This window comes from Balearica regulorum, chromosome 18, assembly GCF_011004875.1.
Source record: "Balearica regulorum gibbericeps isolate bBalReg1 chromosome 18, bBalReg1.pri, whole genome shotgun sequence".
Classification (NCBI taxonomy): domain Eukaryota; kingdom Metazoa; phylum Chordata; class Aves; order Gruiformes; family Gruidae; genus Balearica; species Balearica regulorum.
Genome location: NC_046201.1, coordinates 11,350,621 through 11,484,487, shown reverse-complemented (window position 1 = coordinate 11,484,487; position 133,867 = coordinate 11,350,621). Strand labels below are relative to the sequence as shown.

Sequence of the window (133,867 nt, the reverse complement as noted above, 5' to 3'; positions counted from 1 at the left end):
TTAGGCTTTTTTCTTAAAAATTAATTAAATAATTTTTTTAAAAAATGGAGCAAAGAAAGTTTTCTGGAAGGGCTTGTTGGAAACGCCTCTGAGGATCAATCTTGCGATGTGAGAAGCGCCAGGAGCAACCCGCCAGTCCGGCGCATCCCGTGCGAGCGTGGGACCGCGGTGGGAAGGGTGTCACCTCCCGGGCGTCACCCCCGGCTGCCTGTCCTCCCGCGCCTCGCGGAGGGGTGACAAAGAGGAAAACAATAACCCAAACCACCTCTCCTTCCGTTAGTGCTCCCTCTGAGCTTTCTGGGGCCGAGCGGGGATATAACAGGAACATGATTTCACTACCGTCATGTTACGGGGTGGTGTGAGCAACCACTTGAGTTGGAAAAAGCACGTAAAAAGCAAATTTATTCCCAGCTGGGTGTGTGTGTGAGACCGGCTGGCTGGGTTGTCTCCTCAAACAGACCTCGGGACCCTCCCGTTTTTGGGGATTAAACTCTGATTGAAAGAAATACTTCCTAGGAAGCGATTCAGCCCTGCACCCATGTGTTGGGGGCATGTCGCACCCCGCTGCACCCCCGTGGGTCTCGCACCCCTCCCTGGTGCGTGGGCTGGGAGTTCCCCGGAGCAGCGCCATGGCACGCATGGGATTCGGGGTGTAGGGATGGACACACCCGCCAGCTCCCGCTCCTGGTTCTTTAGCTTGGATCCCAGGGACTGTCTGATTTGCAAGTGCCTTGGCAAGGATTTGAATTGCGGCTCCTAAAGCCGAGCAAAGCCACCCCTCGTCCACCAGCATCCATCGCTCTGGTACGTGCCAGGGTTAGCAAAACTAAACTTGGCTTAGCTTTGCTCCCAGAAACTAGAAGGGAATTTTAACATCGGTTTAAGTGGGAGCTGCCAGGTTTAATTGTTGGACATCACAATTAAAATCACGTCTAGTGCTTCCAGGCTCAACCACCTATCTTCAGTGCTTTGAAGCAGCAGCTAAATGCTTTCCCTGCTGTTCAAATAATGATATTTTGGGGTGATAGGACCCAGGGCACAGGACAACCCGGCAGCGGTGGCTGCCAGGTCACAGCCCCCAGACCAGGAAGGTGCAGCAGCATCGCACAGGCACGCCTAACCTGGTCCAGTACAAAACAAAACCCATCAACCCTCCACCCTTTTGGTGGAGGATTCAGCTTTACTTTGCATGGGCAGGGATGGGGAAAGTGATGCCATGATCCGTGAACGGGTGGTGATGAGGGGCAGCAAAGAGCCAGGACAGCACCTCTCATCCCTCACAGCATCCCACAGTGATGCTCTGGGGTGCAACGCTGCTCCCCAGCACCTCCATCCCAGCTCGATGGCTTTCCTCAGCTGCCAACCATGTGGCCGTGGCGGTTGTTGCAGCACAGCCCTGAGCCCAGGTCCCCCGACCCCTTAGAAAGGTCCTTGCCCCCCACTAGTGGCACCGGGTCTGGCTGGTTTAGGTGGTGGGTGAGGAATAGCTGTCACCTCCTCAGTGACAAGCCACACTTTCAGATCCCCACCCCTCGTCAGGTCTGCACATCCCGGCTGGTTCCCACCCATGAACTCCCAGATCCATTGTGACCTGGTTTTGCAGTTGCTCCTCGTTCCTCTTGCTCCAGGCAAATGGTTCGGCCCCTCTACTCGGGTGGTCTCACCAAGAGACGTCAAGTACAAACATCCCCAGTGTAATTTTTGGCAACGTCAAAGTTCCTGGCTTCAGACATATCAACAGGACTTGTCATTACATTTAGCTGCTTTCCCCTGCTCTTGCTCTCACAAACCTTGAAGTGCTCTTACACGATTTTAGGATATCCACAAAACAACCAACCTGTTATCCAGGCATCGGATTTCAGTTTTACGAGGCAGAAGCACAGCTTGCACACCGCAGCCTCACCCGGCTGACTTCCCCATCCATGCAGAGCCCCACCACATCCTCATCCTCATCCTCCACCAGCATGGCAAACACCGTGACCCACGCGTGTCTCGTGGCTGCTTCTTGCTCAGGTCTCTCTGGCCGTGGGACCACAGGTAGATCCGTGTGTGTAACACAGGGGTTGGGCTCGGTAGGGTTTGGGGTTTATATTTTTCTGAAAAGCAGCAATAAATTGTTTCCTCTCCCCCGTGGCCTGTTGCCATCACCATATGTGATGGTTGTGGACACCAGCACTGATGAAAACAGCAGTACCCTGCCCTCCTCCCACCACTACAGCAACTGGGGGTGAACCCTCCCTCGTTGGCTGAATTCTCAGTCTTCAGCCCCAAGTTTGAGGTCCCTTTTTTTAGCAGGCGTGACACTAATTAGCCGCAGAGGACTTTGCAAGCTTTCCATCCAACTGATGCCAGTGCCACAGCTTGCTGCCCGTCCCACAGCTCACTGGCCTTGCTGAGCATCAGTGACACTGGGTGTTTGACTGATGTTCCGTGGAGCCTGGGGTAAGGGACTGGAGCCACCCAGGAGAGGTGGCGGGTGAGCGGGGAAGGAGTTGCGATCCCTGGGCTGGGCTGATGCAGTTGCTGGCACGGAGGTGGGTGAAGAGGAGCCTGGGAGCTTCTTCATCCAAAATCCCCGTGTGCCGGGATCCCCGCTGTCATGTCTTCACCCGCGCCTTGACCACCAAGTGATGACCATCAGGGTCCAAGGTGGGTACTGCAGAGGAAGCCGAGACCTGGAGCTCAACGGACACGTCCTGCAGGACAACCTGCAGGGCCATAGGACAACACTGGCAAAAGAAAGACAATTAATTCCCTTCTCAAAGCTAAAGGAAGGCTGGCTGGTGTCCAAATTTTCAGCGCTGATTGGCACTGCTGTAATGTCTACCAGGTGCGTTGCACGGGGACACCCCACAAACACTGAAAGTAAAGATGGCTCGTGGCCAGAGCAGAAAGTGATTCTTGATTCCTTGGACAGGAGGAAGGAGCCCTGCAAGGACTGCAGTTCACAGGATGGACTTTTTGAAATATTGGTTTGCATCTGCATTAAAAATTCAGACTATCTTTCCCCAGGGTTGTTCTTCTTGGAAGGAGGTGACTTCATGGATTGACAAGGATGAGGGGGGGCTTTTTCTCTAAAAGAGATGACGACTAGAAAGCTCAGGCATGTCCCATCCGACTCTCTCCCCCAAAACACACAGCAGCAGCAGGCGTGGTCTGCTCAGCCCAATTCCCCCTGGGGTGGGCATAGTTCAGTGGCCAGTTATCCTGCTTTTTGCCCTCAACTGAGCGAGACCCTTTCATACAGGGAAACCAGAGCCCCGTGCCGGAGCCAAACTCACCGTGTTATTGAGCCCTTGAAATTAAAAGCGTCTCAAGTGTAAAACTCACCTAGCTGAGCTATAAATCAAGCCTCTGCTTTCAGGAAAACCAAGCTTGCATGCTTATGAATCACTCCCTCCTTGCTTAATCATTTTGTATTAAGGACATCTTAAAATGAATGTACTCAAGTCAGAAAGTCCATTAAAAATGAGATTCCAAAGGACTAAGGGAGGATTTTACATCTGCATCCAAGTTTGCAAGCAAATACGGGCATTAGTAGGAAAAGCAGTCATCCTCCAAATATTTCTGCAAAAAAGAAACCCAGGCAGGGAATGACTAATGGGAGGGAGCAGGAACGGGCTGATCCACACAAGTGCTCGGGCAAGGAGCCTGCTCAGAGTTTGGCTGTAGCTGCCTGGCTCCACCTTGACCTATGCAAATCTGGTTGGGTGAAGGCAGATTTCTTTGGAAATAAAAATTTCCCTGCTCTCTGATGGCTCTTTGCCAACCGAAGACGTTGGGAGAGGAAAGTGTGCAGCAACTCAGCGCCTGGGCAGTGCTTTGGCTCAAAGGGTTTGTGCTGTGTTGGGGACCACGACAGACGGTGGGATTGCAAATGGAGGGTGTCCTCTGCTTCTAGAACACAAAGTCTGCCTTTTTTTTTTCCCTGCTGTGAAAGTCCTTATAAAATATCAGCTGTGCTCAGGACACTCTGGCAGCAGTAAGCAGGAGAAAATTAACTTTCTGCAGCAGGGTGTTCGGGAGCCAAGATCTCCGTGGGGTTTGAGATGGGGAGGTGGGACCCCAGGGCAGTTCCCCAGGCAGGCTCGAGCAGAGTATTCCTCCTTGAGAGCAGGAGAGAGATTCCAAGTCAGAGCAGCGCAACACGCCTGTGGCTAACTTGGTGGGTTGCAAAGCCTGTGATGTACCGATGCACAGGAGGGACGTGCACCCAGTCCAGCTGGAGATTTGCTAGCTCAGAGACTCTTCTTTGCAGGCAATGCTTGGGTAAACCCACTGCTGGCAGAGGGCAGGGCTGCCCAGCCATTTGCTTCTGTCTCGTGCATGCACCGTGCCAAAGCAGGACGTGCCAAACCCCCGGTGACCGGCTGCCCCGCTCCACCCGCGGCTCAGCCTCACGCTCGCCCTCCTCCCTGCTCGGGCACCCACCCGGCCGGAGCGCGCTTTGTGCATGATTGCTCCCAAGGCAGGACAGCGTGGGAAAAGGTCCGTGTCTGTGTCTTGAATGCTGAAGTTCGGAAGGTGGAGCGCACGTCGTTCAGGGTACACGTGCCCGTTCTGGGCAGAGCCAGGCAGAGGGCACCCCACAGAACCGGCGTGATGCTACAGTCCCCCCACAGCAGGAGCTTCCCTGCGGCGTGCAGACCCTCACAGCACTCGATAGAAGCCGCTTTATTCATCTCCTCCTGGCTTTTGTGGCGACTGTAACACCTGGCGCCCAGGGACAGACACCCTCAGGTGTGCAAGGACACACCAGGCCAGGGGAGCCCGAGCAGATGGCACACACAGCACCCACCGCCCAGACGCCTGGTGTTGGACACGCACGGGTGCACAGAGGCACAACTGGGCACTAAAAAGCATCACAGCGTGGATCCCTGCTGGGGTACAGGCTGTGCACCCCACATCCAACACATCCTCACTGCGTCAGGGTGCTCTTGCACACGCGTGTGCGCTCATACATGTGTGTTCTCCACAGCAGCACAGTTATTTTTTCACTCGCCCGCGGCTGCTGTGAATTTTTGAACCAAAAGCAAGGTCTGGGCTCTGGGCTGCCAGCAGATCCTCGGGGAGGTCTCACAGCCTCCAGCTGCAGTGCATGAGCTCAGCCCCGGCCAGCCCGAGCGAGCCTCCACCTTCTGCGAGCCCTGGAAGCCAGGACGGAGGTTGCTGCTGTTCATCAGGCAGTTTCTTCAGCTTCAAGTGACCTTCACCCCGTTCCTTGCCCGCTCAGCCCCTGGGTGCTGCCAAGTGAGAGGGGTTTTGTGGCCATGCCCTGTGCAGCTCTCATGGATTTGGTATGGATTTCACCGAGTTTTGAACTTCAGCGACTGCTTAACTTTGGCTACCCAAAGAGTGCTACCCAAGAGTGTGGAGGCACCGGGATCTTACGAGCCCCAGCTGGGTGGATAATTGCAGTGCGCAGGCAGAGCCCACCTCTCCTCCTGAGCATCCTCCTCCCAGCCTGGGAGCACCCTCAGACCCAGATGTGAACTCCGCAGCTCAGGTCTCTCCTAGTCTAAATATGTATTCGAAGGAAATTCCAGCTCAGACCCCTCCTGGCAAAGCTCTCCAGTTCTGCTCTTGTGGTTTGAGCACACAGGACCTCTGACTTACAGCTGCAAATGTCTTGTAGTTATACAAGAGGAAGCAGCATAGCTAATGTGCATGGGAATTATCCCATGTCCTAAAACTTTGCTGGGCCTGGAAGCCATCTGTGTGACCCTTCCTGGGGTCGGAGGTGAGACATTCCGTTTTTCCTGTGTCATTCGGAATAAAAAGCAAAATATTGGCTGGTGCTTGCAGCCCTGCGAGATGCTAAGTATGTGTGTCAGGACGCCGCGAGCTATTTTCTTTAAACATGATTTAGCAACGTGAAAGTGTGTCCGGCGAGCAGCTGCCGAGCCCTGCAAACGCATGGCTGGGGGATGTGTCATGGTCCTTCAAGGAAAGGGCAAAAGAAAACAAGCACAACTGAAGGAGTTGAAAGGGCTGAAACCTTCTAAGTCTGTAGGACATGGCAGCGGCAAGAGGGAAATAATAATGATCTCGGTGTCTGGAGAGAATTTAAAATGCAGGACATATAGGTACAAAACTACTGAAGCGCTGGCTTGATGCTTAACTGCAGTAAGATGTGCAATTTATTGCAGCTCATGACATATACTCTCTGGTAGCATCAGTCATTAGCAATGGGAGTGGCCAGTTTAAATAAATTGATTTAAAATTTAATCATTTAATTTAAAACAACCCATTACAGGTGCTGTCAAGCCCACCTAATTTGAACCCTATGGACCACCCATGAGCATCTCGGGACACTCACCCATGGGGGAGACCTGAGGAGTCACAGCACCCTGGGAGCAGACGGGTTTAAGTCCAAACCGCCTCCCAAAGAGCTTGCTTCTCCCCAGTTAGAACAGACTAGACTAGAATATTACTTTTAATATTTAATTACTCAAGGCGGAGCTATGCATCTCCTGGCTGCATCTCTCCTTCCCACCAACACAAGGGCACCCCGGGGACGTGCCGATGAACCAGGGCACGTCCTGACTTTCCAAGAAAGGTCCTGCCTCTGCTCCCTGCCATGGGCTCTTTCGGGGAAGACCTGGCTGGTTGCGAACTTCCACGATGAGGAAGGTCATTGTGGGTTTGTTTATTGGAGCAGCGCTGGATCCTTTTATCCTGGGTGCTGCCCAAACATGGGGTGAAAGGACAGACTTTGCCTTGATGTACAAGACAGAAGACAAGAAGTTGATGTGACCACGGATGGAAGCAGTAAGACTGGTGACAAAGCTCCTCATCCATGTTGGTGGGTGCCGGGGTCCTTGTTTTAATCTCCCGACCCATCCTTTGGAGATGGCACAGCTGAGATGGGGTGGTGAGTCCCAGACTGGTGCTCTCCTCCCCCAAAGAAAAAAAGTCCAAGCCATGAATCAGGAGACGGGAGGTGGGCTGGCTTGCATTGGGACGTTTCCTATGGGGAATAAATGAGGCGGCAGAAGGAGGAGGGGAGGAAATCACCCTGGAGAGGCGGCTTGTTTACTGCAGCTCACACTGGTCCCAGACAGGAAAAATGGCCCTTGACTTCCCCCGTTCCCTGGCAAACGGGGAGGTTGTTTTGATGTGCCGGGAGAGGCGCTGGGGGCTGTCTGAAGTGCTCATCGAGAGACGCGCGTTTCCATCGCTCCCATCCCACTGAACTGCCGGGGGGTGACTCAGATTTCCCGGAGATGCTCTTATCTCGTCCTGCCCAGCGCTTGCTCGGCAGCGAGGGTGAAGCAGCAGCCCCTGGAAAGGCTGCCCTCTGCCCTTTCACAGGGTGCTGGAGGTTTCCTGGCTCTGCAGATCCCACACCCACCGAGAGCTGGAAAACCCCAGCAGCCATCGTTGGAGCCCCGGCCCCCCAGGAGGGCTGGGGGCTGCTGCAGTGCGCCCAGGGCTGCGCTGCCCGTGGGTGCTCGGAGGCTCGTGCAGGTCTGCGTCCCCAGCTCAGCGTCACCGAGCGAGGAAAGGTCACGTTGAGTTGGGCATGGTGAAATAATGCTACGCAGTCCTCAGCAAACCCCTCCAAAAGCTAGTGGGCACTTAAATCAGCGTGTCATGGCATGGACCGCTCTGGCATCACTTTTAATCAAAATCAAATGAAGGCAGAGCTGGGTGTGCAGGGCAGGCACTGGGCAGCTGTCATGGCTCTGGGAGGGCCATGCCGTTTTGCTCTTCACACTTAGATTCGTGACATTAACCCATTTCTGATTCCAGGTTTCCATCCTTTGGTTTTTAATTGCCCAATTGGCAAAATATCTGCCTTGGAACCTGCAGCCACTGGCCTCACCCAGCGTCACTTGTCACCATGGCACGTGGTGGCCATGGCCACCTAGCACCGCTGTCACCTGGACACTGTGTTTGTTGCCTTCAAAGGCTGTCGTTCCCTTTGGGGGAAAAATAGCTGAAGGAAGGGAAACTTTTAGCTTTTTGTCTCAAAAATCCAAAATGTGGTATATTTATTTTCCCCAGCAGTTTTGTTCGTTCTTCTGGATCTCAGTGGGGTTTGAAGAGATGCGGGAGGGGAATTAGATAGTGCAGGTGGTTGATGAGAGGCAACTGGATGTGCAAGAACAAATTCAGGTCTCCAGTACTAACTGGCAGCGTTTTAAAGTCTTTCTTTTCTGGTTTGTTATCTGAAATGCACTGGGGATCTTGGTGTAGTCTCAGCTCTCTGCATCACACAGCTGATGGCTCCTTGGCCTCTGTGATATATCCAAATCCCTCATCTTCCTCTTCCAGACCCTAAATGATGTGTTTTCTCCTCTCTCTGTATTCTCACTTTGGAATTCCCCTCCCGTCCATGTCTACGTGCTGCTCTGCAAAGCTCCTCTACACCAAAATGTGCCAATCAATGCTTTGGCTGAGCCAAGCTGCATTTACATGCTTTTCTCAGAAAGTCTGGGCTTTGTGCATTTTTAAGACGGACTTGTCCCGCTGCTACGCCTGATACGTAACTGCTGGGATTTCATCCTCCCAAAGTCCCCTGTCTGCAGAGAGAGCTGTGATTATAAGACACAGAAGAGAGACAGCAGGTAGAAGAACAGACTTGCTTATTTTCCATTTTGTTTCCATAACTTATTTTCATAATTTTAGGGTGGGGTTTTTCCATATATGCAAAATAAAAGCCTTTAAATATTGCATAAGTTACTGAAAGTGTGGGTTGGCTTCCCATGGTGAAGAGTTCAATGAAGTAAGAGAGATATGCGCACCCACACACACAGAGCACTTCCAAATGTTATGTTTGATATATTCATGAAGATCCCAATCACAACAGAAATTCCAGATACAGCAGTAGGGCAAGATATAGCTCAGGGTCATACGAGGCAGGTTTGGGCCAGCTTTGGCCCGGCGAGCTGGACAGGTCTCCAGATGCTCTCTGGATGGCCAGAGCACCAGGAGCTGGGTTCTCCAGAGCTCTCCAGGTGCTCTTGGCCAGCCTGGAATCAAGGAAACTATCCCATCTCTTTCTAACGAGATCTCACATAATTATCCTTCCAGTTAAGATGACTGCGGCTTAGGATGAAAGCTTATTTGGTCCTCACCCAGTCAACTCATGGCTGACCGGGGTCGTGCCTCCTCTTGCCGAATGGGATGGCAGGAAGATTTGGGACGAGGGAGGCAGGAGAGACGCTGCCCAAACGCGGGGCAGGGAGGTGCCCGGCAGTGATGGCGCAGGGTGCTCGAGGGTGCTTGCTCGCTCCACAGCAAGGCCATTTCCCTGCCCTGTTTATTAAATGTTCTGTTACTGCCCAAACCCTCCACCCCCACAAATCCTGCTAAGCTGGATGGCCATTTATAACAGGCTCTTTTGGGGAAGAATGGTAGAATACAGCACGTAAACAGACATGGCTTGGTGCCTTCACCATGGCTTTCCTGCCTTGTGCCCCAGCCTGGGGGGCACAAGGGTCAGAGAGGGTCCCCCAGGATTGCCGTGCATGTGAGTTAATAATGCCGGCTCACACGGCGTCTCTTATGTGCTTGGGCAGCTGGGAGGGCACCCGGAGCCACTGCAGGACTCTGGCTCCTCCTCAGCTAGTGCCCCTCGTCTCCTACATCTCCTGGCTCCTCTTCCAAAGCTGAGGAACAGGTCATGGTTCTTACTCAAAGTATGTGGCCAGGGGTATCAGTGTAATGTGTCCAGCTGTAAGAGCACAGTGTGTCTGCAGCTCCATCCCACCTCATTGCCCTGCAGAAGAGGTGAAGGTGTTTCGGGGTGATTTTATGATATTAGACCTTTTTGAGTCTACTTGAGCTTTTCCTTGCTTTCGCTCAAAATGATATTGCTGTCCTGCATCTCCCTTGCACGACCCGGGCTACCAGTGAGGTGCTGGTAGAGCTGTGGAGGGTTTCCAGACCTCCACCAATAGGTAGCAGCCTGTAAATGGTGGATTTTCCTTTCAAGTCTTCCATTTGCAGCCTGGAGTACAGAAATTACTTCTGATGCCTCCTCCTGCCTGGGAAAAGAGTTTCCATCATGCTGTGCAAATCAAAGGCGAGGGGTTTGCTGGAGGTCTGGGAAGGCCAGAATCAGAAATGGGATATCTCCACCTCTGCTTCCTTCCCCAGGTGACACAGCCGCTCACCTCCCTGCTCCCCAGCAGTGTCACCAGTGCTCCTGGACGGGCAAAGGCTGGACGGGGACCTGCACCTCCCTGCGTGCTCACGCTTCGGCCATGCTGAGTGGAGAAGCCTTTCGCCTGCCTGCACGTCTGCCTTCACTTAAACCACACTGCTCTTTCCTACGTGCACGTCTGCAGTGTCTCCTCTTGGGCACAGGAGATGATGCTGGAGGTCCGAGATGGAAGTGCAACCACTTAGTGAAAACCACACTCCTTCCTGCAGCCTCCTTGCTCCTAGTTAATCAAAGCAGATGCTCAAGACCATTATCATTATATTATTACCCTCGTTATTTTCTCATTTTCTTGGATGTTGGGTTTGCTCTCTGTGTTAATAAACGAATACGGGGAGGATGGCAGGACGCTGGGCTGACAGGAGAGCTCAGGTTGTAGGAGGCCTCAGTGTATGTCACGATTTGTGGCAATTGCCAGAATTTTGCATTCTGCTTCATGGCTTTTTTTTAATTCATGGCTGGTTCTTTTCTTTCCTCCCTGAAATGTGACCAGTGTGACACTTGGGCTCTCCATGCCATCACCTGTTGGCTTTCCCTGACACTGGAGCCCTGCCATGGTCTCCCCATTCTTCTGCCACTGTGCTCCTGCCCGAGGAGGGATGATAACCAGTCACAAGTGTGTTGGAGACAAGCACCATCCAGATAGAGTGAGGCATGTGAGAAATGAGTAAAATACACAAATTTAGGATAAAAAAACCCCAAACGCATAAAAAATATTCTCTTGACCTGGCAGTGTCATCACCTGGGGGGCAGCTTTGGTGTCTCTGGCACTGTGTGTGTACGTTCCTGTGCTGGGGACACCTTCAGATGTGGCACTCCAGCCCTTACCTGCGGCCACAGACCTTCTTTACGTCAACCCAGCCCAGAGGGGCCTTTTAACGGGGCGGGGGAGGAGGAAGGTGGGTGATGGCTGGATGGAAAGGGATTTTTTAGGACTGTGGATATCATCAGCTGTACTCCTTTGACTTGCAGCTTTCTCTGATCACGAGACAAGATCTCCAGGCTCTAACCACAGCTTCAGTATTGACCCTTTCTAAGGAATTAGGCTGCCTCAGCTCCCTGCCTCAGTTTCCCCAAACAGGGCTACCCATGTATCTACCTCGCACAAGTACTTTCAGAAGGACAACGTCCCGCTGTACACATTGCCACCATACTTTCCCTCCGTTCGGTGAGTCTGGACCACACCAGCATCCCAGCACACCCGTTTTCCTCGCCTGGTGAGACTGCTTGGACACGATGCTGAGCCCAAGGAGTGAGCAGGGACCAGCCTGGGTGATGAATTTCCGGCATTTCCTTGCTGAATCCCTCTCACTGTGCACAGAATTAGCACCTCTGAGTATAAACAATAAATCCTGGAAATTGTTACGTGTCCCTTGCGCATCGCAAAGGCATCTGGAAAGGGCCACGGCCCAGCCAGAAAGGTGGTGCCGGGTCAGCGCCGTACATCAGGCTGTGTGATGGATCCGGCTTTGTGGGGACAGGGCTTTAGCGTAAATGATGCAGCAGAGTTTGGCCAGGACGGGCCGGATCTATGTCACACCAGCAATGGCTTTGGCTTGCTGCCCTGCCGGAGGCCAGCCTGGAGCCGTAACAGGTCAGATTGTCTTCTGGCTGCTTTTTTCAGACCAAGGCTGGCGCGCCTCTTCCCAGGGCAGGGGAAGTGATTATTCATTTCCAGGAACATCTGAACCAGAGAAAGCTCCTGGAAGCGTCCTTCACGCTTGATGTCAATGTGTTTCCTCAGTGCTGGGACTTCTGTGTCCGAAGGGGCTGGTGAGCCCTTCTGCATCGCCGGGCAGCTCCAGGCTGGGCTGGTCCCTGGCATGGCACGGGGTAACGTCCCTCTCCAAAAGTGGCCAGAGGCAGATGGCTGCAGAGCTGCATGACACCACCTCCAGAGGGATGGGGTCCCCCCCCAGGGCAGGGGCTGCTCGAGCTGGAGACGGTTTCCAGGCGTGTGGATAAATAACCTTGATGGATGCCTCTTCACTGAACTCCTCTGCTCCCCCTTACACCGGCACAAACTTTCAGCATCTGCAGTACCTGTGCCAGGGCATGTCACAGTATAACACACTGAAAAAACACCCCTTTTTTTGCTTATTCTGAACCTGCATCCTCCTACTTTCATTAATATATCCTTGCAGGACTGAGACCTGGTTCTGTCTGCCGTCACATCTCCCCTCTATGGCTCCCTTGGTTGCTCCTAAATGAAAGCAGGTGACTTGTGACTTTTGCAGGTGGAATAACACCGTCCTCAGCTCCGATCCCTTTTCCTCCCCTCTCCCTTTCTCCCCTGGCTTGGGGGGAGCTGGGTGCACCCACCAGCCCTCCTTCCCTCTGTCCCTGCTCCTCCCAGCATGGGGCTGGGACACATTGGGGCTGGGACGGCAGAAGAAGTGACCTCAGCGCTGAAACTCCTGGCTCTGCAGGCAGGGCTCTGCCCGTTGTGTGTTTGCCAAACCTCTCTTTATTTACGGTGCTCCATGAAAACAGTCACTGTCGGTACCAAAGAGGCTCGGCTGCAGGAGCGCCCAGGTTCCCTGCTGCTGGCTGGGGAGAGGGATGGAGGTGCCAGAACATGCCCAGGAGCACCCGCCGGGGATGGGGACAGAGATGGGGACGGAGATGGGGATGACTCGTGTAGCCCCAAAACACCGCCCGTTTCACGAGAGGGGCTGCTCTGGGGAGATGACCGGCCCCGGTCCCCACTCCCGGGGTTGTTCCATGTGGACTTTGCTGGTTTCTGTCCGCTGTCTTCATGGGTGCGTCCTCCCCGTCTTGCCCCACATCCTACCTCGGTGCCTTCCAGCTCCCACCCTCTGTCTCTGCCGCAGGCGTTCCCCTCCTGCTATCTGACTGCAGTCCTCAAGATTATGATTATTAAAATCTGCCGCTAAATAAGATGAAGATGTGCTCTCCCTCCTCCCCAGCCACCCAAGCCTTCTCCCTTCATTTGAGGACGCAGAGGGGCCACACCGCTCCCTCCGGCAGCCCAGGGGTGACCCCGAGGGAGGGCAGGCTGGCAGGGAGGAGGCAGGGTCTGTGTGTGGGGTGCAGGGAGGAGGCAGGGTCTGTGTGTGGGGTGCAGGGTGCACCACCAGCTCCTGCCCCATGGGAGAGCCCCGGGGCGGGCAGGGGGAGCAGGCAACGCCTGCACAGCTCTGCCTGCGCGGGTGGTCAATCCACCCCTCCCCTCCGCAGACCCGCAGCCCTCGGAGGCTCTTGTGGCACGAGATGCACCATTACACACTTCCCAAACTCCTCGCTTCTTGCCAGAGGCGTTACTCAACCCAGACACACCGCGAGCGTCCAAATCCCTCTCCCACGTGCAGTCGGGTAAGGAATTACACCCGGCTTCCCGCAGGGAGTCCTCACGCACCTGCTCCAGGTGAAAACCAACTGCTTTCCAGCTGAGCTCTGCGGTTTGGTTAGAAAACAGCTGTTTTGTGCCTAAAGGCGTTTGCAGCGGGGACTGACCTGGCCGGACATCACAGTGTGTGGGGCTGCAAGGGGAAGCATCCCCTTCTCGTCCCCTTCTTGTCCTCTTCTCGCTCCCTTCCCGTCCCTCCCTGTGCCCCCCGCAGGGACCAGGAGAGGGGAAGCACAGCAGCTCTGGGCTCAGAGCACACAAATTCATGTGGGGAAGGAGGATTAGGGACGGGCTGAAACCCCCCCGTCACTCCCTGGAGATCGAGCTCTTGCCCAGCCTCTTCCCCCAGACTGCCTCTTCTCCTGCAGTTTGTCATAAGAAGCAAACTGGAAGCTCTGGGAGGAATCACAAGCTGCCCAAAGCTTTGTGTAGAAAATATCGATGAGGTCAGCCCGTTCTTCCTCCTGCTATTGCAAAACTTTTTCCTCTGTGGCTCTTCAGTATAATACGCAGATGCAGGATTTGTCATGAAATCCACCTCCTGCTTCAGCAGGCCAGAGCTCCCGGTGCCTGGCTCGATATTTTAAAAATATACAGAGGTAAAAGCAGAATATTTAGAAGTTCTACGAGTCTGTCAGTTGATACACAGACAGCACCAAGCCGTGTTCGCAGGCAACGCTCCGTGGCTGTGCCGGCGCATGGTGCTGCTTTTGCTGGGGTTGCAAAGACCCGTGAAAGGCACCAGCTGAGCAGTTACGTGATGGCTTAAGGCCAGTAGCCAGCTTTTAAAGGACCTAGGATCAGCTCCCCGTGCTTCTGGAGCTGAGGTCTTATCCCAGTGTCAAAACGTAGCAGGGAAGCGTTATCAGCTTCGCTTCTCTATAGGTGTTCTGCTGGTTATAGTGGTGTTACTACACCGACGTCACAAATTCCCTGGTGGACCCAACCCCTTCACCTTCTTCCACTACATTTGCCTGTCAGTAAAATAAAAATAATATCCCTTTCTCCCACTTGCTGCTTGGTACGTGTACCTGGATTATAAATTCCCTGCACGGGAACTGCCTGGCTCCAGGCAGTCAATTTGATAAAAATCACGTGTGAATCCAGCAGCGGCAGGCAGCGCCCACCCAGGTCCCCGTAACGCCCGTCCCCGACCCCTTGGCCATCACAGGGGCCAAGCGCGGGTCTCACAAAGCTGGCACCGAGCAGCATCGCCCTGCCCGCCACTGCCGGCAGCTGGCCGGGGAGAGAGGAAGGGAACGGGCTGCCCCCGCAACCCCTGCCACATCTGTCACGGTCACGCCATGGTGTAACCGGCGGGTTAAGTTGTAAGGGGGAATTAAAGATGCTTTGTCCGGTGGGCCAGAGGACCGGAGCCAGGTGAGCTCTCACCAGAGCTCCTGCCTGTGAAAGCAGCAGCGATGCCCAGCTGGGTCCCTGGTGCAGCTTCCGAACTGTGTGGGATGTGGCTTCCTCAAATGAGGCTGAATCATCCAAAAGAACTCCCAAAAAAGCAATACCCCTCGCCTTGCCTGGCGCCAGGCTCAGCGCACGCCCTGCCTTTCACCTGCAGCGAGGGATGCTCAGCACCAAACTCATCCTGGGGCCAGTGGTGATGCGCGGCAGCATCGTAGCAGGCGACGGCATGCTGAGCAGATGGAGCAGACACCAGCAGCTTCACCGGCTGCTTGTGAGGGGATTTTGTGCCGGGAGTCACAGCCTCTCTTCCTGGCACAGACCCGACCCAAGGCAAATCAGGAGATCTGAGCAACTGTAGCAGCATTTCCCAGCAGCAACCCTTCCCCAGCCAGAGGCAGGCTCTGACGCTGCCAGTAACCAAGAGCCACTGGGAGGACAAGAAGGTATTTAAAGAGGTTTTCTTCCTGTAAAATAAATTTCTCCCCTTTCTCTTTTTTCTTTTTCTTTTTTTTTTTTTCTCTATTTTATTAAAGGTCATGAAATCAACTGCCAGCCAAAGGACCTAGGATTCATGAAATATCTGAGCCAAAATTTGCTTTTTATTCTGGTGTCTAACGAGCAGGTTCTGGTTAATGCTGGGTTTAATGGGAATCCCACATTTCTGTGAGCCAAAGGATGAGCAGGGTCAGCACTGCATGGAGCAGCATCAGTCCCTGGGCACGGGCTCAGAAATTGAGAACGTTTTGGGTTTTCAGGGTTTCTTTTTTGTTTCAAATTTCAGAGGTATTTCTGGCTGTACTGTATCTGATGAACTAAGCCTGTTTGGTTGGAGTGGCTTAACATATGTTCCTGCTAGTAATTAAACTTCCCAATCTGTCAGCAAAATAGTGTGTTTACTGGATGGAGGGATTAATTCCAGCTCTTTGGACACCCAGGCGCGTGCGATAACCACTGGATAGACTCGTGCATTATCCGTGGGGAAATAGGTCCCATAGGTTGGTGATCGGTGGTTGTTTGGGTATTTAATTGGTGTTTCCTTTAGAGAGCTGGGTGTGGGTGTTCCGTTCACGCTGTGGGAAGGATGATACCAACTGAACTCTGCGTGCAACGTAGGCTGCAGGGACAGAATCATGGAGGGAGCAGCACCGAAGCGACCAGAAGGACTTTTTCTAGGCAAAATGTGTAGTTTCTGGAGAGTTGGTGTTGGAGGAGGATGGTGATATGGTACCACCGCTGTCACAGGAGTGCACGTAGGACTTGGGTCAGCTGCCCAGAAAAATGCATGTCCTTGTGGGTAGGTACCCAGGGGACAAGGAAACATTTGGAGAGACAGATGAGCCTGTACGAGGGCCGGGCACAGGACAACGGGAATGACTGGAGACATCTAGGCTGATTTTAGGCTTGTTTCCTAAGGAAATGAGCTCTGCGTAAGTGCACTGAGTGCCTGCCTCACCCCCCTGCCCCACGCACACACCGGCAGCTTTTAGACCAGCTGGCTGATTCAGCTGAACCTTGTCAAAGGAGAAATTCCCCACGACGTTTAAAAGCCCCTTCCCAGGGTGTGCAAAGTGGTAGCTGGGGTAGGGCCCAGTTGGTGCTGCTGCCTGAGGAGGTGGTGGCTTTGGGGGTTAAAAAGCACCTCCAGCACCTGGGCAGAACTTCTCCCTCCCGTTTTAGTGGGTGCTTGAGGTGCTTTGTGCTGTAATAAGCACCCAGCCTTGCCCATTATTGAGTGTGTCCTGGGGCTGGGGGCTGCCCCACCTTGAGCAGAGCTGCCCTGCTCCTTGCTTGGCTGCTGCATCCAGGTACTGGGGGCTGGGAGGTGTAAAAATGGGGGGGTGGGGGTGGGACTGGAAGGGGAAGGCAGGGGCAGGGAATGGGGAAGGAGAGGGGAAGGATGAGCTGAGGCTGGGGGGATTGGCAGCACAGGGACAGAGTGGGTATCAGGAGGGAAACCCAAGGACTGCCTGCAAACCCTGCCTGTGCCTGCTGTGCAGCTCCTGGCTTTGGGGTGGGTGACACTGGGCTTCAGCAAAGGAGTCCTAGGCTTTGTACCCTTAGTTTTTTGGTCAGGCAAAAGCAAATGTGTTGGGTAAGGGGGAGAGTTGTGGAAAAGTGGGTGCAACAGCATAGCTGGAGCTCAGCTGCCTTGTATGTGCACAGCACTGGCAGGATGGAGGCTTGAACCTGTAAAGTCTAATTCTGGTGTTTTCTTTAAAATGCATGACTTTGCAACCTGCCCAATACCGTTCAAAAGCAGTGAGCTCTGTGTGAAGTGTCTAATACCCAAAGCCACATACAAATCCTTTCAGTCAGGCTCACGCTGACTTCAGGGGCTCTCAGAGCGACCCGGAGCAGGATGGTGTGCGAGGCAGCAGAGCGGCTGGACTGTACCATCTCTATAGTAACACAGTGTTTGTTGGCAGGGGAGCAGCTTCCTGCAATCTGCTCCTGGCCTGGGTGTCCCTGAAAGGGAGGAAAAAAGGGAAGAAAAATGTTTTGGCCATTTGGCATCATGTGATACTATTATTTTTTGGGGTTTTTTTACCCCCCACTGTATATTCAGTGAGAAAAATGGATGCTTTTTTAAAAGAAATCCTGGACCCTTCAGAGCAGGAGACATTTGACTACTTGACACGGATGGAAACACCTTCTGTCAACACCGTCAGGAGCCCACGCACAGGTAAGGGCTGGGGTGCCCTGTGCCAGGGTGATGGGCAGCGTTAAAGTGGACAAAGCTGGAGGGTGCCTGCCGTGTGCACCTCCAGGATGGGCATTTCCCTCTGCTGGTTTCCTGCAAGAACTTTGGGGTTTCTCATTTATGAGCTTAAACATCCACTGGGCTGAAACTTAAAAATGACTGCAGAAATATTAGTGAAGCTGTGGCTGGCCAAGCCGAGAAGGTCCTGTGCTGGGAAGTGGTGGCTACGTCGTGCTGAATTTGAGCCTTTAATGTGATGTTTGAACTCGGTTAGTTCTGCTCTGGGGTCAGCGGTCGCGGTGTCCGTCCCCCAGGCCTGGGAGAAACTTTGAATTCACGCTGACCCTCTGCAGCTGACAGCCCAGCCCGGAGCCACGTCCTTAGGGAGTGTGCGGGCAGCGTTCTGCCACGTCTGAACGCACCAGGGCTTTGTTACGGGCAGCTCAGCAGAAAACGGTGAGGCTCACTTGAGTTGCTTGTGGCAGGTCGCTCCCTCAGGTGTAAATTCCCTCCTCACTGATCCCCAGGAATTGAGTGTGATTAGTGGCTAATTACAGCCATTAGTGGCTCATTAGCGGCTGTTGAAGGCTTCACTGCCTGTGCAATGTCGGGGGGGCCGGGGGGGTGTGTGCCAGCAGGTACCAGAAATGATTTTCTGTGCAGCTTGGTGTGGTACGCGTAGCTTGAACGTGGGGATCGTGAACCTTCCTCCGCTCTAACCGGCCTCCGCAGAGGTGTAACAGCGTACCTGTGGGCGTGTAACACGCACGCTTGCCTGTAGGAAGCGAACAAGTTAAGTGGTGTTGGAGTCTATAGGATAATTCTCGGTGCTTTGCATTTCCCTGGATCTCCTCTACCTCCTCGCAGTTACGTGTTTACGTGTACCTGGTACGTCACTCCGGGCTCTTGGGGCTTTGCCCTGGGGTGGGAATGTGCCTTGGCGCAGGCCCTGCCTGCGTGTCGGGCTGTAGGTTTTACCGTGGAAGTAGAGGAGAGATGATGCTCGTGTGGCTGAGAGGGTGCCCGATGCCGCAGGTGACCCTTGCTGTGCCACAGCCTTGCAGTGTGAGCTGACAGATCTGCTCTCAGGACCTTCCTATAACGTTTTCTGCCATCGCTCTGGGTGGGGGTGATCTCCCACTGCGGGTGTGCAGCCCACATCTCTCGATGGAGATAGCGATTTTTTTTTTTGAACTAAAAAGCTAGGTGTTATTTGCTCTGCCTGCAGGCTAATGGGTATGTAATAGCTCTATAGCTGAACTCTCTCATTAATTCATGAATAGCCAAGGTATTTTTTGTATGGGTCTTTCAAAGTTTTAAAATTGTACAAAAAAAATCCTATGGAATAGCAGGGATAAATGGTGCTTATGTGGCCCAGGAATGTCACCATGGCATAGGACTTGGGAGTTGGCGTCATGCTGGTGTCTTGGTGAGGACAGCAAGCTCCTCTGTGCCACCTCGTCAAGTGGGAGCAGCAGTGTTTCTTCACGTGGATGGATACACTGAGGAAGACAAAAGGCTCAAGGAGCTGTAGTCAGCTCTTGGGCACCTGTTGGTGGCTTCTGTGGGCTGCAGGTGATGTGTGCTGTGCCGAGATCTCCCTGTGTCAGCTGGCAAGGCTTGTCACCTCTGGGACGCTGCTGTGGTCCTCGCACAGCCCTTGCAGCAGTCCAGGTCACCAGCGATGGTGCAGGAGGCCCCAGGGATGCTGAGCCTGCGCAGCTGTCACCGAGCTGGAGCCACTGCAACTGGCCTATCCGTGATCCCTGTCTGGTGGTTTGGGTGTCCCTACCTTGCTCCACTGGGCCCTGGGCTGTGAGAAACTTGCCATCCCAATGGGGCTCAATTGTTCTTCATCAGTACAGCTGTGGGACTTGACAAGCCCATGGGCTCCCCCAAGCTGGGACTTTGGGGTGGGGGGGCAGTTCAGGCTGTCCCAAAGCCAAACACCTTGCTGAGGTGCAGTCCAGCTCCAGACATCTCTGGATGGGTGGGACTGGCTCCCTGTTGAGCACTTGCTTCCCCTAGTTCCTCCAGCCCTGTTCATGCATCAGCCTGCAGATGTTTCTGGTGCCTCCCAGGTGGAAGGGTTGTAACAGCCCTGTCTGCTGGGCTCAGGCTGCGGATTGCAGAAAAGCTGCTGTGAGGAAGGGATGCTCTTCATGGCTCTGCTCGATTGTACTTGGTGAGGTTGAGCTGCTCTGCAGCCCCGCTTTAAGGGCGGGGATCACAGCTGCTCCACATGTAGCTTTTATTTTCTAGACTGCCTTTGTCCCAAGGGATGAGGTGTGTTTTGTGGGAAGCTGGTTTTTTACTCAGCCCCACCAAGTTTTGCTGGGCTCACTGGCGAGCAGCGTTGAAGACAAATGGCATGTGCTGTATGGGGGCAGACAGGCAGATGTATATGTTGTGCACTTGGAGCCCTGCCCAGGGGAACATGGAAAGCAGATGTTTGATCAGTGACCTGCTGGATAAGCCATGGGCCCTCGCTTCCTCCTGCGCCTCTGTGGTCTGGCTTGGACAGAGCTGCAGTTACAAACTCTGCAGAGGCTTGGTCGAGTTCAGCACAGCCCTGGCTGGTTTGGATGAAAGTGTCCATTTTAAAGTTTGTATAGCAGAAAAATGGATCCAAAAGTTGTGTTAAATAGGAATTGAAGCCTGATCAAGAAATTGAGATGCTCTGACTTCCTTTCTTTATTCTTAAGGTGGCCTGGAGGTTGCTCCAAGTTATCCTGGGGTGACCATGGGCCAGCTGGGGTGTTGGGTGCTCCTCTGATAGTCTGTCCTGCCCATCCAGACGCATCCCCTCTCACTCATTAGATACACTTGGGGCCAACATTGGCTATCTGGATTTAGGAGCTAGCCTCTAGTCCTTCTCCAGCCACCTAAAGCTGAGGGTTTGGGCCAAATCTTCAGATCCATTTGAACTTCAGACCCAAAGAAAGACCCAGATGGGTGAAACCCTTGGCTGGGCTCCACAAACTTCCCTGACTTCCCCTAGCAAAGGAGCAGGAGATATCTGACTTCTTTCCTTTGCATTGTCCTTTGCTCTGTCACCTAACACTTGTCTCTAGACTACAGTAACCGAGCAGTATCTCGCTCCGGACTACGATCAAACTCTGGACGGGGCTGGGCAGCAGTCTGGGCTGTCACGTCGCCCGGCTGTGCTGCCATGTTTCTGTGGTGGTGTGCAGTGCCTGCTGCTGCTGCCCCGAGCATCCCGGCTGTGCTTGTGCCGGGGCAAATAAGCAGCGCTGGCCCCAGCCTGTGGCTGCAGGGGCAGAGCGTTGGGCTTTTGGGGCTGGGCATGAATATAACAGGAGGAGGAGCTGGTAAAACTGGGCAAGGAAACTTTTTCCTCCCCAAAACATGAGGTGTAGAGATAGCAAGCGTGCTGGGACCTCGGGGGTGTTTACAGCCCAGCCGGGTTGGTGCTGGTGTGGGGCGGTGAGAGTCTGGGAGCTGGCTCTGAACACTGCTGCCTGTGTCCGCCTCGGCGGGTGTGACATTCCTCCCAGCTCCGCTCCTGGCTGCAGCTCGGATGTGGCGAAGGAACGGTTTGCTGCGGAATAGGGAGATGGCTGTGTGAGCCCACAGCTTTTCTGCAGCTTGAAGTTTCTTTGCTCCTAAAAAAAAAATAATTAAGGAATTAATTTTATTCTGTCTTGCCCATAGGCTCTGCTTTCTGTGAAACTTAGAGGGGTTTGATAACGCATGGCTGGAGAGAGGAGACAAAAAATTACTATAGGGGAGGCATGGTCAGCTTTGCTGAGAAGGAAAACTTCATAGTACTGGAATGATTTTAAAAATTTTTTTCTTTTGGAGTGAAGAACAGCACTATTGTGAAATACATGCTGGAGAGGATGTTTCGAGGGACTTGTGCCTTTCCTGCTCTAAGCCATATGTGTGGCTGGAACAGCTTCAGCCCTGGCTGACTTTCAGGGCGGATCAGGAAAACTAATTGGATCCAAATGCCCTGATTTGGCCCCTCTGAATATGGAGTATCTGAAGCCCAATGGGTGATCTGGGGAGCTAAGTGTTTCTTGTGGAGGGCTGAGTCCCACAGGTGATGGGCTGGACATGGCTGAGGGTGTCTGGAAGCCCAGCATCTTAGGGGGGCTTCACCTTTTGCTAAGGAAATGCCAAGCCAGGGTGTGTCATGGTTGGCAACACGCATCTCTGGATGCTTTTGGAAGTGGTGGTCTGTACTTTCATTTGAACCAGCTTTACGAGGTGAAACATCCCTTCCCCACCAGCCCAGGGAAAGGGCAGCCTTCTGGGGCACTTGCTATGGCAACTCCTTGGTTTTGTTTTTGGCTTCTACCCTCTTACTCTGCACCTCTGGGAAGACTGTTCTGATTCTCACTTTTGTTTTCTGTGAAATGGAGATAATGGCAGAAGCAAGCAGAGGGTGTTGTGAGGCTGAACAGAGCGTTGCAGAGGGCTGAGCTTCAGGGACAGCTACGCACAAATTCAAAGTAGTATTTTCTTGATCACAGCTTAGGAAAAAGAATGCCAAAGTGATAAATTTGGTGATCAGCACTCATATTTCTGAAGAAACTTTGTGTTACTTGTGTCCAGGCTTCTTTGGTGTTGGTTTCCCTTGAAAATTGTATCAAAAGCTTCCTTGCAGGAGTGCATGAGGAATGCGGGACACCTGGAGGCAAATACCTTGGGGATACTTGTAGAAAAGCAGAGCACAGTTTTAACTGTGGATGACTGATGTGAAGGCTTCAGCGTGAGAGGACGTGTGTGCTGCTGGGACCTCTGTCCTTGCTGAGCAGCTGCCTGGTGGCCCCTGTCACACCAGATGGGTCCAGGCTGAGTCCTGCTGATGGAGCAGCCTGTCTGCAGCAACTCATCTGCAGAAAAGGATTAACAGTTTCCCTGGCAGCTGCTGTAGAAATCACCACAAACCTCTTCAGATCATTTGGGATGTGCTCATTATATTTATTCTGTGCTGCTGGCCAGCTCTAGCAGTGCATCCTCCAAGTCTGTGTATGTCCAGGGAGTGTGTCAGCACCCTTAGCTCTGTCCCTGTCCTTCTCCTCAACTAGATTTTATCTCATGACCTTCAGACTTACATGGATAAAGGGGAAAAAAAGATTTGTTTCCATAGTGTTCGGGAAGTTGCTGCCATCTAGAAGGCACAAAACAACTGCTCTATAGCTACAGAACTGTGGAGAAGGTGTGCACCAACTGAATCGGTGTGACCTGGTTTGCAGAAGCCTGTGAAGGTTTCTTGGGATCAGGTATGTTCTTCGTCCTCATCTGAAGAAAAACCCTTGCCTAATCTCCAGCTTGTGGTTAAAAGCCAATGCTGAGTGATGTTGAATTAGTGAGCAACTGCCTAAAAGTTTGACCACGGTCACTAAAGTGATTGGGGGTTTGGTCATTGGCTTTGCAGAATGTGAAGATCAAGTGTGCTTTGGGTTTGTTCATGGGGATCAGTGTAAAGGATGGCCCTTGGAGATGGGCTTCAAGTGAGTCTTGGTCAAAGCCAGAACTGGTCTCTGTAGGAGAGCTGGGGATCCACTGATAACAGAAAGTCTGTATTTGTGGAAAATCAGATTTCCATAGCTTTGTGCATTGCTACCAAGCCAAAGGTAAGAAGCTCCAGCAGATCTTGTGTCCTGAGAAAGTATTTGGTTTGGTTTTTTCATGGCTTGTTTGTAGGACTTGGTGAGGGCTGCTTTCCCTTTTGCTGACATGTAGTCTAAAAGTGGGGAGAATTTCCTGTGCCGAGTGAAACTCTTGGCTGACAGAAAGCTATCCCAGATGGCAGATGTGGAAAGGGTCACAGGAGTGATGACATTAGTGCTCTGACTCTTTCCTTGTCAGAGCTGTTCACAGCTTCACTTTTAAAACTGACATCCCAGCTCTGGATCTCAAAGGAAAGGTTTAGATAGAGAAGGGCTGCTCAAACACAAAAGTCAGTTCTTTTGGGAGGGTCCTTCTGCGGTGCTCCTGTGACATTCTTGATGGACATATGAGCCTGTATTCTGCCTTTTAAGACAGATGAATTGTTCTGTGGTGCACAGCATCTATCAGCTCCATTCAGGCCAGGGGCTTGCTAACAAGTAGGAAGATGAAGTCATCAAGAGGCTGCTTCAAGTGACCTCAATCACTCAGGTCATTCCAGGAGGCTCTCAGACACAAAACTCACCATAACTCAGCAACCACAACTACTTGAGGGATTTTCTTTCCTGGACTTGTAAAACATTTATCCTCGTGTGCAGTCTGCTGCTCCGACAGAAGCACTGCAGACTGGGGGGGAGCTGTGGGGGGTGTATGGGGGAAACAAAAACAGAAGCAAGAGTCTGCTGCAGCTAAACCACTTCAAAAAGTATTTTGAGTAAATAAACGTGACAATCCATGCAGATAAACTAAGCAATCCATGTGTAAGAGGTCTCGCTGCTTATATGCATCGTCCCCTTCCTGAGTTATATTTGGTGGCAGGTCTGTGCAGGGTTTCCTTTTATGCCCTCGCCTTTGTTCTGCTCTTGTTTGTTGTTTAGGAGTGAGGGACCAGGAGCTCCATCTCGGGTTGCCCTGGGTTTCCTAAGGGCAGGCTGGGGGATGTTCTCTTCCCCTGAAAGATTAATTGTACAAAGCCGGTATTTCTGTTCTCAAGGCTCACTTGGCTGGATACTGAACATTCCTGCCTTGCATTTTTAGCGTGGCAGGCGGGTGTCACAGCCTTGCAGCATCTTCCTGCTAAAAACAGACACTATTTCAGCCCCTGGCTCACGTTGCACACCACAACCAGAACAGCCCATGGACACAAAGGCGCGTGCACACACCCTGCTCCTCCTGAACGGCATCTCCAGGGAATGTGGGGTGTGTTGTGGATGTGAGCTGGGCTTTCATAACATGCATGTTTATGGTAGTTGGGTGGTGAGATGAGCTTGTCCATCCACTCCTGCTCCATTTCAAAGGGTCAGGTTGATCGTGAAGGGCTGGGGTTTGCTACCCTGGGTCCGGAAAAGCCAAACCCAGGGCTTGGATGTTGCTGGAGCAAGGATTTTTGTGTACAAAGCAATCCTGCTGGCTTGGAGTTGTGGAGATATTTGGGCAATGACATGTTCTGTGGGTCTCCAGCTGGAGTGCAGTGCTGCTCAGTGGGAGGCAGTCTGGGGCCACGTGAAGCCCCAGCCAGCAGCAAAGGCACATTGTCGGGGCTCGCGTGAGCCAACGCAGCACCCCGCGGCCGGAGCGCCGTGCTCGAGGCATGGTGTCGCTTCTCAGGCTGGCAGAGCAGCCCAGCTGCTAATTGGTGGAGCTGGCTGGGAAATGTTTTCCTGTGTGAAGGAGAATATAATGATGAAATGAAAACAAACAGTGCAAACTTTTCCATTTTGAGAGATCACTTTAACTGAAAGGCAAAGTTTTTTCTGTTCTCTTGCCTCATCAAGTTTTTGATGCAAAGTGGATGTTTTCCAGTTGGAGTTTTTAATCTTGTCAAAAAGTCAACAACTCTGAAAAGCAGATTTATTCCAGCAAAATAGTTTCTAGCTGAAGCTTTTTCTTCCCAACTCACTTTCAGCCAACTCAACTCATTATTACTCTTGGGATTGGATGTTGCCTGATCTGAATGTTTTACTACAAAAATCTTTTTTTGGTGATTAAAGAGTGGGATGTTAGTTAAAGCAGAAAAAACATAAAGCAGAAGAGTCTCCATCCTCAGAATTTGTCAAAAGCTGACCAGACAACCCTGAGCAACCCCCTACAGCTGACTGCTGTGAAGAAGCAGGTTGCACTAAGCGATCTCCAGAGGTGCCTCTGGCCTCAGCAGTTCCAAAGCATCAGTGCTTTGAGACTTGGGGGCTGCCCTGTGAAAGGGAACTATTGGTAAACCACAGAGGCTTGACCTCTTGCTCGGTGAAATTCCTTCTGGCTGCTGCTAGAGATAGTGACTTGCAAGCACAGCTCCTTGCTGGTACTTCCAAAACAGTCTGGAAAAAGTGGACTGTCACGGGGCAAGGTCAGATGTTGTGGTCTGTTAGCTAAATGCAGTCATTGCTCCAAAGAGCTTTCAGGCTGGCTAGGCAAGGAGGAGAGAAGGGATGGATGAAAGCTTTGCCTCCTGCTTCTAGTCACAGACATGTGGAGAAGCTGATTTTCACAGCTGTCTGTCTTCCAGGAAATCCATGGAAGATTAGCTCCATCCCTTGGTCCTCACCTGCTGGAAACTCCACAGCTATATGAGGTTCCTTCCTCTTTGAGACAAATTTATATCCTAAAGCCTTGACCAGCAGGAAGGCTGCTAGCAGCTGGTCTGCATGCTACAGCTCAGGCCACTGTCTGGGTGCCAGACTGTCTCTGGTGTAGGACCACAGTGTTTTGTGCTGCCATGTCCTGATTGTGTGACAGCCGCAGCCAGCACCACCAAAGGGCTGTTGTGGGCTGATATGGATGGAAGCGGTCCTTTCAGGATGAGGTGGCCTCTCCCACCACCCCTCTGGGAGTGAGCAGGTATCACCCTGGCTCTCAGACCAGGCTGCTGGGTGAGGAAGATGTTTTCTGTGTTAACTTTTGATCTGATCTTATCTGCTCAGCATGCAAGTGAGAAACCTTTCACAGTCAGAAATGGAGATGTCTAATTAAGTGGATATTGGAGAGGGTTTCTCCAGCAGCCACTGACAGGCTGTTAGTGGGGAGTTGCCAGGGCAATATTTGAGTTGCTGCTGGACCATTCAATGTGAACTCTTTGAGATCATCTCCTCAGGCACTGTTTGAGTGCTACAGGGAGCTCCCCTGGGGTTATCAAGCTGAACTTGGTGTCTGGGTCTAAGCCACCCTGGGAGTTTTGCACCATCCCTTCTAGGCTTGCCTGCAGACTCCTGTACGTGAGCTTTTGCGTTTTGCTGAGCCACGTTATGGTATGTCTTGGTAAAGGTGAAACATGTGGCTTCTCCAAGTAATCTGCTGCTTCTCTGTGGAACTCTGTTGGGACTATAGATAGCAAAATAGAGAGGAAGGTGCAGGGAGGGGCTGAGCAGGAGCTCAGAGCATCCTTCTCGTTCCTGTGGGGTGCAGGAACTGTTGCAAGCTCAGCAATGCTCAAGGTAATGTTAGGGCTGTTTCATGTGACAAAGGCACCACTGAACAGCTGGATGGGCCCCTGGCATTGCTGGGTCCTTCTGCAGTGTGCTCCACAGCTGTGCAATACAGGGGATCCCATCCAGGGGTCTTTTCACAGGAAAGGCAGCCTGAATCTAATTGGCCAGATAGAGCTAATTGTGGTTGTGGCATTAGATAACTGAGTAAGCATCACTAGAAATGACTCTTCAGCAGTTATTGTTGGCTGCCAGCAGGATCTTGCCTATCAACTTAAGTTTACTGCAGAGGCTAATAGCACAGTAATTAAGGTAAAACAAATATTAGCTTGAAGCAGTGCCTGTAACTTGAATCATATAGTTCCACTTTTGATGTGAGGCTTGATTGGAAAACCTTATGTTTAATTTGTGTTGCATGATTCTGATGGCAGCTGGTTTTGTGGGCTGAGCGTGAGCCAGATCTTCTGCTGTCGTAAAGCTCTGGCTCCACTAATGCAGAGCTGATTTATGCGGAGTGAGGATCTGGGCCAAGTCTCCTTGCTGTGTTGCTATAACCTGTATTGTTCAGGCATTTGCTGGGGTGTTTGAGGACATCCAAATAGTAAGCCAGTCTCAGAGGCTGTGAGGAGGAAGAAAATAATCTTTTTCCTTCCTGTGGGTCAGTGTTTTTATCTTTCTGTTACAGACAGGCCTGTCTGTAAATGAGGCTAGATATGTGCCTGGATCATCCTTCAGCATCCCCCTGTACTTGGGTCTGCGCTATATGTGGAAGGAAATGCCTGGGGCGGAGAAAATGTCCTGCCTTCACCGTAGCCAAAGTGTGCTGGGCTGTCAGGTGGATGCGGGGATGCTCTGGGTGGGCAGCTCCCAGGGAAAGGGGGTAGGAGGGACCTCTGGGAGTAGCGGTGCATGCCCTCGGGCTTGCTGCTCTCCTCCACAGCAGTGATTTCATCACTCGGGTCTGCTACCTGAGAAACAGACTGATGCCAGCTCCAGTTATGCCTGAGCCTCTCCTGATGCAGGCTGCCCGCTTGCAGGACAATCCTCTTCAGCCTTGGCAGAGCCAGGCTTCACAGGACCATGAGCAAGCCTGAGGTTTGCAAATGTCCTTCTGGGCTCGGGTCTGAGCTGTTTCTCTGGATGAGAGTGGACTTCAGGAGAACATTCTAGTCTTCAGCCCCATCTCAGCTTTATGCTCAGCCTCTGGATTCAGAGCTAATGCCCTGAGGGTGTTTCATCCCCATAGCACATCCTGGACTTCAACTCAGCTATGGGTAGTACGCATGGTGTAGCTCTTCTGGAGGCAGCGAATGGCTTGGCACATTGTGGATTTGGTACATGACCCCATTAGCATGCTGTGGGTTGCTGCAGAGTATTTTGGCCATGGTGATTGAGCTCCCAGCCTGGAAAGCTATCTGGGAGGTGCTGGTATCTACCTGGATTTTGTGGTTTTGCTTGCCTGGTGTTAAGTTCTGCCTGGGGCTTCATACCTGTGAAGAGGGGCCAAGTGGTATGTTGTGAGGGGGAAGCTCTTGCTGAGAAAATCCTTTCCCTCGTGTTGAAGTCCTTAACCTGAGCGCAGTGCCTTCGCAGCACACTCTTGCTGTGGGAATAACATGAACTTTTGACTCTTTCTGACTAATACTTAAAGCTGCTATCCCTCCCTGCCTGCGCTGCCAGCCTGGTTTCTCTCCCTTCATTTTCATGATTTCATCTGATCCCAAATCCAGTCCTGGCTGTGTACAGAGTCACCATGGTGTGTTTTAACCACCAGCACTGGGGTTTTCTAGTGTTTGAGAACTGGAGGTGTTGGAGCTGTGGCAGGATGCCTGGGAGGGCATTGCAGGTGACTGCATGTTGTAGCTTCCCTGGAGCAAACTAACTCCATGTGTTTGTGCTCCCTGTGCAAGAAGAGCCCTGAGATGTGGCTGTGACAGCAGGAAGCTTGGTGTTTGCTGCCTAAATACTGACCTGATTACTCGGGGAAGGTTTGAAGGAGTCTGCAGTGCAAGCTCAGAGCTGCTGGAGTCTCGTACACAAGCTGTGCTTGGAGCAGGCACCCTTAGTGGGCCAGGACCCATGTCTGTCTGTGCTCTGCTCTGGGTACAAGACTTAGAGCATCGCTGCCAAGGTGCATGTAAGCCTCGCAGGAGGGACTGGGTGTGTCTGCTGGGGAAATCCGGATGGAAAATGTTGTGTTGAAATGGTCAGCTTGCAGTGAAAAATGTCCATCCTTTCAGGGACTTATTGGCTAATGTCTTAGGAAAATGATTGCTAGGAAAAACACGGTCATGACTTGTACTTTGGTAGTGCTTTGGTATTCCCCGCTGTCAGACACCTGAAGTAGAAACAACAGGGTGATGCTGGACCAAGAAAGCTTGTCATGACTTCTATCAGCTTTTTGCTGATTAAGCAAAGGAGTGACATTTGGAGCTGGGAGGTGAGCAACTTTCTGTGGAAAGCTTTCCAAAGCATGACCTTTGGCTGTCAGAAATCAGGCACCCCCTGAGAATGGTCACAGGGTGGCCTTACTCTTCAGTGTGCACCTTGCCACCACATGTCCTGGTGCTCTCCCTGCTCTGGCACCTCTGGGTTACCAGCCAGAGCATTTGGGAAGGTGCCATGGCATTCCTGGGGGATTAGTTTGGAGACAATGTGAGAAAGCATGACCCTACATGACTTGAAAGCCAAACACACCCAGATTTATGGTGGGATTTCTGGCAAAGCTACCACAGGAGCATCCCATGCCTCTGTCATAACATGTTGGTGGAGGAGACCAATGCAGGAAAACCATGAAAGCTCCACCTCTGTATGTTGTTCTGTACATAGGGAATAGCATCTCTGACTTCTCTGGAAAGGTTCATCTGGGTGAAATTTCACATGTGATTAAGCTTTTTTGTAAGATCCAGCTCACAACAAGGTTTGCTAGGTTGCTTTGTCAGTGGGAGCTGTGGGAGTTTTCTGAGTCACTAAAGCAGAAGCTGCACTAAAATAACTCCCCAGGCCAGCTCATTTCCAGGCAAAATCACGCTGAGTCACAAAGTGTAGCTCAAACTATATGGTCTTTACAAATGTATGTATTCATAAATGAAGGATCCTGGCTTTCATTCAGTCTCTAGAGTTTCCAAGGAGGTTGCTCTAGCTATGACTTGAGGTGTACAGCTCAGCTGCAGTGGGTTTATTTTTATTACCAGGGTGTTTACAAACATCAGAATTAGTGGGGGGTGTGTGAGACTGCAGTGTATAGGACAACACTGGGGTGCTTTTTGCACAACTTGGGTTAAACAGACATTGACAGCAAGTGTCCAGCCTGCTGGGGTCAATTGGGTGAGAAATGGGGGGTGGCAGGTGGGGAAATGCAGTGTGGGAGGATGCTTGTGTGGGGACAGATTTGTCACTGTGGCCTTGGGAAATGGCCTGGTTCAGGTGCCTGAGGTTGCTGTGGGGTGGTGATGGTGGTGGCTGTCCCTGGTGTGGGAGGTTGAGGAGCCCCACTTGGTGCCAAGCTGCCAACTGGAGACTCCTGCCCGGTCAAGCCCACTGCACTGGTCCAGCCATGAGTGGGAAGAGCATGTATGACTAGAGGGAAGCCTAGATGGAGAAGAAAACACCGAGGGGCCTCTGTTCCTGTAGAGGTTGTGAAGATACTTAGGGCCATCAGTGCTTTGAGAGCTCTGGAGTGGCACTTGCTGCTATCTCAGCAGTAGCTATCTCCTGCTCTGCAGTGGTCAGAGTTAACTTTCTCGAGCCAACAGCTGTTCCAGGCAGCTCCTCTGGAAGGTGCAGTGGGAGGTCAGAGATGTGGGGATGTGATGCTGGCTGCATCCCTTCCCTGCCAGAAACAGCTGTGCCTTAATGTTGGGCACTGGGCGCGTTGTTGATATGCTTCTGACTTCTGCCTCTTAGTGGAAGTCTGTATCGTGGTTTTCTTTGAAAACAAACTTCATAGGTTTGCTTTAAAAAATGCTTTTTAGGAAGAAAAAGTCAGACATGATTACACAAACATGCTTGTGACAAACATATTTGTAAATGTGCTCATGAATATTTACATATATACATATGACAGTGTTGATAACATTGCCAATTGTTCAGAAAGTCTGTTTCTGGGAAAGGTTTTTGTGGATGAAAAATATTGCCTGGCTTTCCTGTTTGCTCACTAAGGTTCAAGGTGCAACAGCAATATTCCCAAACATGAAACTCTGTAGAGCTTGCTATTCCATTTGTTTGCATTGCGATAATTAGATTGTGTGTTGGTCTAATCAGCTGTGGATGCTGCTGCATGGTAGCCTGGTGTTACAGCATGCAAAAAATGAATCTGAATTCCTTGCAGCCCTGTGCTTTGTACAGTTTGCACAAGCAAGAAATTAGTGTGTGCTGTGTAGCAGGGGTATTAGATTTTTGGATGGGGGTAGATACTGCAGGCTTTGAGTATCTGGCCCCCTTCCCCAGTGTGCAGCTTATCCTGAAACAGGAGCTGAAGGCAAATAAAACAGGAGGAGGAGGTTATTCACTCTGGGGCTGCGAAGGGTTAACTGCTGCCTGTGCTCATAGACCAGTGTTATGGAAGTTGAACAATCTGGGATTTATTAGGAAAACTCAAACTGGGAATTAAGAGAGCTCCAACCAGTAGGAAAGCTTTCTTGGAGGCTTGAAGTGAGTTTTCCTCAAGCTAAGCACCGATTTGAAGTGGCAGTGCCAGAATTTCTTGCAGGGGCCTCCGGGAAGTGAAGGACGAACAGGCTGATCGGTTTGAACCGTCCCACCAGCTTAGCATGTAACTTTTATTGCTCTGTTGCGTCTCCCTTGCCGGGCTGACAAAGTGCCCATTGTTCACACTGGCACCGCTTCCTCCTCCGCACCCCGCGGAGCCTGCGGCCGCTGGCTGATCCTGGTCTTGTTCCCAGTGGACAAGGACATCAAGTCCTCCCTAAGGGTGCACCGTGCCCCAGAGGGGTCAGAGGTGTAAAACTGGCTGGAGAGATGGCTTATGGCCAGATGTTGGGCACCAGAAAGGGCTCCTCTCGCTTCCTGGAGGAGGTGGCTTTTCTCTACATCTGGGCCTCTTTTCAGAGGTGGTCAAGAGTTAAAAGTGAATGGGTGCCCATGGTTAAAAAAAAAAGCTTGTGAGCAGGGAGGAATAAAGCATGTGAATTTGGAGCTGGCATCTGGGGAGGGCTTGATGGTGCTGGGGTGGGCGCTTGGTCCCAGCGTGGCTGGTTGCCTCTAAAATGCCTCTATCAGACGTGGCTGCAGATGCCATCTGTATTTTTTTGTCTTCCTCCCTTGGAGTCTCAGAGTTAACTGGGAAAACATTATTCTGCCAGCTCCTCTGCCCCCCCTCACCCCCCGACAGGAGGTTCTGGTGTTCCCCTGGCAGCACCAGCCGGGCCGCTCCTTGGTGGCACAACACCATGCTGTTCTGCCATCTGCCGTCCCCGTGATCGGTGGGATTACATGCTTTCTGCTGGCACTGAGGGGTCACACTCAGCACTGGCTGCAGGAGAATGGTGGTTTTACTTTCTGTGTCTTCAGCCTTTTCTACCAGGGCTGTTCTAAAATGACCCTACTACCCTGACCGTGTGCTGTGTATGTTCAGGAAGGGGAAAACGTGGTGGATCTCCAAATGAAGGTGGAAGGTCTCTGTTTCTCCCCTTGCTGCTGAGTGGGTGAGGTGGGGAAATGCCTGTAGAGAGCAGGAGCTGCCCTGTGCCCTGGTGATGATGGACTTTCATCCTGTGAATGGTGGCTGCTGTGTCGTGGTTGGTCTTATCGGGTGTTTCACCTGCACAAAGTGTTGCTGTCTTGCTGCTGATGGATGTCTCCTTTCTTCCCTGTCCCGACTGCTCTCCAGCAGCACCTATGGCAGTTTGCCTGCAGAGGACGAGCTCTTCCTATCACCTGTGGGCAAAAAGTGCCTTGGGTGTGTGAGGAGCTTCAGGATGAGCAGTGCGGTGGGTGCTGTGCCAAACCCCTGCAGTCTTTGAGGTGGCAGGGTTTCATGGAGGGTCAGGCAGCAGGTACAGCCATGCACCTTCATGAGCTTGGAGAGGTCTCTGTGCTTTTGCCAAGACAAGATGAAGAGCTCTGCTGTGGTGTATAGGTGCCCTGTCCACAGTTGCTTGTGTGCTTGGTTGTTTCTGGGCTGGTCCAAGGCCTGTGAGCAGCGGTGCAGGGAATATTTTGGGGTAAAGCTGTGTTGTGTAACACTTCCACAAAAGATGGATGAACACAAAAGGGGATGTGTTCAGCAAATGGCTTCCTGCAGCACTTGCAGCACCTCTGGGCATGGGTGCAGCTGCATGAGCCTTGGTCCCTGGTGGGACACTCCAGGCCCTGGCTGCTGCAAGCAGTAAGAGCTTTTGGGGGGCAAAGGATTTGGGGGGACAGCTGTGGCAGCAGAAGGGCAGGGGGCAGATGCAGAGCTATATATGAACATCTTGTCCTTTGCATCCTACTTCATCTGTCACTTTGGAGTGAGGGCCACTGCGTCTCCAAGGGGAAAAAAATGCCCAGAAATTCCACAGACCCTTCAATATCGTTTCTGTTTTAGAGCAAGACAAAAAAGGTTTCTTTGTGTGAGGGCTGAAAGAAATAGCCCAGTCCCACAGCCTCCCTGAAATCTTAATGTCAACTATTTGCCTCCTTGTGTTTTCACATAAACAAGCATTTTCTCCTGAATATCTGTGCTCTGGCTGCTGCCCCAGCTTGGTGGTGCCTGCAGGATGGACAACCCATCCTCCTGGCCAGGCTCGTGTGGGTGCAGAGATGTGGGACTGGCCAGGGGGCATGTGGGCCAGAGAGCAGCAAGAAAGGCAACTAAAGCTGGGTTTGGGAAGAAATGAACAATTTGAGCTGCTTTTCATTCGAGGGACTGCTGCTTGTCTGCTAGCAGGGGCAAACTCTTGCTCACAGATCTGAGCACAAGCACGGGGAGGTGGGTGAGCTATCCCTGTTTACGCCAGCCTGGCCCAGTATCTCGTTCTGCTCTTGCCAGGGCATCACCCGTCCTGCTTTGGGGTCAGATGTTCCCCTGGTTTAAGTGACTGTCAAACTAATAGCACTACACAGATCGCAGCAGCTGAGAAGCCTTCTATTTTAGTTGCTGTTTGTATATACACACTGGAGCCTCTTGGGTGTAATGCTGAAGATTTCTATCCTGGAGTGCGCTCTTTCCTTACATGTTCCCTTCCCCCTTATAAGAAGAAAAATTAGAAGCAAAAAAAGTCTGTGGTGTTGTGTCTGCAAAGTAAGCCCGAACTGGACTAAAACGTGAGTGCAGCAGCGTTCCTGTGGTTATTATTCATTCAGCTGCACCGCACACGTGTGCTGCTCGGTATTCCTGTTCTCAGCCGCGTAACCTGATACATCGCTGGGTGGGTTGTAAATCCTGTCCCATGAAAGTCAGGATGTAGTGCCTGCAAGCTGCTGCTGCTGTGGAAACCCTAATTTTTTGTTTCTGTTATGTTCCACTGACAGTGTCTCAAAACCTATGGTCTGTTGCAGGGGGAAGCTGGTCCTGGTAGCTGAATGTGGATCCTGGGGGTTACGGTGGTGCTAGCTAAGGTGGCTTTCTGGAGAGGTCAAGTGGTGGGAGGGATGTGATCTATGCGGGTTCATGCCTTGCCTCCTCATCTCAGCACCTTTTGGAAGTATTTGGGGTGATGTTATGGTACCTGCTGGCTTGGGGCAGGATCTTGGCTAACTGCTCTTGAGACATCATAGGTTACTCTGTGGTTCAATTTCCAGTGGAGCTAAAACCTCTTGCAGGCAATGGATGGGCACCTGTCAACTCCATCTGATGTCAGATCAAGCCCATCCTGGACTTACCAAGCTATTTCTTTCTTTTGTTGGCTTTTCCCTGTGGCCCTTGAACCCAGGCAGGGTTTCTCTCCTTCTCAAATCCCCCTTCCTGCCTCTCCCACAGATCTCTTCCTCCTCTAGCCCTTTCAGACCCTATAGTCACCTTTCTCCATCTTTATTTCACAGCTTCCCAAATCATATGTATGGGGAGGAGTTTGGGTTGGAAGCAGTTCATGGAAAATATCAAACAGAAAATCAGATGGATGAATGAATAAAGGGTAGTTTTGTTGCTCTTATCCTTTTATCAGCTTTATTTGGTTCTCAGCAGTTCATTTAGCAATTGCTCTTCCATCTGATTTCTTGCTGAGGGTCAAATTAAAATCCTGTTGAAGATGAGTGCAAACTGCTGTTGAGTGGTATAGGACTAATAAGGTCTAAAGTTGACTTCTGGCAGAATAGTGCTCACTTCTCCATGTTGCTTAAACTGAGAAGTTAAACCTTTGGATGGGAACCTTGGAGGCAGGAAACTGCTGTGCCAAGGATCCCCAGCGATGCAGACTAAGCTAAGATTGAAAGATACAGCATTAAGATATGCCTGATTGGTGTTTGTCAGCTTTCTTGGGGGGGGGGGGGTGGGGGGTGGATGTGGTCATCTGCAGGACATGAAGGGAGGAAGGGATGTCAGCTGCTGCTGTCTTCCCAACTTAAATCAGCAGTTTTCAGTGCTATACTTCTACTTGGTTGTAGAAAAATAGATGCTCCAGTTTGACTGAAAAATCCCGTGTCAGTAGAAGATGACGTGATCTCCATCCCAAACCTACTGCAGACAAGATCCTTCCCACCAACTTGGGTGTGCTGTGGCCTGGCCTTATGCTGCAGGAACACGTATGCCTGTAAGCTGCTCAGAAGGGATGTGCTGCACGAGTTCCCATGTCCAGAGTGAACAAAGTGTTGCATCTTCTCCCTTCTCCACCCCAGCCTTTGGAGATGTCTGCTCCTGCAGGCCAGCGTACCCCAGCCAAGAATATGGGAACCACATGGCCAAGCCCACTGAATGGGAACCAGAGGTTGGGGGCCCAGAGCCTGTCAGCAGGGGCTGGCTTAAAAACAAATGAAAGAACAGAAGAAAAAATAGTTCTAATTATTGTGAGCTTTTAAAAACACAAAATAAAAGCTTATTATTTCACAGAGTTCCCTTTGCAGCATGTAATTTCATTTCCCCCCATTTGCTTTTACTACTTGCTCTGGGCACTGTCAGAACAACCTGATTTATAAGCGACAGCTCTGGCTATTTTTCAAGTGAGTCTCTAAATAAGAGTGTGAAAACTGTCCCCCTGCCAGCAACTCTTAGAAATAAAACTTGCATGAGTTGTAGCATAAAGAAAAGTGCTGGGTGCTTTATGGCTTAAATATCTTTCATAAAAAGCAACCCTCCCTCCTTTCTCTTGGGATACTTTTTTCCTTTTATTACACAGAATATCTCAACCTCTACTTGGAGAAAATAAAATAAAACAAGCAGTGGCTGTTACCTTACTATTTCCCTGCTACTGGCTCCCTTGTGTACCATCAGTAAAGAGTTGTAGATCATGAGGGAGATATTTATTGACCAAGGGTTTTAGCAACAGAGCTTTGTCTAAAGTTTTCTTCCCATCCTGAAGAGGTGTAAAAAGAAAATCAGCAAAACAAAGCATAGCACAGCAGGTATACAGCATAGCCTGCTCATTTAAGTGAATTGATAATAATGTCTGAAAATTGGGGCAAGCCTTCATTGACAGCCTGAACAAAAGCATGTGCTTTAATGTTTGGGTTAATAAAGAAAAGCTGTGTTCACTGATGATGTTACTTCTGTGTATCTGTCTGTCTGCAAACACAATCTCCCTTTTTGCCTGTGGAAGTGCCTGGCTTTGGTGGTGCTTTTTTGGATGAGGTTAGGGAGAGATTTGGACCTCTGGCTGTCAATGCCTTGAAGCTCCGAAGCATTTGATCTGGATTTAAAGTTGGTTACGTGTGTCCCAGTTCTCAGGAATAGTAGTTCTTGTGGGTGAATTTTGCGTTACAGTTCTGGTATTACCTGTTTTTGTTCAGCAGCTCAAAAGGGTCCTTGTTGGAGGGGTCTTTTAAACTCAGCTCTCTGAAGCATGCTGCTCTGGTGTCCAACAACCTGAGTCTGGTTTAATAGGGTTTTGAGTGGGTCCATGGCTCTGGTCTGGCAGCTGCTGATCCAGCAAAGCTGGATAGAAGCGCCAACTTCTTGTGCATGAAGGAGGCTTTTTAATTTGATTTTTGGACTGAATGTATTTGTGAATGCCAGGATGTGTCTCAAATGCTGCTTCTCTGTGGTGCTTGTGGGTGAAGGTGGTGAGCCCTTGTATGGCTGTGGGGAAGGTCGAGGAACCGACCTCCTCTGCCATCCTGTGTCCTGGCATTGGGATCTCCTGCAGCTCCCACTAGACCTGAGCCCAGAGAGGGCTCTTGGCTTTCGCACTTGTTGACCCAGAGGGTCTGGAGGACACTGTGCAGTGAATTTCCTCTGCAGTGACTTGAAGGATATAGATAATAACTCCAGGTGTGGTCCTGTGTACATGGCAACCCCGAGGCTGGGTCTCTGTGTTGGGGAGAAGAATGGAAACAGGTCTTTGGGTCTTAAAATCCCAGATGCTGGTAAAGTTTAAGAGGATTTCCAGTGATTAGGACCGCAGTGCCCCTGTGAAGTGGCCTGGCTGACTCTCTAGAGCAGGGTTTAACACTGAGGGGTTTGCAAAGGTCTGCCAGACAATAAATTTCCAGGAAGAATGGTCACGGGTATAAAATCAGCATCTTTGTAAAACACACGCTGTGTATATATGTCTTGAACCTAAGCCTGTCCTCAAATAACGTCCACTTGACATGAAGGTGAAAGTCTGGTCAGGTATGAAGTTGGGAAGCTGCAGGCTGACCTGAAGCTGCACTTGCCTTGCAAGCCCAGACTGGTCAACCTTACCTGTTATGGGGGGTGTGCATCCTCACCTCGGGTAGTGGGTGTGCTGCTTGGCCCCGTTCTAAAGGGAGCAAGATGAGACCCCAGCACTGATAGCTGGTCACAGGCTGCTGCCTGCCAGGCTGGAGGGTTGCCTGTTGCTCAGGAGGGTTAGGTCAGTCTCCTGGACTATTCTGTCTAGATACTGTTCCACTGATGACGGCACCAAAAAAAATAATCAAAACTTGATCAATGCTGCTTTTGTGGATGGGGTTTTCAAAAACATTCCCTCCCACTGAAGTCAATGGGGAATTTTTGGGTTGGATCAGTTTTATTTCAGGAGGAAAAAGTTAAGCTAACACAGGGTGTTTTTACAGTTCCATTCTAGATACTACGTCCTTCAAGGCCTTCTTTGGAAAGCTTCCAGGTGGGAGATTTTTTTGGCCTTATATTCCAGGGCTGGCACAAGAAGTTCAACAGTGCAAAACTGAATTTTTCAGAAAAGTCTGTGTGCTGCAGGGGGCCTGGCTCTCAGGTCAGGAGTTCTCAGCTGTCCCAAAAGAAAGGTGATGGTAAGGTGTCCTTGTAGTTGCATCTGAGCAGATAAGGTGCCCTGATACCATTGGTCTTGTAATTGTTTTTAGTCTGATTTTGTTACTTCAATCAGGCTCTGTCTTTATATTTGTCATTGGCTGCTTATCCCAGGGAAGGGAATAAGTGAATTCAGGCGTGTACTGAGTTTGAGACCCAACAAAAGCACAGGATGGGATGTGGATGGAGAGCCTCGCACAACTTGATTGCCTCTTCTCACAGTGCACCTACTGCCAAGGATGGACAGCAAGAGCAGATGAAGAACATGAGGTGGAAGCAGAGATGGGAGGGGGAATGTGTGGTTTTGGTGGAGGAAGTCCTGGCACTCCTGGCTGCAGGGAGCAGCTGGGCTTGGTGGTTGTACTTTCCATGAGGAACCATGTTTTCCAGTGGTTAGTCTGCAGGTGGCCATACAGCTGGGCTGATGGCCTGTGACAGCAGGCTGGGAAGATGTGTGCCTTGTCTCAGCCGCATCAGGCGGTGCTGAGCTGGTCTCGGTGTTACCAGGGTATGCTGCATTAGGGTCAGGTTTGTCACTGGGAGCTACAGTCTGGATGGAATTTGAAGATCCCACCATGGTGCTCCCCAACACATGCTGGTGAGATCCCAAGCTGCTGTCAGCAAGGGAAAGGAGCGTGTTGGAGCACTTCCCGTTGCAATGTTTCATGAGCAGGTGTCTTGGTGTGGGCAGCTTCAGATAAACCCCAGGCAGGGTTTGCAGAGGCAATAATCCTGTCACTGCTGTGGGAGGGAAGCAGACCCATTTCTGCTCTGGAAAGCTTTTACTAGGACAATCCTGGAGACAGGTCTTGCTAGCAGGTGCTTATGAAGCAAAGGAGCTGACATGCGTAGAGGATTGTCAGGGATGCTGTGGAGCCTTTTCTCCCTGGGCTCTAAAATCACTTCCAGGACAGTAGCCAAGGACAAGCTGTAAATAACAAGTGGTGGCTTATGATCCCATGTCATTTTGCTCTGAGATGTTGTCAGCTCCGGGCTTTCCCTTGGCATCTTCTCTCCAGTGCTTTGCATTCCCATCCTCAGCTCCCAGTGCTGTTGTGGCATCTGGCTGTCTCCTGCCATGCCCTTGGTGCGGAGGAGTCACTTCTATGGTGGCTTCCATAGAATAGAAGGGATGTCCATGTAATGCAGGGAAAGCTGATGGGTCCAGGCTCTGTGGTCAAGGTGATGTTTGTGTTGTCTATTCTCTCCCTGGCACTTCTCTAGTCATTGCTGGTTTGGGACAAGCTAGGGATAAGGTAAGAGGAGAAATGTCTGGGGTTTGCATCAGCCTCTGGCTCGGTACTCCAGTATGGGCAACTGGGAAGGCAGATCTTGTGGGCACCCACAACTGCACAGGAAAATTTACCTGGTGGGTATCCGAACTTTATCCTGTCACCAAATGTTCTCACCTCATCAAATATCTAAACTGGGATTGCTGTCCACCACACTGGTTTTTTTCCCTCACCATTTAGGAAATTCTAAACCCCTCTTATTTTATTGCCCTGTGAGATGATGCTGTAGCAATTAGGCAACACAGCTGAGCCCAAGGCCTTTTGAAACCCCAGCCTACATGAATATCACATAAGTAGCAGTATTTATCCAGGATCAAAATAATACTGTGCAAACACTGAAATACTAGGAGACATGCCTAGCACATGCACATGTCATCCTGCCCTGAACTTGTGAGCTTAGCCTCTTCACATCAGAAACTCTTAAGCTGGGAACATCTGGCTCGGTGCAGCAAAGGTAAAAACGTTCCAACAAAAACAGGAGTGCAAACGAGAGGTGCGGGCTGGAGCTGCCTCTCAGCACCCTTGTCCGTCCCTGTTCCACCACCTCGTTGTGCTCATTCCTTGCCTCTTCATTGCACAACCAATTGTTTGGGTGAGGGACTCAGCTGCATCTTTGTTCACTGTGCAAAACATGCAGCACACTTTGTTTCATGGCCATATGCAGAAACAGCTCACCATCTCTTTACGGTACGGTCCTCACCCACGTTAAGCTTGTGCTTGCTTTGTTAGGACCTGGTGCTGCTGGTTTGGCTGTCGCCCTCCCTGTCACCCTCCCCGACCACCTGGCACCCATCTCGCAGTTGTTTGGGTCCGGCCCAGGAGCAGGCAGTGAGGTTTTGCTGTGCCTCTGGGGCACGCGGTGTTTTTTCCATGGGCTTTGTTACCGCCGAATTAAATTTACAGCTCAGCCCCGTGCGGTGGCTGGGTGCCCGGGTTTCACTCCATGTGTTTAGTCATTTTACAAAGACCTGAGCTACAGCCTGTAAGAGCAGGGAAAAAGACTCCAGATCAGCTGCTCTTGTGCCTCGTTAGTGCTGTTTGGGGCCTCATCCTGCTGTTTTATCCACCGGGCTGCAGTCCCTTAGCCTGTGCGTATGCGCAGTCGCCGTCGTGCTGATGTGTCCTGTGCGGTTGTGTTGCTTCCCTCTACCTGGGCTGGGGGTGCCCTGCTGTGCGTCCTGACTCTCCAGAGGACAGGCTGAGCCAGAATTCCCTCGTCATCAGAAACACTTGGAAAATAGTTGAATTGTCCTTTAACAAGTCTATCTTTTAACCCTCTTGTCGTGGTTTTTGCTGCACATCAGCCTGATGAGCTAAATTTCAAACCAGCTCTGTCATGGGTTAAAAATTCCAAATAGTGAGTCAGAACAGGCATTTGAAGAGACATGGACTATCTCAGCTTGTCAAAATAAACGTTTTGTTTAAGCACAGTGTGCCACTGTCTGAAAGCTCATAATTTAAAACAAAATTTTTTTTTTGGTTTGCTTTTTCTCCAATTGTAAAGCTGAGTGTATATAGTGTAGGTCTGGAACAGCAGAACTTTACAGCAATAGGATTGCCCTGAAACTTTTCTGGTATGGAAACTTTTTTTTCTGAAAACATGTCAGACTGTTTCTATTTATAAACTCCAGGAAGAGCCGTGGCTGCCTGTTGGCCGATCGTTCCCGCACGCCGCTACCCCGCTGCCGGGCCATGGGTTAGTGCTTCGTGGGGTTGTCCTGGCTGGATCTGCTGACGTCTCCCTCGCAGGCTGTTTGTAGACAGCGTGGTTCAGCGCGGGGGAAGTGAGCAAAGCCCCCCCACCCACCCTTGATGCACTGAAACCCAGTTATTGTCAGTGGGTGTTATGGGAGGGGAGGGCGGAGGGGCCGGGCAGGGGGACCGTGGGGAAGGCAGAGCTCAGCGCCAGCCACGTTCCTGCAGCGAGAGCGCAGCTTATGTAAAAGCAGAGTCCTGATGCTTTGCACACCCGGAGCACGTCTGGCACCAGCCATGGCACGGCAGAGGCTGCAGGAGCGGTGGTGCAGGTTCCTGGGCTTGAGAGCCTGCGGGATGCTGCTTGGTGCAGAAACCACTGAAAATACACTTTTTCTCCCTCCTCCTGTCCCTGCAACTTTAGCAGAAGATAATCTGAAGCAGCATGTTTCTTTACATGCTCTCAGTTCTCAAAAACTTGGAGCTCTAAGCTTTTTGTCTTTAATTTCCACCAGGAGCTTGTGGTGGGACCTTGGGAGAAATAAGTACGGCTCCATCCCTGCATGTCCCTCTCTCTGAACCCCTGAAGCTGGCATGCTCTTCTGATGAGGACCCTGGATATCGCAGCTAAATGTCAGAGCCAAAACAAACCCCAGTGTGGTTTTGTTCTGGGTGTTTCCCTGATAGGCATCATAGCTTGGTCGCAAAGAACTGGCCCTCAGGAGGAGAAAAGAGGCAGAATTACTCCCAATTTAGAAAATAAAAGCAAATAGTGCACAATGAGAGGTAAGGACCAGGCTTTCCAGCTACCCCTGACTGATTTAGGAACAGGGGAGGTGTTTGTGGGCAGGTTTGTAAATCCCACCTGAAGCAGGTTTCCTCCTACTCCTCTGTGCTCCTGGCTCAGCCGAGCTTGGGGAGGGGTAACCAAGGGCTGCTGTGCTATCCAGGGACATCTGGTGAACAGGGCTATGGAGGTGATGAGTGTTTATCTGCCTCTACTTCTTCATGTATGAAATGGTTCATAAAGCATCTAAGGAGTAAGATTTAGCATCACTTCGTGGATCGGGCTTTCTGCATCTGTAAAACAAATAGCCTTGCTCTTTAACAGGACCTGCCCCTGCCCTCTGCAGCAGCCACCTCTCGTCCTTGTCTGGTTTGAGGACAACTGAGTCCCCTCACCTCCTCTCCTTAGGGCTGCTGCGTCACCGTGCATGGGGGACTCGTGAACTCTAAGTGTGGATATTGCAAGCAGAAGCCTGGTTGCAGGATGGTTGCTCCATCTCTCTGTTCTTTCTTCCCTTCTTGCCTGCAGGCTGCTGTTCAGAGCTCACTTCAGACCAGTTTTCAATATGCTGTAGCATGGAAGTTTGTCCCTTTGGCAGCAATGGACCTTCAGGAGAGCCTTTATCAGCAGGAGCTTCCTACCGTCTCATCCTTGCCATTTGTCCTAAGCAGGACTGTGTTTTACTACTTTGACTAGTCATAATTACTAGTCATAATTACATTAACTGCTGTACTGTGCAAAGTTAGTGAAAAGTAAAATATTTGAGTCGGAAAACTCTGCTTTTGTGCTATATAACTCTTGAAGGACTAATGACATCTAAGTGAAAACAAGCTGGTTTTGTGAAAAGCCTTGTATCTAAAAATACTAATACTGATGATCTGAGTTTTCTAAGATCTATTTGAATGCATCTTTTCTGCATGGTTTCTTCTTGGATTTTCTGCTTTGAAGTTTCCCTTGGACATATATCTACTGCAGTAGGTTCAGTCTAATCCCTCCAGCCATTTCTACCAACCTTGTGGATTTGTGTTTGAGGTGCAAGACTTGAGTGATTAATGAGCTTGGGGCAGAAAGCTGAAACTGGAAAGATCTTTAGTGCAGTCTTGTCCTGCTTCATGCTATCTTGGCCATTGGTCAGTGCTGCAGAAATGAGAACTCCTGATTGTCTTGTTCCCCCCCTTTTTTTTCTTTCCCACTGTGCTTCTCAGTGTAATACTGATCTTCTGCAGCTCCCCCTTGGTTAGTTGAATCACATCCTGTGCTCAAGTATAGAAATAAAGGCACAAAGGCTAGAAATGATGGAAATCATCTGTATTTCTTGCATGGGTTATTAGAATCTTGATGCAGAGTGGCTACCTCGTACAGCACTGCTGTCCCTTAGTGCTGCCTGGCCCTCCATGGCCATAGCAAAGCCATGGCTGATCCCAGCCATGGTCTTTGGCTCCGAAGAGCACCCTTGGTGTCACCAAAGTCATCCTTCTTTTTAACCCTTCCCAGAGAGGGAAGAAACCAGGAGGAACTGGCTGCACTCTCATGGTGTCTGTTTCTTGGGTTCCAGAGTACACCCTGCCTTCGGCCACCTTGGGTCTGCCCGGCCACCTCATCCAGTGCCACCACCCTCAGCCTGCCTACACCACTCACACAGCCCCTGTGGTCAAGATGCTCGTTGAGCAGGATAAGCGGAGAAAGGCTGCACCCCACCGCCCAGCAGACACAGAGCCAAGCAGAGACCCTCAAGAAGCTGGTTTCGAGGAGGAGACTCAAGTGCTGTCAAAGCTGAGCAGAGGTAGCAGCACCTCTGGGACTGGGAAGGACTCTGTAGCAACATCCACGGCTGAGAGCAGTTTGCCATCACTAAATGTCTGCAATAGGGTTATTTTTGCAAGAAAACCTCCCTTGCATGTGCTACCGTGTAGTTCCCTGGTACAGTCCAGCAAGAAGAAATGATCTTTCCACAGCTAGAAACAAAGAAGAAAGAGATGCTCTCAAGTGTTTCCAGAGTTCATTAAACTACAAATGCAAATAGCATTTAACTTGACTCTCTTCCTAAAAGCCCCATTTGAATGAAATCAGATGAGCACAGAAGGTGGTGGTACTGCATTTTGCACTTGTCTGCTCGCAGGTCTGGATGAAACCTATGACTTCTTCCTATTGAACTTGCTTCATGTGCATCACTAGCTGTTTGCTGCTTTGCTTCTTGGAAATGCCCCACAAAGGGTGCAGTGCAGAGGCGCGGTATGGAGATACGGATGCCTGCATGCCCACACAGCCCGGCACACACACAGGGCCCAGTTCTCTGCTTCCCTGCGTCTTGTGACCCCGCTGGCATCAGTGCTGAGTGCCAGCAGCCGTCGTGGGGTAATGCCCTCTGGAGACTCCTTGTGCCTCTGCATCCACTCGAGACGTTGGGTGACTGGAGGAAAAGCACACTGAGGATCAGTGTCCCCTCTCCTTGAAGCCGTATGTTGCTGAAGGAGCATGGACCGGATAGGAGAGGAGTTTACAATGAGCTTTTGCTTGTGCTTTTATCTCCCTTCCCCTGGCCTGCCTGTCCTTTAGGGTGTGAGGTCAGTTCAAGTTGTGTTTACTGGACTCTGTATGTTTATACCTCTATATATGTACCTGTGTATGCATATACCTATGCATGTAACACTTCCATGCCCATAAGTCAAAAGAAAAGCAGTGCAGCAGCAGAGCTGAGCAGCCAGCTGGTAGATGAACTGTTACTCCTTTCTCACTTTTACAGATAGCAGAGATGCTAAGGTCAAAATTGCTGGGAGAGATGTGATTTTTATTTATTATTTTTTGGCAAGCGATACTGGAAAGCATATGCTTGGGGTCTCCAGCCACTGGTGCATGCCAGCTCAGACCCTAGGTGCTGAGGAGTGTTGCCAGATTTTTTAAAACTATTTGCAAAGGTATAATCTCATTAGTCTTTGGCTATAGAGGTAGAATCCAGTTTTCTAGGACCATCTATGGCCACTGTCCCTCATTCAGACCTTCCAACTTGTGCAGCAGAGCCTGCAGGCACCTCTGACGGTGCGTCTATCCCTGTTACAAAAGGTCCATCCTGTGCATCGAGCAAGGCAGGGTTCAAATTGGCCAAAATGTTGAGTGACTACTCAACTAAAGGCTGTACCAGCCTGCGTACCGGAGAGGTGGCCTCTCCATCGTGAGCACTGGCACGGAGAGCACCTAAAGGGAGCAGGAGGCTCTGCAGAGGTGGGGCGGAGGGTGCCCAGTTCAGCCTTGTGTGCTGGTACCCAGTGTGATCGCCTGCTGCTACGGCTCTGCTGAGGATGTGTGCCCTCGCATTTCTCTGAGTTTGTAACTCTGAATATGGTTGGGAATTTTTGCCATGAAGACGGCAAAAGACACCCCTTCTCCCAGGGGTGATCCCGTCTAATTTCAGATTCGACTTCTGCAAGGGACTGAACTGGTGTTGGATCATTTCTTGTGAAAATTTCCTTCCGTCAAAATTAAAATTGCTTGAGGAAGCAATTTGCTCTGGAAAACTTTGCTAAAGTTAAACAACTTCTCTAACAATCAGGAGTATTTGCTGCTGTGTCTAGTGTGCTGTTCCCGACTGCTGCTGTCAGCTCGTGTGATTTTGGCTGAGATGGGACTGGTGCCACTCGTCAGCTGAATGCTTTGGGGAGCAGCATTGGGCCTCTGCAGGGGAAGAAAAAAAGTAAAGAATTAGTAAACATAAGAGAAAAGAGAAATTACCACTTTCTATGGATGCATAAATAGATTTGTTCCCTGCCCTATTTCGAGCCCTGGGTTACTCATACCCCTCGTGCCTGCAGAGACGCGGCACGGCACAAGCCCCGTGTTCAGCAGCGTGTCTTGCCTGCCAACCCGTGGCTTTGGTCATGAGCCACGGAACTGGGAACAAATAAATAAACCTTAATTTCCAGCGCTTCCCTCTGACTTTTTCTGTTTGTCGCGAGGAATCCTGGAAAAGGCATGTGGTGATGTCATGTGCTTACCTCCTTGCTGATGTGATGGCTACAGAAATAGTTGGGAGCCCCAGCTGGGGCTGCGTCTTTCCTGATCATGGCTTGGGGGGGGGCTGTGGGCACTGTCTCCCTGCACCCCCTGGGCATCCAGCCTCCTGTGCGGGGGGCACGGTCTGTAAGGGGTGGTACAGCACTGAAGCGAGTAGAAGAGGTGTAAGATGCGCTGTGAACCGCTGCCCAAGCTGCTCGGGGTTACGGGTTTGCTCTGCAGTCATGTATTCCCAGGGAAGGGGGGCGAGGCACTGATTTCTCGCCGGTTCGCTGTAGGCTAGCTCTGCCTGAGCAGAGGGTGCTGAAGCAGGTGGGAGTTGTTTGCACTTGCACAGCTCGGGGATGGTGAGGAGGAAAACACCCACCTTCCTTCTCCTGGCTGCACTGGGGCTTTACCAGGGCTGGGATCTTGTTCGTAGCTCTGTGTTAAACCATTTTCACTATTACACCTCCTCTCTCGGGGGAATGGCCGCCTCTTTCTGCAGGCGAAAGACCAGTTATTTATAGGCAGTTCTGTGGTGAGAAATGATATAGGAAAAGGTTGAAATCATCCCTAGGGAGCCAGAAATGGTAGCTGAGGTGACTGAGAAAACATTTTTGGTTTTCTTTTATACGTGCAAGTGCTTGCACATGCGTTCAGACGCATTAAGAGTTCACTGTGGGAAGGTGTCCCAGGGCATCCCTGCAACCGCGTCTTTCCGGGGAGAACCCTGTCCCATGGTTGGGTCAAGGACTGGTGGACGCGTTGTGGGCTGCTCTTTGCTCTCCTGTTTCCCTCATTGCACATGTTAGTTGTGTTGCTTGTCTCGGTTTCCTTATCTCTGCAGCAGGGACAGTAGCACGTAGTTGGATTGTGCATTGGGGTTCAGGCATGTTAAAGCTGCCTTGAAAACGTTCTGGGAGCACAGATTTCTGTAGCCAAATGGCCAGAGGTGTCAAAGTTTCAAGGAATTGAATGATTTTATCATTAAATATAGTTGAAAATGTATCGTGGCTTTAGAGAAGGTTGAAGTGCTGCTTCTCCATGATGAATTAGACTAAAATGGAAATGAGCAAAACCAAGTGTTGTAAAAAGCACTTATAGGGGAAAAAAGGGGGAGGGGGGGAACCCAAAAGGAAAAAAACCCAAACAACTCAAAAATCAAACGTGCTAGCTTTGGTAATTCATAAAATGAATTTTTCAGTAACTTCATTTTATGGGAAACTTCTATTTTTCTGTTGTTGTCGTCACTGAGGATAAAAAGGACCTCTCCAGTGCTGCAAATCTGCAGAACAGTAATACTATGTTTTAGCTTGTACTGCCCACTAGCATTAATAAAATCCTTTGAGGGCTCTGTTCAGCTCCAGTTGAAATAATTTTGAAATTATTTTGGAGCCCCGAGGCACAGCAATGCATGGCATCGATTAGCCCAGGGCTGTGATGGAGAGGGTGTAGGTGGCATTTGGGATACCAGGAGCGTGCTCTACTCCAGACATGCCTCTGGCAAGGCTGAAACCCATCAAGTAATGGTGTCCTGGGCCCTGCTCTTGGTCCGTAGCCTGGCGCTGGAGAGCTGGGTAGGGAAGTTTGCTGCCTGGTGCAGGCGCAGCTGCAGGGATCCCTGCCCGCGTGCAAAGTGCTAGAGCAGGGCAGCAGCATCGTGTTGGATGTGGCACAGGGGAACATCAGGGATCTGAGGATAGAAGGAGATGTAGGGTGTCTCTTAGAGGTGGGGTGGAATTGACCCCCCTTGCATCTGTCTGCAGATGTAGCAGCACCTACTTTGTTATTATAATATACAACTGGGGGCCCAGAGCTAATTGCAGCTCTAAATGACTTTTATTATGCTGTGGTTGCTCCTTGCCTGCTGTATTGAAACCAGATGCTCAGGTCATTAAATAGATATAAGCCAGGTGCTGACTACCTTATTTAAGCAAACTATGAATTGATTTCCTGCAGGAGTGAGCATGGTCATATATATGCCAGCACCCAAGAGTGGGACGAGAAGGCTGGGGAGAATGGTGGCTATTGTGGCTTGGGGACCCCTGGTGAGACTTTTAGTGTTGCTTTGGGACTTGGCTGACAGATTGACTGGATGCAAAGCTGCTGAGGGTTTGGGGTTAGTTACTGTGCTCCAGAGCTGTTCCCCTGAGCATGTCACCAATGTGTTGCTATCCGTTTAGAAAAGCGTCTCTGGATGAGACACCTGCCCTGCTGAAAGGATCTGACAGCGTGGCACAAGGGTGACAAACCCTCAGCAGCATGCGGTGCTGATAATGGGAGGATGTTGTGGTCTAGTCCCTAGATCAGGTCTACGGGGTGTCTCTGTGCCTCTAGCCCAGTATTTTAACCTCATAAGCGGAGTTTTTTGCTGGAGGATTTGTCACCGAGAACCTTTCATCCATGTGCTTCACCGTGAACACGAGCACAGCAGGTAGAAATTAGAGTTGGTCGTGAACAGAGCTAAGAGCTGCCCAGCTAACACCAAGGTGTTTCTGAAATAGGGTTTCTCAACAACTTCGTGTCTGTGTTCACCACTTGACTCATCTGTCATCACGCAGCAGCTCCAGGCAGGGAAGTGCTCGTTGCCATTACCCTCTGCAAGTGCTCGTGTTTGAGCCCTGCAGGGACTGAGCTGCTGCTGCCAGCAATTACAGTTAGTAGTTCCTGGCTCGTGCCAGACGCTGCCAGCAGCGCTCAACCTGTCCTTACCATCCTGTGCAGACAGAGGGGAGATGCTACAGATGTCAAGGTGATGGAGCTGCTGGTAACTGCTGCTCTCTGATCTTCTGCAGCTCTTCACAAAGCCTGTGGCAAGTGCCTGCTGCAAACTGCCTTATTCTCCCTGAGATGTGGACTCCTCTCCTTAGAGGCAGCTTGAGGTGGGTTCTGTGGGGTTATATGAAACTGAGGGGGAGATTGGAGAGAACTGCTTGGTATTTGGCTGAGAAAGCTGGACCTGAAAGCTTCTTGGAGTAGTATCAGACCTCAGGTGAGCCTAAGGCAACGCTGTGAGAGCCTGGACTTGGACTTTGCTCAGTCATTCTTATTAGAATCAGAGAGCAGTGGAAACCCTGCCATTTTCATGCAAGAATTCCCCCTCCCCAAGTGCTGCTCCATCTGTCCTCCCAGGCTACAAAGATGCTTTTTTTTTTTTTTTCTTTCCCCGGCATTTATGCTGGGTGCAGTTGTACCACTCTGTGCCTCGGGAACGACTCTGTCTCAGTAGGAGCTTGGTATGATGTCAATGTTTTGAGTGGGTGAAGCAGAGGAGGCAAAAATAGACATTTAGACATTTTTCCAGTTATGCCTTTTTGAAAAGGAATATTTATAGCTTGGTGCATAAACACAAGCTCTCTTTGTGAATCTGCTACCAATTGCATCGCAGTGCTCAGCCAGCACATTACCCCTCGGACCCTGGTGTTCTCAGGCTCAGGACCGATCTGGGTGGCTTTGACCTCCCCACAGCAGGAGCCTCCATCTCCCCATTCCACAGCACAGCGCTAGAAGTGTTTTCCAGTCTAGGTGTGAAGCACCCACAAAGATCTCGGGGTGCTTGGGGGCTGGATCCCTTGCAGCAAGCTGTCCTGGCTCTTCTCCAGGGTGTGGGTGCAACACACTGGAGTCTGAGCCACAATTTTGTGGTTAACTCTGAAGCATAATGAGGACTGCGATCAGGATCATTTTATCAGGTCACTTGTGGCTGGGTGCTGAAGGTCCAAATCACTGCATTTCACTTTACTTCTGTTTCCCTATCCATGGAATTTGGATAATGGCCTTTAACACACACTTTAAAGTGCTTTGAGACTTTTTCACAGCAATGCTACCTGAGCCACCTCTCAAGGTTGGACCTTGCTTGCAAGGAGTTTTGTGTCTCAGTTCACATCATGTGTTGTCAAAGCTTTCCAGCTACTATTTTTCCACTGTGTTAGTGGGAATGGGAAGTCAGATGTATGTGGCAGCTGAAGAGGTTTTCAGAGGCAAGTGCTGACTCTTCAAAAACTGTATTTTTCAAGAAGACTGTCCTGCTGCCACTCTGCAAGAAGCACTGGCTATTTTTGGCAATGCTCTTCATTGCACTCTGCAGTTCACATTGCAGAGAGATGGTGCCCTGAAGGGCTTCATTGCGTGGTGCTCGCTGGGGTTTATATGTTTGCATTTATGGATCTGTTGTGATACTTTAACTCCCCCTCCAAGCTGCTCTTCACTGACTTCTGTGGGAATAAAACTCCCAGGTCTTTGTGCTATGAAAAAGATGGGTGGGCAGAAAGGTGGGGCTGATAATGTCTAGATGCCATGGGAGTCTCTGCAGGTGGATGGCATTCAGTGCCTTGCAGGATCAGGCTCCTAGGATCCAGGGGGATTTAACTTTTGCACCCTAGAGCCTTAAAGGCAGGAGGAATAACCCTGGTGAGGAACAGGCTGAAAGCCTGACATGCTCTGTTGTGCTCGTCAGGACACACAGCTCCAAGGGTGTGCCTCCAAAACGCTGCCAGGGATCTCGATCTCGCCTCAAACTATTTTTCATCAATCCTCAGTCTGATCTCTGGCCTGCTCTCCAAGCTGCTTGAGTGGAACGATAAACTCTGTTCCTACTGTTTGTCTCACGCTGCCCAGCTATGTGCCAGCTCATCAGGTTCCCCACGCGGCGCCTGCACGCTCGTTACGAGCTTTGATGTCGGCGCTGCCTTCCTCGCTTGTGCATCCCTGCCCTACCCGAGCAGCGAGTGCCTCCGCTGCGTCAGCGATGGCATTTTGATTCCTCCCCTGCAGATGCAAAGTCTGGAAAGGTTTGGTACTCCAGCCCTGTTTGGATTTCCTGAACTGCTCAGGCCTGAGCTCTGGGCTGAGCTGTAAGCTCTGGGTGCAGGAAAACCATCTGGGTGGCTCACAGGTGTTATTTGTGGTCTGTGAGTACCAAGGGGTAGCTTGGAAATGTGGTTCCACCACCCAAACCCATCCACTCCACTTTTACAGGTATTTTGCCATGTTTCTATTTGTATTCCGGTTCAAGGCTCATCTGGATATTGTAGCATGGGTGGGGATGATGGAGAGGAGAGCCCAGATGCTGTAATTTCAGTCTTTCTAGGCGGATCATTCTGCTGCTTCTCTCTCCCTGTCCTCCTTATCTCCATCTTTCAGCTGAGCTGCTTGTTAGCACAGCGAGGACAGGAGTGAAGCTTAAAGGCTGGATGAGGTTTCCCTGGCTCAAACGTGAGGGTGAATCCCTATACCTCATTCATGCAAAACTCTAAGGACAGTCGCCTTTAGTCCCTGTCTTCAGTGGGTGGCATCTGCTTCTTCAAGTCCAACTTTAGTCCTGCAGTGGGAATTTTGGGTGTGCCATTTGGGGCGAACAAGGGATTTTTCCACTTTTCTCATAATGGAAATTTCTTCCTAGCTAAGTGAAACTGTTAGATGATTTTTTTTAAAAAAGTTTTCTTAATGCACAGTAGATGCTTTCTTAAAGGTGTTACAGTTTCTTGTTAGAAATCTGAAAACCACAAACTGATTTTGGTTTGGTTTTGACCACAGATGTTCAGTGTTTAAATAGATAAATAAAATATCTCTTCCCAATGAGCCTGGGGAAGGAGAGCTAGACTTTCTCCTAGATCTGTAGCTGTGCTGGTATGAGACTCCACGTCATCTGCTTAGGAAGAATAGCATTCAAAATAAGTAACGTCCCCTCTAGAAAATGCCGATCATATGTTGAGCAGAAGGAGCACAGGCTGTGTGAGCCTGTTCCAGGATTGCAGTCCTTGCTTGGGGGAAAGCTCCCACTCCAATTCTATTTTTTTTTTTTTTTTTTCCCCCCAAATAGTGATGATCAGGGTAATATGTGAGCAGGTTCAGCTGAAGATTCATGGCAAGATGTGTTTGGAGGAGTGCACGTGTGGCTGTCCAGGGCAGAGCTGCAGAAGGGTCTGCCTACCCCACGCTCCTTTCCTTCCCCAGCAGCCGTAGCATTTGCTCTGCTGGGAGCAGGGAAGATGGGTTCTGCCGCAGTGGCAAAGCTGGGGATGAACAGAGTGATTTGGTAACAGTGCAGTAGCGTCCTCTCAGATGGGGTGAGCTGGTGGGACTGCCATGGGCTGAGGAGGTACCAGTCTCTTGCTCCACACACAGAAGTGGGGAGCTGTGGCAGAGAGGCTGGAGCTTAAAATGCTGATGGGGTTTGGAGCTTAAAAACACCAGCAGAGAGAGGGAGGAGGCCAGCAGGTCACTCAGTCTTTGCCTACAGAGGTGGGACTAACTGTCCCAGTGGGGAACTGCAGTTCCACCTCTCCCCATCTGCCTTGATGCTCTCTGAATGGACTGACGGCAGTGCCAGGTACTAGTGGGGGCTGCACGTGCAGGAAGAACAGTGCTGGCAGTTACATCCTACCAATGGTCCCCTCCGTGTGTGACAGGTTACTCTTACAGTCATCAGAAGCCAGAATTGGACCTGCTGCTCTCCAAACACAACTCCCTAAATGCCAGTGAGATGCCAAAGCTGTGATGGAGGATGGCACAAAAGGCAGTACCTGGGAAAAATCTTTTGATTTGCAATCAGGGCTTGGCAACTCTTGCCGGACATTACTTTGGGGAGGGGTGGTTGTGCCCACACCTCACACGAGGACCTGCCAGCCTTCAGGGTGTGTGGAAGGCCACTGCTGCAGCTCTCTGTGGTCAAAAGATTTCCCCCCTCGGCGCTGACATCCTGGGCTCCCTTTTAGCAGCCTTGGTAGATAGATGGCATTCCAGCCACCCACAGAAATCATGTCGGCTAAAGGCAGCCAGAAGACTGGGGAACTTACAAGTCACGTGCCTGTCTGCCGGTCCATCCTACACTTGGTGCTGCAGAGCAGCAAAGAGCTCGTCACGTTACATCTGTGTGAGATGCTTTGTCCCTCCATGGTCTTCCCCTAGGGCTGCTCTTTCTTCATTGTTTGACTCTGTTGGACATCTGAGAGTTTATGAAATTACTTAAAAAGAGCAAATGGTGCTGATCTTGCTTGCAAAATTCAGCAGAGGTAGCAAGGCATCCATGCCTTTCTGAGAAGCTGCTGTCTGAAGGCATGTCGGGGGAAGTTAAAGGCGAGAGATCTTACTGCTTTCAACCTACAGCCCTGCCCTACGAGCTCAGTCAACACATCAAAGCATGGTATAAACTGCTGTGGAGCTGCCAGCCCCATGTATGTGGCTGCAGGAGCAGAGCCTGGCTGCACCAGGACATCTCTGCATCGCTGCACCACGGTGGTGAACTGTGTGGGTCTGCTCTGCTGCAACCATAGCTAGCAATGACCTGGACTGAGAATCTCTTCTCTCAAAGGGGTCATATCTGAATTTGGGCAAGCTCTGCTCTGATGCTTACCATGTCATTCCCCTCTGTTTCCCTTCTAACCACGCATGGATCCATCAGCACATTTCCTGGAAGATGCTGTAGCTCTAGCAATTAAATTGCCATTGATCTCTCAGAGCTGGAAGTGGGATCTGCTATTAGCTGAGGCTGTTAGCAGGGCTGTGGGGAGCTCAGCGCAGTGGAGCTGAAAAATATGCTCGGGGAACAGAATTCTCTGCAGCCGCCCCAGCCGTTCTGGGCTGCTGGCCAGACTCCTTCAGACAGATTAATGGCAAAGTACAATGACGATAACGAGAGCTATCCTTTCCAATGGAGAGCTAATCCATGGCGAGCAGGGCTCTAGACTTGCTGATTCACACTCTAATGGATAAGCAGGGATGCTCTGCATACACTCCAGCATCTAGGCAAAGCGGGGTGCACGGGGAAAGGTGCTGCTGCGAAAAGCCGGGCAGCTTGCGATGGGGCCTTGTGGACGTGTCGGTACATCCACTAAAAACTCTCAGATCTGATAACATAATGACACAGAGATGATAGGGCAAGCCTCTCTGAAACCTGGGGGATGCAGGAGTTAGGGGAGACCTGTTGTAAGACGGTGGCCTTGAAACCAGGTAACAGCAGTTGTGGCGTTTTGTCTGTCCGCACAACGGTGCGATTGGAAAGTGTCCTTTGCTTGGCAAGTGGGATTGAGCAGGGGCCGCGTCCTCTCCGTAGGGAGCAGAGGTTATTGCTTGGTGTGATTGTTATGGGAAGGGCTTGCAGAATGCAGCGTATGATGCTCCGTTTCGCATCTTTGGCTGTGGCTTAGCACGGAAACACACACCCTGCTTGGGCAGGCTGGTGAGAGGACCCCCGAAGTCAGCGGGATAGGGAGATTTCAGAGGGAGTTTGGTGCTTGCAGCCACGTGAACTCTGCTTCCCCCCTAACGATGCAGTAGGGCGGGTGAAGATTCATGCTTTCCCCTGTCTTTTAAAACTGATTTCCGCCCATGAAAGAGGTTTTATGGTGAAGGCAGTTGGTTGAAGAACCCAAGTCTGTTCCTGCCCCTGCAAGAGTCGGTTCCTTCATCTGGTGTGAGCGTGGCTGGGCTGAGATGAACCTGGGCTTTGTGGAGGTCAGTGGCATTTGGCCTGTCCCTGGAGCAAGAGTCTTTGCTGGGACATGAGCAGATGCAGCAGTTTGGTGCCTCCTGGGAAAACAGTCAGGCCCAAACTGAGCGAAGGGCCGTCGCTCTGGCACTGTGTGTGAAACCGCGAGGTTCCCCAAAGCCTGAGACACATCCTGGGTGTCACTTCCAACCTGTCCTTATTTCTCAGGCATTTGGAACAAGAACATAGCATCCAATGAAACGCAGTTTTTGACCTAAATATCTGTTTTATAGGGGAAAACCAAAACAGTTTTAACTACAGCAAAGTTTGGTGGGATACTCTCCACTGCAAATGGCCATTACTCCTCTAGTGACATTCCTGGTGCGGTCATGCTCAGCCTGGCCATGCAGAACAGCTCTGTCTCACTTGCCTTTGTGCGGACTTTAACCTTAAACAGTTCCATTTTTACAAGGTGCTGAGGACCCATCAGCTTCCCATCCAGCCTCTTGCTTTGCTGTCTGCAGGCGGGCTGGCCCGGGGCTGGTGGCCAGTTTGGCTCAGAGAGCAGAGCCAGCAGGCTGCAGCAGGTGGGTCTCCGCCAAAGCAGACGCGGCAGCAGCTTCTCCAGCCAAGGATGGAGAAGGAGGTTTGAAGTAGATGATGAGTGAGTTTTCATGCAGAAGCGAACTCCACTCCAAAATTTGGCCAGATCCTTTGCTTCCAGCACTGCAAATGAGGCAGATCAATTATTCTGAAACAGAAGGTAAAAATTATGAGTTTTATCCTTTGAAGTTAGCTCCCCTGGTTTTGTTCCAGCTTCTCAGTTTGCACTGCAGCTGATGCACTCCATGTGTGGACTCCCTCTGGGATTAAAGGCATCCTGCTATAGCAGCCCAGAGCAAGGGGGCTGTGGCTGACGTGCTTGTTTTGGTGTCAAACCCCTTGGGTCTGACCCTGCAGCCTGGCTCATGTTAAGGCTGAGCTCCCCCAGCCCCATGGGTTGGGCTGAGGTCTGCTTGGTTGGTTCACGTGGAGAACTAGGCATGTCCCAGGCTGGGGACATGGAGGTTGCTGCAGGTTAATGCTCTTGAGATGTTCGCTATACAGCCGGTAAACCCCAGCTGTAGCTGTGTGAAACTGAGAAAATACCAGAGGTGGGTGGAGGAAGAACCAGAGCCTGTGGTTAAGGACAGGACAGAATAGGGAAGACTGTGTTCATAACACTTCCTTGGCTGCATTTGGCTCGTGAAAGCAGCTTGGTTGCTCCCTGGTCTTAGGCTGGCAAAAATTAACCTTGTTAAAGAAAACAAAGAGATAACAAGGGCTGAGCGGCATCTAATAAAAGATGAAAGAGCAGAGACAAGCCATGTCCCTGCAAGGGAAATCTCTCAATTTCTTAAGGCTGCCAGCATCCCTCGGGGCTCAGAGCAGCAGCAGGTGAGGGCTGGGCAGGAGGGTGAGCTCCTGCACTTGGAGCTTGGCTTTTCAGAGCCTGAGACTCGCAAACACGAGGGCTGGAGGAGGCACTCGCAGTGTTGGGCTTTCACGGCCTCATGTACTGGAGTGATCTGGGTAGTGACCCACGTGGTGGAGGTTGGTGTGGGGTAAGCCCCAGGCCAGCTCGGTGGTCAGCCTCTGCCCATGTACCTGGGATCAACAGGGGGCCAGGCAAGAGGTGGAACTTAAGATATCTATATTTAATTTTTAGTTATCTTTTATTACTTTTCCTCCCCAAAACAGAAACTAATTTTATTTGATTTTTAATAAAGGTTAAGATGTGCAGGCCGTGCTATTGAACAGACACCTGTCAGGAGCTATGCAAAGTTTCCTTTCAGTGCCCCAAGATGCACCAAGCTAATCCAGACCGCTGGATCTGGCCTTGCTGAGATGGGTGGTGTGAAGCGGGGGCTGCCGTGACTCTGCTCTTTCCTTTGGCCAGTGCCACTCAACAGCGCAATGCCAGTGTGAGGGTTGGGATGTGAGGAACATCTGGGGGTGAGACCTTATATCACTTCAGAGCAATACCTGTAAAGATTTGTGATACGTAAATTCATTGCAACAGCTCAGCTACTCCCATAAGCCCTGGTTTCTCCTGCGTGTGCCCCTGTTGCTGCAGGCAGGAGTGCAGCAACGGGCTCTCCAGGACAGCCCCCAACTCTGCTGCGGTCTGTCTCCTGCCTGGACCCATCCCTGAGTCCTCTTCTCTCCTGCAGTTTCCTCCCGCTCTCCCAGCCTGTCTTTCACCCCTCCTCTTTTGTCTTCATACGGATCCCTCCGTCCCACTGCCCCGAGGCTCGCCCAAGCCCGTACTCGTGCTCGCGCAGCTCTGCAGGTGCTGGTGACTCCCGGGAGCAACTCGGTGACGGTTTTGAGCTCTAAGATGCCCCATGTGCCGTGCTTCCTGGGCACTGCACCCCAAAACGGGGACTAGGAGCATATAGAAAGAGATTTTTCCCAACGACTGTATTTCCTGACAACTCAGTTTCTTTTCCTGCAGCAGGACAGGCTGAGACTGGTACAAGTTTTCTGAGGAAGAAGCAGAGCCAAGAAGTACGAGAGGGAGCCCTGCCTGGGAGGGACAGTCCCACAGTGAACTTCTGCCCCCGATCCCACCGTAGGGAGGAGAAACTTTTCTTCAAAGTTATGTCAGAGGAGAGACGTGCTGAGGAGAAGTTTCACTTCTTCAAACAGCCAGGTTTTGGACAATTTCCAGATGAATTCTGGTGATGAATAAGCACTTTTTCCTTGGAAAACTCCTCCTCACCCTCCCTGTAGCAGCGCAGTCCTCCAAGACTAATGGTCGCATTGCCCGAATTCCAGGCGAGCCACCTCGCCTTCCCTCCCCATCCCTTTGGTGCATCATTCCCCAGGGCTGATGCAGCTTTTCTTGGGGACAGAGGTCTCCTGGGGACTATGGGTGCCTCACCCCGGGCAGAAGGACCCTCTGCAAGCTCCCAGCCAAAAGCCACTGCGTGCTAACGTTTCTCTTGTTGAGGTCGCACCTCTGGTCTTGTGGCTGGTGACAGGCTGGGGTCACAGTGAGTGCAGCTTCTTTTATAACATGTCTGAGGTCATCTTAGCTGGAGTTGTGTCACCTGCTCCTTTCCTTTGTGGCAAACCAGGGGTTTCCCATTGATGTCAGCGAGAGTGTGGGTGTCCCAACAGCATCAAGACCAGTATCTCCTGCCCAGAGCTTTTCCCTGGCTCTCCAGGATGATTGAATATCTCCCCCATGTACAACCTCTGGACATTGAGGCATTTCAGAGGAGGCTCTCTGCCTCCCGTTTGCAGCATCTCACTCTGCTGTTGTCCAGGCACGACACCAATGCACTTGCAGAAACTTTGCTAGGGCTGGTTGGACTGTAAGGTGGTTGGTGCTTCCTGGGCCTTTCAGGCTCCAGCTCTCTGCCTTTCATCCCCTCTCTTTCACTTTTGCCTCTTCATTTTTATATTTTGTGTTGTGTCTGAGGTCTAAAAGGGTGACTCCCAGCTGAGGAGAGCTTGCAAGGACATAATCCAGGCCATTAGAAAAAGCAGTCATTAAAGATCTACGTGCAGCTTCCCCTAAAAGATGTAATGGGCATTGCATTAAGAGGTGGGGTAAGGCAGAATATCCATACAGCAATATAGCTCTAATCATACAGAGGCTAAAAATGGGCAGGAAAACACTCCCAGGGAGTCAGTCCCTGCCACAAGTCCCAGCAGATAATGTGGGGGGTTTTTTTGTGGCATGCCTTGAGCATTAATGTTGAGGGATATTTTCGACTGAGAACTGGGAACCGATCCCAGCGTGCCATAGCCTTCATGAGAACTCCTGGCAAGCACTCACTCTTCTCGAACACAAAATATTTGCAAGTCCCTCTGAGCTGCGTTCCCGCAGGGAACAGTGGTGAGGACGTCGGGCTGCGTGTGTGGAGACGTCCTAGTCCGGGCTGGATGGGGATCTACGAGCACCCAGCCCACACGGTTCATTCACTGTAGGGTCACGGAGCCAAATGCCGGAGGTTTTCTCTCTGAAATGCAATCTCCTTATGAAACGTGGTTTGTGCGATGGGGGGGATTGGTTTTCCTGCCATGACCTGCTAAATGGCAGGGTTTGATCTCTGCGATGGGCTGGGGAACAGGCTGCGAGTGGAGGAGGAAAAGGTGCAAATGGCATCAACTTACCAAGCGTCTCCTCTGTCCTTGCCCTGGCTGAGGTCCTGCTTTGGTGAAGAGATTTCTGCACCAAACAGTCTGGACTCTCACTTTGTATTAATCTGAAAGAAAAATGCATGTCTAAATCTCAAAACCAGGCTCCTTAGTGCCTAAATCCCTTCTGAAAGTGGGTCTGGGATTCTTCTGTCCGTGGTTGGGTGACTTCTCTTCCTTTCCTGTGGCTGTCTGCAAGTCTCGGGTGGCTCTGCAGAGAGGGAGAGCAGGTGCCTCAGATCTGAGACAGGCAAAAATGACTCGTCTTTGGAAGGGCTTGAAGCTGGGGATGAATGCCCCACTTGGATGTTTGGTTTGGTGGGTTTTTTTGTGGTTTTTTTTTTTTAAAATCTGATCTGAAACAAGGAACCCAGTTTTGGCCAGCGGTTGGATCCAAACACAGGCTCTGTTTCAGAAGCTGTCCCCAAGAGCATCCCCGGTTTTGCTTAGTGGAAAATTCATTAGCGACATGTTTGATGAATGAGGCTCTGTTATGACACAAACGTTTCAGAAACCAGCAAAGTCCCGTTGGGTTATACAGGATTTCACGATGCTACATAAACATCCAAGAGGGCGAGTGAGCGAGCTGGTGGGTGGTGCAGTCGGTGCCTAGCCTTTGCTGTTTTTCCTGTTACCCTTTTAGACTTCCTGAAGAGCTCGTTGCTGTGGCAGCGAGGGCAGTTTGGGCTGCCGAGTTTGTGAATGAGCACTTTGGTAAGGGACGGGCCGCACACGCGTGCTGCGGGCAGGGGTCCTGCTGCCTCCCTGCCAGCCCCGCGGCCCCCGACCGCAGCCCCCCCCGCTATTCCCATCCCTGCCCACTCCCCAGCAGCTCTTCCCATGTGCAGGGGGGTCCGTCCCATTTGTTTCTCACTTTAAGTTTTTACCTCGTGCCTCCACAGTTTTACTCTGAGCTTCCAACCAACTTGGATAAAGTTTCCTTGTGTCAAGGGGAATCCGGGGTCTGAATTCTTTAGTTTCCCAAACAATTAGTTTCATATTGACTTAAGCACAAATATGCTCTCTGCAATCCAGTGTAAAGACCTGTGGAGCCAACAGCTCCTTCAAAGTGCTTTGCAGTGTTACGGTGAAGGACGGGACCCTGTGTCCTGCCCCGACACTTCTGAGCAGCTACTCAAGTGCACGATCCTGGAGATACTGAGCACCAGCCCAGTGTCAGAATAGGTCATCAGGGCTCCTTGTGTAATTGCACTCATCAGCTGAGTGAGGCTGACACATGGACTGGAACAGAGCATGAGAAACGCAGCTCCTTTCCCTCGGGGCCGTGGGCTCCGCATCGTGCCGGGGGCTGTTCGGGGCCACGTCAGCCTGGTTTGCTGACGGCAGTTTTGCATTTCTGTGCTTGGCCGCTCTCGGCAGCGTTTGCCTCTGTCCCCGGCAGCGCTGAGCACGCTGGTCACATTACCCCGACCTTCTCACATTACATGGCTTTTTTTCACTGGAAGCTATAAAAAGCCTGTAGTGAAATTAAAACCACAACGTAGCTCCTGACTTTGCTGGAGGGATGTTTCTTTTCCATTATAAATGGAGCGGAGGATGAGAAGGGATGTGCGTGGCAGTGCAAGGAGTCTGTGTGTGCATCAGCGGGAATGAAGGGGCTGTGTCCGTCCATCCATGTTTGACTCCTACTCTCTCACCACCAACTCCCCAGGGAACCTTACTTAGCAAAGTGCCTAAAGTTAGGCAAGACAAATCTGGAGCACCGAGTCATTTAAGACCAAACTTCAAGTGTCTCATAAGCAGAGACTCTCAGAGGTACTCCTGGGTGGATTCTCTACAGCCATGCTTCCCTGGGCATTGAGGCATTGCTGGTCCAGATTTGACTGCATCTGCAGGATTCACAGACTGGGTCCAGCCCCCTGCCAGAGCAGGATCACTTACAGCAGGTCACACAGGATGGCGTCCAGGCGGGTTTGGAATCTCTCCAGAGAAGGAGACTCCACAACCTCTCTGGGCAGCCTGTCCCAGGGCTCGGTCACCCGCAGAGGGAAGAAGTTTTTCCTCATGTTCAGGTGGAACTTCCCGTGTTCCAGTTTGTGCCCGTTGCCCCTTGTCCTGTCACTGGGCACCACTGAGAAGAGTCTGGCCCCTTCCTCGTGACACCCACCCTTTAGATATCTGCAAGTGTTGATCAGATCCCCTCTCAGTCTTCTCTTCTCCAGGCTAAACAGCCCCAGCTCTCTCAGCCTTTCCTCATACCAGAGATGCTCCAGTCCCCTCATCATCCTCACAGCCCTCCACTGGACTCTCCCCAGTAGTTCCCTGTCTGTCTGGAACTGGGGAGCCCAGAACTGGACACAGAACTCCAGATGTGGCCTCACCAGGGCAGAGCAGAGGGGGAGGAGAACCTCCCTTGACCTGCTGGCCACGGTCTTCTTCATGCACCCCAGGTACCATTGGCCTTCTTGGCCATGAGGGCACGCTGCTGGCTCAGCAATGTGGATATTTATGGGCAGAATGGGCCCCTGCCTGTGTGGGACGGTTTGTCATGTCTTCTATGTAGTTTCTGATGCCTCCCTTTTTCCCTTCCCCTCTGCTGATGTTTGTCCATCAGAGGTATGTTGATGTGCTGTGGACCAGTTCCAGGAAGGTGCTGCAGAGTGCTCAAGACTCCCCAGCCCACTGGCTGTGGGAGCCTCCTACCATCTCAAGATGGCCGTGGTGAGCTGGAGTGGAGACAGCAAGCAAGCTGTTAATAAGGCAGAGCATGTAAGGAAGAGTGAGGATGCGGAGGGAGGTCCGTTGGTGGAAATAGTGATGGAGAATATAGGAATATGTGTCATGTCTTACAAAGAGCGGTGGGATGCCTTGCTGAGTCGCATCAATTCCCATGTATTTAAATTAGTGGTGTCTCTTGGAAATAAGCCAAAAAACCCTGAAGCTGAATTGTTAAAAAAATGTACTAGGATTTTTTTAATGCTTTTGGAAAATGTTAATTTCTTGAAATCTCTCTGACCTGGAAACATTTTTGTCCAGGTTTCTGAGTTTGACTGTCAGAGAGGGAGAGATGGACACCGAGTGGTCAGACTGGCCTTGGGACACAGGAGCTGTGCCCAGGCGTACCCAGCTCTGTGTCCTTTGAGCTGAGGTCTGCCATGCCCACCTTCCTGAGATGTCTACGTTGCCCTTAGCTGTTCTGGGAGGGATGGTGAGAAGGCCTGAAAAGGGTGAAAGATGTCCCAGATTTCACCAAAAAAAAGCTCTGGAACAAAACCAAGCCTGGGAAGCTCATTTTGTTCCCACAAACTACTGTTTCTCAAGCTGTCAGAGCTGCAACACCATGAGATGACCAGGCTCCGGAGGGAAGGACTGTAGATCCCCCTGGTCCACAGTGCTGGGGAAAGACAGGGATTGCCCGGGTAGGAGAGTCCCCTGGAGCATGGTAATGCCCTGCCCCGAGGGATGCCACAGCATCCTCTTCTCTTCTCATCATCTCAGCTCTTGTTTCTCCCTGGGCTGGCAAGACATGGAGGTGCTATGGTGGCAGATTTTTCTCACTTCTCCTTTGCAGAGACTCTTGGCTACCTCCTTTGCCCAGCTGTGACCTCTCCGTGGTTGCCTGTATCCCCCTGCTCACCTGCTCCCCAGAGCATGCTGTACTTTGCTTGCAGCTGTTGTTCCAGCTGTGTCCTGCCAGCACAACCCGAGGCACAGCTTCATGAATCACCACCCAGCCTGTTGCGTGGAATGAATTTAACTGTTGCCATCTGGAGACGTGACCTTTGAGGAGGCGTTCTGGATGGGCAGCAGTGCCCTGTGGGGAATGGCGTGCCTTGCTGACGCTCTGGCACACGCTGTGCCTTCTGGCTTCAAACCCCTGGACACCTCCGGGAGCTCTGGCTGCTCCTGGCTTCTCTGTTCCCATTGCTGCAAGCACGGCAGGGGGAAACCTCATGTCTGGCAGTGCAGGATTTATATGTCCATCCTGCATGGGGCCAGGGCCAGCTGGGGTGGGAGATTATGGTGCAAGTTGTCTGCTGGGAAATGCAGAACGCTGTGCCTCTTGTGCATTTCTGCACAGGATTTTCACTCAAAAATAATTCCCAGACTTGCTAAGTCACGCATCTCCTTCCCACAGAAAGCCAGAAGTCTGCAGTGGAGATCTTGTGACAGTAATTTGCCTGTGGTCTTGGTTACATCCTCTGAGCACCACCAGCAGTAACCTAGCTGAGCGGTGCCATTGCTTGCTCCCGTGTGAACCTGCCTTCATGCACGTCTCCCCTGTTGGTGAATGCCACCATGGGCTGGAGGCCATTGGTCTAAAATTGGTCCCTAAACCAGAGGTCCTGTGGAAAATTCAGGTGACAATCAAATGGAAAAGATAGAGACTAAATGTTCAAGAAATATGGGTATCGCTTGGTACAGTAGCGTGCTGCATAGGACTGACTGGGCTTCCAGCTGGAAAACCTGGGTAATAATGGGATACAATAATTTATTTAGACAACAAATACTAGTTCTTCAAGATGTACACAGGGAACAGAGTGGATACTCTCAACCCTTTTACTCCTTTTCTCTTTGAGAGTCTGCACCAGTACAGGCTGTGCCTCATCAGCTTGCAGGTAGCCCCTCGTTGCTGCATCTGCTCTTGAAGCCAAGGGCTTCAAAGGCTGGTTCCACACAAGCTGAGCCGTGGTTTGCAATCATGGCAGTGTTATAGCTGTTATAAAATACAGTATTCTCGCTCTCATGTTCATGTATTTTGATTTTTCCCCTTCTAAAGAAGGGGAGGAGAGGTGAATAACAAGCACTATGAAAGCTCTTGTTGTTTGGTGAGGTTGGAGAGTCTGGAAGATGTAACGTGAATGCAAACGTGTGGTTCCTGACCGTAAGGGCAAATCTGTGTGGACACAGCCCTTGGTAAAGTCTGGGGTGGAAGTGAAAGATTCTTTTCAAAATTAAATATCAGCGCTTTTCAATTGCAATTTCAATTTTTGAAAGGGTCTCTCTCTTCAGTAGTCTGAAGGTGAGGACGTTGTTGTCTCCAGTGTTGTGGGATTTCCAGTGGGCAGGTTGTGCTTCTGGGGCCATTTCTGGTGCTGGAGAAATCAAACCTTCTTTGAACTCTGCTTTTTCTTTCCATCTCATTACTTTTGGGCTCCATTTTTGCTTAGGACCTGGGTGATCTGGGGAAGGGGTGTGTAGATGGGCAGAGAGGAGCTGAAGAACAGGGACAGAGCCTCAGAAGTTAAGATCCAACTGATTTGTGTCTTTTCACTTGTGGCATCCAAGGGCTGCTTGTCCTGCTATGCTCTACTAAACCTTTTCATCTGGTTTCTCTTTCTTTTTTCCTATAAAAAGTTTTGAGGGGGTTGGCTGGAAATATCCCAGCATGGTGTCTGTGTGGGCCTGGAGAAGTCCCCAGATGCTTCAGGGGAGCTCCAAGTGGCAGATGTTTTGAGAGCCATTACCGAACCAGTTCCTCATCATGGAGCTAGGGGGAGGTACCGTCTTTCAGATGAGATAAAAACAAAGCCCTTGTGACCCTTAAAAGTTCTAAGATGCTTTTTGCAAGAACAGAGATGTTAAGACCATTTTAATGGCCAAATGCTTGTACACCTTCCTGGTAATTTTGGTCCCAGCTATTGGTGTCCTGTAGCATTATAACATCTCCTTTTTCCACAGAGATGTCTATGCTTTCTTTAGCATTGTGTGATTGTAGCAGGAGAGATACTATATTCAGTATCTTTCAAGCAATTCAGGAACCTTTGGGATGAGAGGGCATTAATTATGTAAATGACAGTGGTGGAGGATTTTCACGGACAGGAGCAAGTGATTCACTGAGGAGTTCCCTTCTGTATCGCCCACACATGCTGCTCTAGTTCCTGCTCTGGCTTCCTTATGTCAAGTGAAAGGCTTGGTCTGACAGCAGAGAGGTTTAAAAAAAAAAAAAATCCATCTTGGGGGGAATTCCCACACCGGTGCAGGATGGAGACACCGTACCTGGTGCTGTGCTCCATGCCTGGTGTGGCTGGCTGGCAGGGAAGGCACGTTGTGGTGGCTGGTGCCACTTCTAGGCAATTCCACCCCATCCTGCGGTGGCCCTCCAAGCACATAAGGGCAAGCAGATGCAGAAGTGAGATGATTTTCTTGGCCCAGAACATGCTGCAAGTCAGGGATTCCCTCTAGAAATGCAAAATCTTTTCCTTTTGCCTTGGTGCAGTTTCATTTTCATCTCTGCAGGAGACAACTGATTAAAACCATGAGCACAACACATTTGGATGTCGTGATGAACTAGAGAAGAACCAACACTTAATACATTAGTCCCATCATCCCTCTGTTTAAACAAAAGCATCTCCCAACTGGTGCTGTACTGTGTCGTAATGTCTGAGCCCCAGCCGGTCTCACCACCCTGCTCTTGTAGACAGTTAATTTTGATGTGGGAGGGTTTCTCTGCAGCATGGAGATGTGAGGAAGTCACTCGAGTGTGCAGGTGGTGAGAAACGGACCACGAGCTCCCGTGGGGGCTGCATGGGTGTGGGATGCTCCGGGCTGGAGCATTGACACGGGCGCGATGGGAGAGGTGGCCACAGCACGCGTGGCTGAGTGGGGAGGGTGGCCCTGAAGACCAGGACTCAATCTGCAGTCACCTTGAGTCTCCCCCACCCTAGTGTGTGGTGGTGGTGGTGTTTCCTCTTTCCCCTGGTAAAAATCATTTTTCTCCAGAAACCTGCATTTCACCATGTGTGTGTTTTTAATCACACACACGTGATGAAGAAAACAAATGGAGGTGTTATGTATTACAGCCCTAATTCATGGGCCCTTTTCTTTTTTGTAGGGCTGCTGCTCCACACCTAAGGCTTCTTGGCTTTGCTTTTTCTCTTTCATGAATTGGGTCTCAGGGGAGGAAACTGTTGGATAATACAACCATTTTCCTTGGCAGTTGCCTGCGGGTGCCGGCCCTCTAGCCTTCCTGAATGTGTACTCAGATGTGAACTGCTCAGCCCAAAGGGTCACCAGGGCCTTGATCTTAAACCTTAATAAAAAGCCGGTCAACATAACAATAAGCAAAGGAGCCAGCTCGCTGATGTTCGTTGTGCTCTGCCAGCTCTGAAATGCAGAGGCCACCACCGAGCCATGTCCTCCAAGGGAGACCTTGTCTCCAACGTTGGGGTTCCTCATGCCTCGAGGTCTACCACCCCCTAATCCCACAGCCAGGACGTGGTGTTTGCTGCTCAGGTGGGAGCCTTTGCCCACGGGCTGCCTGCATCGCTTTGCAATAGCCACAGAGCTGTGCTGAGCATTTCTTGGTAGCAAACACAGAAAACGCCGTAATTTCTCATGAAATTCATAACGACGCTGGGTCCTGTCTGTGTGGATAGGATCAAATCCTTTTGTAGACAGTTGTTGTCATTATTACTCTAAGCCCCGTTCTCCAGCGTCAGACAGCAGAAGCCTGTAACAGGGTCCTTTCCCCAACCCGTGCCCGAGCACAATGAGTTGTAAGAGGAAAGTATTTCATCTAGTCAACCCTGCGAGAACAGAACTCTCCTCCAGAGAAATATTAAATATTTGCAAAGGCCTAGCTTCCTCTGCCCTGCAGACTGCACAAATAAGACACCTAAACTTTAATAAAGACCTTCGGTGTTCCTATCCCTAATTTTCTTGCAGCCCTTTGTGGGGTGGATGCGGCATCTCCCGTGCTCCTGCCCCGCAGCACCAGGGATGCGGGTAACAGGGATAACTCACACTTGGTTCAAGAAGCAGAGGTCTGTCAGAACGAGCTGGGAGTCTCCTGGAGATGCTGCGTGACTAAGACTTTTATAAAGCTGCGCACACCTCAGGACAGTGTTTTAGGGCTAATGGACTAAAGGTGAAGTGCCTGGAGGGACCAGCCACGGCCATGCGTGGGCTGATCCTCGCTGGGAGCGGCGGGGTTTGTGTCACCTGCTGGAATTCAGGAGGGGTCCCCAGGGAGTGCCGGCGCCTTCGGTGCGACCCATGCCCTTCCCGCGGTGCTGGGAGCGTCACCGTGCCGGCTGCTCTTCCCAGTGACACACAGGAGGAGCTGGGATTTGTGCTGCGTCTGATTATCCCAATAAATCACTTTGCAGGGCTGATACCAAGAGATAAGATTGCAATTGTTCCCCTTGCCCAAACAGTTCTACCTGGGAGGTTTCTGTTGGTTTTCAGATACTGATCCCATAGATGGCATGTGTGCCATTGTGTTGCTTTTGTATGGAGATGAAAATAATTTGATTCAGCCATTCAAAATAACGTTATTAGCTACAGAAAAATCATAGCTAGTTACATGTGAATATTATTCCATTAGAAAATGTTTTCATCAAAAATTATTTGGGGGAAGGGGAGAGCTGAAGAGATGTAAGGTTTAAGTCAGAAGAAAGCTCACAATTTCTTTCTTCTTTCTCTGTGTTTTTTCCCTGCTTATTTATCTGTGGAGGTTTTTTAAAGGTGTTTTCACCATGTTGTATAAAGGCCACTCCAGAAAGCCCTGTTGCAGTAAGCTGGAAAACCCCAGTTTTGACTCCGATGGTGCAAGGTTGGGCCCAAGACAACTCTGCCAATTCTTATTAGAGCCTCTTCCCCCCCGTGAGACCCAGACCGATGCTCGCTGACAAGCTCGGAGCCAAACACAACTTTGACAGAAACCATCGGTGCAAAATACGCAGAGTTCAGCAAGCTGCTTCCGAATCTGCAGCAGCTTTTGGGACTGGGTTCCTCTTACTTCTGGACTCATCTCTGCCTCTGTTTGCGTTTCAGTCAGTTGGAAAGGGCTTGCACAAAAATCTGCTTGCTGGCAGCACAACGCCCACAGGCAGCTTCGAATAGCATCGATTCAGATACTAACTGCAGGCAGCCTGCTGCCTGCCAGGGCGTTGCCTGCTGCAATTGCAGCCCTGTGATGGATGGGGAAGTAGAGTGTAAGTGAATTGGGGAAAGCAAGAACATAATTAAATAAACTCGATGGCACAATCAGATCTATCTGCTTGTATGGAGTTCAAGGCTGTGCTTTGGGTGCTGAGCTCCTTTTTGTGAGCACACAAGAACCTACTTGAAAAACAAGGGTGCAAAAAGGGATGTGCACCTCTGTCCCATGGCCATCACAGACCACTTTCCTAAATGGGTATTTTCATTTTTTTTCCCTAAGCAGGGAAATCCTGTTGTTACATGACTGCATAGCTCCATGCATGGATCCCAAACCTTACCTTTAGATGTCACCAACTGTGCCAGCACCTGAGATATGCCTGTGGGGACAGCATCGTCATTCTGCTTCCGTACATCAGTATCAGACAAACTTCCCTCCTTAACAACCATTTTAAGGTCAACGTGTTGCTTATGCCACATGTGGGATTCAGGCATGAGTGATGGGCAGGACCGCAAGCTACAGGACCTGTGAAGATCCCAAAGCCTGGGAAGGTCCAAAATCCTTTGAAATAACCTTCAGCTTCCTGGTGGTGATGGTGGTGGTTAAGCTCTGGTGCAGTGAGGGCTTTAAAGGCAGGTTAGAGACAACTGTGTTAAAGTGATGCTCCTATGTAGACGGTTGAAATGCGGGTGAGGTTTCGGGGCTGTGCCTGCAGGAGAAGGCTTTCCCCTTGCAGGTCTGGCAGATGTGTGCTGGGCGGCATGCGAGGGCAGGTTTCTCTCTTGCTATGAAGGACTGGTGTTGGGGACCACTTGGCACAGCCCAGGTGATGCCCTCACATCCCTGGTGCCACCTTGGGTTGACAGAGACCTTTCAGCCTGTCTCTGTGACACAGAGGGACATGTGAGTCATGCAGGGACAGCCAGGGTGCGTCTCCGTGAGCATTCGAGGGCCCTGCCCTTGCTGACACCCTCCAGCTTTCTCTTATTTTGCCTGTGACGCACCACAGTCATCACTGAAGAAGGTCATGGCTGGAAGCCATGGTGACTTTTGGCGCCGTGTGGGACTGCTGGGGTGGAGCTGTGAGCCCTGCTCCCTGTGCCCTGACCCTGCTGATATCAAGTACCTTGCAGAAGCTGTTTCAACGCAAAACGTGCCTGCTTTTGGTCTGGAGACAGAGATCTCCCCCAGTATGGAGCGGGAATCGTGGCAGTGATCTGCTGGAGGTCTGCTGCTGAGGAGCACAGGCAAAGAGCGTTTCTGGGTGGGCGGAGGGGGTGGCTGCATGCTTGGCACGTGGCTGAGGGGAGAGCGGCACGGGGTTTGCACCTCACAGGAGAAGAAAACCCTCTTTTTTCAGTAATACTGTAAATAGGTAGAAGCCAAATGTGTGTTAACCAGAGCCTCGTCAGTTACATCAGGAGTTTGAGCTTTATAATATTTTTCACTCTGAAGTGTGTTTCTATGTGCTTCCCATTGGGGATTCCTAAATGCTCTGCAGACAAACTCTCCAGCCTCTTGAGGCAGGGCACTGCGTTAGCAGCTCCGAACCCCCCCGGCCCCTCGCCTATCTCATCTCTGCAAGCAGCTCCGCTTGCACCAGAGACTGGTTCTGCTGGGCACGCTGGGAGTCCTGCTGTGTTTGTCGTCAAACGATGTGCTGAGTGCGTGGCAGGGCTGGGGCCTCCCATGCCCATCAGATAAAGCAGCGCACTGTGCTCGTGGGAAGATGCTGCCTTATATGATGACATGAAATGCGCAGAGGGAAGAATCATTTCTGATTTAGCCACCTCAGAGCTGGACGTCTCATCCACGCTACCCTTCGGGACTCATTTTGTAGGCGCTGGAAGGAGACCGGTACCTCTACCCATTTCTTAGACACCTACCAGATGTCTCCTGGATGGCAGAGGCTGGGGACTGGGCCACCAGCTGACACATGAGGCTTCACTGCAGGTGGCCCCGGATAGGAGAGAGGAGCCCCACGGGCTGGCCAGGCAGCGCCCCGTCCCCTCCCTGGGGCAGAGCTCTGTCCCTGTGCAGCCCCATGCCATCCCTCCCTCCCCGGCACGGCTGTGGATGCTCTCCCATGTTTTGCCGCCGTGTCCTCCTCGCATTCCCAGAGCTGTTTCTCTGGCAGAGGCAGCATCCTGCGCTTGCTTTTGGGACGCCGTCCATCATCCCCCCCGCTGGCCTGGGTGTCTCTGCGGGAGCATGGGGCTGGAGGCTGGGACAAGGGATGTCTCTTCTCTCGGGGCTCTGCAGGAATGCGCTAATTGCAGCTGGAACAAAAGCTGCTTCTGTGCGGTGCTGTGCAGGGCCGTGCTGATCCCTCCCAGGCCCCGTGCGAACGCTCCCAGCCATTTCGGCTGCGTGCTCTGTGCACACTCTTAGCATATTTGCAAAGGACTTAGATTTATCTTTTTTTTGTGCTGTTCTACTTAAAAGGTATATTTGGGGTATGCCAAGAGCTTGCCTGGAAAAAGGATTTCCTCTTCCTCCTCTTTTCAAATACAGAGAGCTGTTCACTCAAATCTACCTTGAATAATGCTACTTGAAATTTCAGGAGGTTTTCTTAAGAAAAAGTACTGCACACTCCCCAGCTATTTACTGCTGCCATGTTTACCTGGCTCCCTGATGTCTGGTGATTCAGCAACACTCCTTGCTCTTTGATTATTTTTTTTTTCCCCTCCACCTGCAGCTTTTGCTGAGGCAGAGTTATTTCCCTTATCTCCACGCCAGCGTGTTTGGGCGGGTCGCTGTGCTTCTCCTCCCTGCTCCGTGGTGCGGTGGAGATCAGATGCGGTGGGTATGGCTGCAGGCACCGTGTATAATGGCATGAGCATCCCACGGCCACGTGCTGTGATTTCTTCTGCAGGACTGCGGAGCGCTTCAGCAGCCTGAGTTTTAATCCTCCAACACTACTGCTTAGGGCAGCAGGGAGCAATTTAGTGGCAGCTTTCTGGAAATTAAAAGGTGCAAAGAGATGGTAGGACAATGCAGCAGCTTTTCCCAGGGAAAAGGAGAAAAATTGCATGCAGGTTGTGGCAAGGACAGTTTAAGTCACCCTGGGAAGTTTGTGCCAAGCGTGTTGGATGTGGCTCCCTTCCCAAACACTCAGATTTTTGCATTGTGGTTCAAAAAAGTAGAAGGCATCTGTTGGACGAAGCCACATACATGGAAATAAAGCGAGTGTGTGCAGGAACCAGAGAGCTGGCCTGTGGGTCCGTGCACCCGCGTGTGCAGGGCTGCTGAGAGGGGACGGGAAAGGGGTGGCGTGTGGTGCGGGCAGAGGGGTCTCTGGGGAGGTGGCTGGGCTTAGATAACAGGAGAAAACTTCTCAACGTGGACGAGCCCTCTCTGTGCCAGCCCCGCCATCCTGGGGCTCCCGGAGTCCCCCAAGTGCTGCTGCAGTGATTAAAAACCACCTCTGCACAGAGACGGGCTGCTGCGGTTTGGGTGTTGGAGTCCTGCATGAATCTCTCACTGCGGTCCCCGTCGTCAGGACGCGTGTCCTCACAGAGGGGAGGAGGAGGAGGAGGGACGGGGTGATGCACTCTTTTGTGGCTATGTTTAAAAATCCGTCGAGCCGAGGCAGGGGCCAGGCAGCCGCGGCGTGGGGAGCGTGCTGCTGGAAATGTTTGTGTGCCGTTCCCAGAGAGCGTGTGGAGAGGAGCAGGACGGGGCGAAACTCCTCTCTGTAGGCAGAAGTGTCATTGGCTCTGGCATTGCTCCCAAGCCCTTACGGTGCGTTTTGTATGTACGCTGGCACTTTGAGCCCTCAAAATAAGCTGTCTCCAGTCCTGAGATTAGGCTTTATTGCAGGTGGGGCTCATAGCAACGCCTCTGGCTGTGTTTGCCTAACAACGTCCGTCATGGTTTTATTTGATTATAATCTTGCTGAAGCGTGGCCATTAGCTTTTACATTTTTCACGCTGTGTGTCAGCTCCCTTTTCTCTTTTTGGAAGCTTTCTAGGAAGGGTTTAGCAGTTGGGAAGAGCAGGGCTGAGGCACTGCCCCTTGTACATCCGACCATGTTACCTTTCAGCAAGTTCCCTGGCACCGCAGCGTGCGGTCCTGACTGCGTCTGAGCAGAGTTCTGTGCCAATATCTCTATTTTCTTAGGTCGCTTATAAAAACCCTTGGATGTTGCGCTCCTCACCTTGTTAAGAGCCGTGCCTGAGTTTGCAGTGCCGACCCCTCGGCGTTGCAGCCCCACTGGGGCCATGTTGTTGGTTGCTTTGGGGGACGCAGGCATCTTTCTGCGTGCAGAATGCTAGAGGTTGCTTTTATCCTACCTTTGCTGCAAAATGTGATTTTCCTAGAGGCAGTGCAGGATTGGGCCCTGCCATGTACTCCATCCTTGTCTCCGTTTTCCAGCTGGCTGGTCACCAAGCAAACCTATGTGGGCAATGTGTCCCTTGAAGCTGGCGTAGCGCTGCCGCATTTGGGCTGCGCCCAAATCAACCCAAGCTTGTGGAGAGTGGCTCCCGGTTCTCCTTTCCCTAGGATTAACACAGGAATGTCTGTCAGCAGCTGGAATAAGCTGCAGAAAACCAAACCCATGCTGAGTTCCTGCAAAAGATAAAGATTTAGCCACGGAAGAAAGATCTCCTGTGGCCGGGGAAGGGGCAGAGCGGACACGTTGGTGGGGTGGATGGATGGATGGGTTGTACGGCAGGGCTCTTCCTGGAAGGCACCAGCCTGGCCTGGCTTCACTCAACCGGACCCTGACAAATGTAGCCTGACATAATTTTTTTTTTTTTTTTTTTTTTTTTTTAGTGTAATGTTTCGCTATTAGGGAACTTCGCAAACAGCCGAGGCCAGCAGACAGACACGCAGGTCATTGTTGAGCCGTCATGCCTGGGGGAGAGCTTGTAGCCCGTTAGCTGACGAGAAGGTCCCAATGGAATGTCTCTGCCCAGCTCTGCACCGTCGGTGGCTGGTCCGGTGATGCTCTGCACAGGGCTCCAGGGTCTGGCATCCTCCAGCAAAATCCCGTCTGCCCCAGTGCTGCCCAGGGGAGGGTGCGGAGCTGCCTTGCGGCTTGCCCCATCCTGCACGCCGGCTGCCCTACAGATGCTTTTGGAAACTTGATCGTTGCTTTTTCTGGGACATTGGCATTCTTGTTGCAGATGATACCCATGTTGTGGTCCTGGGCAATGGGCTGCCAGGGGTAAAATCTATTGAAAGGTAGCTTGTTTTGGAGGCAGTGAAAAAAGGTAGCTCTCCTGGCGTGCCAAGTATCAGTAGCTGACGGAAGAAAAGAGCATTTTTGTTGTTGCAAAATCATCTGTAATGCATAGCTCAGTGTGGGATGAGCCCTGAGGGCTGAAGAGCCCTGAAGGAGACACCGAGATACCCCCGGCACCCTCAGAAGATTTGCCTTTCCCTCTTGTCTGTGGGGTGTTTCCAACAAAGCAGCGTTTGCTACTGAAAACCCTTTGAAGGCAGAGAGAGCACCAAGCACTGGGTGTTGCAGAGCAAACAAAATTGGCAGTGGCATCTTCAGTCATTGCAACTCATTATTCTGCAGTCCCGCTCTGTTCAGATGTGGGTTTCACCATCTTTTGCATTCTCAGGATCCAAACGTGCAGCAAATCCCTCTCGCTGTCTGTGCTCTTTCTGTACTCCCTTTTTTTTCCATGTCTCCATGTGAAATCAAAATATTCAGATGACTTGTGGGCATGTATATCTATATATGCATATTTCTCATCACATTGTATGCAACATAGTCAAGTCACGTAAAAGACCTATTGCATGTTTTGTTGGCATAGAGAACTAGAAAATTTGCCCATCAAACCTAGCAGAAGTTAGTTATTTAATCCAGATTAGCCCGTGGAGAAGTGAGTGGGGATGAAATTGCTCTGAGCCTCTCAGTGGCCTTTTTGTGCCAATTTTCAGGTTCGGAGTATGAGGTTGGGAAAACGCGGTCTCAGTTTCTGTCTTCATTGCTTATTGGTTGGGACAGCGTTTTAACATCAGCAAATGAAAGATGGGTGAGAGTGTTTTGGGGATGAGTAGGATGGGACCATCTCAGTTATTAAAGCCACTGAAAAATTATGCTCAGGATAACTTTCCATACGAAAAAGCAGGTTAATTGAACTTGAACCACGTAGTAGAAATGCGCTGATTCCAACAACATTTTCCAGCAGCAAAAAAGAAGTTGAAATATTTAGTTTGGACAGCATCAAAACTCCAGCAGAAGCAGAATGTTTCTGTTCTGTCTCTTAAATTAATTTCATGTAATGTAGACTGTAAATTTTAATATTATATTGTCTTTATAGATTGCATAATTCCACATGCACGCAGCACATAATTTAAGAAATGCATAGGAATGAAAGGAATAATGAAAAGAGTCACTGAAGCAAAACACTGTAATGGCCCTAAATTGATTGGTGGGAGGAAACGTTGTTTCTTGGCGAACACAAGAATTCTAGCTTTTTATGCAGAATCAGAATCAATCTCTCCCTTAACGTCAGGATTTCCCAAGTAATGGAAACTGCAGCTCCCAGCCAGCTCTGCTCAGGATGTAGTCTGTGTTAATCAGATATAATAGGAGATAACTTAGAGGAGACCTGGGATAACTCCACCGCTTTAAAGTCATGTCACATCCCCGGGCTGGCCGGGGACACGGAGCAAAGGAGGATGCCCGGCTCGCAATGCCCGGGGGTGGACGGGCTCCTCCGATGGACGGTCGTGGTCTGCTGGTGGAGGACGCCGTAGCTCTGTGCGTGTCCACAGAGACCCGATTTGAACGCTGCAAAACCCTGACATGGGCTGAAGAGCCCAACAGCTTGTCGTGGCTCTTGGCTCTGCCTTGCAAAGGGTTCAGCCTGCAGCTGCTAAAGCAATAACGGGGCGGCTGCTGCCAGAAGCCAGAATCAGCTTTCGTTTGCTTCACTTAGCAAAATGCTGAAATCCTTATAGAGTGTGTGTGCATAGGAGTCAGGTGGCAGCTGTCTGTGCTGGTTTTCATGGAGGACCCTCATGGAAGATGTGCGTGGCGGTTACTTACCTTGGCTGAACGTTGCCCGGTGATGGGGACCATGCAGGAGGCACTCACAGCCTTGCTACCAGCTAATTTGTTTTTATGGTGAACACTGAGATGTTTGAGTTTGTTCCTTTCAAGCCCCTGGATCTTGGAGTCCTGTGGCTACGTCAGCATCTCAGCTGCTGTATAAAACCAGCGACCCTTCCAGGTCCTCGCGATAATAGACCTCACTTGTCCAGCACTGGGTCTCTCCAGCACCCGGTGAGAAAGACACAGTGGCAAAAATTTATTTTCAAGGTTTCCAGAAAAATCGCTGCATTGGCATTGCTCTTGGAAAGGGAAAATGTGGAGGAGGGTGGGAGTGAGAGCCCAGGCCGCCCCCCGGTACTGCGCAGTGCCAGGGCTTTGCTGGGGCCACGTTACGGGGTCGGTGCCGAACAAGTTGTGCGGGGACCGGAGGAGGCATCTGCAGAGGAAACACAGTAGTTTGATACAGCCCCCGTGCAAGCCGTGCTGCTTCCTTGGTCCAAAACTAAGTTTCTGCCAAGTAATTTCATCTCGCCATTTCGAAGGGGGGTTTCACTACCAGCTAATTTGTTTTTATGGTGAACACTGAGATGTTTGCGTTTGTTCCTTTCAAGCCCCTGGATCTTGGAGTCCTGTGGCTACATCAGCATCTCAGCTGCTGTATAAAACCAGCGACCCTTCCAGGTCCTTGGGATAATAGATTTGAAAGGCAAGGTGAATACATATTATTTTATATGTTTTCCCAGAAATCTTACTGCATTGTTACCTGTGAAAAGCCACGCTTATTTTGGGATTTGAGACACCTTTGAACATCTACCATGCAGCCCTGTTGCAACCTGTAGCCCTGGGAGAAACCTGCATTAGGGAGGAAATGCGTATTTCATCCTTTGAGTGTTGTTATGTGGAAGGAACAGAGTTGCCTTCTTGCCCCAGGATGGGGTAGGAGAGCCCGGAGGCTGCGGTGCTTGAGCCTGGGACAGCGTGGTCCAGCCTGGAGGCAAAAGCAGTTGGTGGGACTCTCCTCCAGCCCTCTGATCTCTGCAGGGGACCGGTGCTGGGGCAGCAAACACTGCCGTAAAGCCAAGAGATGTCCCCAGGGTCTGCTCCCAGCTCTGCCTGGGAGCTGCTGCTGTCAGATTCACCCACTCGCAAGCGATTCCTGGTCCAGAAGTGAAGATTGCATGAGAACTTTTCTGATAATTCCACAACAAACTTGTATCACCTTGAAAAAAAGAGCATCTGTTGCATCAGCTTACTTTCCCAAAAAACATTGCAAGGAGGAAAACAACTTTGGGTTTCTAATAAAGGTCTCCAATATCAGCTAGGCAGGTTTTATTTTAATTTTTCTTCTCCACAAAAGTTTCCATTGTGTCCAGAAGCTGTTTTCTGTCAAAAAAGGTTTTGATGAAAAATATTTTACTAAATCTATTCGAAGCTGATACAAAGCATTGCCAAGAAAGAGGGAATGAATAAACCCCGTGGTAGCTACTCGGCACATTAAAGGAAACATCACCCGACTTCCCAGAGCCTCAGGAGGGTGGTTGGGTGGTCCTGGTGCTGGGGCAGTGGGGCTGGGCACATCGCAGCCTCTCGTAAATGTTAAGCTAACAAATAAATCTGCTTCGCTCAGCAGCCAGAATATAGCCTTCAAACAGGGGTGAAGCTTTCTAAATATCATTTGGCATGTTTTCTTTAAAGGAAGGAAGGATCTTAATTCCAGCATTCCAACCCAAAATAGACGTCTCTAAGAATAGCCCTTCCCCATGGCGGGGCAGGATGCCGTCAGGAGGAAAAAGGGTCGGGGGAAACGAGAAGTGCTTTCCCTAAATAGCCAGGCTGTAACTGCGAAGTGATGGGTTTCAACTCTGACCGTGGGTGATCGCCCTCGGAGCATCCATCCCCATGGAGGTGGCTCGGAGCTGCTGATGGTCCCTTGGACCGAGGACCAGAGCGGCTCAGCGGCAACTTGGGTTGGTGGAGCCGTTCCTTGGAGAACTGCCCTGCAGAGGACGTGCGCTGGCATCCTCCACCCCGCTGCCATCGGAGCGCATCGCGCGGCTGGGGAGGGCGCACACCCGCAGGGCTGCAGCCTGGAGCAAGGAGAGGATGTCCCAGCCATGCTCGGTGCATCCTGACAGAAGCAAAGGCGTCCCACGGAAAACATGAAGTTGGGCGGCATGACCTACTGAAGTCTCTTCCACTGTGAGTTATCCTCTGATCAGGTGTTACCAGCTGGAAGGCTTTTGTGTGTGGCTGTATGTGTCTGGGGTAGGGAGGACTCTCGTTCCCGTCTCTTTTTGTTTAAAAAGTGCAATGCTGGAGTACCACAGGTCCCATGAAGTTCAACAAGAGATTGGATGGATGGAGTCTGTAGTCCCACCCTCTTTTCCCTAGAAAATACAGATTTGCAACTTTTGACTAGTTTTGACTTTAACATTCTCCTTTTGGGGTTGCATTGTCTATGCAGATATGAGGTTTAGAGAGGAATATCAGAGAGATGAGTTTCTCATATAGCCTTACAACCCAAGGAATTGTGGCTTTAAGAAAAATACTAATTTTCATGGAAGTCCTAATGAAACAATGAAAAGTGACAGCACAGGCAGGTCCTTCCGCCCTCATTTCCTTTCCTTCAGTGCTGGCAGCAGAATTTAAATCTCACAAGTTATGAACACCCTCAGATGCTGAGAGCTTAACATCTGGAGTTGCAAACTGCATCTTCCCACTCCCTATATCTTGTACCCGTTGCTGGTACATCCCTCCTGGAGCCGTGTTTGAAGCTTTTCTCTGTCGCATTTGGTGTCACATTTGGATTGAGCTTTTCCCCAGAAATCAATGACTGGACTCGGGTGATACTCAACACTAAATAGGATAATCCCAAGTTTTTCAGGAGCACGTGTCAGACCTTAAATACCATGATAGTGGCTATACGGAATTGCATCTTTAGTTTAAAAACAACCTTTTTGGGGGCTGCCATGTGCCTGGCGAAGGGTGTGATTTGTCCTAGTTCATGTCTACGTGTCACCAGGTCCACGTCAGCTGGTTGTGCAGACTCCCTTGGCACTCAGTGGGTGGAAATAGGTGATTTTGGGGCAGAATTACTTCTTGCCGTGATGGTATTAAATGTATAAGAAAGTGAATGAACTGCCTCTGCTTTTATAGCCCAGCTTTACAACCAAGATGATTTATGTATTCAGGCGGTTGAAAAATGTTGGCCTAAAACCATGCAAAACCCGCTGGGTTTGGCCAATTACTCACTTTGTATTTTGGGCCTTTCTCAAATAAAACTCAAGGTGGGTGTAACGAAACCACACAAACCCAAATCTGAAAGATAGCTTGCACAAAACCCTGAAAAGCCCCCACGAGCTGAACCTCACGCTCCAGAAAGAGGGAAAAATAATAAGGTGGAAAAATGTGAGCTCCACCAGGCTGCAAACCCGAAACCCTTCAGCGCTTGTTTGCGAAAAATCAAGCCAAGGAGACGAGCTCCTGCCAAAATTTCCGCTGCGGGAAGGGTTGGTCCAGCCCGAGCTGCCTCCTTCCTGCTGGTCGCACACACCGAGGAGTAAACCCTCTGCAGAGATAAGAGGAAAAAACACTTCCGCTGAGATAACGGCTTCAAACACGCCTCGGTGAGTCCACGCTGCGTGCCCGTCGGTGGAGCAGGTCCACCCTCGCCGGTGGGTCCTGGGGCTGCAGCTCTCTGCTCCGCGTGGATGCAGAGGTCTCATTTTAGTGACACAAATGGCCTTTTGGGGCATCTTTGGTCAGGGTGCCGGTGGCCAGGGTGACGTAGGCTGGAGTTTGCTGTGCCAAAGGAATACAGATTACCCTTGAAGCAGCTGCCAAAGGTTTTTGATCCACGCGATGCTCCTGCCCTTGTTTTCAGACCTAGCTGCCAAAGCGTGTTTGGGAAAATAAGGACATCAAAGTGCCAGGTTATCTCCTTTTGATTTTTTTTTTTTTTCCCCTCCTCCTCTTCTGTTTTTCTGGGAATCGTCTCCAGGAGATCAGTCAGTTTTACCTCCGTATGTCTCCCTTGCAGATCACCCAGAAGATAAAATAAAAAACCCACGGCCAGCGCATGCAGTCAGAGGAAGCAGAGCCGTACGGCAGCGGAGCAGCCATGGCACGTACACCCGGCTCTTGCTGTCACCAAGCCACCCACCATTTATTTTTCCCCTGCTCTGAGCCAAAATTTTATTCACCAACCCTTCTGTTTTACTCGGGAATCCCTCTGCTCCCCTGAGCTCCTGAAGAAATGTCCCTCCTCGCCCCCCAGGTGGGATAACACCATGCTCGTGGTCTCCAGCCTCACACAAGCCCATCTGCAGGCAGAGCTGTAGCCTGCAAAGCAATAGATAAATTATTTATTCCCCAGTATTTGCACCTCTCTTCCCTATATTTTGTCCCTGAAAGCAGGCGTGAAGGGCTTCTCCGCAACAAAGCACGTGGCCCCACACTCCTGTGCTGGGTTTTCATAGCTCCTTGGCTCAGGATAAATATATTTTTTTTTTTCTTCTCTAGCCTGGAAGTCTCTTTTTAAGGAGTCGCTGCTCGTAGTTCCAGCCCCGGCAGATATTGCTGCTAAACCGGCGTTGCTGAGAAACCTCCCGCAGGTCTTGCTGTGCTCAGACGAGCAGTGGCCCCGCTGAAAGCCCTGAGTTTTGTTACTGGTTTCTCAAGCGTTACTGGTCCCTGCAGGTGCTCCGGCTTCTGTAGTTGTTAGTGATTGCAGACGGTCAGGGCAAGCACATCACGAAATCGTTTCTCGGCAAAGGGTGGGAAAATGCAAATTTCCTGGTGTACTTTTCCAGCTTTCATGATTTATTGCATATCTCTTCTGGTTATTATTTGCTTCATTATCTTTATCTGGTTTTATCTGTTTTCATTGTTCTAAGGTGAAATCAGGGTGTTTTGTTTTGCTTCGTATAGCTGATGGGCGAACGGAGCTCGTGTTCTGGCTTGGGCTCACCAGCACCAGTGTCCCTCCTGCCCACCCTCAGTTCATTTGTGTGATGAGTTTCTGAGCACAGGACATCTCTGTCCGACTCTTTCTTTCTGTGCACTGTTGGTGCCACCGGGAAAGCCCAGCCTGGCTCTCAGGTCACAGGAAAAGCTGCCGTGGAGTGGGTGCAAAACAGCAAAAGGCTGCAGGATGCTCTTGTTAACATCAGTTATCTGTGTCTTCCTACTCGGAGAGACTTGTGGCCCTGTTAGTGCTGCGTCGTATCAGGCAGATAGAATTTACGTGCAGTTTTTTTAATACAGATTAGGAACAAAAAACCCCAGTTGAATGGTGATGCCTACCATACAGCCAGTCTGTGTTGGGTAGGGGATGAGTCTCTGCTTGCAAATCTCTATTTAGCTGAGCAGCGAGGACTGAGGCTCCAGCACCAGAACTGCAGCCTGTCTCCATGAGGATACCCTCACGATTCCCCTGTGGTGTGCAGATACCTGCACAGCTTCCCCCGTCTGCCCTGGAGAGGAACCTGGAGGAAGAGGCTTTGGGGTCCTTGTAGATCTTTTCCTGCACCAGCCAGTTGTCCGGATGGATTCACCCTGGGGCAAACCCCTGGGGATGGGTTTTGCAGAGCTCCCTGCGGCCACAGACCAACAGCGAGGTGGCTTTGGGGAACCCGTGGCAATAAGGGGTCCTGTCCTCAGGTTGGTGGTACGTGTGTGTAAAGCACGTGGGCTGCACCCCTGCGGAGGCTGCTTGTTCCCCAGCTGCCCCTCGCCCCCCTCCATGTCCCAGTACTGATGATGCAAAGTGTTTGTGCCTTGCATTAGAACTGTGTAAGGTGAGATTCAGGAAGAAGCCGTGGGATTTAGAGGATAACTCAGAGGCTGGCACATCCCTTTTAGGGATGCAGGTGAAAATCCCAGCTGTTGACTCAAACCCCAAACCAAAATGACCCGTAGGTGCCTTTTGGAGCAAACCTTTATGGTTCAGTGTGCAGAGACCCCTCTGACTTTCATCCTCTTACCTATTAGTCTGAGCAACATTCATCTCTCCAAAACACGCCAGAATTAACCTTTTTCTGATGGCTGCTCAGGATACAATCAGAAAACACCTTTTACTTAAACTACTTGAAAACATTTGCTACTTGCAGGGGAAGAAACCCATCGATTCAGCCCTGCTTCTCCATTTTATGTAGCAGGCACCGCGTTGTCCATCTGGCTAAGTGGACCACAGTGTTCCAAGGATAAAATTTACATGTAATATGAGATAAAGTATCAGGCAAAATATTATGTAATGAAATCTTAATGATAGTTCTAAAGGTCTGCAGCAGGGCATGGCAGAAAAGAAATGCTCCTCTTGCTGGCTTGTCACAGGGAAAGACACTCACAGGGGTAGGAAAAAAGGGGCATTTATTAGGAAATTCGATCTGCCCTTTCTAGAAAAAAAAAAAAAAATCTTCCAAATGATATCAAGTAATTTACGGGATCTAATCTGAGCACAGCTGCCTTAATTATTTGCCAGCTTTACATGGAAATGGTTTCCCTTTGTTTTGAAGTAGTAAACATCCTCCATAATCCTCAGCCCCCAGGGGCTGCTGATGTATGGAAACCAGAGAGCGATGCTGACCTAAACCACCCAGGGCCCCGAGCGTCACAGGCTGCAGCTGGGAGTGGATCCAAATTCATCCCATACTTCGCCGGCAGATCCATCTCTGGCATCCCGGCTTGGGCTGGGACAGGTCTAAGGGCCAGTCACAAATGTGGTAAGCAAGCCAAATTTTCTGAAAGGAAAAGACGTTTCAGATTCAGGCTCCGATTCCAGCCTAACACTTGGCCAGGCGAGGTAGGGTGCTTTGTTGTTCCTATTCAGCAACTAAACGTAGTTGGAGTTTTTCTTATTGCATATCAAAATGGCTTTTAAATGCACACACTTTAGGCTTATCAGAGCTCTCGGTGGCTAAATCTGATAAAAGGAAATTTTGTCCAGAGTTAGACAATCCCGTGAGCGATCCTGAATAGTAAGTGATACTGAAATGTGGAATTATTGCTTCATTTTTAGGAGAAGTAACTCTGTAGGTGATCTCTTTGCAGAAGTGTTAAACTCAGTCAAGCACAGTCTGGGTAGTGTTTTAAAGTAAATTAGAGTCACAAGCACTTAGCATGTTTTGTGCATATGTTAGGGACAGACCAGCCAAGGCCACCTGTATTTTGGAAAGTTCAAATAAAAGCGACCGGTATCTAAATTGTTGTGTTTTGGCTGCAGATCTCTGAGGTCTCCTGGGCAGATGGATGGGGATGATGGAGCAGAGCAATGTTCCCTCTGCTTTTCCTCATCTGCCTCCTCAAACCTGAATAGCTGGTTGTATCCTAAGCCCGGTGAGGGACAGGGATGGGAGAAAGGATGGAGTGAGCACTGGCCGGCTTCTCCCCCCAGCCTGGGGGCAGTCAGGTCACCACACACCCATGTCTCACCTTGTTTATCGAGGGTATTTTTGCCCTGAGCTGGCGGTATTTTTCCCGACCTGGCCGTACCACGTGTACCACAGCAGACCCTTGCTCACAGCTCAGCTGTATTGCTGCTGTAGAAACAGAACAGACGTGCTCCAGGAGCTTAAATGCAACATCAAGTGGGTCCTGATGCTGCGTCCAGCAGGTTTGCTGCAACCATTCCTGCAAAGGAACGCTTGCTGAGTATTTACTGAGGCAATTGTGTGCTGGGAGATGTTTTTCCTCTTCCTGAACTGGAAAAGTGCAGCGATGGTGAGGAAGGGTACCGCAGACCTCTCCAGCGCCTCGCGGGTACCACATTGCAGTGATTGAAGTGCTACGTGGACCTTTCTCTTCTGGAGCTCCAGCAGTCTTGGGGGTAGCTTGTCTGTCGGGATTATTTGATATTATTTCCCCATGTAGGCAAGCCCTACGGCGGGGGCATCAGGGGCTTTTCTGCCAGGCACAAGGTGAGCGGGGAGCAAAGGCTCCTCTCTGGTCGTGTCCTTCTGAGCAGCAGCAAAAGGCAAGAGAGGGTTTGTGCCACAGGACGGTGCAAAAGTTCACTGCCACGGGGAAGAGTGTTTAACCATGGAAAGAGCATCCTGGCAATGCTGCAAGGGGAGCTGGAAAGTGAGGAGAGAGATTATTTTTTTAATATATATTTTTTTTAAAGTAATTTCCATGAAGGCTGTTTCTTTTTTTCCACATGAGCTTTCTGGGCACTTCCACAAGGGACTGTGCTCAGCCCTTGCTATTTCCTGAGGAGGCAGAAGCTGAGGTTGTTCCTATCGGCTCTGCAGGCTTTGTGATCCTTTTGCTGTCTGTGAAATAGTAGCCTGAATACGATGACAGAGGAAAAAAAATACAATAACTCTCCCCTCCCCTTTCCAACTCAAACTCTTGCCAAAGAAATAGAAAACTTTAAACAATAGCCAGTCATGACATAAACCAGTCCTTGAGCCTCCTGCCAAAATTCACCTCAAGAAAGTAGGTCCAAAAATAAACACAAGCCTATAAAAAGCCCCACAGACTTAAAGATAGTCTTCCCATCATGCTAATTGCTTTCACATCTGGCCCAGAAATGAGGAATGTATACGACTGTGGAGAGGCCACCAGTAACTCACTTCAGCTAAGCACAAAAGCATGTGCGTAGCATCAATCACGCGAGCCATCTCTTTCTACTCAGCAGATCTCAGATGCTGGAGCTCAATTTTAAGTTTGTGTTTAAATTGCACTGAAATAACGGGGCTGGTCATGATGTTAATACACAGCACATGGTTAAATGCTTTCACGGGTGGGATATTTCAAGGCGAATATAGAGGAACTGGTTTCATTTCCCTTTTTCCCCCCTCCAGCAGTTACCGGACCATGGTGCCATCAGCGCTGAACAGTTTTTGCTTGGCCTCCTTCTTGGAAGGAAGTCAGCCCCTGAGGCGGTTGGGAGGTTGCAAAAAAATCAAGGGCTACAGCAAAATGGGACATACAAAGGAAAAATTGCTGGGGACGGTTTCATAAGGCCTTTTCTGTGTGCCAAGGAGCTGACCCCAAAATGTGACCTTGTGTGAACTCCCGTCGGGCTCCTGGCAGGTCCCAGGGAGCCAGAGACGTGGTTTGATGCTCTGCATCCTCTGCTCCGGGCACGCGTTCATCTTTTCTCATGCCGACGTCTAGACCTTTTATACGACTGTGGATCAGTGAGCGTGCATACGGCTGTCTCTCCCTTACCTATTTGCTTTGTGCAGTTGATTGAATTTTGTAAGTTTTGCACTGGTGTGAGCAACTCCTTTGCTTGTTGGATGCAATTTAAATCATACCTTTCCCACAGCCTTGGATTTTGCAGTGAGGCCAATACAGAGAGCAAAACCCGGAGCCCTCCACAAGCCCAGGGTGTATTGAAGCAGCTACAGGGACACTCTCCCCAAAATCACTGATTTTTATTTGTCATAGATCTTTGGGCACCGCTGAGCACATCACCAGTAAATTATTACATTTTCTGAGATCACGATTGCCGTGATTACATGAGTTATCTGTGTCTTAACCTTGTGGATGCGCAGCATAGCCTGCCCTGAGCATCTGTGGTTTGGTGGTTGTGACTCATCATGAGAGCTCAAGGAGGGATTTATAATGATTTATTCATGCCACATTTATTGTTTGGAAAGCTCAATCAAACGCTACTATGGTTAGACTGAATAATTCATCTACCAGCCTACTTTCTGATCTCTTTATTGGTTTCTGTCTTCGTTAAGAGTCTCATGTTCAGAGGTGAAAATCACCTAAGTCTAGAGGCAATTTTCCATACTTGACATCTTTGGAAACCAAAACTTTGAGGGTAGATTTTCAGTAGGTCTGGCCCTGCTGAAGGATGGAGAGTGTTTTCAGGAGGGTCTGGGTTCACCCACCCAGGGTCAGTTAGATGCCCAAGTCTGAGTGCATCTCTTATGGGACATGGGAGTAATGCGCCTTCCCTTGCACCATTTGTCTAACCCTAAAAAAGGCACCTAAGATAGTGCAGATAATGGTCTCTGGAGAGGCCTATTTCTTCCTACTGTAAATGAAAATTATTTAGGTTGCAATGTGTAAACTTAGGTGAGGTGAGTCCTGTTCCTGGGCCAAACTGGGGCAAGCGAGCTCCTGTTACGTGTCACCTGTAGCTCCTGAGCATCGTTGCTCCAGGGCAGTTTTGTGTGAGGACAGAGGTATGTCAGCGTAAAATGACATTTGTGTCTCACACAGTGGGTCTTGCTGGCTTAAATCCATCATTTTTTTTTAGCACCTTTGAGAAACGCATTGAAATGTCTTCCTGTAGATGAGAGCCAATCCCTCAGCTCTGAGGCAGGGCTGGAGATGGGACATGCTCCCCCCGTCAGGACCAGGGTACCAGAGGGATGGGAATGGCCACCTCTACCTTTGCACCAGAGAAATGAGGGGGTGGTTGGCAGGACAGGCAGAGGTTTTGCTTTGTCTCCGCTCGCTGCAGCCTGATCTTGTCCATTTGCCGTTGACCCAAACGTATTCCTTGAGTTTAGTGATAAAAAAGTCAAGGTGGAAAAGGTGATGTGAACTTTGCTAGAATATGTAGGTTCTGGGAAAGCAATCGCTAACCTCACCAAAAAATGTAAAAAAAAAATAAAAGCGTACATGAAACATGTAGATAAGGAATGATTCACTTAGGTAGCTGTCACTGATTTGTGCAAAATATCTGGACTGTTGCTCATGCCTCTTTCAGGGCAACAGCATACATGCAGCACAATTCCACCTCCGAGGAAGGAAAGGTTTCGTAACGCGCATTTTTAACAGTTTTTCTATGAATAGTCCTGTGTCAGAACTGAACGAAGGACGGGACTGCACATACTCACGTGCTGACAACGTGAGGTGGTTTCTCAAGCCTTTGCCAACACGGCCACATGCAGACAGTGCCGTCTGTGCTGCAGCGTTAACTGAGGGCTAACTCTTCCTTACGCTAGATTTACTGCTGTACAGGCTCATGGACATCGCAGAGTTCATCCCACCTTAAACCAGAGCAAGGGAGAGGAGTCAGGTCTTGCTGGGGCAACCTGTTGATGGACTGTTTTTTTGTAGCTGCTTAAGGACACCAAGGAAATGACTCAAATGAGTTGGAATGAACCATAAATTTTAATTTACCATTACCCCTTATTCATCCGTGAATATTTGCCCTGCTGGGGCTCAGTTGTCCACCTGCAGAGCGCAGAGAGGTGCCTGCCAGCAGATTGGGATTTTCTAAGCAGTCCAACCAGCAGGATGGTGGCACTTCCAGGTGCTGCACAGGGCTGCGGAGGAGCCAGCACAAACACTTGAGCTTCTCCAACCACAAGAAAAGGACACAAGTTCTTTGAGGGACTGCGGGCAAAGGAAGGGAGAGCCCCAGATGATCTCCAGTGGCTGCCCATGTCCAAAGCTGGATCTTTCTCCTTGCCAACCTGCTCAGCCTCCTCTCCTTCTCCTCCAGGTTTGGTGTCCAAGCCCCCAGCACTCCTCCTGCCAGTCCCAACCTCTGGTGTGACAGTGGGGAGCTCAGTGAAGGCCATAACCATCTTTTTCCACTGGCCAGGTGCAGAGATCAAAGCAGCCCAGGCATCACCTTGAGAATCCTTGGCCCTCTGTGCTTTATGGTCAACTCATAATTTTCACCAGAACGCAGGAAACCCAGTAAAACCCTGGAAAGTCTCGTGTTTCCCGGGCAGATGGAGCCTGCTGCAGGACCGTGCCCGTGGCTGCAGCTGCATGTGCAGCTCGTCCCTAGGAGCCAGCCTTGGTTTCAGAAATAGATAAAATCTTGAAGCCTGTTGGAATCCCTAAAGTAGCCCTGGGCTGGACAGGAGCGTGCGCTGCCTGTGAGCATCCTTGTCCTCTGGCGTGACAGCATGGGATGCACCAAACGTAGTTTCATTATTATTTTTTTTTAATCTTCCATGAATTAATGCGACTTTTGAAAATTATTCTGCTATTGAATAGATAACTGATCCCTTGCAGGCAGGTACAGTGTTTATAGGAGAAAGAGGAATATTCAGGAGTGGTGTAAAACTGCGACTGGGAGATGTTATGGGTACGTGTAGACTCCTGACGGATGCTATAAAAGATCTGGATCTGGGTATTTCAAGAAGGGCAGCTTATGATCCAGCGTAATGCTATATTAATAGACAGCAAGAATGTAGAACTGTGACAGAAAGATTGACAGCTTTTGGCAGTAGATTTTGTGCTTAGGTATCTAAATGTATCCCTTGAAATTCCAGTTTAGACAACTAGGCAAACCTGGCTGACGTGCTGAAAATTGGCACCCCTGTTTAACATCAACCTCACGTTTTCACCCTTGTTTTTCTTTTTTGATTCTGAGCTAAAATGGTCGAGGCTTCGGGACAAACTCTGTTCTCACGTGTCCACCAAATCTGGATGTGCCCCACCAGAACCGTGAGCGGTAGTTTTGTCATTTTAGTGAGTTTGCTGCTGGTGGAGTTGTAGTCACAATGAAGGAACCCAGTTTAATTACCTGAATAAATGGAGGTGATGTGAATAGTTTACTTAATTCGGTGTGGTCCCCAGAGCACGAGGGATTTGGGGACCACTGACTGTGTGCAGTTGATAACTTCTTGCTCGAAAGTCACTTAGCTTGTGGACTTGACTGTTTGATGTCCTCTGCTGTCCCTCTGCATCGCGGTGCGTGTGGCTGCTTCCCCGGAAAGTCCTGGTCTGCGGGCTTTGCAGAGCGCCCGTGGGCCGTTTACAATGTCATCTAATTATTATTGCTTAATTTAACAAATGCTTCAAAAACCCTGTGGTTGCCTACAACAATTAGTGGTGTCCCTCGTCGCGCAGTGATTCATCTGAGTGAAATTAGCTCTGGGCAGGGAACGAGAGCGGGCGTAGATGGAGGCTGGGAGGGTGCAAGGACCAGAGAGCAGGGCTGGTCCGAGGGTGTGTGCGTGTCCCGACGAGGGGCAGGGGTTACCTTGCTTTAATTGAAACGATTTTATCTGGTTCAGCTATAGAAAAGCAATTTGCGTGCTGAACTTTTTATTTCAGTTTGATTAAGTTGATTCTTCACCCGGCTAAAGCAAGGCGTGTGTTTAAAGTGAAATCAGAGTGTGTTAAACTTTGTATACATGAAGCAGTTTGAGTTATGTTTTCTGTCAGATCGTTGGCAGCAGAGGCACGGCCTTCTCACGGAGGGCACAGAGAGCAGGAGCAGCGGGGCAGGGTGTCCCTGCACTCACGAGAAGCTGTCAAATGTTTTCATTTTGGTACGGTCTCAGCCTGTAGCTGTAATAGCTGGGAAAACAAGAAGCAGCTGAAAAAGGCTGTGCTAATGCAGATGTACCAGCCTGGATGTAAGATGAACCGTCCACGCTGCTGATGGTTAATCCAGTGCGGTAAAATGAAGTAAATGAGAAGTTTTCCTCTGGATAAAGTGGGACACAGAGGTCCTCACAGCAGACCTGATGGGCATTTTCACAAGTTGGAGAAGAACCTCCCTGGGTTAGCCAGAGCGGCTGTGCCAGCCCCCTGGACACCTCCTGTTCCAGTGCCTTTTCCCAGTGTAAAGCCTGAAATAACTGGGAAAGGGCCCTCTCCCAGGAAACGTTCCCGATGTCACTGGGTGATTGGGGCATGATATCATGGTGCTGCGTGGAGCTGTGCTGTGGTGGAGCTCCTGGGGACACCAGGCATCTCCTCACCTGGGGTGCCAGCACCCCCACCCTGGTGTACCTGCCTGCCCCAGCGAGGCCTCTGCTCGGCCACGGGCTGGCCCGGGACCACCAGTGCTGGCAACTGGGTTGCCCAGTGAGGACACTGGTTTGCCCAGGGATGGCACTAGGATGCCCAAGGGCTGTACTGGGCTGCCCGTTGAGGGCACCGGGGGTTGTCCAGGGAGGATCAAGTTGCCCAGCAAAGGCACTAGGTTACACAGAGTCTGCACTGGGTTGCCCACCAAGGGCACTGGGCTGCCCACTGAGGGCACTGAGTTCATGGGATCACAGAAATCTCAAGTCGGAAAGGACCCATAAGGGTCATCGAGTCCAACTCCCTGCTCCTTGCATGATGACCTAAAATAAACCATATTACTAAGAGCATCATTCAGCTGCTCAACAGTTGCCCAACAACTGCACTTGGTTGCCCAGGGGCTGCACAAAGTTGCCCAGTGAGGGCAGTAGATTGTCCAGGACAGGAACTAGGATGCCATGTGAGGGTATGTTCTTGCCTGGGGTGTCATTGAGTTGCCCGTTGAGAGCACTGGGTTGCCCAGTGGCTGCATCAGGTTGCTACAGCAGTTGCAGGGAGTTGCCATGGCAGAACGTGGTCACTGAGCACCCTGCGCCCGTGGCAACGCTCCCCTGGTCCTGTGTCACTGACGGCACCGGGGATGCTGCAGCGCCTGGTGGTGCTGCCACCGAGCCCGACAGCGCAGCAGTGAGTGTAGCCCCCCCACGCACCTTCAAACCCCCGGATCACACCCCTCACTCAGGCAGCTAAGGGTGAGCATGTGCTTTAACTGGGAGGGGAGGGCTAAAAAAACAGGTGTTTCTCCTAATCCCTCCCCAATATCTTTTCTATCCTCCAAAGGTGCCCAAACTAGGTGGTCGGGGGCTCCCGTCATTCGTCTGTCTTCAGAAAGCGTCCCCTTGGGGCAGCTTATTCCAAGGGGGGTGCAGGGGCACTTATTCCAGCTGGAAATGCAGGGAAAAGCAGCCCTGGTCCATTCCCAAGTTTTTTTTCCTCCCTTTCTTAAATGTGTGTCTGTCAGTATCCGAAAGGGAATAATTTATTTGCAGGGGTGAGAGCCAGGGAAGCCGTCTCGCGCTCTGAATGCTGTGTCTCAGGTATAAATAAGTGGCACGGAGCTAGGGAAAGTGCAGTTGTTTGTCCCTAGCAGGGACAAAAGGGCTGAAGTGACTGGTTTGTGGGAACCGGCACGCACAGTGGTTTTTGTTGGACCTGAGCACAGACATTTCATCCTCGGTTCTGCCAAACTGGCTCGGAGGGTCGTGTTTGCGAAAGCTTTTTTGCTAAATTTGAGGGTGTGATTTTCCCGCTGCCTATCCCACAGCCTCTTTGGCCGGGCAGAGACTCGGCGCCCGCAGCTATGCTGCTCTCAAGTCAGGTACTGGGGCAGCCCACGCCAGCATGGCCAAAATTGGGCAAGGCTTGAAAATACAGTCCTCAAAGTTCAATGATTTCCCAGCTGCAGGCTGTGCACTTTTGCCCTCTGACTCATCCCTATTTTTCTCCGATTTGCCCTAAAAGACCTGTTATTCTCCTGCGTTCGCTGTTCATTTCTTTAGTAGCTGCATTTTGAGACACTGTTCATCTCAATGCATCAAACCATTACAGGCACCAGTGACACAAAAAGTCCCTTAGGTCATCTGTCCCTATAACTAGATGATGGAAAAGGTGCAGTTTAATTAGTCGTGTTGTCTGCTCATCACCCGGTGTAAACGGGCACGGCTCCAAGAGAGTCAACGGGCAGCGAGCATTAAAGAGGGTTACCACCGGTGCACAGGAACAGCAGCTCACGGGCAGAGCCTGCCCTGTCTCTGCATCCCATCTATCGCCTTTTAAGCTTTTCCAGTAGGAAACTGTGACTCGTCGGTCCTGCCCCTGTGTAGAGAGAGGCGTTCTTTGTTGCAGAGGTGACTAAAATGAAAGAAACTCTCTTTCCCCAGGGTTTTATGATTTTAAAAATAAGCCAGCCTCTCTCAGCTCGCCTACACATGCAAAGTGATCAGGGGAGCCCAGGAGGAGCAATTAAACCTCTAGTCACATGGTTGCTTGTGTAGATGCTTTGTTCTAGAATAAAAAAGAGTTTATTTCATGCAAACATCCAGTTTTAAAGGAATAAAGTTGATTTCCTTGTAACAAATAGGATTTAGCACATGCTTCGGGTCAACCCCCCCACCCCAGTCCAGGGATCTCGTTGTGGCACACCAGTGTGCTAATCTTTGGGGCTCTGAGCCCGGCTGGGAGCAGTGGGGACGGGACGGTGTTAGGGAGAGGACACATCCCTGCAATACAGCAGCTGGCTACAACAGCCACAGGGACTCACTCTGCCAGTGGGTGACACCTGTAACCACCCAAGAACTTCATGCCGAGCACAACACACCCTACTGGGTGTTGGCCCTCAGATTAGGTCTGTTGGGTACATTTGGTGGCCCTCTGCATTATATTTCTGATAATAATTGACTGAGCAATAGCACCCACAGTGCCGTATGCAGTTGTTGGAGGCAAAATCCTCCTGTGTGGCCGTTCCTCCTAGGGTTACTGCAAGGCTGGCGTTTACAAGCTGCTCTGAAAAGACTTTGTGGGATATCTCCTTTCCAAGTGCATTTATTTTACATTGGGCGAGCCATAGACATTTTTCTTCCTTTGCAAGTCAAGAAATGGCTGTTCCTTTTAGTTTGAAATAGGTGTTTTTTTTCAAATTTGGACATAGTCCTGCAAAGTTCAGCTCACCTGCAGACTCCTCACTCGAGCATTTAATCCAAGTGAAGGTAGAGATGATGAGGATGAAGTCCCTTCCCCACAAATCGCGCTGGGTTGGTAGCAGCTCTGTGTTGGGGCTGGTAATGGAACTTTTAAAGAGAAAATTACATCTGGAGTACTAGCAGATCAGCAGATACGCCAGCCAAAAGAAACAAATGAACAGCAGAGAATCAGCAACTACAGTTTCACTGGATTGACAGATTTAAGGAAAACGAAGGCATAATATCTGTCATTCTCCTTAGCAGCTATGATTTGTTTCTCTCCGCGTTTCAAGACTTGATGCTAGATCCTAACAACAAAGTCAAATCCTTATGTATACAAATGCTTGGGCTGCTGTCAGAAGGGATTTGCTTTCAAGAGTTTTAGGCCTGTCGAGGCGACGTGTGGGTGCTGTGTGCATCGCTGTTTGTGTTACAAGTTGCGTGTGTTGCTGTAAGAAGTAAGGCCAGTGCAGGAGCTTAGTGAGTGAGGTTGTCTTCTTCTGTCTCCTCCTCTGTGCAGGACACGTACCTGAATAGCAGCGTTCAAGAATGGAGCTGGTTGGCTCTCCCTTAACGACAATGTACGCCCACCCAAGATCAACACCTACCAAGTTTCTGCCTGCCATCAGCACCATGGCTTCGAGCTATAAGAACCGGATTCCTTACTACCCCTTGCCTCATAGTTTCAGCCTCCCCTGGATGCCCAGCGCCTACTACAAAGCAGCTGCCATCAACCCAACTTTGGCTCCGTTTTCCAAAGGCTCCCAGGAGTTAACTCCCAGCGAGACGCTTCCTTTTGTCCCCAACAGAACAACCCTCTTCACCAGGTACACCCCTGATGACTGGTACAAGTCCAACCTGACCAACTACAAGGAGTCGGAGACTTCCCGGCACAAAGCGGAGCGTCTGAGAGTTGATACCACCCGCATGATTCAGGATAAATATCAACAGACAAAGAAAACACAAGTAGAAAGCACCAAAAACCTGGGACAACGTGTCAATGATATTGAATTTTGGAAATCAGAGCTCTGCCACGAGCTGGATGAGATGATTGGGGAGACCAACACACTCACAGATGTGAAGAAACGACTGGAGAGAGCCTTGGCCGAGACGGAGGCCCCTCTCCAGGTAAGCACCCTGTCCAGTGGGCTGCAAGCCGTAGCCTGCTGCTGAAACATCTGCAGCCATTCAAACGTCTAATTAAGTTTCATTGCAGCTCCGTAACATCTAGAAAGTTTTTATTAAGAGACCATTAGTTAAGTTAGTAATAAACAAATCCCTTGCCATCTGCTGCATCCCCTATCAGCACATGCTGAGCACATCAGAACAGTATTTGCTTAACCAAATATTTTTATAAGCGGTATATCCAAAATCCTGATTTGGGAGACAAAAGCCCATGTCTTACTATGAGGTTCTGGCGAGGTCAGCATCAAGCCTGACACAGGTCCCCGCATTCAGCTGTGGTTGCCCCAGGGACACGTGTGCTCCCTCATGTCGATTTAATGCTGATGTTGCAGCTTGGATGCTCGTCGTCAGCTAAACCAACTGCCCTGGGCACTTTTTCCCCCTGCTGTCACCTCTATGCTCACCTATAATTTCTTTTCTTACCTGACTTGAGATGGGGACCGTCCCTGTAGGGAGCCCTGCCCCTGCAGCCAGCAGTGACGGCATGTCCCCAACAGGTCGCTCAGGAGTGTTTGCTTCACCGGGAGAAGAGGATGGGCATCGACCTAGTCCATGACAATGTGGAGAAGCAGCTCTTCACAGTAAGTTTGGCAACACAGATCATGTGTTAAAGTTATTTTTACCTGAACTGCCCTAAATGGGCTTTGCAACCCTGTTCCCTCATGGGCTCCAGGTGAGGTGGGGGCTTCAAACCCCCAAAAGCTGCTGGGCCAGGGGACGGCGTCCCCCCATGCAGCAACCTGCCCACGCAGTGTGGGAAAGACTTGCCCTTCCAGAGGAAGGAAGAGCAGAAAATCAGCTGTTTGTGTAGCATGTCGGGGTCCTCTGTCCCTCTTCAAGGAGTTTGCGAGACCATCCTGCCTTTCAGAGCCCTGCCAGAACAGGATCTGTATGTATCTATGTCACATACATATATCTATAGATATATTACACACATATGCACACACAGATATGGAAAAGGCAGTGTGTGCCCGACAGCTTGTCTGGTTTTCCCAACTATATTAGTTGGTCTAATAAAAGATATTACATCTACCCCCAGCTTTGCTTTGCTCAGAGCAGCGTGGCCGCAGTAGGACTGCCGCTATGTGTGCTTAGGCAATGTATTTTATAGAAGTCATAAAAACACGCACTCCTGCCTGCCTTTATATAGTCTGCTTTAAATTATGAATAAAAAGCAAACACGATGAAAGTTGGCACAGAAGATGGGATCCTAATGTAGGGTACAGTGAAATACAATCACTGCAAAGGCATCACGAAACTGGGAAGGAAATTGCAGCCCCTGGGACTGTGAAGCCACCGCTCTGTTAGAAGATTTTTTCTTGTGAGTCAGCCCCTAAAAAAAATTAAAATATTAGTTTAAAGGTCATGAGATTTCAGGAAAATAATCAGAGGGGGTATCTCTATAATGGCAGTTTGGATTTTAAGTGTTTGGGACACATTTAGGCTGTGCTTTTTAGCTGGCTCCTGCAGACAGAAGGGCTTAAAAATTACTGGGTTTGGAGCAATAATCACCTGCCTCCAGTAGCTGGGGCTTCACAAATGCAACAGATTTGTGCTGAAGTCAAGTGGGCTGAGAGCAACATGTGCCTTCCTGTGGTGGAGCTGAATGTTTCTTAGAAACGGCTGGGGATTTGCACCAAAATAAAGTCCATCTCCTCTTGGCTCATATGGATGGGATTTCTCCTGGGAAGGAAAACATTTTGGGAGCAAAAAGGGCAGATGCTGATTGGGGACAGGGATGTGTAGCGCTGCTGGTCCAGGGAACCACTGTGCCTGTTCATATCAGGTCAGGATCTGTCCCTGTCTCCCTGTAGTGGAGCTAACCAGCACTTGACATTGATGTCAAGATGAAAGAACGCTTGGCAACCCACCCCAAAAGCGAAGACAGTGGCCACGGCTGCAGCCACAGCACCCTCCTATCCTTCCCAGTCACTACATGCCAGTGCGCTGGGGTTGGAGGGCACTTTCTCCGCTCCCTGCCTGTGTTCTTTGGGCAGAAGGACAAGCCGGCAAGTTCTTGCTGTGTGCAGGGTTGGAGAAGCCCAAGGGGATGAGTGTGACCATGACAACTGAGCATGGACGCTGATGGGGTCGTGCTTTGCCTTTGCCCAGGAAGTTGATGTCATCAGGTCGTGCCAGGAGAGGATGCAGCGGTACCTGGATCAGGCGAAAGCCCAGCTTGTGTAAGGAGGAGCTCCGTATCTCATGCTGCAGGGCTGATGTGCATTTGCAGTTGTAATGTAGACCCCCCACCTCTCCCCACACCCCGCAGGTGTCAATCCCGTGCAGGCTCCATGGGAAGTGGGCAGTGATGCTTGTGGGAGCACGCAGCTGCCCAGGTGGGAGCTTCAGGGAAGCGGGATGGGGAGGAAACCGTTCCACCCATGCATCCCTGGTGATGGTGGTTGCTTGTGTGTTGAAGGTCCAACAGGGCGGCCCAGCACGAGCTGGAGAGGGACCTGGCCAACAAGCAGGCAGCCCTCCGCATCGACGACAAGTGCCACTACCTGAGGAACACCTCCGATGGCATCGGCTACTACCGAGGGGTCGAGCGGGTGGATGCCACGTGAGTGCACACCAGGCACGCGCGTCCCCGGGGTGCACGGTGCCTCTCCTGGCAGGGAGCTGCTTTTCCCCAGCTCCCCGTAAGGGCACGTGTCTCTGCACGGCACGTCCATCCCGCCTGGAGACACCCGCCTGGGAGGGGCCGCTTCTCTCCGCTCACCGTAAAGGGACAACAACCCTCTGCTTTCAGCTGGATGCCGAACATCCGGCGGGTGAAAGCGAGTCCTACCTAATTAAACATTATATCAGGGTTCAGAGATCAGCCTGGAAATGAATTCAGTCCAGCACCTCTGCTCAGCTCATTAAGTTTATGCATATTTTCAAAGATGTGTCAGTGCTTGCCTGAGTGCTCTTCATTGACGTAAAGTCTGGGGGGTTCACCCTGCACGGAGAAGGCCTGGCAGGGAGCCGAAATGACACAGAAGATAAAGAAATAGAGATCATAGTCCTAGGATAGAGTTCAGCTGCTTTTGAGTGCCAGGAATTCGGCTTTGGCTCTGCAGTAAATGAATGGTGACCTAAACCAGCGCTCGCAGAGATATGCCCTAAGTGGCAAAGGGCTGAGGGAATAAATCTGCTGCTCGCACAGATGCCTGCAGTTTATGGAGGGGCATAGATTGATTCAATTTTTCTAATGTTTGAATAATTATTCACAGTAGACCTCAGACGTATTTAGGCAGGCAAATGAATTGCAAAGGATTGACACGAAAATTCAGAGGGGGGTAAAATGTGCCGAAGATCAGCATGTTTTAAATGGAGCTTATGTGGTATTTAAGTCTTTTGTTGATCTTGTTCTGGGCTACTGCACAGGCGTGAACTTCATCCTGCACAGACAGGGGATCAAATATTATCTAATGCTCGTTCAGTTTAGTATGAAACTGAGGTAAGTTGTGAGCAAAATGAACTGACTGCAATCTGGGCGTTGTTGTGAAGCTGGGAATCACTTGGCACTTAAATGCCTCAAACATGTAAATATGAGGTCTGATTAAAATCTCTATTTTTCCGGGGGAATTTTGTTTGTCGGAGCTTTCATAAGCATTACAGTTGTCTTCATGAACATGTCATCATTTGATAAGCACTATCGAACAAATGGTGTCCAGATGTTTCACTTTCACGTGGCCAAATGAAGAGCATAGATTTAACCTACATTTAATCCACGCTGCTCCCTGGCAGGGTCCATGCCTGCCCACGGCCAGCTTCAGCAGCACGGGCTTACCCGGGACTTCTCCTCTCCCCGCCACCAGGATTTCGGTGCCGGAGTCGTGGGCCAAGTTCACGGACAACAACATCCTCCTCTCCCAGAGCGAACGGGCGGCCTCCGCCAAGCTGCGGGACAACATCGAGAACCTGCTGGTGGTGACAGCCAACGAGATGTGGCACCAGTTCAACGTGGTGAACGTCGCCTTCACCAACCGCATCGCCGAGATGGCCGACGCCAAGAGCAAGATTCAGACCCACCTGGCCAAGGTAGCCTGAACCCCTCCCTTTGGGTGGGACACTGCTCCAAACCCTCCTCTGATGTGACAGCAACAGCAAAGAGGGGCTTTGCCCTACAGAGAAGTCTCTGCAGATCTGTGCCTCGATATGTGGCAGAGTGACAGTGGTCCGAGCCCGGGGTCTGCTTATCAGACTTGTTTTTTTCTGCAAACGGACAGGAGAAAAGGGAAATGATGTGGTCACTTCAGAATGTATTTTTTAATTTATGCACGTCTTTTCTTTTTCACGCCAGACACTGCAGGAAATCTTCCAGATCGAGATGAACATAGAAGCCATCCGAAAAGCCATTAGGGACAAAGGGCCTCCGTTAAAAGTGGCTCAGACCCGGCTGGACGAGCGCACGCGGAGACCAAACATGGAGCTGTGCCGGGACACTGCCCAGCTCCGGTAAGGCAGGAGCGCAGGGCTGGCAGGGTGCTCGAGGAGTCACTGGTGGTAGCACTCAGGAGCATCACTGGATGACAAAATTAATCATGTTTGGTTTTTTCTAAATAGTCTTTCCAGAAGTGCACTGATCTAACCGAAAGCAACGAGCAGGTATCCCGGCCTTTGGGTGCCGGGAGGGCTCTGCGCCCACGGGGGAGGCTGTACACCATGGCCGGGTACAGCCTGATGCCTCCCCCTCAGGGGCTGGATTTTTCCCACTGGGGTAAACCTCATCTTCTCTCCTGCCTGCTTCCCAGCGGTTGGATGTGCTCAATTTTGAAGGACAAGCCCTTTACTCTCTGACCGGCTCGTGCTGAGAGCGCTTAGCTCCTTCTTTTCGGGTAACTGCAAGGAAGGGTGTGCCGTATGGAGCAGCAGGCAGGGCTGTCCTTCCCTCCCCTGGGGACACTGGAGATCCTTTCCAGGGCATGTGAGCTCTTTGGGATTGCACCCCAAGGGGCTGTGGAGGAGCAGGCAGCCCTGGGTGCCCAGCACCCCCCGTGAAGCACCCCAAACCTCACACCTCCATGTGAAAAACCATTCAAACCCAGCCCCTGAGCCTGTTTAGCATCTCACACGCCATTGTTTTTTTCCATCCTCCACTTGTTTCACATTCACTTTTAGCCTCTTCCAGCTGTCCTGTTTTGCTGTGTGCGCATCCGTGGGTGTGGGGAGGACCCCTGCACCGGGAAATCCAGGAGGGTGAACCAACAAACCCACAAAACCAAACAGGAACAGGAAACCACAGCTGCTCATCCCTCTTCTCGGTGGCACGAGCTGCTCTGGGAGACATGGCTGAGCATTGCCAGAGTCTTACCAGCGAACTTAACCGTGCCTCCCCGCTGAGATCCAGAGGAGCTCTGCCCTCGGCTTTCCCATGCCTCTGCCAGAAACCGGGGGTCCGAGTTAGTCTGCGCACGCTGAAGGGGGAAATCCTGTGCCCAAGGGGCCCATCAGCAACGCTGTGCTAGAAACCACCCCCGTGATGGGACTGTTAACGGGGGGCTCTTGCTGTTTTCCAGCCTCGTCAATGAGGTCTATGAAATCGATGAGACGATCCAGAGCCTTCAGCAGCGGCTGAGAGATGCCGAGGACACGCTGCAAACGCTGGTTCGTGCCAAGTCGGTCTTGGAGCATGACCTGGCTGTCAAAGCCAACTCCCTCTTCATTGACCAGGAGAAGTGCATGGGGATGCGCAAGAACTTTCCCAGCACTGCGCGGCTGGTGGGTTATGTTTAGGCTGGGCTTAGCTGAACTCACAGTATCTGGGGTATTCCCAGTTTTACTAGGATGCAATCCCAGTTTTGCAAAGATGCTTTGAAAATACATGATTATACTTTCACGTGCTGATGAAAACCCTGAGTAGAAATTAAATGATCACTTTGTGTGTTACATGGTCTACCAGGATTTTTTTTTTCCCCTTTGGTTTTTCTCTTTCCACTGCTTTTTCAGAGTGTGCCAGAAAGTAGCTGAAAATATCATGTATTCGGCTAAGAGTAAATCCACCCACAGGGATTAATTCCTACCCTTTCAGTTTGTGATTTTAGGAGAAAAACTGTGGTGTCTTCCTCCTTTTGAGTCTGTCTGATGTGGAAAAAGCACAAGGGGAAGTAAAGCTTGTTGTCAGAGTAATTAGCTGTTGACATCCATAATGCATTTTTAATGGTGCAGCAGAAGAAATACAAACTGTCCCGTAAAGCGTTGCAGTATGTTCTGTTTCTAAATAGAGAAACTTGCATTTTAAACTGATTTCAAATGATAATTTTCTTGCTTTTGAAAAATTTTACGTGTCATCTAAAATGTTAGTGCTAGTTATTAAAATGAGGAAGTACTTTTGACGAGCTAATTGAAGAAAATGCTGTGGTTTTGATTTTGGTGAGTATGGATTGGTTCCTAATTTAACCCCTTGTATGTAGTTTGCTGGTGGAAGCACTAAAGCACTTTGAAGATAAAGAAATTAATCGGTCCTTAAGCCAGCCACCCTGACTGCCTTGGTACCTGCTCTCTTGCTGTAAATCAGACCTATTTCACCAAGTATTGGAATGATCAGAGGGACAAGTCTCAAATCAGTCTGAGGTTCAGTGTGAAAGTCATTGTGCAAATTGTCTCCTCAGACTCACGTGTCACTTAGACATTCTTGAATCTTTTAACCTAAGCAGAGTTGAGCTCAGCCTAAAGCCTGTAGGCACCAAGAATCCCGAAGGAGCAGGAGCTCAAGTCCCTTCTCCTCCCTTGGGAATCCAGGCCATGGACCTCTTGGCCCAGCTGAGGGCTCGCAGGAGCTGAGAGCATCTTTTCTTGTCTCGCATCCCCAGATGACTCCGTCTCACACATCCAGACCGACCCGCTCGCCCTCGCTGGGTCTCCCAGCGGTGGTTGCTCTGCTCTCCCAGGGGCAGCCCCCGAGAGCTGTAACCTGCACCGAGGTCCTGCCCCGGCCTCAGCATCTTGGCAGGATCTCTCTTCGCATCAGCAGCCCTGAACAGGAAGCAATTGTCTTTTTAACTTTTTTTTTTTTTTTTTACTAACACTTTTGTCGCTGTGAGACTAAAAATAGATTTCCTCTATTTTGTGTGTACCTTGGAGCAGCGTCCATTGGAGACAGCAGCCACCCTGTCGGAAGAGAAGATACAACCATAACCAGGAAAAACTATCCAGCTCATCACACCTTCCCTTTCTCCACTTGTCTCCCTCCCTGAAATAACTCGATGGCATGCTGCACTCGTAGGGACTTCCAGTTTTTGTTAGCATCCTCGCTAGCCTTCGTGCTGCTTTGCACTGTTACTCTCCCCACGTTCCTTCGCTGAAGACTTTCACAAATCCTGGTGATTTTGGCTGCTCTGCTGTTTGGAAGCCCTGCTCCAGATGGCTGGTTTTCGTTTTCTTTTTTGAGAAACGGCCCCCATGAATTTGTCCCTGGCTGAGCACCCACAGTCCCTTTCTGAAAGGCTCAAGCTTCTAAGTAACTTGAGCAAAGTCCTGGCATCAGTGACAGCTTCACTTTCATTGCACTTTCACCTTCATTTTTGAGTCAGAGGAAAAAAAGATCTGAGCTCTGTTTTACTGTGAGGGCACACCGATAACAGTCAGCACCCAAAGTCTCCTCTTTTCTCCAGTTTTACTTTCAGAGCACCCCAAACGCTCATCTTTCCCACTAGCCCAACTCCTTTAAAGCTTTCTCCTAATTGACAGCGTTTCTACGGTGTCGCAGTTATCCAACTCTAAATTTTATCTTGCCGTCCTACCCTCTCGACGCTTCTTTACACAATATTGGCAATGCATTTCTTTCCTCCATTTGGGCCGTGCCCAGAGGAATTGCAGTTGCAGCTTCTCCAGTTTCTCTCACAGATACCTTCCGCTTTCCTGCAGCAGATTCCCCAGACATTAGAGAATTCCTGGTCCCTTTGGGGGTTCATTCTCTCCACACCAGTTTTCCGTAAGTTGACAATATTGATGTTACTTCTGTAGCTCTAAAATCCCCCCCAAGCACTTTGATCATCGAATCCTACGTGTGCTTCAGTCTGACTTCTTTTTTCCCCCTCTCACAGTGTATCTTACGCCCATCCCATGACAGGAGCCAAGGAGCCAACCTGGCCACAAAACTCCTGTAAAATGGGTCTCTAGGGAGAGGGGTTTGGGTGAAATTCCAGTAGACATGTGGCTTGTAGCAGGATCTCCTGCACAGGGATGGATTTGCCTCCCGTGACTGAGGTGCTGGTGGGTAAAGCTGCTCGGTTTGATCACTGCAGGGTTATTTTGGGGCTTGCAGCCGAGCAGCCTCTACCTGTGACGTATTCCAGGTGCATTAAACAACCGTCCTGCCCTCCTGCTTCTGATGCGCGAGATGCCTTTGCTTTCCTACCATTAAATGATTTGCTTTCATAGATGACTTCTAAATATTATCCCTGTCTGCCTCGGCTGCCTTTCTGCACTGACGTGGTGTTTCCTTTATTTAAATGCCTTCGCTCTGAAGAAGGACGTGCCTGCTTTTATTGCTGTTTATTGCTGCTTTATTGCCGGCTTTATCAGCCAAGTTGCTGAGAAAGTTAGTTAGTCGAAATTCCTTTGCATCCCACAGCCATATTCCCACCCTCCTGCATCATTCCAATAAACCCTGCAGAGCCAGGTTGGTAAGCTAATTGTTTACTGACTGAAGGAAAGAAAATAACTTAATAAAAGCATGTCAGAGTTGCTTCATGCCAGATAAGCTTTGTGTCAGCCCAGGAGCCAGACGAACAGTCAAGGCCGGTCTGTCAAGGAGCTATTCAGAAAGGAGGCTTGGGTGGTTTTGTTGCCTAAGGAAAAAAAATAATCAGTGAATGTCTTGGAGGAGTCTGAAATGAATTTGGGTGAAATGAAAGATTGCCAAAACCCATGTTAACAGTATGTTGCATAACTAATGCAGATTATTATGCTCGAGGGAGAGAGAATTCCCAAAACAGTATCAGCAGCCAGAAAAAAAAGCGAAACTCGTTGCTATTATGAAAAAAGGAGAGAAAAAAAAAAAAAGAAAGAAAATTTTGGCAAAATGCTAAGGAAAATTTGGGCAGTGTAGGAGCACAGGTATGGCTGTGCTGGCTCAGACCAAAGTCTGGTGAGCCCCGGATTCAGCCTCTGACAGAGCCACCAGGAGATGCTTAGATAAATGTACCAGACCAAGGCAAGCACCCTGTGATACTTTCCCAGTCTACTTTCCCAGCTTCCAGCAATTAGTATCTCAAGGACTTCCTGAGCTGACAGGGCTGTCCTTGAATTTTAATATCCCCCAATGGATTTGTTTCACATGATCTTGTTCCAGTTGTTCTTCGAGCCTGTGCAGACTTGCAGCGTCCGCTGTGTCCCTCAGCAGGGAGCCGCAGGGGACGGAGCATCATCGTGCTCAGAGCATTGACGGCCACTCTTGGGACCCTGGAGGAGACTCAACAAAGGCGCCAGACCTGGCACTGCTGAAGCCAAAAGTCTAAAACTCAATAGTTTAGGCAAAAAGGTAGCTCAAGGCTGGTTTAGATCTATATCCGTTGTAGGTTCAACACAGGAGCTCGCAGAGGGTTGGCTTCTTTTATATGCTGTCAGCAGGCAGGAGATGAGCACAAATCATAATTTCTGGAAGTATGTGAGTGTCCTGACACAGAGTCGTGTCCCAGCTGGGAACCTTGGTTGGGGTTTTTTTGGCTTTTGGAATCAGTGGGTAAATTTTGGTTTCATTGAAGCTAGTGATTTCTCCAGTGATTTCAGCCTGACTCTATCAGTGATGACAACTGCCTTGGAGTTGAAAGTAAAAAGCTCGATGAAGTTTTTTGGGCATGAATGCAGACAGGACTAAAATATTTGATAAATTCTTCATGGTTTGGTGGAAAACAAATGTCAGAAAAAGTAAGTAAATGTCTCCAGGATCTATTATTCCTCTTGGTTTAGAAGTTTGCTGAATTTAAATGTTTCCTCTTCCACTTTTTTCTACTTGAAACAGCTTTTCAGCTAGCCATTCCACCAGTTTTATCAGAAAAGGTAAAAAACACTCTCTCTCAGTGCATTTTGATCCAAACAGTGTTTTACACTGGAGAAAGGCCCATTCCTCTCGCAGCCCTGCCAGGGGTTAGCCATGCAGCTCAGTATCCTGGGGCACAGCGCCCGCCTCCTCCCCGGCCACCCAGCTGAGACCCAGCCGTGCTCGGTGCACATCCCAGGGCAAGATCCTGGCAGCCCCCTGAGCCCCACTCTTCCTGCCAGCTGGGGACGTGCTCTCAAGGTGGAGATACTTATTGAGATAGTTATTTCTCTCTGTGGATGTGTATTTATATGTGTGTGTATATATATATATATTCGCATTGTTTGGGTTCTCCATAAAATGCGAGTCAAACCATATATTGCTCTCTCCTTTCCCTAGTTGCACAGTTGTTTGAAACCAGGATTTTTTTCCCCATTTTTCTGTTCCCAACCCCACGTAAGCCACAGGCTCGCTGACAGCAGTGCAAATTTCTGCCTTTTCCCCTTCGCATTTCAAATCCTCCGTTGCTAATGGTCTTCATCACCAGGGTAGGGAACAGGAAGCAAGTCCCTAAAATTGTGATGACAGAGCAAAATCTTGGGGTTAAACAAGTTCATCCACAAGAAGACATACAGAGAAAAGTCTTGTCTTTTTGTGTAGATTGAAAATGCTTGTTTTAAGAGTGGTTTCATTCACCTGGGGCTAACACCAGGAAGGGGATGGTGTACGTGTATGCTGGACCGATGGCAGCAGAGCCAGTGATGTGATGGTTCAGGTGATGTTGCAAACACAGCTAAATGAGGCTTAGACCCTTTTCAGCAAAGTCCTCAAAGCCCATCACTGCCTTGTCAGATTAGCAACTGAGCCCCTTAAAGTCATATAAAAAACACTTTCCTTCCAAAATTCTCATTATTTTATTCTAGAAATTCAAGCTGAAGCATTGTAAGAATTTTAAGTTATCCCATGGAATAGATTCAAAGTGAGAAATCCACATTTTTTAACTAGTGTTTATACAACCCATCAATCTTACAGTAGTCCCAGCACAGCCTGTGGCGAATCTTGTTTGTACACCAAACATTTTTTCAAATTTATTGTGGCACCTGCTTTTATTTAGGTGGTGACCATTGCTAGCCACACTTGTACGGAGACTGAGCTGGGGAAGCTGGCCGGCTTTCGAGCCCCTTGATGAGGAGCGCGGTGCAATTCTCCGGCCTGTGATGGTGATGCCGCCTCTCCAGCAAAACCCTAAGGCCATCCTCGTTTTTTTGCCTTCTCTCCTCCTGGCCCGGACTGTCGCCATCCGGCACCTCCGGTCGATGCAGAGAGGAGCTTTGCCTCCAGCGCGTTCATGGGAACTCACCGCACTCCCTGGAGCAGCACGGTCTCCCATCGCCGGAGCTGCCATGATAGCACATGCTCAGCAGATGTTTTTCCAAAGCCCCACTCCATTTGGACGATGCACCTCTCCAAGAAGAGAAGTGTCTGAGCGCACGGGAGTGATGTGCTCTTCTCTCTGGGCTTCCTCCACTGTTTCTAATCCGCAACTCTCAGCCAAAACAGGCGTCATTACCCGCAGGCTACTCTTTTCCCTGATTTGAGTTTCAGATATTTCTCCCATGCTTAAAAAGCTGCTTTTGGCACCGTTTTCAGAACTGGAGCTGAGGTGGTTTTGCTCTCCCACATTGACGGAGAAGCTCGGGTGCAGTATGTGACCCCCACACCTCCTGGCTACCTTTCACCGCTGTGTATCTCCCCGCTCTGCTTTTGGGGAATGAGCCAGATAGTTTATCCAGAGACAGAGGAGCTGAGATCTCAGACCTACAAACCCAAATCAGAAGATCGTCTCTAACAGCAGGTTAGATCCTTGGGGACAAGCCCTGTCTCGCTCTGTGTTTGCACAGTCCCGAGTACGGTGGCTCCTTCTGCTCTGAAAGCAGTGCAGGCACTCAACCCACAGAGTCAAGGCAGCCTGAAATAGCCTCATTAGTGAGGAATGTACTGATGGCAGTCCAGATGTTTTAGTCCTCTGGGGCTCACAGGGATGGCACTGGCTCCTGACGGCACGTGCAGCAGCCTGCTGTGGCAGGCAGCGGTGTCACGGCGGGGGTGGCAGCAGCAGAGAAATGGGTGGGTATTTTTCGGAGGGAAGGGCAAATTGCATCCTTTGAAACCAGGCTGGGCAAACCTGCGCAAGGCAGAGCTGGCGCTGCCGGAGCAGGGTTTGGCTCGCTGGCATTGCGGTGGGGCGTGCAGGCACGTACTGAAACAGGGGCTTGAGCACAGCGTGAGGCCAGGGGCCTCATTTCAGCCGCTGGCCCGTCTCCCCCCCCCACCCCCATGGAGTGCTCTGAACTCCCACTCGCTGGCTAACGTGTGCGATGGGACCACTTACACGAGCGCGGAGGAGCCAGAGCCCGTGCTGCAGGGAACACGCCTATGCTTGCCAGGAGGAAGGAGCCAAGCACGCTTCTCTTCCCTCTTTCTCCCAAGAGTTACAGTTTCGGTGGCTGGATGCCGAATTCCCTCATCCCAGCAACAAAGCAGGACTAGTCTGGAGCTGGTGCGTGGAGAGGTGATGGGAAGGTTGGTGCTAGCGGTCAGGACTCCCAGGGGCGCGCAGGTCTCCTGCGGGGACTATTTGGGGGGGGTGTGTGTGTGCGAGGTTTATTTCAACAGACTACCTGTAGCTGAGGAAGTGAGTGAAGGCTTCCGTACCGGAGTGGAGCCACCTCTTCCACTCTGAGCACCCAAGTGCTCCAGCATTTTGGAAAAACCTCACCCTCCATTTAGTGAAAAGTTACTCGGTCCCACAGGATTTGGCTTTCAAGCGCTAAAAATCTCCAGCCCAAGAGCCAGAATCACATCGCAAATTGCAAAGGTGTCACTTTCCTGGACACAGCTACACTGCGTAAAGCAGGGACGGTGTTCCCCTCGACTTCAGCGCAGCCAGACGCTCGTTCCCCAAATCCCCGTCCGGGGCTACACAAACTGCCTCCGCCGGGGCAGGGGAGCCGGCGTGCAGCAGAGCCCTCTGCCCTCGCCGTGGAACCTCGTTGCTGACGATGTCCCCCCCGCCTCCCCACGCATCCCTGGAAGAGGAAAGCTCCCTGCCGGCCCTCCCCCGAAGTCACTTATCTGCTCAGGGAAACACCCGGCTGCCAGCGCTGCAGCCGCGGGACACCGGCCCCGGCTTCCTACAGCCCCGCACTCCGCTGCGGGAACCGCTCCGAGACACGCGGGCACCCCCCACCCACCCACCCACCCACGCCCACGCGTGGCCGCTCCGGAAAGCGAACCGGGGGCAGAGCCGCCTCCTGGTAGTTCCCTGCCACCCACCCCCCCCCCCCCCCCACGCGGGTGTGTGAAGCAGCGGGGGCTCCCCACGCCCGGGGTCCGTCCTGGGGAAGCAAAGGAGGGGCAGCCCGGCCGTTTGTGTGTCCCCAAACCCGCTGCCAGGCGGGAGGGCAAGGCGGGGGCGGCCGAGCGTGTGCGTGTGTGTGTGCGTGTGCGTGTTTGTGTGTTTGCACGTCCCGGGCCGGGGCAGCGAATGCCTCCCCGCCGGGGGCTCAGGGGGAGGCGGGCCGGGGCGCTGCCGCATTTATAGGAGGAGCGGCCGGGCGCTGCCGCAGGGCCCTCCCTGTCCCGCAGACGCAAGCGGGGTGGTGGCCCCGGTTAAAGGGGAAACTTGACAGCGCCGCCGCCCGCTGCCCGTTCCCGCTGCCCGCTCCGCTCCCGCCGCCCAGCGCCCCTCGGCTCCGCCGCGACGTGAGTACGGCCCGGCTCGGCCTGGCTCGGCCCGGCTCGGCTCGGCCTGGCTCGGCTCGGCCCGCTCCGCCAGCCGGGCTGGGGAGGGGGCGGCTGCCCCCGAGCGCTCCCCCGGGGGAGGGGAACAGCCACCCCGAGGGGGAGAGGCGCTGGAGAGACCCTCGGGGGGTCCACAGGGGAGAGGGACTGGGGGGAGCCCCCCCCCCCTCCGGGGATCCTCTGGGGAGAGGGGTCAGCACAGCCCCCTCCTCCTTCGCCGAGGGTCCCGAGGGGAGCTGGGCTGGGGAAAGTGCCCCCCTCCCCGGGGGAGAGGGTCCGAGAGGGCCCGTGCTGGGGTGCCGAGATGGGCCGAGGGGACGCCCGGAGCAGAGGGACCGAGATCGCCCCATCGGGCTGAGTTAGACACAACCCCCCCTCCCCGGGGGTCGCCAGGGGAGATGGGCCGGGGGAAGCCTCCTCTGGGGAGAGGGGCTGACAGAGTCACCCCCGGTGGTCCCATGGGTGGGTGGGCAGAAGAACACCCCCCCCTCCTGGCGGAGAGGGCTGGGGTAGCCCCTTGGGTGGGATGCGCCGAGATACACACAGCCCCCCCCCCGGGGGGTGCCGAGGAGCACACTCCCCTCGGGGAGAGGAATCGGAGCTCCCCTCGCAGAAGAGGGGCTGGGGGACACCCCTCCGGGGACGTTCCCCCCGGGGGTCCCCAGGGGAGGGGGGCCCGGGGAAGCCCCCTCGGTGAGAGGCCTTGGGGGAGCAGGCTCGGGGGAAGGGTTCGGAGGCCCCCCGGGGGTACCCGGCAGTGGGCCCGGGCGGAGAGATCAGACCCCGCCACGGTCGGCGGGGCCCGGGGGAAGAAGCCCGGGAGCCGGGCGCTGCCCAAGCATCCCCGGAGCCGGGTGGGCTCCTGCCGTCGGCGGAGCGCCTCCTGCTGCCCTGGGGGCCCGGCTTCACACGCACTCACACACACACACACTCACACTCACACTCACACTCACACTCAGCAGCATCCCTCTCCCCCTCCAGTTCTGCTCTCCACCACCGCCAAGATGCTGCTTTTACTGCTGGGGATCATCGTGCTCCATGTCACCGTGCTGGTGCTCCTCTTCGTCTCCACCATCGTTAGCGTAAGTACCGACTTTCCTCCGGTACCGGCGAAGTGGGGAGCGGCTGGCAGGGGGGTTTTGGCACGGCAAGACCAGAAGGTGTTATTTTTATTTGTGGTTTATTTTCCAGCCTGGCTTTTAGCAGGAAAGCCTTGCTTGCCGATTGCTGGGCTTACTAACAGTGGGGGTTTGGAGCATTTTGCTTTTCTGTATTTGTGCTGTGTCAGGTGTGGGTCGCTTGGTCGTGTGCCGCAGTGGGTGCTCAGGACATCCCCATTAGTTGAAGCCCGTCTCCTCATCGCCCCCATGCTGGGTCCCCATCATGGAGCAGCCTCAGAGCACCCAAACTACCCTCCGTGGGGGTGACACTGCACTCCCCTCTCATAAAGGAGCCCCACCTGCTAATGGGCTTCAGCCCGCGGGACCAGTACAGCCAGGCTGAGCAAAACCCCTTGAAATGGGACTGGTTTGGGCGCTGGCACCTCGGCACCAGCGGTTTTGCTCTCCAGCTCTGCTCCTCTGGGGCTGTGACTTAGGCACAGCCTCTGTCTCCTAACCAAGATGGGCTCCTGCTGGCGATTTTCAAGGCTTAAGCTTTGCAAGCAGTGGGAAGACTGAGGGTTGGATGCTGCACAGAGGGTTCCCAGCACCATTCTCAGTCCAGAGCCCAGTTAACATGTCATCTGCTTAGGAAGAGGTTTCACTTGGTTTTAAGGCAGCAGTTTTGTGGAGCTGGTGAGTTCCAGGCTTGCTTCACCAGGCTCGTCTTTCCCTTCTTTTCTTTTCTTTTTTTTTTTTTTTTTTTTTTTTTGGAGTGGTAGTAGTAGTAGAAGACATTACAAAAATCTTCCAAGTCGTTAGAAATCACGTGGAAACATTCAAACAGCCCGGCCAGGCACCAGGCAAGGACAGCAGAGGGGAGGGAATTGCGCATCCCCCGCGGGATTTGGTCCATATTTAAAGAGAATAAAGAGCTTCTGTTTTTCTGCCGTTGAGGCGAAAGCAGCTAAAAGCAAATATCAGTATTTACTTTCCAAACCTCTTCCTAAAGAAATGCATGTGCCTGGGAGCGCCCGGCCGGGCACACGCGTGCTGGTGCACACCGGGGCTGCTCGGTGCCGAATCCCGGGGGGGGGACACGCAGCTGCCTGCCAGCTCCTGCCGGGGCCCTGCTCACGGGGCTGCATCTCTCTTGCAGCAATGGCTGGTGAACGGTGGGCACACGGCAGACCTCTGGCAGAACTGCACCTCCGGTAGCGTCTTCCACTGCCTGACATCATCCACGAACGGTGAGTGCTTCCCGGCAATCAGGGCTGTTGCTGCCCGTCGCTTTTATTCTCCTCCCCGGGCAAATCAAGGGGGATTTGCCTTTGCAGGTTATTTGTGATTGCCTCTTGCTTTTCCTTGCACCCCCCCTGAAGTTTTTCCCTCCCAGCCCTTCCCCTCGCCTCCTCTGCTGTGTCCCTAGATGGAGGGGCAGGGCTCCACCGCCTTCCCGGTGGGAAGATTGCTGCCCCCCCCCCCCCACCTTATCAGTCCCTGAAGTTGCGGTGGGGCTTAGCACAGGTACCAGACCCAATGCCCATTGCTCTGCCCTCGAGCTCTGGGGCAGCTCCTGGCAGCACCGTGGCAGGGTGTTCAACACACTCAGCCACAGCGGAGGTGACCCGCTTGAGCGCTCTTCGGTGGTCTCCTGTTATTAGCCCATTTCGATTACACTTGGATGTGCAAATGGGGGGGGGTTGGTGGGCAGCCATTGCGGTGCTGGGAGCAGACAGGCCGGTTTTTGGCATGCCTTCCTCTTGCTCCAGTTGTGAGGGTGTTTTAAAGATGCATGTGGTGCCCTGAGGACAGCCTGTCTCTGGAGGACGCCCTGTCCCCTAGCTGGAAAGCTGCCCTGCTTTCTGCAGTTGTGACAGGCTGAGTTTTTGGGCACGCTCCTCACCCTGTGGTTTGCTGCCGTGCACCGTGTGTGGGATGTGCTGAGCCCTCAGGCCCTGCCTCGTCCCGCTGCCGAAACGGCCCCCGTGGCACCTGCATGTCTGGGGTGGCTGAACAGCCACCTCTGGGCTGAGCTGGGTGAAGGCTGATGTCACGCTGGGTGACATCGCCCAGCGAGTTGCTTGCTGAGGTCAGCAGGGGAGGAGTGCTTGCGAAGATGTTCTGACACAGAGTTTCCGGGGCACCTAGTGGTACCGATAATATGAAATCTGTGCTCAGGGAGTCAGGCAAGCCTGTGCCTCAGTTTCCCCAGAAGACAGGGCTAATGCCAGACGCGCTGTGTCCAGCATTTGTTTTCACTTAGTCTGGTTCTTGCTTTCCCATGGAAACAGATTCTCCCAGTGTAACCCCCAGTGAAACCAGTTGTGAATCATACTGATGTCACTGGGAGCACAGTCACGCTGTGCCGGAAACACGGTCCTGGCGTAGGAGCAAACCAGTGCCACGTGGTCTTGGCAAGGAGGGACCGGTCGCAGTGGAGAGCGCTCAATGCTCTCAGAGGGTCTCGCAGCGATGGGAGACTGTCAGAGGTTTTTGGAGGTTCAGGTCACCCTAATCCCCAGCCTGCTGGGAGCACAACACTTGTGGGTACCCCACGTGGGGAGGTGGATGCTGATGCTCGCTCTCCCTCTTATCTTCCCGGTGCTGAAAGCAGCAGCGTGGTTCCCTGCTCGGGCCCGGGCTCCGGTTTCGGTGGGAGCGAAGCCACTGCTGCGGGTCTCTGCTGACGCCTGGTGGTGTCTGGGCTGGCTGGGGAGCGGCTGGACCCCGTCCCAGCCGAGGAGCCTTCTGGAGCCATGTCCTTCATCAGCAGTTGGCTGGTGTTGGCTATCTGCAGCGTAGGCAGGCTGCTTCACGGCCATTCATGCGTGCTGCAAAACTGCTGATCTTGCGCTTTGAAATAAAAGGCAGCGATTGCCCCCCCCAGAGTCCCACAGCCGAAGGCTGTAAAGCCTCCCCAAATCTTTTCCTTTTCAAACCTGCATCGCTTTTTCTGGGTGTTTGCAGGATGCTGTGTGTCGGGGAGTTGTCAGTGTTGAGAGGGGCTTATCCAAAATGCGGTTGGGATGGTTTCCTCCACGTCTGACTGTCCTGCTGGGTGTTGTGAGTCTACATTGCCTTGTTCCCAGAAGCTGCTCAAAGAGGGGCTTCCCTCTGGACCCTTTCCAGTGATGACTTTTTATCATTAAAGAGACTATAGTTAAGATAACCCTGCTAAACCTGCAGTCGAGCAGCGGAGTTTGGTTGATAAGGTGCCCCAGTGGGCTGCTCTTCGAGTAGAGATGCATTGTGCTCAAGTCTTAAAGAGCTCCCTGACAGCTCCTATGTGTATGAAGGCTCTGCTCTGGCATCAGGAGAAGGGGGTTTTGCTTGGGCAGAAGCTTGTCCCCCATCCACCCCATGGCAGGAGTGTGGGAGCTGTGCTGTTAAGGACCAGTCTTCACCTTGGATGCAGGATCCAGAGCTCATCAATGCTGTAGGAAAATCAGAAGATACTTCCTAGGCTTACTCAAGGCTTTTAAAATCTGTTAGCAAAACCATGCAGCAGCCTTTCCAGTGGATCCCTGCACCCTCCCTGCCGCCCGTCTCCGAGCCCCTTGGTCCCACCACCTCCGTGCTGCCAGGGGAGCTGCGGTCGGCCACTTATCGGAGTGATAGCAGGGACACGGGGCGAGGATGCTGTGGCAGGGCCATCTCTGAGGCCCACGCTTGTCCCCTGCCTGGTCCTTGTTATGCTTCTCCTACTCTTTTTGCTAGGAATATGCTTACTTTCAAAAATATGAAAGATCCTATACCAAATACCGCAAACCGTTCTCATTTAAATCTCTTTCAAAACACGGGCTGTACATGCTGCACTGGGTTGCAGAAAGCCTTCAGAATTTGTTTCTCTGCGCCTGTGCCAAGGATGGTGCTTAACGGTTAATCGCAGAGTGCCAAGGTCTGCTCTGGGCTGAGCAAGAAATCCTTGTTCGGGAATTTTGGCAGAACTTGGCCTTTACGTAGAAGCAGTTTTTTCCTCTGGCCGTCGCAGTGGCCGCTGTAGTGCAGTTATTTCTTCCTCTCTTTTTGAAAAGGAGTGGTACTCAGTACTTGGAATATGCGGAATTCGGTAGAGCTGGGTCTCACGTTTTCAGCACGGATGGGGGCTTTGGGGAGGGGTTTGCCTTAGCACCAGGGTGCTGGGCTGCTTGTGCCGTGATGCTCCCCTTGGTCTCAGCACGCTGAGGATGGACGCAGCCTCCTCTCGCCCTCTGTATTGCTGCACAGGGACCCTTTTGTTTAGCTGACCGTTATTTGGATGCCCAACGAGAAGCTGACCTTACTAAAACCAGCTGCCAGCAAGATTTGCTTGTGTTCAACACTGGGGCAGGTTTGGGACCGTGCTCCTAACCTTATAGATTGTCCTGCGGGGACTGAATGAACAGCAACACGACCCAAGGGTTGACCGCAGGAGGACTGTCGGACCGTGGCTCCCTGGGACACCAGCAGCCCTCGGGCGCAGGATGGAGTCGGCCTCGGTGCAGGCTGAGCTCCCACCTCCCAGATCGCTGTCGAACGCCCTGTGTGCGCGAGGGCTGAGCGGCCCTGATGGGAGCGAGCGCAGGGAGGGAGGAGGAGACGCCGGGTCGGGGGCAGATGCCCGCTTCTTCGCCTTTTACAACTGCCTGCTTGTTGCTTTGATTTCTGCGTTTGCTTGTTAGATAATGACTTTTTTTTTTCAAGAGGCCGAGAACTATGGAAAAAATGTTGCAATCTTTGCTTCGTTTGCGCTGTCAGACATTCCTGGAAAAGACTTATCTCAGGAATTCAGCTCTGAATCCCAGAATTGTGCGTCGGCACGGCTGCGCGCCAGCCCCCAGCTGCGCAATCCCGCTTGCAGACACGGGGCACGCGGCCGGACCTGAGCCGCTCAAGTGCTCTTAAGTAGATTCCACCCCAAATTTCCAGACAGTGATATTTTTTTTCCTCCAAAACCGGCCTTTTTTTTCCCACAACTGAATTGTTTTATGCAGGCAAGAAGATTTTTTTTTTTTTTTCCTTTCTGCTACTTTCTACTGCTCTTCCCCTGGTTTTGGTGGGAATGCTGAATGTGAGGAAGCAATGGGAACCTCCTTGGAGATCCCTACATCCTTCTGTAACATCAGGAGACATTTTTCCTGTTGTCTTCTTACAGTTTCTCCTGTCACTGCACTGTGGCTTGTTCACAGACAGGCTGGTGGTTTTTGGCTTTTTTAAAGGGAAAAGAAAACCCCAAACCTTTGGGAAATGCGCAGGCTGCCAATCCACATGATTACTGAGTGCCGTGAGCCGTGTGATGATGATTTGCTGATGTGATGGCCACAAGCAAAGCCCAGGTGGGTCGCCCGGAGTGGAGCTCTGCCCTGAACCGTCTGGGCGGGCAGGGATGGACCTGCCGTCGGTGGGAGGATGGCCCACTGACCTTCCCTCTCCCAGAGCCCCTTAGGGACCCAAAGCAGCACTGCTGGGGCTTGAAATGCATTTTCTTTGTGCTGGAGGAGGCAGGAAAAAAAAAAAATCTTTGTCCCTGGCACAAGGCAGGGGCATCTGTGCCCTGACCAGGAGGAATTGCGCTGCATCTTCTCCACTGTAAAATGTATATAACTGAAACTTCTGACCCCATTGCTTTTGTTCTGTCAGCCCCCCCAGACTGGCTTTGCTGCCTACACTCTTTCAAACCCTTTCTTCCAGCAATGCTGGACTCGCATGGCATAGAAAAGGTATGGAGAGATGGAGGTGCCATTTCACTTGCTGTAATCCTTGTTCTGTCCGAAAACGATGTTCAAGGCTGCATTGAAGCCTTGCGCCAAGGAAAAATATTTCTCAATGTCTAATTCCATTTCTGATAGTGAGTATTAAATATCTGAACAAAAAGAGATGGGGGCAAATTCCCCTCCGGCCCATGGGAAGAGCCAAGACTGCGCCAACTGGATCAAGACTTGGATAACTGGTCACTGGCGAGGGGACACTTCCTAGCGTGGGAGGGAGAGACGGAGGCGGTGGTCCACTCACCCCCGCAAATTAGAAGTTCAAAGATTTTAAGAGTCAAAGATTAAAGAAATGGTTTCAGCTATTTATGGAATACTAAAGTAACCTTCTGCCCTTATGCGATGTGTCTTGCTGAGCCTGCGGGCGCCATACTGTTGGAGCATTTTGCTTTATTTCTGCTGGGCAGCTGTAAACAAGCAAGAAATTACCCATGTTGAGGGGTGCTGAGTCTTTTATAATGAAGCCCTGCAGTAAACACTGGATAGCCTGTATGTCTGTTAACGCACAGCCTTCGCACTCGAAGTTCTAGCCATCAGCCGGCCCCATTCAGCTTATGGACCACGTGTACAGATACCTTGGTTTGGGGACGTACCTGGTCCTTCAGGGTCCTCGCAGTTTGCAGCAGAGTAGCAAAGAGCCGGTTTTTAACCTCAGCAGTTTGTGGGTCTGGGGCACCCGCTTTGCCATTAATGATCGATAACATTGGCGTGACTCGGGCAGGGCTGAACCCCTCTCTGCCAGCTTGGGGGTGACTGTAGCTTGCCCCTTAGTTGTCTAAAATAAACTGTGAGGTATTCCCGGAGAGTATTTCGGATCCGTTTTTGCCATGACCGTGTTGCCTGTGATATGAAAAGGATTTCCTCTGCTTAAAACCAGGTTTTTACGGTTGCTTGTTCTTCTCACAGAGAACATCTGGTAAGGAGAGGTAGGGAACTAGCGCTGTTTTTTTCTCAGCTGCTCCAGAGCTCTTTGGCTCCCCTATTTCTGCGTAAGGGGGGGTTCAGTCGGCCTTCCCTGCTGGGTGGGGGGCTTTGGCCCATGGAAGAGGAGCAAAAGGGATGAAGAAGGCAACATGTGGACGAACGATGACTGCAAAACCAGAACGGGTGGCCGAGTCCACTGTAGAGTGCAGTGCTGGAAAACCCTGAATCCAACTTTTTTTTGGCCTTGATGAGACTCTTGGGTGTCCGGGTGGCCACAGGCTGAGTGTACCCCAGGAGTGTGCCTGTGGGTCAGGGCTCCACCGCTCCCCATCCCTGCTCCTGGTGCCTGGACTTGAAATCAGTGGGAGTTGGTACTTTGGAGACCTGAGTCTGAAATGATGTATCCGCCACCTCAGCTCGCGCTCACACACAAGCCAAAAGGGAGTCAGAGCCACCACGCTGAGGGTCTTGGAGAGGAGCTGGCTTGGGCATTGTGGAGCTGTTGGAAGGTGTTTTTCATGGTGCCAGCAGCTTTCTGCTGCCTCAGCAGCATCGGAGGTTGCCTCTGTGGGACGTGAACTTCGGTCTGATGGGACGTCTGAATGTGGCAGCTCTGAAGAGCTACGGGCATCCTGGCCTCAAGGACTTCTTGGATGGAGCTTCAAGGAGAAGGCAAAAGAGAGGACAGCTGAGAGGAAAAGAGCACAAGAGGACAAAAGAGGGCTTTGGGGGTTTTATCTCCTTCTGAAGGAGCTACAAAAGAGGACCAGGAAGTCTTGGGCAGGAATTGCAGCACCGTGTTCATTCACTGCCTCCTTGCAGCCCCAGTGTTTCCCACCTGCTCATCCCCTTGGGAACTCTTTAAAATCCCCTTTTCTGGCAGGATTCCCAGGAATACCTCAATCCAGCACCGTGCGGTCCTCTCCAAGGCGTGAACATAGGAGAACAGGAAAGGAGCAACTGTTGGGTGCAAAACCTGCTTTTCCCAGCTCGAGCATCCAGCAGCCCAGAATGCAGCCGGGGAAGGTTTGACTTCGTGCAGGTGGGACGTCTGGGACCAAAGCAGAAGAAAGTTGCAGTGTCATGGAGCTGGATTTCCTCTAGGAGATCGTAGCAGCTCTGCTGCATGTGGCCGACGAACTGTGATGCTGTTCTTTTGAGCGATGGGGCTGGCGGCGGGGTGGGGGGGTGTCTGTGCTGCTCAGGAGTAGCTCTGCAGGTAGCTGAGTTTTTTTGACTTTCTGAGTTGCTACAGTGAGTTGCCAAGGGGCAGCGGTCTGAAGTTCACCCCCAGAAGAATGGTGCGATAGAGCTAATATTTCTGCATCTTCAGTTCACCTTTTTCAACCCTCTTAAGGACTGTTTGAATATGAAGGTTTAAAACCGTTGCAAGCCCCAGCGTTTGTGATGTGACCTGCCTGCTTCATAGGTGAGGATGCAAGTTGGGTTCAAGTTCTTGATCAGACCTTGAAGCTGGGGGTCTGCTTTGGAAAAACTCTGCTCAGAAAATGCGTCTTTTCCTGGCAGACCTGGGCTGGTGCCTTTGTGCCAGTAGATGTGCGTGCTGTTCTTGAGCCTGCTGGTATTTAATTTGCAGCATTGCAGGAGCAGGTTTTACCATGCAGGCGTGGTCATGAATTTCCCCTCCCTCTAGTTGTGTATATATTATATGTTACATCCTTAGTAGATGTTTTCTTCCTGAGAAGTGGTTGGTTTTTAAGTGTACAAAGCATACGCAGTTCGCAAAGGGAAAGCTATATGTGCAAAACGTCACCATCAGCTGCAGGTCCCAGCACACAGATATTTTTAATGCATAGCGCTAATTTAGTCATGTCTTGCAACGAGCATATAAGCTAAATCCTCAAATAAGTTTCTTTCCATTTTATTCTTTCTCCTTGGCTGCCTCATTAATCCTGCTCAGCTACACCTCTTGTCCGGGTATAAAACCTCCCTGCAAGCAGGGCTGGGGCTTTGCTGCAAGGGGTTGGGTTAGATGCTGTCTTTTTTGGGGGGGAGTTCAGCTGCAATTTCTGCTCTAGGTTTCAATTTCTGCTCTGGGTTTCTTGCTTTCACATTAGACTTTAGGGCAGTGAGATGTGATCTTCAGCATCCCAGGGGCAAAGTCTTTTCCCTGCTGTTGTAAGTGGTGGCATGAGCACATCAGGGCTTGCAGAGCTCAGGGAAATTTTTGAATTTGTTTTGTAAAAAACGTCTGTCTTTGTTTCTGACTGCCTGAAAGGGCTCTAAAACTGCTCCCGATGGGTCCTCTCCGGAAGCGGTGTGCAGGGTGTTATCTGTCCGTTCCACTCGGTTTCCTTTTCTTCCTCCTCCTGAAGAACAAAGATATAAACACGGAGCTGGAGAGATGCAGGAGAAAAATGGAATAACCGACTCGCTGCCCAGGGGAAACCACAAATAACAGTCTGGGAGTAAACAGTGCTGACAGCCCCACGGTACGACTCGTGGAGCCCAGACCTCCCTGTGGGAAACTCGCTTTATTTTTAAAAGCCTATAGGTAGGACACAGCACTAAGAGCAAAGCAATTAAAAGGAGGTAGCAATCCTGTCTGCAGTTGTAGTGGTGTTTTGAAATGAATTACAGGCAATTAGCTATGCTAATACAGCTGAAGGCTGTGGGCAGCTGGGCTTGGACTTAATGGGAGTATAGCAGCTGGCGCTTGTGGGTCTCCGAGTCATGAGCTGGGCATCCTGCCCCTCGTTTTTACAAAGGAGGCCAATAGAAGTCAGCAAAGGGCTGGATGTGAGCAGGCGCAGAGCTCTGGGCTGTGGGATCATCTCCTGAGTTCCCTGCTCACACGCTCGTGGTACCGCTGCTCTCTGGCTGCAGCAGAGCAGCACGGCTGGCTGCCGAAACCCCTCCGGTCACGGTGCGTTTTCCTCTCCCTCAGTGCCTGCCTTTATATCCGCTGATATGGCTCTTTATTACAGTGGGATTTTTACAAAACCTATATAAGTCGTTCACATTTGGAACCAAAAAAGAGGCACGGGGAGGCGGATGCAATTAAAAGGGCAGCTCGGCTCAGCTTTCCGTCTAGACAGCGTGCTCCTAAAATAACCGGCAGTCGGAGCATCCACCTCCGAGCAGAAAGGGCTCCGGATCCCGTGGCCTTTGAAATCACAAAAGACTTGGCTTCCTGGGTCCTGGACCAAGCTGCAGGGCTTGGGGCCTGGCAGGCTTTGGCTGAGCCGGTGCACGGAGCCGGACCCAGGTTTAGGGCTCGGGAAGGCGCGAGAGGAAAGCTCAGCTTCCCAGACCTGGGACGGGAATCCCTTCTGTGCTGAGGCGTGGAAGGAGATTGCAATCCAGCAGCTGGACGTCCTCTAACCATACTTCTCTGGCCCCATCTGAGCAATGATTGACGACCTGAATTTTCGCAGCGCTTGAGCTGCTTCATGCCCTCCGTTGCCGTCTGGTTTAGCAAGGCCAGAGCAGAGGGGGCAGGCGTGGTCGAGGCGGGGGGGTTCCCTGCCTGGCCAGCAGAGATAGATGAAATATATGGGACATTTGGGGTGCACATCAGGGTGAAAGCCACGCTGGGATTTCCTGGAAGTGACAGCAGCGACAGCTGCTCCTTCCTAAGGAACGGCAGCAACTGGTGCACGTGGACGTAAACCCGAAGCGAGTGAAGCGCAGCAGCTCTTTAGCAGAGCCCGTTAACGCTGTGGAGTAGTTTGGCATGGAAAGCACAAAAAAGAGAGGAAGGAAAAAGCTGTCTGTGATGAGCAGAGGCTGCTCTGGGTGGTTTCGGTCTGTTTTGGTGAGCAGAGCCTGAATTTGCTCCATTGCACGAAGGTCCAGACACAAGATGCAAAGACAAGAGGTAGAATTGATGGTCCAAAGTCAAACACGCCAAGCGTTACTAAATTGTACGGGATGTTCCCCGCAGGCGTGGATTTGCTGGAAGGGCTCAGGCTTGGATCATCATTACCGTCCCAGCTGAAGGCTGTACATCGCTCTCTGGTTCAAATTCTGCTCTCACCTCCGTGCGTGCAGCTTGCGGAGATTTGGTGGGGGAGCGTGATCGCTGCTCTGGGAGCAGACGCTGCTCCGGGCAGTCCCAAGTGGCCTCACTTGCTGCACCGAGCGTTGAAGGTTGCTGCGCTGAAGCGTAGCTTTATTTGGAAGTTTTGTTAAGTAATAGCAAATTTGCTATTTGCTGCAGAAAGTCCTCTCTTGCAGCGTGCAGCCGGAGGAGCGAAACTGGTGGGAGTAAAACTGTGGCAGGAACATGGGACTGAGACTTCAGTGCTGCCTAATCCTCCCCTGTCTGAGCATCCAGCCTAAACCAGCGTTTTTCTGCCCTTCACTGGGTTTGTGCCTCAGTTTACCTGTACCAAGTCCTGCCTGGCTTTTGTGGTGGATTAACCGATATTGCATCCTTAAAGACCTCTCAAGGAAGGCTGCAAATACTCATTTTGATCTCAACCTTTAAAAGGAGAGGGAAAGGCAGAGCTATTTGTGAGCACGGCCCCGTCCTGCGCTGCGAGGCACTGCCTCTTTCTGTCAAGCTGCGGCAACTCATGGGACGCAGCAGCATTTTGCTTGTTTATTTATATTTTCTTTTACGCGGGGAGTTACACACCCACGAAGCCTGGAAATAGCTGGGCAGTGAGTCACGCAGGGGCTGGTTTAACTGGTCTGCTCTGGGAGGCAGCTGTGTTTGGCAGCTGGGGAAGGCTCTTTTCACAAAGTTTGACTACGCAAGGGCAGAGGGGGTTTTCACTCGCTGCGTATTTATTTTACCTCTGAGCTTGGCCAGCGCGGTGTCTCACGGCTTGTTGCACATGGCTTTTGTGTTTCCAGTACAGCTCAGCTCCCAGGGCCTGACATGAAGCTGGGAGAGACTTTGTCTCGATTTCTGCAGGCTTCAGATCGGAGCTAATCTCTCTGCTCGTGTTTTATTGTAAATGCTCCCTGAGAAAGCGCGTGGCCCTGCGATTCCTTTTACCCCAGCACGCTGGTCCATGCACACGTCATCCTACATCCCAGGCTGCATCGTCCCCTGCTCAGGACCTCGCCAGCTGGTGTGGGCACTGGATGTGGCCACGTCCCCCAGCTGTTAAGAAACTCAGCGGCACCCCGGGGTGGGACGGTGGCACGGGGGATGATGCCCGGGCTGTGGTGGGGGCTCACTGCCTGTGGTGCCAGCACTGAGGTTTCCATTTGTCTTTCCTTCCCCAGAATGGCTGCAGTCTGTCCAAGCGATGATGATCCTCTCCATCATCTTCAGCGTCTTGTCCCTGTTCCTGTTCTTTTGCCAGCTGTTCACGCTCACCAAGGGCGGGCGGTTTTACGTTACTGGAATCTTCCAAATCCTTGCTGGTAAGTGGGGGCTGATCGAGGGGGCTGTCACCGGTGGGGAAAGGGCTTTCAAGCAGAGGAGAGGGTAACGGTGGAAACGAGCATGCTTCTTGGTGCAGAAGCAGGAGGGCCACCGAGCTGGCTCCTGTGTGGCTCAGTGAAGGGAAGAGGGGTTGAACAATGTGAGGTCTCGAACGCCCTGGGATGGGGTCCGTTACGCATCCGAGCTCTTCTGCCCTTGCTTCATGGAAGGTGCAGGAGGTGCTGCCCTGGCTGGGGACGTTCTGGAGGGGCAGGGTGCCGGACCCGCTGGAGGCAGAGCTGTGCCAGCGGTGCCGGGCGGTGGGGCAGGCAGGGCGCGGGGGCTGCCGGGCTGAGGGCACCCTGCAGCTCCGCCTGCTCTTCCCACGGCTCGGGGTGGGATGCCGAGGGACCAGGGTGGCTGTGGTGGCCCTGGGACTTACCTTCACCAGGCTGGGTGAGGTTTCCACAACTGGCGGGGTGGGGGAAGTAGGGACGATCCTATTTTGGTGAAAGAGGATCTGATGATTATTTATAAACTCGCCATAAGGGGGCCTGGTGCTTTCCACATCAGCAAAGAGCCGCTGGAGCGTGCAGGGTGAGCCAGCTGACTTTGAACTGTCAGCTACTATTTTTAACTCTTCAAGAACTCAACGCTGGAAACGAGCCATGGTTCACGTCCTGCGTTGCAGTTCTGCAAATATAGATGCTGTAAAGCCGCTGGCTCCATTTGTGTTTCCACGTATGAAACCAGTGGAGAGGATTTTCAAGCGTTTGACTAGTAAAAATAAATTGTGCAACGAGGTTCTGGCTAAATTATGACAGACTGTCTGGGAAGGAAACTAATGGTGTGCTAGAGCTTTTGATGTTAAACTAAAAGCCACCCTAGGTCCTGCCACTAAATCAGCGGAAAAACTCGTCCACTGAACTATAGACAGAGTTTCTGAGCAGCCTCTAAGCGAATGGCCTTTGCAAACCCTGGAAAAGTGTAGAGCTAACCTTTATTAGCAAGTGCGGCATGAAATCTATTAGAAATGTATCTGCTGGGCCATAATGCAGGTGATGAGTTCGTATCAGTTCACCATTTCTGGAAAGACAGATGTATAGAAACCTGTTACAGCCATGGAGACAAGGAGAGGAAATGGGCATTAATAATGCAATTATCTGCCTGAGAGCTTCTCTAATAGATCTGGGAGCAGAAGGCTTCTCTCTCCTGAGTGATTGCTGGTGAATCCTCATTCTCAGAGGAAGAGAAAATGAGATTGCAATCCTCCTGTCCATGCTGTGCTGGGTGTCCTAAGGGGATGCAGGGTCAGGCCATAGACCTACTGTCTCTTCCCTTGTTGGCCTGAGGCATGGGTCAAATCCATCCCCAGCCGGTATGAAGGACAGGAAGAGTGACCTGATCCCCATGAAGCTTCCCCATGGCCTGGGGGACCCATAGGCAGAGGTCTGGGTCTGGATGGACCATGCAGAGGTGGGCACTGGTGGCCATCCTTGCTGTTCTTCCTGGTCAAGGCTGGAGGAGGGGGCTCAGGGCAGCTGTGGTCTTCGTGACCCTAAATTTCAGGGTTGTTGGTAGGAAGCAGGACATGGCTGTGCCAGCGCTGCCAGGAGATCCCACCTGGAGGTATGGATGGCTCTGGTCAAAGGAGCTGAACCTTGATCTCCTGAACCTGGTCTCCTTGCAGCTTGCTGTGGAAGGCCACTGCTGTCTAAAGCCAACGGAGGAAATTCTGGTGGCCTTCAGGCTTTGCAGGTGTTCAGCCATGCCTTGCAAGCCCTGGCATCACAACGCCCTGCTGCAGGTCTGCCAGGGATGGGATCTTACCCACTTGAGTGCTTTGTTCTCAGCTCCAGCAGAGCTGGAAAGGACCTCTCTCCTTCTGGGAGGGGATGAGAAGGCTTTTCCTGAAGCCCTCCATCACCCTGCACCTCCTGGGGTGATGCAGCTTTGGCAAAGCTCAAAATCTCCAGTTTTGGAGCCTGACCAACAGCAATGCTGGACCTGAACCAGCGGGTGGCGGGGGCAGGACTGCTGGATGCTGTTGGGTGGCAGAGCTGGGCAGCGGTGCCCTGAGAGCCGGCGAGGAGAGCAGGGGCTGGTCTCCACTAGGACGTCGGCTGTGGCTCAGGGGAACTGGGGAGCGGAGGTAAGGGCAAGAAGAGATGCAGGAGGTCAGTTGGGTCTGTTGTGCGGCGGCGGGGCAGGATGCATCCCCAGCACCTTCTTCACACTGCTGGCAAACCTGCCCCAAACTGTAGCTGAATGTGCCCTGATGGGATTTCAGCCACCACAAAGGCATCAAAAGGCCCTCGACAGCTCCCCTCCACCCTTGGTGGGTCCATCACACCCATGGATAACTTCTCATAGCTGTGTAAGCCTGGCATGGGACAGATGTTGGTTTGGGCCTCTCAGGGTTTGACCCAACTTTTCCATCACACTCTCCATCCTCAGCATCACTTTTATCCCCTTTCTCTCGTCCCTCCCACCCTAGAGCTGCTGTCCCTGTGGGGTGGAGAGTGTAGGCTCAGCCTTGAGGGCCTTCCACACATCCTGCAGCTTTTTGCAAAGCCCTGCGTTGAAGAGCTGACCATGAGCATGCACCAGCACCCATCCCAGCTTGTCTGCAGGGCCAGAATGCACAGATCTGCAGGAACAGACTTTAGATAGCATTTGCCCTCCTGGCCCGTCAAAGCAAGACTAAAGTGTGTTCTTAAATCAACGCGTTACTGCTTGCATCGGTGCAAGCACCTGAATGCAGCTGTCCTTCACTTCCCGAGCACGTTCTCCGGGCCAAAATCAGTGCAGATGCTGCAGAAACCATCGCCTCCATTGTACCAAATTCCTCATGCGGACAATTGCCGCTGTATTTTCTGCTGTCTGTAGGTGACCGGCGTGGCCGCACGCCTGTTCTCTATCCCACCAGCATCGGCAGACAATTGTTGTGCTCTCTCTGCATGGGCCGGGGCAGTGGGAGTTGGCTCTCGTGCTTAGAGAATGGAAACTGCACCAGCGGCGCGTTAATGAAACGTATTCCCACTTCTGCACTTTCCCAGAACAAAGGAGCAGTGTCAAGTGGAATTACAGCTCAAATATCACGGTGGTTAAATGTAGGTGGTCCCGAGGTCCGTGCAGGGGATTTGGAACTCGGCTCCGACAACAGCCCCGCGACTGTATAATAGAACTGCTGGGATTGACTAAAAGAGCATGTTTTTGGGCAGAAATAGAGGTGGCTTTGTGTTAGCTCTGGGCAATCCCCAACGCTGATGGGTTGGTTTTGCAACAAAGCTAAACCACTGCCTAACAGAGCTGGGCCTGGCCAGACAGCCCTCGGGGACCCGCAGTGCCCTGTGGCTGGTGAGCGTGAACGCGGGGAAGAGGGACGAGCCACGGGCACAGTGGGGTGTGCAGGGTCGGGGGGTTTGCAGGGCGGGGGGTTTGCAGGTTGCTCCTCTCGCAGAGGAGGACGGGGGCTCGCAGGGCACAGACCTGCCTGGCCAGAGCATCCTTGGTCCCCAGCTGTACTTGCCTGGGCAGCTGATAAAGAAACTTTTGTACTTTAAAAGAAATGGAGTTTGTGTCTGACATCTTGCAGCAGCTCTGGTAGGGTGGTTCAGGCTACAGTCTGGTTTTAAATAAGCTACCGAGGGGAGCGGGGTGGTCCGGAGCAGCAGCCCGGAGCTGCGGGATGCCTGATGCTTGCCTGAGGGATGGCTTAGCCCAGGCGATGCTCGGGCTTTGCTTGCTCAGAGCCTGGCAGAGATATCCCCACTCACCAGCATCACACCCCCCAAATCATACCGTATTTTCCAGGAGCCAGGCTACAAAGAGGCAATAATAAAACCAGTTTCCCGTGCCGGCGTCGGGTATTATCCTCTCTGGCTCTGGGTTTCCAGCAGGAACTGCTCCACGCGTGGCTTTGCTAAGCCCTTCCTATGTGTGCTTCCCCGGCAGGGCTCTGCGTGATGAGCGGCGCGGCCATCTTCACAGTGAGGCACACGGACTGGCACCAAGCCTCGGAAAACACCTCCTACGGCTTCGCCTATATCCTGGCGTGGCTGGCCTTCCCCCTGGCCCTCGCCAGCGGCATCGTCTACGTCATCCTACGGAAGCGCGAGTGATGCCGCGGGAAGCGGCATGGCGTGACAAGGGCACTCATGACGTCCACGGAGGAGACGGAGGCGGGGGAAAATAGACGAGAAAACGGAAAAGAAAATTAACCAAAAAAAAGGAAAAAAAAAAAAAAGAAAAGGAATAAACCCTCCCACCAAAACCAAAACCAAACCCAACCGACCCCAAAAGGAAACACTCAAAGGGTTACTTGTTAATTGAAGATGTATATAGTATCTATGGTTTAAAAAACCTATTTATAACACTTTTTACATATATGTACATAGTATTGTTTGCTTTTGTTGACCATACGCTATGTTTTAAAGCCTAAAGCAAGTGCCTAAGGAACTATTACTCCTAACAGTGTAACAAGAGCGCGGTGATTTTTCTCATGCAAAATCCTCTTTGACCTGAACTCTCCTTCCCCATCCCAGCCCGTATCAAACCATCAGAAAACCCCAGCTCTGACTGGTTTTAGGCTGGCGTAAATCGGAGCTCCGCCTGTTTACGCCAGCCGGAGGGTCGATCCCCGCTCCTGCCACATGCTGTGATCCTGGTCACCGAAGTGCACGTCCAGATCTGACGGGAGACACTTCCGAAAGGTTTGAAGGATTTCGGAGCAAAGGCTTTGATTGCCCCAAGTGCCTAAATGACTTATGTGCCTGAGTCCCATTGCCTTGCCACCACACCCGCTGGGAATTTGGGCTTTTAAATCACTTAGGTTGAATTGCGATCCAGCGCGGGCTGTCCTCCTTCGCCTGCGCGGGCTCCGGGGGTGCTCCCGGCACACGTGCCGTGCCGTGCCGTGCCAAGCCGCCGGGGCACTGATGCTCCCGACCGTTAAACGTGCTTTATCCTTGCCGTGGAGCTAAACTACCGATGAAAAAGAAGCAAACCCAGTATATCTATGAAATCAAATACCAGATGTATGAAATGGTGCTATCTATTTACCATTCCTTGTATTGCTAGCCATTTAACCTTATTCACTGGAAATTCAGTTAACAACCTTGAGGTAAACAACAAAGCTAGAAATGAGAAATAATTCTGTGTAATATAAATGAGCTATAACTGCTTTTGTACTTAGACTTGCTCTTACTATTATTTTTAATAAAGCATTTATAACCGAGGTTCCTTTTTTCCGCCCCCCCGTGGTCAAGAGGAACAGAAACAGCTCTGGGTGGAGTCCTGTCGGTCTCCGCTGCCGGAGCGAGATGTCTGTCCTCCGTCTGTGCGTCAGCGATGTGTCTGGCCATGAATTGAAGGGGCACCTGCGCAGACCCCAGGCTGCCTTCTGAGGACTCCAGACGCTGTGTTGCTGCTGTTGTTTTTTTTTCATTTTGGGGTTTGTTTTTTTTTTTTTTTTGGTTCTTTTTTTTTTTTTTTTTGCTTTGCTTTTCTGATTTTATACCGACTGTGTGGACTAAGAAGCAATGAAATAAAAGTCAGAATAACTCAGTTGCTTCTGCTTTTTGGCATTTTTTGCGGGTTAGAGCTAGGCTGCACTCCACCAGCCTGCTTGCATGGCCATCCCATGGAAGGTCTCCGTAGTGCCATGTAGCAGATTTATGGGCTAATTCACGCCACTGAGAGAGGCTCTGAGCTCGCCGGGCTGTCTGCATGGTAGTCGTACCTGTGCCGGTGGCGTAACCCTGCACCAGAGTTAGTGCCAGGGTCAGCAACGGAGCTCATGGCCCCATGCCGTAGTGCTGGTGCACACTCATCTCTGCCTCTGTCCTAAGATGCTCCCGTGATGTGGCCACCAACTCCCCAAAGACAGCAGCCAGGCAGCGGCTGGCAGGACCACACTTACCCCTCCTGCTCTGAGCAGGGACCGTTCAGGTCGGCATCAGCTGCCCCGGGGGATCCGGCCGGCTCTGCCACCCGGCACAAACAGCAGAAGCCTTTCAGTCCTGTGCGCCAAAACACCCGGGGCCTGGGGGTGCAATTACGGCGGGGGGGGATTAGCACATTGTGCGCAGTATGTGCAGCCTTAATGGCTGGCACGGAAGCATTCACACTTCCGTTCGTTCATTCATTTTGCTATTAAATATCTGAGCTGATGCAGCAACTGGTGCTGGCAGAAACACAATGGCTCTTGCAACGCTGCGTGTTGAGGCCAGTTATTAACATCAGGCCAGCTCCTAAAGCCCTCAACCCAGCCACATCCCAAAGGAAAGGGGCAGGAGCTGCCTCGCACCTCCTCGGCCCATCGGCACCGAGCCTGGGCAACGCAGTGTGACCACCCAGGGGCTCCTGGTTGTGGTTTTCCAGCTGGGAGTGTTTCCCCGTGTGCCGGTTTTGCTGCTCTCTGACTAACCCCGGGAGGGTACCTTGTGTGCTGAGGCAGCATTCATGGTCCCGCGAGCTGCAGTGCTGGACCACACAGTCATCCCGGGTCCTGCCGGGCTTGGCACTGCGTACCTGGCACAGAGGACACAAGTTTCCCTTCTGAGGAGCAGGTAGGAACAAAGGTGTTTTGTTTTTTTTTTTTTCCCCATCCTATGGGAAAATTAAAGATGCTCTTTTTCACTTTGGCTCAATATCTCAGAAGGCACAGAAAAGCCGACTGCTTCGTTTTTCCCTTGCAGTGTGGTGTTCTTCATCCGTTCAAAGTGTAAAGTGAGTGGCATTAGTTCGTATCAACATCTCAGCGTTGCATAGATGCTGCATCTCGAGGATGCGTTTTTTGGAAGCATGCGAAGTAGGAGGAATTTTGACGTGGAAACAACACAAAGGTTTGAATCCCTTTTGGAAAGGGAAACTGCCACCGATTTGCACCAGAGTTCTGTGTCGCCCCCCACCAAACTGTCTACTTGAGTTGACTCCTTTGGGTTGGAAAACCCCAGATCCTGTAACCCTGGCTCTCAACCACGGTTGCAGACATGCCCCACACCTCGGTGCCCGGTGGCGACGGGAGCTGCTGGGCGAGACCTGGCAGCTGCGCCTGGTTCCACCACCGAGGTCCCTTTCACAGCATCGCCCTGGCCTCGAACGGGCCCTTTTGACCTTTTTTTCGCCTTAATTCAGCCAAGCCGGGCCTGTCCGGTGCCACACGGGAGGGAAGGGGGAAGCGGGGGATGGAGGGGGGGCGGTCCGGGCTGCGGCTCCGGGTCCGGTCCCGATCGCGGTCCGCGGCCGCCGCCCGGTGGCTGCAGGCGGCACGGCGGGACACGGACACCCGGGAGGAACCCAAACCCCCCCCCCACACCCCCTGTGCACCCCGACAGCCAGGCGTCAGACAGCTCTTTTCTTGCGGGGCGGGGGGGGGTGTGAGGTTTTTAAAGCGCACGATCAGGGTGTCCCACGGGGTGACGGTAGGGACAGGGCTCAGGCGATGTGCCCTGGTGTGGGGGCAGCGCCCATCCCCGTGGTTGGCCGGGGGTGATGGGACACAGCCCTTGCCTTAGCGGTATGGAGGGCTGCCCCCCCTGCCCAGGCATCTCTTACTGCCCACTGGGAACGGCTGGGTTAAAAGGTAAATAATGAATAATGAAAATGCACAGAGCGCCAGAGATCTCTAGTCCTGTCTCCTGCTTGGGGTGGGACCATCACCAACGCTAGGCTGGGCTGGGCTTTGTTGGACCCTCCAAGTGGGGACAGTCCCCTTCCCTCCCCTCCTAGTGAAAAAGCCTTTCCTAAACACCAGCCTGAAGGTCCCAGGCTTCAGTCTGTCCCTCATTACATCAAACGGCCATGGTGACCATCCTCTAAACCCCAGCCCAGGAACCCAGGAACCCATCTCCACGAGGGATGTGGGGACCACCGGCACTTGGGCTGGAGGTACGTCACCCACATTGGGTGCTCCCTTCCCCTCACACGGCTCTTCCAGCTCACAAGGTGACAGAAGACGTTAAGGCAGGACCCAGCATGTTCCCCCGATCAGCTGTAAGCACACTTCGAGCCAAATGAAACTCAAACATTTCAGTGCACCCTGGGGCTACAGCCCAATTAAAACCAAGGCAGCCCATAAACCAGCTAGCTGAACAAAACAGCAGCAGTATGGTACGAAGTGGCAGAGGGGTGAAAAAAATATTAGGGAAGTTTCTTTAATGTGTGTTGTATCATAAAAGCAATTGTTTAAATGGCTTTTCCAGTGGTCTCAGCAGTAAATACTTCTGAAAAATGCGCTGAGCAAATCTCATCTTCCTCTTTCATTTACTGCCTTGTAAATTGAAAAATTATGGTAGGAATAAAAACCCTCGGTGCCTGGGAGCAGCTGATTTGTTTGCAGCCCCCCTTTCCCCGCACAAGCCCGTGGTGGGTCCTGGATGCAGCTGGGAGCCGTGTTTCCCGGACCCCTCCGGGGCTCAGGGACGGGAGAGTGGTGGACCCTGAGCCCTGCTGGTGCCACCAACCCTACACCAAGGGACATGTGCCCCTTGGAGGCTTGGGGAGATGGTCCCTGTGCAGGACCTAGCTCTAACCCGGTGCAGGCAGGAGCAGCTAAGCCTGGGAGAGAGCAGTTTGCAACTCAGCTGGGTTTCCCCACAGCCCTGAGCAGACAGGGAGTGTTTGGAGTGGGCTTGGCCACACTGCAGATCCAGGTGGGAATGACCGGGGGTCTGATCTCCTTGACCAAATCTCCTTGGCCAGGGTGTCAGCCAGGTCTGCTTGCAGCAGTGCTCCCCTCCTGGACACCCCTCCAGGGCATGTTGGCCATTGCTGCTCTTCTGATGCCCTTTCTTCCGGCACCAACATGGTCTTTGCACATATAGATAAGGCAGGTGCTACCATGCTGGCTTCACTTGGGAAATCCAGCTGCTACAGCCATCACCAAGTGCCAGCTAATTAGTTAATTCTGGCTTGACTTCTTTGGTCAATGTTGCATTAGTTGATGCAGGGAGGGTTTTCTTCAGGCCATAGTGGCCAACAAGGAGCAAGTTGCTTTAGTCTGTCAAAGTGAACAAGTCAGCTCATTCAGGAGTGACTTAACCACGGAGTGCTCAGACACATGGAGATGAACCGAGTGGGAGTGAGCATGGCTCATCACAGAGACCCAGGCTCTGGGGGGCATCTCAAATTCAGCTAAAGATGCTCCAGTCCCTTCTCATCCTCTTGGCTGGAATCCGTTAACGAACAAGGCAGGCGCCCGAAGCAAATCCAGCATTTGTGACTGTAAGCTCATGTCAAGGGCCAATGGCTCATGACAAGCTCAAGTCAATTAGCAAAGTGGCAAAGTCTGTTAGCAGCATGTAATTAATTATCCCCCCAATCTGCATGGAGGAAGCAGTGTGGGCAAGTGACCCTGGCACTGTAAATCAAACAGCCCTCGTACAAATCATCATTTTCATTTTCTCTTCTACCTTGGCTGCTTAGTCTGGTTTTATTAACTAAATAAGATGAACCACATCCACGTTCATTTTATTGCTGTCATTCAGCAAGAACTGAGCTGGGTGGCAATTTTTTTTCCTGTTGTTTTTAGGTGACATAAATAATGCCAGATAACCTGTCCTGGATGGAAGGGCTCCGATACTGCCCACTTTGGTCCTGCTCAAGACCAGCAGAAGAAGAAACTCGAATCACATGTGATTTGAGCAGGTTTTATCATTACTTTGTGATCGGGCTAATTAAAATAAATGTTATAACACCACCATCACTACGTCTGGGCTTTGAATGAAATCATCTACTCCAGATCTCCCCTACCAAACTCTCCCAAGCACAGAGGTGCTGAGAGCTGGATTTTCCCCACACAGGTTGGAGCTGGGATATGGTCAGTGAATGCATATCTAGATGCATTCAGGACCTGCCTGGAGTAGTCTCAGCCTGCTTTCAGAGTCTAGCAACACTTTTTCTTTGCATCCTATTACCCATCCCCTGAGACCTCCCATCCCTCCAGCCTGCCCTCAAACCTCTCCCTCCCGTCTCTGCCCTCCGGCGCTGACCCCGCAGCCCTCCTATTCTCACTTGGTCAACTTTTTCCCCTGTAATTATTTAACGTGATTATTGATGCTTCCCTGAACACAACCTCTTTGTGCGGTGATTTATGGAGCGCTTCCTCCGCCGCTGCTCCTCGCTCCCCTCTCGAGGACAGGCCGATCAGGGGCCGCGGTCAGGAGGTGCCACTTTTGCCCAGGTGCACAGCACCAAGTCAAGCATGTGCAAGCGCTGAAGTCCCCTGCTTTGAAATCGGGAGGTGCCTGAGATGCTGCAGAGACGCCCAGGAGTGTTTAGTGGGTCTAACCCTGATTTCAGCCAAGGAGGAGCTATGCCGGGGCTGAAAGCGGACAGCTCTGGGGATGCTCCCGCAGGGTCTGTCCCCGGAGGGGTTTTGCACCCCTTAACCCTCGCTGTGTCTGGCATTGCTTCCACCCACTTTCCTCCCTGCCTGCCAAGGGGCTGCTGCTCCGTGCCCCACCGGTCACTTGGCTTTTCACTCTCCCTCAGCCTCCCGGCAGTAACAAGCCACTTCTTCCCGGACTGATGAAAGGATAAAAGCACCAAGTTGTCCCTGGTTTATTCATTTCCTAAGGGATAATTCAACATCTTTAGCTTTCCCCAAAGGGCATGCTTTCCTGGGGGAATCTTGGGCTTGCGCTTTGCAGGATGGTTTTATTGCCCCTCTGCAGGCACTGGGTGGGGAGAGGCTTTATTTTAAAGTGCTTTAACTGCTTCACTTCAGTCTTTGTCTGTTGTGTTTCCTTTCATATAGACATTTTTAGCTTTCACTTCCCAGGGCTCCCTCTTATCTGCCTTTGGAGATAGCCCTTGTAAAAAAAAAAAAAAAAAAAAAAATCCAACCCCAAAGCACTCTCCCTGGGATGCTTTCAAGAGAAAGGCCCCTGCCCCCTTTAAAACCTCTTTTGAGAAAAAAAATAGATCCCAACCCTGCGTATGCCACAGCCTACAGGAAAGTCTTTGAAGTAAATTAAACCAAATTAGTGTCTATGATATAGATGAGCAGAGTTGCTCCCGGCTGTGTCACGGGTCTGGTCCTTTGCGTAATCTTTAACCCCTCTCCCTCGCTCGCCTCTAATTGACCGTGAAGCACCTGGGGTGATTTGGAGGGATCCCAGCTGCCCTGTGCAGGGCAGGATTTCCTACCGCCCACACCAAGGGGATGGCGAGTATTTAATAGGCCTGGGAGTAAGCTGAGATAATGAATTACTTGCTGCATCCCTTTCCTCTATCTAATTTTGTTTTTCTTCTCTCTTATTCCCCCTTAATGAGAGACCCCCTGAGCCCAGGGGTGCCCCAGTCCCCCCCGCCATGCTGCTGGAGCTGTACCTGACCCCTTTGCCGCCGGGGAGCAGGTGGAGCAGGAGGTTCCTGAGCCCCGAGGGCTGGTGAAGCTCTGCAGGGGTTGTGTTTCCCAACACCCCGTGCAGCCCTTTGTGTGCCCGACCCGGGGATCGGGGAACCAGCTGAATTTGGCCATGAACTGGGATGAGGTATGCTGGCGTTTAACTTGGTCAAAAATGGTGCTATTTGGGGACTTTTTTGTGTGTGTGTGTGAGGGGGAGAAATGAGTGCTGGGGGGGGGGTTGAGCCTCCTTTGGCCCCTGTGTTGTGCTCTGAAAGCAGGATGTGGCCTGGCAGGCTGCAAGCTGGGCAGGCTCCCAACAAGGCAATTGAGATACCTGTGTCAAGGAATAAATGCACGTGCAAATTATATGTAGGCACATGCAAGGAAAGCATTGTATATATAGATAACCCACCGGTGGCAGGAGGTAACCATATAGCCGATTATCCTTTGGCAGCTGAAGGGGCCCATGCTTTGGTGCTTGACCTGGGAGGGCTGTGCTGTGCGCTGGCACCAGTCAGCACGGGGAGCCTGTCCTGCCCGCCAGTTGCTGCTCCAAAGATGCACCGCTCTCCTGGAGGTCCTGAGTAACACCCCCCCAGCCCTGGCTGGATGTCTCAGGCGCCAGGATGAGCCCTGAGTCTGCACGGAGCCCTGGGTGTCTGCAGCTCATGGTCTGCTGGCTGCTTGCCCGTGGACATTCAGTGCCCTTTGAAGGATGGCCGCAGGGCTGGTCCCTCCCAGGAGAGCAGGGAGCAGACGCGGGGGCTGAGCTCTGCCTGCGTGCTCCTGGCAGGTTTAGCTCATGATCCTTTGGGCAGGATCTGTGCCAGAGAGATGTTTGCACTGCAGTAGGTGCTTCCCACACCTGCCCCTACGGCCTGTTTGGATGCTACTGACAACTTTTTGGGGTTCACTAGAGTGCTCCTTTAGAAACCTGCAGCAGGGCCACCCACCTCTTTTCCTGAGAGGTCTCAGAGCAAACCTTGGGGACCACATTGGTCATTGTGTTGAGATGTCTTTGTGCAGGGGCAACAGTCTCCAAAGAGCTTTCAGCTCAGATGGTGGCACAAGCTGTGTTTCCTCTGGCAGAGAGTGACCAGAAGTGTCTGGATGTGGCCAGTGAAGTTATGGGAACACAAACATGAAATTCTTTCTTAATACCAAAGGGTTGAATGGCCTGCTCTAGGAGAGGATACTCTGCAGTCCTGCAGCAGCCTGGGAGCATTACCTCTGGGGCTGTTCTTGCTCAGCAGTGTACGTGGCAATTATTTCGGTCCGTGCGAACATTCATGTGGACAGAAGCTTCAGAAGGGGATGCATATTTTATAAGCTTGTCTATAAATAAATCACAGCCAAATTAAATCATGAAGCAAAAATAACCCCCCTGTGAAGCTGACGGGCAAACAAACGAAATCCCTGATCCCTGGAAACACGCAGGAGTGGAAAATTGTTTGCTACAGCACTTGCAGCAGGCTGCTGGGTTTGGGGTCTCAGGGAGCTGCTGTGCTGAGAGCTCATCTTGGAGTGGAGCTGAGCATCCGCACGGTCTTGTGAGTTGGTTTGACTAAATCAACTTGAAAACAACGCTGTGCAATGCAGTTCTGTGGGCAAGCCAGGGCTGCCTCAGTTTCCCCAGCTGCAAAGCATAGGTAGGAGCAGTGTGTACCTGCCAGCCTGCATTGTATGGTGGGAGACTGGGATTGTCCCCGGGGATTCCCTGCACGGGGCAGGCAAAGGGACCCAGGCTGAATACCGCCAGACCCAAGCATTTGGTTTTGCTTATTCTGTGTAAGGATTCACAGGCAGCACCAATTTTACTGTAAAGCATCAAGTGTCTGGCTCTAGGCTGTGGATTCACTTCGATGCAGACCAGCTCAGACTGACACCTTGCAGTGGTCAGCACAGTGGACAGGATTGCTTTTTGGGATGAATTGGTCCATTTTCAGAGTGGATTCGTGCCTTTCCGAAGCCTGGTGCTCAGCCCTCGCTAGGGCTCTGGGGGGGGCACTTACACAGACGATTTCATCCAGTTCTGGGTTTCTCAGGCTGACGCCTGGAAAAATCAGATGGTCCCACAATGGGGCTTAATTCAGGGCAAAACGAAGAGCCAGTAAATCTCTATGAATGTAAATGATGTCATCTCTAAACAAGGCTGTGTAGTGGGTGAAGCTATTACGGGGATGGCAGGCGGCTTCATGCTGTAAGGTCAGACTGGGTTATCCGATGCCCTCCGGGGCTGCGGAACAGTCTAAGCAAGTTAATATCCCTTTTCCTTTCCCAATAGCCCTGTAAGATCAGGCATGGTGTGAGACCTCCCCAGCGTGGAAAACATGAGTTCGTACCGAGGAAAATGCAAGGAGAGGTTTTAGCCGTGAATCAGAGCAACGAAAAGGAGATTCTCTTTGCTGGAGGTGGTAGGAGGAATTACTCACTGTTGTGTTTTAGGTTGTATTACTGAATTCTTCAAGTGCTCAGAGGAAAAAGAGGTGAGGGGAGAAAGCAAAGGACAAGAATAAGACTGGCATTTTCATGTAGTTTTGCAGGGTTTCCTGGTGTGCCAGGGTGAGCAGTTACTCGTGCCACCTTTTCAAGCGCCCTGTGCAGACAGGCAGCATCGTTGGAGGCTGAGCATCCCACTTGTTTTCTGAAACACTCCCTGTGCTTCCCACACCTCCTTTATCTGTCTCTTCCAGCCCAAATCAGGTTCAAACCTACTTCTTGCCACCAAGACAAATGGATTCAACTTTCTCAGCCTATAAATAACTGTGATGAGCAACCAGATCCCACCTAGCACAGGTCCAGGCATTCAGCCAGAGCTTCATCCCAGCAGGATAGCGAGATTCCTCTATTTGTTGCGTCCCAAATGGGGATCTCATATATGCGTTTACCTGAATTCACACAGCCCTGGCGGTTCTCTGAAAAGACTAGCACCGTTTCAATATTGCCTCCCTTTCTGAGAGGCAAAAATCTGGGATTACTCAACTTCTGGAGGCCACGCTAGCAGCAAAAGGGAGTTGGACTGACGCGAGGGCAGTGTTGTGTACACCTCTGCACTCCTCTCCCATGCAGTGCAGGTGTGCTGGGATTTGGAGGCTTGGGTGCTGTTGCTGGGATGTCAGAGCACACCCTGCCCCTGGACCAGCAAAAGCGTAAAGTACAGCTCTCATTGCAAAAAGCAGAGTGACAGCAATTGCTCTGGAGCTGCTCTTCCCCAGGGCTGGGTGTGCATTTGGATCCTGGCTGCTGCCCTCTGCTAACAGCCCCCAGTGCTTTGCCTTTAGCCCCGGAGCTCTTGTACCACCCAGGTGAGCAGGGTGGGTGGGCACCGTGGCCACAGGTGAGGATTTAGGAGGTCCAGGCTGGGGCCTCAGCCTCGTCACTGCTGTACCCTGTGGTGTCACCTTGGTTTCCCCAGTGCTGCCTGGGCAGGCAGGGCTGTCCCCAGCTGTGCATGGTCCCACTGAAACGCTGTGGCTCCGGCCAGGGATCTGGTGGCAGGACAGAGCAGCTGGCAAGCAGGTACCGTGGCATGGTGTTTCACACCCACGGACATCAGGTGAGGAAGCACGTTGGCGATGCAGGCAAACTGCAGCAGAGCAGAGAATTCAGTGGGATTGACCCTCTCCCTCATCCTTTTTTTATGGACTACAGTCTTATTATAAATAATAGATGGGATGGGCAGGGGGTGAAG

The 133,867-nt window shown here is 51.4% G+C and overlaps 2 protein-coding genes across 6 annotated transcripts; both read left to right on the top strand.

Annotated features, from left to right (window-relative positions):
• Positions 1-17,259: 17,259 nt before the first annotated feature.
• On the top strand, positions 17,260-97,915 carry TEKT3 (tektin 3). 4 transcript variants are annotated; one of them, XM_075770727.1, is made up of 9 exons: positions 76,150-76,515; positions 80,865-81,038; positions 91,261-91,868; positions 92,423-92,506; positions 94,038-94,108; positions 94,348-94,491; positions 95,735-95,957; positions 96,220-96,374; positions 97,436-97,915. In XM_075770727.1, exons 3-9 carry the CDS (start codon positions 91,290-91,292, stop codon positions 97,650-97,652), a joined length of 1,473 nt encoding a protein of 490 aa, XP_075626842.1. In that variant the 5' UTR covers positions 76,150-76,515; positions 80,865-81,038; positions 91,261-91,289; the 3' UTR covers positions 97,653-97,915. The 4 variants fall into 4 exon arrangements, with proteins under 4 accessions (XP_075626843.1, XP_075626842.1, XP_010305812.2 ...); XM_075770728.1 differs by lacking the exons at positions 76,150-76,515; positions 80,865-81,038 and adding an exon at positions 17,260-17,643; XM_010307510.2 differs by lacking the exon at positions 80,865-81,038.
• Positions 97,916-105,401: 7,486 nt separating this feature from the next.
• Positions 105,402-124,388, top strand: PMP22 (peripheral myelin protein 22). 2 transcript variants are annotated; one of them, XM_075770382.1, is made up of 5 exons: positions 105,402-105,663; positions 106,684-106,784; positions 107,962-108,052; positions 118,679-118,819; positions 122,778-124,388. In XM_075770382.1, the coding sequence occupies exons 2-5, from the start codon at positions 106,707-106,709 to the stop codon at positions 122,942-122,944; spliced, it is 477 nt and encodes a 158-aa protein (XP_075626497.1). In that variant the 5' UTR covers positions 105,402-105,663; positions 106,684-106,706; the 3' UTR covers positions 122,945-124,388. The 2 variants fall into 2 exon arrangements, with proteins under 2 accessions (XP_075626497.1, XP_075626498.1); XM_075770383.1 differs by lacking the exon at positions 105,402-105,663 and having other exon boundaries at positions 106,665-106,784.
• The last annotated feature ends 9,479 nt before the right edge of the window (positions 124,389-133,867 follow it).

Coding starts and splice junctions, on each gene's coding strand:
- TEKT3 (XM_075770728.1), top strand. CDS start 91,290: ATGGAGCTGGTTGGCTCTCCCTTAACGACAATGTACGCCCACCCAAGA. Junction 94,492..95,734: donor GTCGAGCGGGTGGATGCCAC/GTGAGTGCACAC, acceptor CCCCGCCACCAG/GATTTCGGTGCCGGAGTCGT. Junction 96,375..97,435: donor CGGGACACTGCCCAGCTCCG/GTAAGGCAGGAG, acceptor GCTGTTTTCCAG/CCTCGTCAATGAGGTCTATG.
- PMP22 (XM_075770382.1), top strand. CDS start 106,707: ATGCTGCTTTTACTGCTGGGGATCATCGTGCTCCATGTCACCGTGCTG. Junction 108,053..118,678: donor CCTGACATCATCCACGAACG/GTGAGTGCTTCC, acceptor TTCCTTCCCCAG/AATGGCTGCAGTCTGTCCAA. Junction 118,820..122,777: donor AATCTTCCAAATCCTTGCTG/GTAAGTGGGGGC, acceptor CTTCCCCGGCAG/GGCTCTGCGTGATGAGCGGC.